Source organism: Passer domesticus, chromosome 1, assembly GCF_036417665.1.
Source record: "Passer domesticus isolate bPasDom1 chromosome 1, bPasDom1.hap1, whole genome shotgun sequence".
Taxonomy (NCBI): Eukaryota; Metazoa; Chordata; class Aves; order Passeriformes; family Passeridae; genus Passer; species Passer domesticus.
Window position 1 is genome coordinate 74,287,313 of NC_087474.1, and position 141,996 is coordinate 74,429,308.

At 44.8% G+C, this 141,996-nt stretch overlaps 4 protein-coding genes and 2 long non-coding RNA genes across 14 annotated transcripts; 4 read left to right on the forward strand and 2 right to left on the reverse strand.

Moving 5' to 3' along the window:
* The first annotated feature begins 243 nt into the window (after positions 1-243).
* On the forward strand, positions 244-30,124 carry MAK (male germ cell associated kinase). 7 transcript variants are annotated; one of them, XM_064424899.1, is made up of 16 exons: positions 533-550; positions 1,886-1,989; positions 5,394-5,729; positions 7,442-7,496; positions 8,442-8,563; positions 9,598-9,677; positions 11,488-11,620; positions 11,712-11,883; positions 16,192-16,359; positions 18,084-18,398; positions 19,413-19,603; positions 20,143-20,273; positions 22,181-22,309; positions 24,177-24,251; positions 25,800-25,928; positions 28,629-30,124. In XM_064424899.1, exons 3-16 carry the CDS (start codon positions 5,629-5,631, stop codon positions 28,775-28,777), a joined length of 1,950 nt encoding a protein of 649 aa, XP_064280969.1. In that variant the 5' UTR covers positions 533-550; positions 1,886-1,989; positions 5,394-5,628; the 3' UTR covers positions 28,778-30,124. The 7 variants fall into 7 exon arrangements, with proteins under 7 accessions (XP_064280950.1, XP_064281005.1, XP_064280995.1 ...); XM_064424880.1 differs by lacking the exons at positions 533-550; positions 1,886-1,989 and adding an exon at positions 244-354; XM_064424935.1 differs by lacking the exons at positions 533-550; positions 1,886-1,989; positions 28,629-30,124 and adding exons at positions 244-354; positions 26,334-26,962.
* A 2,487-nt stretch (positions 30,125-32,611) lies between these two features.
* LOC135303292 (transmembrane protein 14C-like) lies at positions 32,612-36,144 on the reverse strand. Its single transcript, XM_064424950.1, has 4 exons — positions 36,012-36,144; positions 35,610-35,711; positions 33,606-33,690; positions 32,612-33,381 (listed from the first exon to the last, which is right to left on the reverse strand). Exons 1-4 carry the CDS (start codon positions 36,085-36,087, stop codon positions 33,324-33,326), a joined length of 321 nt encoding a protein of 106 aa, XP_064281020.1. The 5' UTR covers positions 36,088-36,144; the 3' UTR covers positions 32,612-33,323.
* Positions 36,145-48,647: 12,503 nt separating this feature from the next.
* Positions 48,648-52,809, forward strand: LOC135288272 (uncharacterized). The gene is made up of 3 exons (XR_010351472.1): positions 48,648-49,018; positions 50,852-51,071; positions 52,251-52,809. It is a non-coding gene; the product is annotated as an uncharacterized LOC135288272 (long non-coding RNA).
* Positions 52,810-52,900: 91 nt separating this feature from the next.
* On the reverse strand, positions 52,901-53,734 carry GCNT2 (glucosaminyl (N-acetyl) transferase 2 (I blood group); the record flags this gene model as incomplete). The annotated part of the gene is given in 6 exon segments (XM_064414643.1): positions 52,901-53,126; positions 53,128-53,172; positions 53,174-53,366; positions 53,369-53,442; positions 53,444-53,464; positions 53,466-53,734. Coding segments are annotated over 6 exon segments (828 nt in total), but the record flags the coding sequence as incomplete, so codon positions are not given.
* Positions 53,735-65,422: 11,688 nt separating this feature from the next.
* LOC135288277 (uncharacterized) lies at positions 65,423-69,393 on the forward strand. 3 transcript variants are annotated; one of them, XR_010351474.1, is made up of 4 exons: positions 65,423-65,534; positions 65,709-65,862; positions 67,901-68,057; positions 68,677-69,393. It is a non-coding gene; the product is annotated as an uncharacterized LOC135288277 (long non-coding RNA). The 3 variants fall into 3 exon arrangements; XR_010351477.1 differs by lacking the exons at positions 65,423-65,534; positions 65,709-65,862 and adding an exon at positions 67,020-67,255; XR_010351484.1 differs by lacking the exons at positions 65,423-65,534; positions 65,709-65,862 and adding an exon at positions 67,253-67,280.
* A 13,107-nt stretch (positions 69,394-82,500) lies between these two features.
* On the forward strand, positions 82,501-96,063 carry TFAP2A (transcription factor AP-2 alpha). The gene is made up of 7 exons (XM_064424811.1): positions 82,501-82,613; positions 83,907-84,341; positions 87,217-87,268; positions 88,916-89,147; positions 90,173-90,291; positions 92,604-92,745; positions 94,289-96,063. Exons 1-7 carry the CDS (start codon positions 82,587-82,589, stop codon positions 94,575-94,577), a joined length of 1,296 nt encoding a protein of 431 aa, XP_064280881.1. The 5' UTR covers positions 82,501-82,586; the 3' UTR covers positions 94,578-96,063.
* Positions 96,064-141,996: the final 45,933 nt, after the last annotated feature.

Sequence of the window (141,996 nt, forward strand, 5' to 3'; positions counted from 1 at the left end):
TTAGCAGTAAATACAATAAGGACTGTCTAAAGAAGATCTCGCGTATCATGGGGCCACCATCAGGGAGCCTGTGACGCGACTCTCGCCATCAGGCTCAGCTCCCGTTGCGCATCATTCCCTTTCCAAAGGGGTGCTGTCCCCGCTCCCCGCAGAGCTGCTCATCCACCACCTCCCAGCCCCTCGCTCCACCGGGCATTCCCTGGCAGCCGTGCCCGCGGCCGGGAGGGCGGTGCCGGCGGCGGGGCCCGCCCCGCGCCCGTCGCCCCGGTGACGGGGCAGAGCGGCCCGGCCGAGGGAGGCGGCGGCGGGCCGGGGGCTCGGCGGCACCGAGCTGGCTCCGCCCGCAGCGCCGCGGTGAGTGAGGGGCGGCGGGGACGGCGGCGAGTGCCCCTGGGGCCGGGCTGGTGAGCGCCCGTGCTCCGGGGGCTGGGCCTCTTGGGGTCCTCCCAGCACGGGGGAGGTGCGGGTGTGGGCTGAGCGGGAGCGCTCGGAGCTCCGCTCCCGAAGGGGAGGGCTGCTGCCGGCCCCCAGCCTGGTTCGGGGCGCTTGGGTCGGTGAACTCGCGTGTGGGGGAGCTGCCCCGCTGCTGGGCTGGGCTGTGGGGGCGGCAGCGGGGACAGGGACCCTGCCTGCTTGGGCTGGGGTAGGGCAGACCCGGCCCTTGCGCGGTTAATGAGGGGAGGTGCGGCTTTGTTCAGGAGAAGCGGGGTGGCACTGGCAGGCCGGGCGGTGCCGAGTGCCACGGCAGGAGCGCCGTGCTCCCCTCGGCGCCCTGAGTGCCAGGGAAGGTACTGGGAGCACTCGGGAGGCGACTGAATGTCACCAGGCGGAACTGAAGTGGAAACGAGCATTTGTTTCCATTCTCAAGACGGAGAGGGGATCTCGTTAGTGCGTACAATTATCTCAAAGGCAGGTGCCAGGAGGATGGTGCCAGAGTCTTTTCAGTGGTGCTTGGCGACAGGGTGAGGAGCAATGGCCATAAACTGGAACACAGGAAGTTCCACCTCAACATGGGGAAGAACTTCTTTACACTGAGGGTGGCAGAGCACTGGAACAGGCTGCCCAGGGAGGCTGTGGAGTCTCCCTCTCTGGAGACATTCCAAACCCACCTGGATGTGCACCTGTGTCACCTGCTTTAGGTCACCGTACCTAGGCAGGGAGTTTGGATTAGGTGATAACCATAGGTCCCTTCTGACCATAATGATTCTTCAACCCTATGGTCCCTTCAACCATAACGTGTTTTATTGAAACTTACAGTGGTGCGGGTGCTGAAAGATGAGTGGTTCATATTGCTCCTGAATGCTGCCCAAGACTGGAGTCTTGAAGTTCCAGCAGCACTGAAACCACTGTTATGCTGAAACTTGCTGTACCGTGTTATGGGAAGGGGTTTCATGCGGGTAGGAAATGGTAGGCTTGCTGGCATGGTGGTAATCTGCTGAAAGAGTTGGTGTGAATAATTTTGGTTTGAAACCAAAACTAGTTTGGAGCAAAACAGGGGAAAATACTTAGAGCAAACTGGAGTTCTTAATTTGATATACCCCATCCTGAATGCCTGATACACACAAGTGGAATAATATATTAGATTTTTAAGGGACTTAAAAAAAAATTAAGGCAGTCTGTTTCAAAGCACCAGTATTTATTGTCAATGTTACTGACTTCTTTCTTGCAGCTGAGTGTCGTGTTTTTAAATAACTGCTGGTATTTGATTAGAGTAATGGATTTGAGGTTAATCTCAAGAACTGGATCCACCATCATGGGACCTGATTACTGGCAGCTTTAGTAATATACATTCACTACCAAGAAGGCTCTTGTAGGAAAATTCGTTTGTTGTTTTGTGGTTGGATTTGGTTTTGAATTTGTTTTGGTTTTTTACTTTTAAAATCAGTGTCAGCATACATTCAGTGCTGTGCAATACTGCCAGTTCTGATCATTGAGAACAGTACTGTGCCACGCAAACAGTTTGGTGATTTCATCAGTTACTGTAAACAGGTTGGTAAAATTTGGTTGTGGGTGTTTTGCTTCTCTGGGTGGGATGTCTTATTGGGTCATATGTCCTAGTTTCTAATTATTTGAGAGTAGTTTGTTTAGGATGCAAATGTAGAACTCTTGGTAAAGCCTAGTACTTGTATATAAGAAATGTGGGTGATTTATTGCTATTTATTACATTTTGAAATGTAATTCAGACATCTAAAATAATACAAAATTGCTGCTAGTGCTTAAGATGTCAGTAATACAGTAAAATGATGATTTGTGTCAATTCTCTAGTACTTGTTCAGGTTTGCTAAATTTACACAAATTAAAGATTCTGTCAAGCTATTTTATTTTGTCCTCTATTTGTCCCTGGCTTTAATCTTTCCTAAATCCTGTGTAAAGAGATTATGTGCAGTATGTCATTAAGAGCAACAACAAGCTGTTGTTTAGACTAGGATTTCTCTTTGTCTGTTTGGTACCTGTTACAAAAATTTTACATTTTAGAGCTTTGCGTCACTGAAATAATATAATTTAAGCATTAGTATGGAAAAGAACACTCCAAAGGCATGTTTTAATCAGAAAAGCTAAATTGGGCCCTTGCTTTTCCTCAGGTTGGTACAAAATACAAAACTGAGCTGCAGATTGGGAAAAAATGCAGATAGAACACTGAGGAAAAAATTGCATATCTGATCTGGGTATGAGTGGTGAAAATTACCAAGTCTGCAGAAGTCTGTTATAGTGAAATGTGAATCTCTGGAGCATTTGTGTTCTAATCATCATGCTCTGTAATTCTAGTACATGTCAGTGTGATGGTACACAGACATTGTTATCCGGGTACCTGATTTTCACACCTTGTTTTGTGCATTTCCATGGAGTGAATTTGACACTTCCACTTGATTATTGAAGGAAAGCACTGACTTTTCTGTACTTTACTTGATCAGGTGTTTTTGTACCCTAAAAATTAAAGTATACAGCAGAAAAGTAGTAAGGCCACAAAATGTATTACAGAGCAGACAAAATGAATAATTGGGTCTGTGATGTGTTGTATTACATGAAATTTCTGGGGGGAAGGAACAATTTCTGTGAGGTTGTTTTGATTGCACATGCCAAAATATTAGAATTGGATAGTTGTTGAAGTATGTGATTAATATATACTCCAATGAAAACTACTTGGAAAGCTGATAGGATTTAGGCACCAAAATTAAAGGATTTAAAGGCCAAAACTTGAGGTTGTGTCTAGATCTTTTTCTGTTTGTTGCAAATACAAGTTTTTCTCCTGTTGTTTTTGGTACACTTTGTTAGAGAGCAAAAATTTGAGCATGAAATGCATGCAAATTCTCCAACTTCTTAATGTAACTCTAGGAGTTCAAGCTAGCGCCATCTGTAGCAGATATTGCTGAATCCCCTCAAAAAAAAATACCAACACAAGCACACAAAACTGGTACATTTCACTTCACATAATACACCTGTGTACACCTATACACAAAATGCAGACACAGTTTATCATTGCTGACCCTGTAGATGTGATCCTGTGTGTTAAAATGGGTATAAGGATACCCTCAAGGCTTTTGTTTTTTTAATGTATGCCTAGAGCTAACTATTGACAACTTGCAAGATGTGTATGCAGAATATATCTTAACTTGGAATAAATACACTTGATCATCTGCTTAGTACCAGAGTCAACAAATAGCCTTGTTGTAAAAAGACACTATTGATGGTATTAAAGACTAGAGTGCGTGCAGGCATTCTGGGGAATAAGATATAAAGCTGAACTCTGAGAAAAATAATTTGCTTAAATATATGAAAGTCCAATTTAAAATCTCATCATAATTTGAGATGTCTATGTTATTTTTTGTTAAATCTGATTTTTATCTTTGTTTCAGAATACACTATTAACCAGAAATCTTATTTCACTATAGCTGTAGCTTTAGTGGAGGGGAGATGTAGATGGGTGTAGAAAAAAAATTCTTTGTAACTTTCCCTGACAAAATGAAGGTTGCCTCGTGCAAAGATGATAAATTGAGGTGTCCACTAGGCCAGCAGCATCTTGATGGGTGATGTGAGATTCTTTCCTGCTAACAGAAGCTACAGGGAGTAACACTGTGTTATGTGTTATAAAGGAAGCAGCATTTCAGCTAAGAACAACTTAGAAACACCAGTCTGTTTTCCAGGCAGCTGTTTCCTTTGCACAGCAGGCTAGTCTGCTTGAGACTGTATATTTCACACTCCTTGAGAGGCTAATTTTATTGTTATTTTGCCTGTAAACCTCAAGCCTGAGTCTTGTTATCAGCTGAATCAGAGTTTCTTAATCTGTTTGAACAGACTAGACTGTAGCTAATTTTGGCATAAGGATAAGGACTAGAGAGTTGCATGCTATGTTCTCAATCTCTGATAAAGGTAGACTGATGGTGTGTTCTCATTGACTTGAGTTTTATTCTATATATATATTGGTTTTGAGTTTTTATTTTTGTATGCCAATATTCAGTGTTTGTATATTAGCATTTGGCTTACAGTGAGTAAATGGTACAATGGGAGGTTCTTAGTTTCTTAGTTTCCTAGTCCTGCATAAATGAGTGAGTGACTCTTTGTGTTTAACATCTGGCAACTGGCCTTCATCTGAAGTGTTGGTGACAGATAGTATGGTGTGTAATGGAAGCTGGGGTTCAGATTCAAATTTGGATTGGGATTCAAATAATATTTGCATGGATTCAAATACGGTGATTCAACATGGTTCAGTATGAATTCTTCTCCAAATGACAGTTCAGATTTAATCTTCCATAGCAGTGCATGTAAACTCTATGCTTCTCTCTGCAACCTTGTAAAATTGAAGAATAAACTTAACTCTTCAGACATTACCATGCCTAAGAATTATGTGAACTTCAGAGCAAGATGTCCATTTATAACAAATCGGTATATATGGATGAAATGCAGTGGTCATCTTGCTGCTCTACCTCCCTTCCTCACTAACTTTTAAGCATAGAAAGCCTACTTGCATTACCAATCCAAAACACAGTGTTCAAACCTTAAGTTTGCCGTGGCACCCTGTGCAAAATTTGTCCTTATGTTTTCCAGAACTTCAGCTGTGCCTTTGTTATAGTTCAGGAAGCTGCTACTGTCTACAAATTCAGAATGTGGGTTTCTATCAGAATACACCAGCTTTAAAAGCACTTCACTGGTTCTAGGGAATTATGACAGTAACCTTGACTCTCCAGTTTCTGCTTACTCTAACCCTAATTGTAAAGTAGGCACCTTCTCTGGTTTGAGAAGTTTAAAGGAGCTAATTGCATTTACATCCGTTTAAAAAGCACATATGGTTCTGGAGGGTGTTATTATTTGATACAAGTAGTAGAGTATCTCTTTCCTAAAATACTGTAAAATTACCTAGTCTTTTTTTTGTTGGGTTTTTTTTTTTTTTTTTTTAGGGATCTGTGTGAGAATGACCATGTTCTTCTGTCTCCCATTCTTCATAACTGGATCTCAAAGCAGCTATAGTTTGGAAGAGAACAGTGAATATCCTGCATAGTTATGAGAAACATTCACCAGCGTAAAACAGTCTGGAAGATTTCTCTTAAGAAAATCAAAGAGCACAGAACCCTTTAATAAAACAGAATATATTTAGCATTTTGTTAGCTTCTGGCTGTCTGAGTTGTAAAAAAAATGAATCGTTACACAATTATGAAACAACTGGGTGATGGCACCTATGGCAGCGTGTTGATGGGGAAGAGCAATGAGTCAGGAGAACTTGTGGCTATCAAAAGGTATGTAGCATCTCAATTCAATAAAGGTACTTGCAAAATCTTAGATTTTCAATTTTGGCTTTGTTTTTGTTTTCCATTTGTGTAGAACTGAAAAAAGTCCCCTTTTAAAAGGAAATTAACATAACCAAATATATATATTTTTTTTTTTAATTAAGATGTTTAACATGGTGATTGTGAGTCAGATTTCTGGTAACTGATCAGTAGAGAAACACATCAGTTTAGTTTACTGGTTTATGTTGGCTTGTATAATTGCATGCTGCTTTTGTTCAGTTTGAACATGCTTCCTTCTAAAAATGTTGTTAGGCCAGCACCAAAGGAGAGCCAAAAGTGAATGGTATTAATTAGGGAGTTTATTTATATGAATTGCAGGAATAGCTACCTTAACAGGTAGATTTGAAATTCCCTCCCAGCCCACCAGCTCTTTGTAAGTACTGCTTTAAGTTTCAGGTGTTGCTATAGTGATAAGTAACAGTAACAATCTGGTCAGGTAAATAAAGGCTGTCTCCCTGGCTCTAATAAACTTGTGTTCTGTGTAATCAAGAGTATTGTCATACTTGCCTTAAAAGATGATTACGAAATAAGAAAAAATCTACTCAAAGCATGGGGGAATTCCCCTTGTATTCCTAGAGAATTGCAAGCAGGATATAAAGTGTAAGTTGAAATACCAGAAATTGTAATTTGCTCAGTCTTTTTCCTCTCATTTGTGGATCTCCTGCAGTAAGATAATTGTAATATAATTGACTGACTTTTTATTTAAGAATTTCTCAGAGGTTCATGTTTCACCATATCTTGCTGGTACTGTTACTGAAGTTAATATTAATCTAAGCTAAAGAAAGAATCTCCAATGATTATTTTAATTATTTTTAGCAAAAGGAGCAATATTTTGTGGGAAGTGGTTTATTTTGTGATTTCAGGATTTGAAATTCTGTTGTGTGATTTTTAAGTTTGGGAATTGAGGGGGTACAGTTTTGCTTGAAGATACTTTTATTTTAAATTAAAATTATGGGTTTAAATCCCTTCACTTTTGGTGCTAAAACCTTACCAAAATGCAGCAATGACATTCACAACTTCATCCCAAGATCTGAGCAACAGCAAATGTCCACATTTGGATTTATGCAGAACTTACTTACAAATAAATGTATTACACTATTATGTATAACAATTAGTTTAGAGGCTATGATGTTGCTTGAAAAAAATTAAACCTTTTTTTTTGAAATTAGTATCTTAGAATAGATTTTTTTAAATGACCAGTCAAGTCAGATGCTTAATTACAATAGAAAACACTCCAGATATTTTGCAGATTTCAAAAATTTTTTGCTAGTGTTCCTAGAATATGCAGCTTATGCATAAGGATGTGATTTTCCATGTTGTATGTGCATTATCATTGTTGTTTGCTTTATTATTAAAAGCACAATTCAAATTATCCAAAGGGGTGTTTTATGTCCCTTTTACTTCACAGTAATGTGGTCTATGGCTGTACTCTTCTAAAGATATTTCAGTTTTGGTGTTTGTTGATTAATCACTGTACATTTTTAGCAATTCTAAGTGCTGACTTTGTTTTTGATTATATTGCTGATGGGTATGCTAGAATGTTTTAAATTGAGTTCAAAATATAGATTTTGCTAGTCTTAGAAAATATAATTTAGATTTTCTAATTCTAAAAGCATTCTGTACTGTCCACTGAAAATACTTTATCTTGGACTTTATTTCAGAATGAAAAGAAAGTTCTATTCATGGGATGAATGTATGAATTTGAGAGAAGTCAAGGTAAAGTGATGAACATGCCATATTTAAAAATAAGTGTCTGGTTAGGCTTGCATGAAGGAAAAGGGCAGCTACTGTGTCCAAGCGAGGCCAAGCTCTGTGAACTCCTTAAAAGCTGACAGATTTCACAAAACTGTGGGGTGCTGGCACTCCTAGAGGTCTTGCTGATTTGTGGAATATTCCACTATTCTCAAGCAGTGGCCATGTCTCATAGCTAAGCCTCTTATCTTTGAGAAAGGAAAATAAATTAATTTTGCATGTGTATATTTCTGTGGTTTACCATCCTTCTCTTTCATTTTACCTCCAGTTTTCTAGCTGTGTGTCCATTCCATATATCTTGTGTTTGGGGCATCTGTAGAAAGCACTGGGAGTTTTGGCTAGCCAAGTGAGAGAATAACACTTGAAAACCTGGGCATAAATTCCAAATAATTCTGTGGTTCTGTATATACATAAAATCATCTGATTTTATGTATATACAGAACTCCCTACTAAAGGGCTTTTGATTTAACTTATTAGAGACTTCATAAAAATCAGTATGGCCAAAATGGGCATCTGTAATAGAATCCTTCTTCATGAAAGTTTCATGCCAAAAAGAAGGGGAAAAAATATGCAGGTTTTCTTATTCTGTACAGTGAGCAAGAGCTCTTACTGCTTCAGATTTGCCTTTTGTTGTAGGGAATTAGGTTTTTGTGCTAATCTTTACTCCAGCCCTGAGGTAATCCCTAGAAATAGGTTTAAACTACTATTAATAGAGTTGTTGCTTTTACTTTGAGATTCGTTCAAACTTCTGGGTTGTTCTTTAGAACAGATTACAAGATAAATAATGGGGTATCATATGAACATGTTGTGTGGATTCTGTGCTAGAAATGTACATGTTAAAAATTTAGTTATGGTAAGGCATCAAGGTCACTGTGGGGTTATCTGAAGCTGCATTTTGCTCTGTTGCAGTCTCTGAAGAAGCTAAACCATGCCAATGTAATAAAATTGAAGGAAGTCATACGAGAAAATGACCACCTTTATTTTGTATTTGAGTACATGAAGGAAAATCTCTATCAGCTAATGAAGGATAGGTATGTCTTTTTCACAGAAAAATAATGTGCTATCATGCTTTATTTAATGATTCTCATACTGCTTTGAAGAACAGTTTGGGGATGTCTGGTTTTGGCTCTTCTTGTAGCCCCATTGATGTGAACCAGAGTTGCTGCACCAGCTTGTTTGAGGATATACTTCTGCATTGCTCTGTTATGACACTGAATATTGTAAAGCTTTTGGAAATAAGTTTGATCATTTGTTAACAAGACAGTTGGCATGCCTTTGTGTAGAGCCATGAGAGAAATTCCAAACAGTTGTGTTTTGGTTTTTTTTCTTCATTAGCCTTCATTCTAATGTATGAAGGACTGGGTGAACACTGGTTCATGCTACTTTTGCTCATGGGTTTTACTTAAGGTGGGGATGGTACATGGATGCATCTTTGTAAGAATGGCCTAATATAGGCTAACTCTGATGTTGCAATCTTGGACATGCAGTACATAGTAAGGCTTGCAAGGTGGTCTTCAGAGCAGGACCTGCCTTTTCAATAACATTTTCTTTTGATGAATTGTTTTGTCTTTGTTGTGGGTTTCCTTCAGACATTGTCATGCACTTGTGTCTCCTAATGTGCCAAGCTCTTGGATTGACATCCTGAGGTAGCTGTTGGTGACATGAGCACATTGTTACTCTGCAGCTGAGTAGAATTGCTCTTACCAGGGCTTCCTTAAGGGCAGCACTGGGAAATGCACCTACCTGTGCTGCACTGTGCCATCTCTGCCCTGCTGCATCACTGTGCATTCCACACTCACCTGGTCGAGCACACTACTGGCCAGCCAGCTTCTACAGAGAGGTAGCACCATGAGCATCTCAGCACAGAAGTTCTGCTGCTGCATTTAAAGTGGTTGAGATTAAGGCCCAATAGAGTTTTGAAATGGGAGTTGCATCTCTCTTACTTTGACTTGATGGGTCTGTTTTCATGTGTTCATGATGTGTTAGGCAAAATAAAGAAACACGTGTGCTCTGAAGACACATTATTTTTCTGAATTATGTACGTTTTTACCCTGTTTCTTCACAGAAACAAGTTTTTCCCTGAGTCAGTCATCAGAAATATGATGTATCAGATATTGCAAGGGCTGGCTTTCATCCACAAACACGGTAGGTTTCCTACTAGGGTTTAACTGTGTAGCACTTTTTTTAAAAAATAAGATCATACACAGAAATAACATTAATAAAATAACCTAGCAAGGGCTATTAATCGTCTCTGATAAAATCATGGTTACCAGTTTCAAGTGTAGTGCAGTTTTAAACTTTGCCTGAAGTTTTCTTTGTTTTCCTATAACTGGATTTTCCTCTTTCTCTTGGAAAGCACTGGATGTTGTTGATACACTGGAGTAGTTTTTCTACTTTAGTTAGCAAATTAATAAACAAACTAAAGAAATGTTGTATGCTGTTGTATGTAATCACTTCTGCATCCTCAAAAAGATCTAATTGAAAAGCATTAATACATCAGTACTCTTGTTGAGATACCATAACTAACATGATATTCTACATATAAAAATACTAAAATAACTTGTTCACTAAGAAATTAAAATAGTATTCTTATCAAATACAACCTGGATTTAAATATTTTAGTAGGCGGGATATTTCTAGGAATTACAGGCACAGTCTAAATAAGAGGTGAGGTGTGCTCACAACAATAAAAAGTTTAACAATGTTTTCAAAACTCCTAAAGCTCATGTTTAATATCTGTCTGCAAACTGTATTCTGAAATACTGGTATCAAATTCCTTTGCATTTAAAAAGGTAGTAATTTACTGTCATGCTCAACTTTTTGGTTTTGTAGTTCTTCACATCACATTAGTATCCTTAAAACTTCCCAAAGACAATAAAACGTTAGCTGAAAATAAATTAAGAAACAGTGTTTCTAGTGAGGTTTGATTTGCTTTCAATGTACCCTGAAGAGGCCTGTTGGTGAATTAAATGAATAATTAGTTTTATTTGGTATTATCAAATACCCAGAAATTGTCACTTTCTTGTCTTTCTAATCAGGATCATATACTGTTCTCTGATTGTTAGTATCCTCCTTTCCTCCCTTATTTCTCTGTGAAATAAATTAGAAAATTAGATTTTAAGAAAAACTTCAAACTTTAAGTTACAATATTAATATCTTGATTTGACCGTAAGTGTATAAGGGAATACTGGTATTATAAATTTGAACATTTACATTTCACTGTAATGATTTTAGCCAATTTCTTACAGTCATTTTCAATTTATGCATGTAGAAATTCAGTGCTTTATTCTAGCAAGTGGATTTCAGTTGAATTATTGGATAACATAAAAAATTGTGTGTTCCAATTAAACAGCAAAATTAATTTGTTTAGTGACTTAACCACTGCCCAAGTATAGAGGTCCTCAAGCCAACAACAAGCAATGAAGAAGCTTTATGTGCTTCCATTACTAATATTAATATTTCTGAGCAGCATTTGGATTTCCTGTATATGTCTGTATCTCCAAATTGTTGTCAGAATGATGAATAACTAGCTAAAAATCATTTGTGCAATTTTATGAATCAAGTAAGTGTGTCAGATGCTCAATTTTCAGTTATGCAAAACTGACAAAGCAGTTGTAATTTTTTGCAAAAGATTTCATTCTGAAAGTGTTTTTTTACTTGATATTGCTACCAGCCAATTAATTTTCCTTAGTGTGCTAATGCCAGTTTGCATTTGTTAATTTGAGAACACTTGGTGTAATAATCACTAGAGGGAAAAAGTGTGCATTTGTTGGGGGAGGGTTCCAATTATTTTTTGTTGAGTTTTTAAAAAATATAAAAGAAAAAAGGCTGAAAACCACTATATAAGTCCTCCAAAACATCCCAAAGTAAATATTGGATTACTCTTATTAGAAATTGCTGTTTAGGAAGTGATTCTGTGATAATTTGCAATTCTTTTCTGTTTGGTCTTCTACAGGATTTTTTCATAGGGATATGAAGCCTGAAAACCTTCTTTGTAGTGGACCAGAACTTGTGAAAATTGCAGATTTTGGGTTGGCTAGAGAACTAAGATCTCAGCCACCTTACACAGATTATGTTTCTACCAGGTGGTAAGTATATCAAGAATTTAATACATCAGCTTAACTAATTAACCTCTTATGACCATTTTGACTTATTTATTATTTTCTTCCATCCTCACAGGTACCGTGCTCCTGAAGTTTTGCTGAGATCTTCTGTCTATAGCTCACCTATTGATATATGGGCAGTTGGCAGCATAATGGCTGAGGTATACACACTCAGACCTCTTTTCCCAGGCACAAGCGAAGTAGATGAAATCTTCAAAATTTGCCAAGTCCTAGGGACTCCAAAGAAGGTAAGGCTTAAAAAACCTCACACAATTTTATTACAAAAAAAGAAATTAAATCTAATTATTACAAAATATCCCGTGTTATCTTTCAGAACATATATATTGAATTATTGTTTCAATAAATTTCCTGCACACTTAGTGTTTGCTCAGCTGTATTTCTTTTCAGCTTCCATTAAGGCATGTAATGCTACTCTTTTGTTGTAGATTAGCATCTGTTGCATATCATACCATTATATGAAGCCTTGCTCTCCTGTGATGAAAACCAGATAAAATTGTTTAATTTAGTTGTTTAATGCTATTCATAATGGAAAGCAAATCAGAAGCCTCCTAGGATTTAATTTACCAGAGCCAGTTTGCTTTCCCTTCCCAAAAGTGTAATTCTTCTGTGCTGGCACACAGAATTCAGAGCTTGTAAAAGTTACCATAAATAAGACAAATTATGCTTTTCTTATTTTTAAAGCATAAAATAAACATTTCATCTCAAACACAGATGTCTCATAAATATTATTAGCAATAAGAAGTAATTGAGGGAATATGTGCAGTATTTTAGAGAGAAAACAAATATTATTGCTTATTTTCTGGATGAGCTAAATGCTATTTAAAATTACAAGGATGGTTCGGGTAGTGCATATAAAAATGGGTGCAATTATATTCAGTTTCAAAGTTGTTTTACTAAATGGATGGAAGAACATGCAAGAAAAGAACAAGGTTACCTTCAAAATTTTGAATGAACTGAAAAAAAAGACCATATGCTATTAAATATTTTTGTAGACTAAAGTAAGAAATGGCAGATACATATCAGTATTTTATGGGCGCAGATAGAACTTGGTGGAATAACTGACCAAACACAGTCCACCTAGATCTGAGGAACCTAAGGGTGGAGAAAGATACATCAGTTTCATAAATGTTCTACCTGTATAAAATACAGTATAATTCTCGTACAGTAAAGTGGCTGTTATCAATAGAGAAAACTTCAAACAGAAATGGATTAAGCTTAGCTAGGAACATGCAGAGCTTGAAGTGGTGGGAAAACATCCAAGAGAACATTCTGAGAAACAGGTGCAAACTCATGACAGAGCAAAGAGGAAAAGGTCAGGTGGAGAGTTATAGATGATATGTTGTGGAAGTGAAAATTGAGTCAGGAGGACGCAGTGAAAACTGGTATGATGTGTAAAATACTGCTTGCCATGACACAGTTGTGCCTCAGGAATAATGTGCAAATAGGAGCAGTATTTTAACACTTGAGTTTTCAAATGCAGATGTGAACTTTCTGAAGTAGATCACAAATCTAGGATAGTAAGAAGAGCATTTTGATGTATAAGAAGACTGAAAGACAGCACCATGCTGGCTTCTGGAACATTTTCAATGTACAGCATAAACAAGCTCTGAAGTGCAGGGAGATCAGAGAGAGGTTTTCACTGTGTGCAGTAGCAGAGCAGCACTGAGCTGATTGCTGTATTTTTTTCTATAACCTTACAAGGAGCTAACAGAAGCAAATTCTGACTGTTTAGTGTCTGTCATTCCCTGACTAGAAAGCTTACTGCTTGGGAAAGTAGGGAGCATTATCAGTTGAATAATCCAGAAAAAATTGTAGCCTCCCTTAAAGGCCCTAAGAGTTCAGGGCACTGTAAGTCAGCCCTCTAGAATCAGGAAACTATAATTAATTACTTTGTGCCCCTGTCATCTGCTGGGCAGACTCAGGAATTTTCTCTCCTTGCAACAGTGCTAAGGCACTCTTCAGGGAGATTGCTGTGTAAAAGGAGTACTTAAATAGTATGATAGGAATTAGCACAACAAATAATGCATTTGTTACAAGTACTTGTTACATTTTGAGAAATGTAAGTAGAAGTTATTTTAATAGTCTGATTTTGCAGATAGTTCTACAAATATTATTTTTTCAGACATGGATTTTCATTTATTCTGTTATCCTGCAATAAGAATTAGAGGAATTATGCTCAGAGGCTATCTTCATTCCAGTTTACCTTCCTGTGCTTAAGTCCATAACAACATACCAATGACTTCTGTGAATCTAGGTGTTTTAAATAGTTGCTGGCAAATATTTTATTTTATAAAGTAAGTTGCTTTATTTATTTTATGAATAAATTAAATTGCACCATTCAGGTATTGGCAGTGGTGGTGCACTTGTACTATGTAAATTTAATGAAAAAATTGATGACAACCTCAGTAGCAGAGATCAATGAAATGCGTTTTCATTAGCTGAAGGTTGGCAATGGCACTTTAAATTATTGCAAATTAATTTTAATAAATATAAGTACATTGTTAAATTATTATATGACATAAATATTTATAAAATATTATAAAATTTATTTATTATATTAAATATAAATGTATTATTGTATAAATATATAAATGTATTTTTCTTTTTTTCTCTTGTACTGTTTTCACCTTATCCCTATGCTTCATCAGTTCAACATGCAGCCTTTGTTGCAAAGTGTTCCTTTATTTCTAGCAGACAGAATGCCACCAAACTCAATAAAGAAGGGCAGTGCAGTGAAGGAGGGAAGTGTTTCTCCATTGATTTAAAAGAACAAACAGTTCTCTGAGGTGAAAGAGGAAGTCACTTGAAATCTTGAGACTTATTTTAAGCAGATGTGGTTTATAATTATATTTGAGGTTTGTTACTATGGACTGTGCTAACATAGCTAAAACTGTTCTACATAAAAAGATGAGTAATGCCTGTCAGGGTGCCTTAAGACCAAATTGTATCAAATCAGTCCAGTTTGCCCTGTAGCACTGCAGTACGCTTGGTGGATAGAGGAAGAGCACAAGTGTCATACCTTGTCTTCAGCAGGGTTTCTAATGCTGTCCCTGATAACATTCTCAGCAGTGTATTTCTATACAAATTGCATGATAAGAGCATACCTCTTTGGAAGGAGTTACCCAGAGAGTAACAAGCTTCACTGGCTCTTACTCAAAAGATGATTTGAACAGAACTCGAGTGGTTCTGCCTCTGATGAAATTTTTTTAATTGTATTAAAGGCTGTCCAGTGGAGTAGCTTTTGCTACTTAAGCTAGTAGATGGCAGGCAGAGAAGAATTTTGTTAGAAAAGAAGATTAGAATTTAGAAGGTTTTTTTTTATGTATAGAATTAGAGGTGTAGCTTTAAAGAAACTTTTCCAGTAGTGCACAGAATGCTGTACCTAGGCAGGAATAATCAGCTATACCATCCAGCTACCACATCTGTAGGAGAGGCCATAGGTGCTATTTAGTGTATTGTATGTCTAAAGACAAATACCATACCAGTTTGTAGAAAAAGGATTTTTGCCTATTAACCTGTGAACTAATCTTTCCGTTTTGCTTGCTATAGTATATCCAGTTTAGAGTTTTCAAGAGAAAAAAAATCGAGAGTCTAGAGAGGAAATAAAACTTTAAAAGCCTGCACCTTAGGCATTGAATTTCTTTAGCCTGTACAAAGACTGGAAGAAAGGAAAATAAATACACCTTCCAATGAATAAAAAGGCCACTCTAGAGGGAAGAATTAGATAGTCCTTTTTGGTATCTATGGATGAGAGGACACTCAACAATGGTCATTTATTTTTGTACAAGAAACCTCCATTTTCCTAATCTTGAGGAGATTACTCTCTGGAGTAATCGCTGTAGTCTGGCTGTGGATTGCCAGAAGTTGGAAGCTTTTTGAGACTTAACACCTGTCAGGAAGGTACAAGGGTGTGGAGTAAATGGTCTTTTGAGTGCTTTGATAATCCTATAGTTTTGTATTCCAAGAATGCAGTTATCAAGCAATGAAGGACTTCACGGTTTACTTTTAGAAAGTTAAGAACTTTTTCAAAAAGTGTTTATCTGGTGATCATGGTTTTTATTGTTGCAATACTGTCTTGTTGTAATTTAATCATTGACTGTCATAATGGTGGGATCAGTGCTCTATTGTATTGGCTGCATCATGGTTATACAACTGTGTCATGGTGAATGGAGGGGCCTCGCCTCTGCTATTTCCATAAAGAGGGCATGTTGAAGTCAGCTGCTGGGCTCATTTCTGTGGCAGATGGGAAGTTCTGTACCATTCCTGGTGGTGCTGCACTCTGGTCTCCTTTGGATAGAATGTGTCAAAGTGTGCTATTCATGGTGATGGTTCCACCTGTAGCTACAGGAGACTTCAGGAAGACTGCCATTGGAGACTGATGCTGCATTCCCTAGTGTTGTAATAATTGTCATGGAAAACAGAAATGCTTGTTTTCACCTATATAGGAAGGAGCCATGCAGACCAAGCATGACTCAAGCTGCCTTAAATACATCTTTGTTCTTTTCTGGTGCTGATTTTTCTTTCCTTTGAAACAGAGTGACTGGACAGAAGGATACCACCTTGCTTCTGCCATGAATTTCCGTTTCCCACAATGTGTCCCTATAAGCCTAAAAACTCTCATCCCAAATGCAAGCAATGAAGCAATACAGCTTATGAGTGATATGCTGAACTGGAATCCAAAGAAGAGACCTACAGCAAGCCAGGTCTGAGCACATGAATGATTAAGTATAAGACTGAATTTTCTTGCATTGTTAAAAAATTGTAGATACAGAGAACGATTGATTGTCAGAGTAGTGATGGCCTCAAATGTCTCCTCATTTTGAACACTTTGGTGGGAACGAGACTAAATGGTAGTTCTAAACCTGGCTCAGCAGACATCAGAAACTCTTTAGTTATTTCTGCAATGTTGTCTTCCGTACTGCATATCTTAAAATTCTCTCTGTACAGAGAAATAGCTGATTTGCAAATGCTTCAATTGTGTCTGTCATCATTTCACCACTTTGGTTTTCCTTCCCATCTGTACAAGGGCAAGTACTGAAAAGTTTGAAAACTTTGTTTTTTGTGAAGCCACAGATGGAATGCAGTATGGAAGAGCTAAGGCTTATTTGTACATGGAATGAAAATTGTACAAAGTGATAAAGGAAGAACATGACAATAGCTCACAAAGGTCACGATTTTTCTCCAAGTTAATTTTCATAAAACATATTTCAAGGACCAAAGATGGTTACATTCTGTGGATTTTTTAATATTATTCATACCTAATGTAATCCTATATAGAATGTATAAAAGAGGAATACAATTGGGAAAGAAAGGATATATTGCAAGTTACGCTAGGTGGATGTAGTGTAAGTGATTCAGAAGCAGTTAAGCAGATGGTACCAAATAAAGCAACCATTCCTCTCCACTTTAAAAAGCATGTCTATTGTACAGTGATGGAGATCTATCTGTAGTCCAGTACTGTGTACCTCTACACAAAATACTCTATGGTGCTTTATAAAAGCAAATAACCAGCTTTTACCCAGGTGAGTTATCGAGGAAGCAGCTGCAGCGGTTTTGTAATCCACAGTCAAAAAGAAGAGTTTAATGCATATATATGGCAGTGTGTTCTTGAGTGCAGCTGAGGCAAAATATGCATTTGAGAACTAACAAAGAGTAGGATCCTACCCAGAAGGATTAAGAGAGTGGGTTGTTTTGATACAGGAGGAGGTGTGTTACTAAGGTGTGTCCATGCTCTGCATCTAGCAGAGGACAGGGAAAGGTCAGAGGAAAGGATCAAATGAACATCTGCCTTAAGACAGATTTTGTATTTTCTTAATAAACACCATGAAGGCACAGCAGGTCCAGTGAATGTATTTCAAAGAAAAGCAAAAGCAGGTGATAAGAAAAATGGGGGAGGAGCCTTGCTCATTAACATCCTCTAATTGTAGAAGCCATACATGGCAACCATCTCACTTCTGGGGTTTTTGGTTTTGTTCGTTTTGTTTTGTTTTTAATTGAAAAACCTCAGGCTATTCACTGAGTTGCCAAAACACAGTCAGCAGTGGAAACATGTGAATAAAGCATGTGGTAAAGGTTGTGGGAACTACCTGCTTTAAAAGAGAAATTTGTTACTGCATAAATATAGAATGGTGTTAAATGTGTAATGCACCTCAAAATACAGGCCCCACCTAGCAATAAAGAAGGGAACAAAATTGTATGACTGTGTTATATGTACAAGTGGATCAGTCTTTGTAAGTTTTGTAAGAGTTTGAAATACAGAACTGCCAGTTCTCAATATACACTTTACATATGATCTCATTACGCATCCATCTTCCATCTGTTCTATAAAGCTTGCTCAAATGCTTCAGAAACCTGCTTAGGTCTTTGGTGGGGTTACCAAAGTCAACTTTTTGAAATTAAAATTAGTGTGTTATATCTTCTTCTGCAGGCTTTGAAGTACCCTTACTTTCAAGTTGGCCAAATTTTAGGACCTCCTCCACAGTATCTGGAGAAGCAGACTCCTGTTAAACCAGTTCAGCCAACGGAGCCAAAGCCATCTTTACCTAAACTGGAAGCTAAGCCAGAACCTCTGTCTTCACCTGATTTACCTGACAAAACGCAGCCACAGTCCTTGCCAAAGGTTAACCACCAGCCTCTCCAGCAAATTCAGTTGCCTCAGAATACAGCTAACCAGCAAGTACCAAAGCAGCAGCAGCCACAGGCACAACCATTTTTTCCAGTTATCAATAAAAACTCATCGCCTGTAAGTTGTCTTCAATAACTACATAGATGGTTTTATTAAAAGTGCTTAGTATGTTCAGCCAGGTGATCCCTTGTAAATTGTCATGTTTTATTAGAGGAGATACAGATAGATAACTAGGGAATAAGTGAGGCTATAACTGTCTGCTTATTAAAATTTTATAGCAAGTCAGAAGAATAGATTGCTTGTAACAACAATGCTCATTATAATAGCCCTCAGTGACATGCTTATGCAGTAATGGCGTTGAAACAGCTGCTACTTATTGACCTTTGAGAAACAATACTCTCAGTACACAACAGAGAAGTAGAAAGGGAGGACTTCACTTGCCTCATGCAGGAAAATATCCAAAAAAAGGTTCTTCCACCTCCTAACCTTGTAAGAATTTAGCAATTGTGATTTTTAGGAAGATTAATAGTAAACTTTGGTTTGTAACTTCCATTTTGCTTTCTGCTTGGACTCACTGAACTGCAATACAAAATATAAATATAAAAATAACAGGTATTCAGAGAATACTGGAAAGCAAATGATAGAAGGACAGTTTTAAAACTTAGTAATTTCATTGGAACATAATGCTAAAGAAAAGTTTCTTTTATTTGCTGTAATTACGTGGGGGCACAGCAGTGTTCTGCACCCCTGTGCTCTATTTCTTGACAGCTCACCTAGCACTGTTTAGAGCATGAGTTCAGCAAGATGCCGGAAATAGTGGTTGAACACTGAACTGGATTTGCAAACAGAATGTTAACCTCACTAGTTCAGGTAGACTTGAGCAGTTCAAGGATGGCAGTCCAAAAGAACTACACTTCAAATACATGCTGGCATCATTGTTTTGTACTTAAAGTCATAACGAGACTATGACCAAAATAGGTACAACACACTGAGAAAAATTCCCTCAAAGTCTGTAAGCAATAGTCAGGCGTTATACTAGATAAAAAATACAAAAATTTTTATTTAATTAAAGTGCTTTTTTATTATTATTTTTAATTTTTATTATTTTAATATTTTTTTAATTTAAAATAGAAACAAGCAGCTAGTGGCCCTCTGAATGGTGTACTAGGTCCTAAAAACTGCAGAAGACGGTGGGGTCAGACTTTGGTAAAGGCTGTGGATAGCTGGGATGACTTGGATGACCCAGAATTTGGAATGTCATCTTCAAAGAAGCCTAGCATTGCACTGTTAAAAGAAAAGAAAAACAAGGAATTTCTTTTTAGGTAGGTCCTGCAATTATAAAATTACAATTTCTTTTAGTAAACAGTGTCCAGAAGTAGATTCATGGAGTGATTAAGACAAGTCTATTAAAATTCAAGTCATCAGAATTCTGCACGAATGCCAAGAATTGCATGAGCTCATGAGATCAGCTTTGGGTGTTATGTTGTTATAGTGCCAGTAATATCCAAACAGAATCAAATTTGTTTTCAGGCACTATATGATTCAGGTTTGTTGTGTATTTAAGAAACCGTTTTACTAAAAATTGACATACTAACATTACTTCATTTGTCAGTTAAATGGTACTATGTTCTGTCATTTGGCCACATGTGCTTTTATTCCATAGTTGTGTTATACATTTTTTTCTTCAAACCCCAGGTCAGGCTCTGATGAGGTGTTAGGTTTGACTGTTACTTTGTAGAAACAGGCTCTACTGAGAAAAGTAGGATAAGCAAAGAGCATGGTATTCTTCAGGCTAAGGTCAGCTTGTGGTATTCTGAGCTGGAGTTGTTGGTCACATGGTTTGAAAATTTTGATTTTTCAGTGTGCCAGAATCAAAAGCTTCACGCTGTATCCAGCCAGGAGGGGAAAACAAGACTCTGATGAGAAATGATTCTGAAAGATCAAATACATCAGCAAAAGATTACTATATAAACCAATCAAGATATCTGCCTGGTAAGGTTAAAAGCCAATACATATGGAAAATACAGTCTACATACAATACATTTAAGCTTTAGATTTCTTACAGGATAATTTTATTTTTCTTAACCAAACTAAAGTTTTATGTTTTGGAATAAATGCCTTTCCCAGAAGATATCACAATTGATGCAGCAATTCCTAGCTATATAAACATGGCAGGATCTCAACACTGCTTGTATACTATAAAAGTTCACAGGCCCTCTTATGACCTGTAACATAAAAAATCCTCAGTAATATAAATCTAACATCTCTTGGATTACTTGGAACATATCCTGATTAACCTATAAGCAGGTGTATGTGAGGACTAAACAACTATGTACATATTTTTCATTAGGACTGTAGTGATAGGACTAGGAGTAATAGATTCAAATGGAACGAGGAGAAATTTAGAAAAGATATACAGAAGAAATTCTTTACTGTGAGAGTTGTGAGGCACTGGACAGATTGTCCAGAGGACCTGTGGATGCCCCATCCCTGGCAGTGTTCAAGGCCAGGTTTTATGGAACATTGAGCAACCTGATCTAGTGGAAGGTGTCCCTGCCCATGGCAGGGCAATTGGAGCAACATGATCTTTAAGGTCTTTTCCAACCCAAACCATTCTATGAGTTTATATAGTGCATATTTACCAATTTTGCATTGTCAGGATGTTTGGGGTTTTCTGAACATACAAGTTCTGATAAACACAGTCCCCTTCCTTGTACAAAATGCTTAGAAATATCCATCTACTGGCACTGATAGGAATTCACACACTCACTTGCTTTCTCAAGGCAGTCATCTTTCTTTAGAAATAGATATCTTAGTCTAAATCTGGGTGATTTTGTCAGGAAAATAATATTATATTATTTAATTACTGGGAATGAGAATGGAAAGGAGAAAGCAAAAAGAATGTTTCCTTTAGTTAGTATTCTGAATATATTCTACAATCAAATTATTTTCTTGGTGTCTTCGTATCTTTTGTTATTACTGTGGTGGTTTGTACAATTACAGTAATCATGCCATGACTTCTGTAATCCAGGTTTGAGAATTTAGGTGGCTCACAGAGGAATTCCCCATTGTCAGGCAAGTTGTTTTGATACAACATATGATTAATTTGTCAGGAACTCATTAGGGCAGTGATGACTTCTGAATATGAAATAAATTCTAGAATGTTAAATAGGATGCTCAGAGAATCAACAGTTTAAGTCCAAAAGAAAAAGAAAAATATAAAGAGCAAGGAACTTCCCCATCTAAAGGTAACACAAATGGAAGAGTCATCTGTATTTCTTATCTTTTGTTAAGCACAATTCTAATGTATTCATGGTTTTCAATGAGAAAGGCATAGATGTAAAAAATAAGTAATTTCAACATTTATGGGAATAATAGGTCCAAGGGACATAGTTGTTATTATTTATCCATTTTACTTTAGCTCTGCAACCACTAGATCTGGGAGCTGCTTTCATGTGTTGCAATCCCATTAACTCTCATAATGCTTGTAACGTCACAAGAACCTTTGTCCTATTTTTTTTACTTAACCCTCTAATAAATAGTTTATTTTCAGCCTTGGGAACCCCAGTTTTTGATAGGTATTTTTAATTTGTGTGTTCCTTTTTTGACAGATAAAAATATCAATTATGAGTTCATGGTCTTACAGAAACCAAGTACCTATACTGAAAAGTCTTTTAAAAGGTCTCTTGAAAGCATAAAGAGAATCGTTCTTAAATTAGTGTGACTGATTTTCATGGTTCAGTTTAAAAATCTAATCAATGGACATCATTAATTTACATTAATGTGTTTTGCATTATAAGACAAATGATTCAGTGTTGGTTTTCTGTTCTAGAAATGTCATTTATTGATTAAGTTTGAAATTTAGTATTTATAACATTTTCTGTCATTTGTTTTCTAAGGTGTAAATCCAAAGAACGTCTCTTTAGCAGCAGTTAATAAAGGATCACATGGAACCTGGAACAACCAATTGTTTGCTAAATCACTGGCAAATGCTGGGGGAGGGTTGACTTACAGCAGAAATACTACAGGTAAAAGTGTAATTGAAAATGGTCACATTATACCTCCTCATACTTTAATTAATTTAGTTAAGACCATCCAGTTTAACTTCTGCAGTTAGTTTAACTTCTGCAATTAGGTTCTAGACTCTTTCTTTTCCTCTTCTTTTAGTGAAAGACTCTTAAAAAACCAACTTTTTCATACGTGATATGATGTATTTTGCTTTCAGAACATTAAGCAGATATAGAGCAGCCCCTATTTATAAAGTTCTGTCAAGATAAATTTTGTATATAATCCACTGAGACCATTATTTTACTGTATTCAAGCAAGTAGTTTGGCCTCATTACTGCCTGCTCCCTATGCCATGGAATACTATCAAACAGCAATCTCACCCATGAAAACAAAAGAGTGGGTGGTGTGCTCATGTGATAAAAGGGCTGCCTAATATTTCAGACATGTCTTTTGTCAATTTACTGGCCTTGTCCTAAATCCTTTGCTGCAAGAAAAGTCCCCTTATTTTCAGGAAGGAACTTCCAGTGAGACTTATGTTTTGTGAAGAACACTATTACCAGCATTCTGTAGAGTGAAGTCCAACACTAGAAAACATTTTATGTAAGATTTCACTGAGGAAAGCATCAGAATCTGGACTGAAATGTCTTCTCACCCCCAAGCCCTATACCTCAGGAACACTGTCCCTGTTGTGAGAGGTTACCTGGTTAACAACTCTGCAGCCATTGTCCAGCTGGCATGAGTCACTCTCCAAATACTTTAGTGCCAATAAACCACCCAGCTTTACATGCTTGTACAGCAAGAACTTCAGAAGGTTTGTTTACATGCAGATGCTGCACCCCTTTTTAATAGAACTTTGGTAGCCATTCTGCAGTGTCAACAAACCTCATTTTTCCCTCTGAAAGTCAGGCAAGCTGAAGTTTTTCATTTGAATTAATGTGCAAGATTTTAGAAAGTGGAAAAACAACAGCACCTACCAGAGGGTTGTTTTTTTTTTTTTTGTGGAATAGGTTTTTTGTATCATCTAATATATCTTTTTTGTTTTCTGAGAGTATCCATGTGCCTCAGAAGTAAATTATTTATAAATAATCTTGCAAGGGAATCAGGCACAGAAAAGCAAATAGCTGCTTCCAAAAGTTTTCATCAATTGGCTAGACATCTACCTACTGAACTGCAGTGAAGATAAAATTTGGATGAATGCTAATGGTAGAAATCCTGCATTTGTCTTACTACTAAGAATTTAAAGAAAATAAACACTAAAACTGATGGGTTTTTGTTTGAAAATACTTGGTATTATTTCCATCAGTATCTTAAATTGCATGTGATGTTGGATATACTGGGAAGACGGCAACATTTAAGACACACATGAAACACATGGAATCAAGATAGATGGATCACAGTAATACATGTAAACTATATCTCTTCTCTTTTCATACTCACAGTCTGAAAGTCAACACTGCTGTGTTTAAATAACTATGTACAGTTTATTTAAGTGGGCTTTTTTTTAAATCAGCCACAACATTGCTCTAAGGCAAAATAAGAGCAAATAGTTCCAAATGCTTTATTTATGAAGGATTGTAGGTTTGTGATCAGTCAACTTTGAAGATATGACCAAGTCTTTAAAATTGTAAATGGAATGTAATTGCATTGTTGGTAAATCTTATTGCTAGTACATAATTAGAATGGACCTTGTAAAGTAACCTTTTGGAGTAACATTTTCTGCTTTAGAAAACAAGGATAAGACATTATAGTTACTAATGTGTCAGATCTTATTCTTCCTTGTTTTTTTCCTTCCTCGTTTCTTTTACATCACCTAAATTGCTTCTTCATACCCTTCTTCTGAAGTTCTGTTCTTCTATCTTTTTCTTCCTTTAATTTTCTTGTCTATAGATGAGAACTTAATTACACCTATTGAAAAGCTGTCATGCAAAGAAAGATTGAATGAAAAATTAGAAGATCCAAAAGGTAATTTATAGCAATTATAGCATGGTTTGTTGTACATTTCCTATTTATGTTTTACAGTTTCTTGTAAAAAAATTGCACTGATAATGCAGCTTCCTGATGATTGTATACTCTCATTTTCAGTTGCAATCTGTTTTGTCAAACTTTGCTTTCATCATTACGGCAATGTGGTGGTTTTGCAATATGAGGCTTTTATAAAAGTGATGTAAAGGCTTCTTCTGGATTCTTCTTCTTCTTACTGTGCTTTAAAAGGCAGTGAAAATTTTATTACCCTAATCATAACCCACATCAGGTCACTGGATAACGGTGAGGAAGTGATCCTAATGTAGCACATGTGTGTCACCTCAGGGATGGCTTGTTCCTCTCAGCACTCAGGACTTGCACCTTTTTGTGCATTTGGATTCTCTGCTCATTACACTGATCTTACCATGCTGTGCTTGCACAGGTTTTAGTGGAGTTACCTTAGACTAAAAGGAAGGAAACTCGGGATTTCAGGCTGCCTAGTTTCTGCCTTATAGTTCCACTGCTCTGAAATTATCACAGAAATATGGGAGTGTTTGTGTGAAGAGGAACATTATGGGATTGCCCAAAGACCAAAGATTTAGGAGACAGAAAAACTGGCAGAGCAGATACTGTGTTCTACTGTAACTACCACTGAAGCTGTGATGAATATGCTCACACATGATAAAGGTCAAAATAAACTTAATACTACTGAACAGAGAGCCTTACCACTAGAGAAAAGCATTTCACTCTGGACATTGTGCCAGCACAGTCTTAACATTGTCCCAAGTGATGACAGACATGAAGATGGTCAGGGATTTTCTTGGATCAGGGAGTAAGTATTGTAACAGATCACTCTTCCACTGGACACTAATTCCAGTGCTAATTTTGTGTGTACATGCACAATGCTTCCTAGCTTCCAAAAGAGGATGATTATGTCAGCCTTCCCAGGGTAGTGCTCGTTTAAAGAAAGATATGGACTAAAACTAGGCATAAACAGAATTATAACCAGGGTTAAAGAGAGAGGATAATTGGGTCTGACTTTTATAGCAGTACTTTAACTGTGGGAACTGTCAAAGTCAACTTCAAATGGTGTACCACTTTGCACAAGAGATGTTCTATTATTTTCAATCGATTTAGGCCAAACGTGTTGAGCACAAGAATAATACTGAGCACTAGTTAAATCAGCTTCCAGTAAAGCAGGTAGATGTGAACAAAAGGTAAGATCCTACATTTCTCTGCAACTCAGTGCAAACCCTTCTATATGGTGTTAAGTTTAGTGGAAGTACTAATGAAGTATTCGTCCTGCTCTTTGTCTTTATTCCTGCTGAATTTCTGTCTGCTAGTGCTGAAAAGTGCTAATATACAAAGCAAAGAATGAATTCAACGAAGGAATGTTTGTTTTTCAAGAGACGAGCGCTAGGGAGTTTTTAAAGAACTCTCATACTTGGTACTCTTGTAGTACTGCAAATATAATTTGAAGCGAGTATAAAAAGTAGGCGGAGTTTTCTGAATGCAGATGAAAATTCTAAAATACTGTAATGTCAACAGGAAATCCTGGCTTTGTAAGTAGTGGTGCTTACAACCCAATGGGACTATACACCTCTTCCTTCCATAAAAAAGAAGTTGGATCAGCTGGACAACGGATACAGCTAGCACCTCTTGGTGCACCTGTAGCGGGTAAGAAATATTCTTTTACTACTCATATCCAATACAAAGAGAAATGTTCATTTTCCATGCTTCCTAAGGGATGTGTTAGCCCGTGGTTTTCCTCAAGTTTTGTAAATAAAATTGTAGGGCATAAATTCTTTATACAAGTGAACTGCATGTAGGTGCCTAGAGACTGTCCTCATAGTTAAACTACTGCTACTAATATTTGTTACATAAAAGAGAAAATAATTACAAAAGGTGCAAAAAAGATTTGGGCCATTTGTTAAACTACTGTTCATTAGTGTTGATGGGCTAAGCAGAATTGAAAAAACATGTAACTCCACAAATCTATATTAAAGGATCATGTTTTTAACATTTGTTAAAAACAATGTGAAATCTCTTCTGAATGTAACTGTTACCTTGGATCCTCTGCAGTGTTGGTGACATTCTGAGCACGTTCTTCATTGTCATGTTTCTGATGCAGAGAAGATGAACAGCAGTGCTCAGGATGCAGGAGAAACTGGTTTGCAAGTGAAGATTTAGAGCTGTTGTCCACACCCAGCAGCCCACTTCTCTGGTTACTTCAGAGGAAATAGCAAGGCCCTAAACCAATGGTGAATTGTTTAACCAAAGGGTCCATGGCAGACCAATCCCATACAATTCTGCTTAATAATGTTGTCTTTTTGCTGACATGCTCCTTTGAGTTACCTCTTCTCCTTAAGAACTTGCAAGTGGCTTCAGAAGACTGGAGGAGGAGGGAAGGAAGGAGATGGCACACACACATACACACACATATATATATATAACTACAAACTATGCTTAGATGTATGCATATTCTGTGTCTGACTTGATCAGAAACCCACCAAGAAAGGCTGGAGCTGCACTTCTTTATCTTATTGATCCACTGCTGAAACAAAACTGCAAGAGTTGATTTCTCAAAATGCATGGGTCAGGAGGTTCACAGGAGGACAAAATCTGCAATTCTCTCAAGATTGCTGTGAATAGTGAAGAAAAAAAATGACATGTGGTGTTCCAAAGGAAATAAAATTTACTGTTATCTGTAATTAGTAATGGAATATGTGTAGTAGAAGTCAGAAGGGCTGGCAGATGGAGGTCAGTTAAGATACTCTTCCATGTCCTGGAGAAGAACAAGAGTCCTATCACTTAAACCACTCATGTTTAGCTTAAAGTTTTCAGAGTTGTATGGGAAGAGAGATAAGTAGAAAGCAAATGGCAGGTTTCATCTCCTAGATGTCAGTATTTGAACATTAATTTTGGTGACCCTTTGCTTTATGTTACCCAAATGTAGCAAGTTATGCTCTCAATTGTTTTTTGCTCTTTTAATTTTTCAGTTAAATTTTTTATCCCATAATTTAAATAATTTAATATAGTGTACAAGATCCATTTTTCTGAGGAAAATACCATGAAAAGTGGCCTTTATTGCCAAGATAGTATAGACTGGAATCATACTGCTGATGAAAGATAGGGAATGGCAGCCTACTGTAAAAAGAAAATGTTTTCAAAGAGGTGGAGACCTGACCCCAAATTTCAGCTCCCTTTTTAAATGTCTTGATCCTCACCTGTTTCTTAACAGGTTCAATCCACTGCTGGAAAATGCAGCCTAAACTAGGTGGTTTTCTCTAAGAAGCAGAATGATACCACCTAGGCACCAAAACCCTCATTCAAATTAAATGTTAAATTTTGTTTTAAAGAGTAACAGTACATAATAAGACTAAAATACAAAAGTAGGAATGGAAGGGGTGGGAACTACCTTAGTAATGCTAAGGAAACAAGGATAAGGTGTAGCAGGAGTCTGGTTAAAAGGGATCCTGGCTGGCTGATTTTAACGACTTGGGAAAATGGTTGAATTGGTCAAGAACATGAAGAAATGTCAGCCCCTGCAGCAGGGCAATTGCTCTAATCACATAAAACTCGAGGAAGTAGCCACTACCTGAAATGTCAAAAGGGGAAATCTGAATAGGAAGGCCAGGAATACAGCAGTGTGCTACTGCTAGTGCCTGTGATCAGGTGAGTGCCAATATTAAGAGAGAAAGAAAGCCTTCAAACTTGGAATAAATCCTATGAAATCAATGGAGAAATGGGAAATGGAGCAAAGAAGACTTGCCACCAAGTACACCAGGAGTTCTGAGCTAAGCAAGAGGGGAATAAAAGGCATAAAATCTCAAAAGGAACATGAGGGCCTCCAGAAGCTGTCCTACAAGCTAGGCTGTTTCAATCTTAATCAGTTTATCGATATTATAATGACAGTATTTTTAAATATTTGAGATAGAAGAGAGAATACTGTCATACTGTCACAGTTTTGTAATAGGAGATACGGAGTTGAAGGTATGTGCATCAGTTTTTCCTGCTGAATTTAATTCTCAGTGTTTTCTTGAGGGATTGCTGCAAAACAACTGTTTAGTAGGTGAGAATAATACACACAAACCATTGGAAAAAATAATCTTATCTGAAAACAAGCACAGACAGCATGGTCTTAGGCGCGTGGTGTGATTCTTGGGGTTGTCCTGTGTGGGGCCAGGAGCTGGGCTCTATAATCCTAGTGGGTCCCTTCCAACTCAGGATGTTTTATGTCATATAGGAGATCAAAGCATCCTGCTACATTAGCATCCTTGAGGACCGTAAGTCCTCTGTCAGCTCTCATTCTTTTCTCTGTAGAGGAGTAAAATACCTTTTTAGTCATAATTAATTCTGAGTTCTTATTCCTTTCAGATTACTCCTGGAAAAACAAAGCTGCTCGTCCTCCATTACCAGGTCCTACTTTCAATGCAAAAAACATGAGTGTCTTTACTCGCCCCACAACAATTCAGCGAGTACATGGGAGAACAGACTGGGTGGCCAAATATGGAGGAAACAGATAGAAAACAGCATCCTGTGTGGATATTACATGCTCTGTGTTCAGTTCTCCTGATCTTGAGAACCTAAAAAGCCTATTTGCTCCAGCTTCTCCTAAGACTATGCAACAGTAAAGAAGGAAAGAAGACTTTGTGTTCTATTATTTGTATAGTACATATAACACCATGGAAAATACTGGCTGTAAAGTAGGGTTTAATGAAGTCTTGTACAACACATATTGCCAAAACTGAGACGTAGATTTCACATGATGTTTTCTATAGAAAGATCTCCTCCTACTCTTTGGAACAACTAGGGTTAGGGTTGTTCATCCAGTGCAACATCTGCTGATGGGATGTGCTTGAAGCACACAAGCAGCACAAAGAAGGGCTGAAGCAGAGCAGCACCAGGCTTCCAGGTGTTAGGCTGGTTCCTCAGCTTTTCCATCTGGCTTTGTGAAGATTCAGGATTTCAAGGATTTCAGAACTCACTTGTAACTAAGAGTTACTCAGGGTCTGTAAGGTATAAATATTCATGTAGCAATGAGGACTGAAACCCTTGTAGTAGGACAGAGGCAATCCACTCATAGATACACAAGGAAGGCCTAGAAATCTAGCTGACAGAGGGCTGTTGAATGATAAAGCAATATTGGAAAATAGCTAAACAAGTACTGAATACTACTTACCAAGCTTACCAATACTATTTACCAAGTGAAGCCTAACAATCAGATTCTGCTGTTTTAATTAACTTATTGCCATTTTTGGTCAAAGATCTGCAGAGATTTATCTCTGTCCTGTCAAGGGAGTGTCACAGTGATCTTTTAAAGAGCCTAAATGACTGCAGTCATTTTAAGGGTGAATTAGCCAAAAATGCCTAAATTATCACTAAATTCATGTTCCTACATGTCTTTACTGGGTGATCAGACTAAACTACAGAGTTTGAATAGGCTGCATGAGGAAGACTGTTGGTCTGTTCTTCAAAGACATTGCTTTCTGTTTTAGATCTTAAAAGCCAACTTAGGTACCTGAAAGCACAGACAAAACTTTAATAATTCAGTATGTCACTGTTTATATGTTCATTCAGTACTTTCCCCAGCTTTTATGCTAACTTTTATAATAATATTGCCCAAAGGACTTTGCAATATAGAGTGATTTTTTTATTAGGATCTTGAGCTGGGCTACTTCTGTTAATAACTACATTTAGAATAAATGCTTTAGACTTTATAGTAACATTAAACTTGCCCTTTTAAAGTAAAAACTGAGTATGCTCTTTAAAGATGTAAACTTGTTAATGATGACTTCAAGCATTTTTTTGAAAATAAATTTATTTGTATGGCTTTTATAAATGGATATTAAAATTTAAACTCCTTTTGTTGACCCAATGTGTCATAATATATGGCTTATGTTAACTTCCTGGAAAGCAATTTAATCTAAAACAGGTGTACCAAAAAGTCAAATATTTTATTAGGAAAATTGCACCTACAGAAAATGCTGCTTTTTTTTAATACTGTCAGAGCTATGCAAGGATAGGGCTGTCTGGTTAGTAATGCATTAGCAAGTTTAATTCAATTGCCACTGGTCTAGGATTAAGTATTTGCCATTCCCTTAGTACTAAGAGATGTCCCTGTGCTACTTAAATGCATCTTAATTTAACTGCAGCACATACCTGTAACTTGTTATGGCAATGAAGGACACCCTCAGACAGTTTGTAACAGCCATAAAAGCTATTATTTTATAATTAAGAAACAAAATTAATTACTCTTCTCTCATACAAGATGCCAATGACAGTTAAAAATCACAGCCTGCTGAGGAATTAACTTATAATGTGCTGATAGCTCACATGTCTGAGTCAGTCACCTTAGAGCAGAAAAATAAACAGCTACTGTTTATGGCACTAAGTATGGTTAGAAGAAACATGCTGTCCTTGTCGCATGCTAATGAACCTTGAAAGGGCTTTGACATAACCAGATCAGTCTTTTCCACAAGCAAAGCATGACAAGTGTTGAAGAATTCTTTTTGCAAGCAGCAAGAAAAGGCTAACAGGCTTTGTACAGTCATTTAACTCTGGTTCATTGGTACACACTGGACTGCTAGTGCAGAAATGCTTCAAAATATAATTATATGCTAATAAAATTTCAAAGGGATAAAAAGTATGTAAGGCTAAAACTTTTCTCTTGTCCCTTTGTATTACTGCTCTTTATCCTGAGCATGAGCATTCTACCACAAGTCCTAAATGACTTCTACCAGCAGTTCTCAATTCCACCTATTGCTTTCCAAAGCTAAGGAAACAGCAGCAAGGGTTCACATTTTGATCTAAAAGTATAAAAGCTTGCCAGTCCAGTTTTTTTGTTTCTTTTGTCTTTATTCTGGTAAAGACAAGTGCAATTCAAATTCACAAGTTACCTTGAGACCAGATTAGAATAATGAAACTGCTGGGTCATGGCTGTTCTCAGTTTATTGCAGGAGATGCATTTATGTTTGCATCCTACTCCTATGGAAGAAAACTGCTTCAGCAGCAATATGAAGAGGCAAAAAGCCCACCCATAAAGCAGTTTAGGGAGAAATGTCTTAAATGCTAATGTCTGGCTTAGTAACTTTTTCAGATTAGAATATGGGGACACCTGCCTACCAGTGCTGGGTCCTGGGCTGGAATTAGGCACTTCAAAGGGTGACATGTTAACAAACCACCTGCTGTCCTGCACACCCCTTATTTCTGTGCAGGGAGGTAGGAAAGAAATGTAAATACAGGTGAACCTGAAGCTGAACTCTGCAGGATGACAAATAAGGGCTCTAAGAAGATGCTCTGATCACAGCTCTCCATGCAGATCTGTCTGTGCTCAAGCCAGCTCTGACCCAAGCTGGCTGGGACCAGGCTGCTGAGACTCTTGCTGGAGCTGCACCCATTCCTGGTCATGTTCCTGCAGATCTGGAACCCTGTCTGACTGACCTGGCATCCTGGCTTGACCTCAGCCCTGCCTCATCCCTGTGACTTGCCTGGCAAACCACCTCCCTGCTGGCAGAGCCTGGCTGTGGCCACTGGCCCAGCTCTGCGTCTCCTGCAAACGCAGCACAAGGTCACTGCCCTGCCTGTTCTGCTGCAACAAGGGAGGAGGGAAGAAAAACCACAGGATGTGACCCTCCTGCCAAGGCACTACTCTGATACTCAGAGAATTCTGAGCAAGCCCAGAGTCTCACCAATCTAACGGACCAGCCCCTCTTCTTTCCATCCCTCTCAGTACCAGGCACCAAAGAAAAGGCTGAGGAAATCGAAACTCAGGATCTGTGCAAAAAGGGACCTAAGTTAAACGTGACCAGAAAAGGGATACATAACCATGCATGTGTATCTTCCAGGATATTTCTCTATGGAATGTTTATATTTAGAATGATTTCAGGCATTAAGAGAATCAACTGAGGACAAAGACTGATCAAATAAGCCCTTCAGTCTCTAAACAAACTTTCATACAGTACTTTATTAATCTAAAATAGATTATCCCCTCAGAGAAAAAAAAGAACACAAAAAAAACCAAACAAACAAAAAAAAGCAAAAAAAAAACAACAAAAAAAACCCCAAAAAAAACAAAAAAAACCCAAACAAACCCACAACCAAAAAAACCCCAAAAACCCAAACCCAAACTAAAAAACTTCAATATAATACTTTGTCTGAATATGTGGTCTGCATGCTTTTGTGCTCTCCACCTCTCTCTCAGTACAGATTTTTATATTTGCAAGTTACTACATTCAGGGATAGATTATTTACACAATTCATGCTCACAAATATATCCTGACACCCTGCAGGAAAGGCACCAAACTATATCAATCCAGATGAATGATTAGAGACAAAATAAGCTGTGTAGAACACAAAGATTCACAATAAAAATTTCTTAGTTTATTTTAAATAACATTTTAATAAAGCTGTGCCTACAATTCAGCATTACCTAAATAAAGCATATTTTTGGTTTATTAGTAGTAATATGTAAAAGTGAAATGAATGACATGCAGCTGAGCTTACAAGTGATTGCAAGGCATGGGTATGCATTTATTGCATTACAGCAGAGCCTTGACAGCTGGCTCTGTTATTGTGTTTTGTGGGACCAGGTTCTAACATGCAGTGCTGGGAGAACAAACTCCCTGACTGACAAACACTGAACAGATAAACTGGCATGGAAAGGGAGATGGAACATCATGAGCACGTTTATTGTATTAATTACTAGTGACAAATTGGCAACTCCTCTCCCCTGGTTTTAGAGGTACATGTGATTTTAGAAGGACAAGTCAGATGTACATTTAACCTTCAATCCTGCAAGGGCCAGGAGGTTTTTGCTGACACTAAGCTGCAGGACCAGAAGCTAAACTAATGCTACACTCATCTTGCTTGCTTTCAGTGCAGAAAATGTTAAGACAAATACCATGACAAGGGCTCTCTATGTCATTACTTTAAAAACACAACCCACATGCATTAGGATAGGAAAAATACAACGCACAGGTAGCAGTGCCTTTCCCACTTATGTGCAGCACATTTAGGCAGTTGCATTTTTGGGCTTCTCAGTCATGTATCTTCAAGTCACTTGATGCAGATTTATGGCTTAATAGGTTTTTCCATCATCTGCAATCCAAGCCGGCCAACCATCAGTAAACTGTGGAACAGAATAGTTGTTATAAAAAGAGGGAGGTGAAGGCAAAAATCCCATAAAGAACAAGAAGGAAAAAAACATTGGCATAATTTCATTTACCTGAATAACACCACAAGGTTTCGTTTTTCGCAGAATTTACCATGTTACATTTTTAAAACAATATAACCCACAAATAAGCTAAATAAAATATTCCATAACACAGACAAGAAAAAAGGACAGGTGGTTACCTGGCACCAGCAATTATCCCAGGCATCGCCTTTTTGGAGTTGTAAAATCTCATTCCCATAACAGCAGACAAGGTGCCAGATGCCACTGTTGAAAAGAAGCCCAATCAGAACCATTTGACACAAATGCCACCACAGCACTGCCACACTTGGACACTGAGCAGCACCAACCAAACAGACCTACACATACAGACAGGAATGCCTCCCTCTGTGAACAAACAACTTGATTCTCTTCAGCATCAAAGCTGTCATTACAAGCTTCTTAGCAGCTTTGGTGAGCACTCTCCACTGCTCAGCAGAAGCGAGGAGATCTCACCAGGGCTGAGACCACGGTCCGATCACCCACAAACTCTAATCCTATAAACAGGTCACTAGCTCTCCCTCAACCCTTATTTGCAAAACAATGATTATTTCCTCAAACACAGGCAAAAACTGCTAGAAAGCTGGGATGGTGACAGTATTCACTGTGTGGGAGGTAAATATTATTTACACTTCCCATTTCTCTGTGGCATTCTGAACTGGAAAGTGGCCATAAATACTGAAAGTGGAAAGAAAACAACCTCACTTGAAAATATGATTTGAAAACAGAAAGCAATGCAAAGGATCAAACTGAAAGAGCAATTAACATCTTAGACATTACTGCAAATTATTTTATCTCTAAATGTAGAAAAGGAATCCCATCAACATTCACATGAAATTTACAGGGCCTTTGTTTCTTGGAAGAAGAAAGGCAGGTGAAAGTGTGGTATACCTTTTTTCCAAAGCCTTTTTCCAAGTTTGTTTGTATCAGACAGGGTAAAAGGTATCCTAGGGATAATCTGTCAAGGTTCTATTTCTGCATTTCTACCCCTGATGTTCTGGAACCAATTTACAGCTCTGCAGGAGCCACAGCTGCACATTGCAAAGAGGGCTGAGGAGGGAGGGATGGACGGATGACCCCTACTAGACTGTGACACATTCAAGAGGTCCATTTGAAAACACTCCATGCACCACATCAGAATACACAAAAGCTGTTCATGCCTCTTCCATGATACTGCCTAAAAACCTGCGCCAGAGGTGCACAGCCACTCCCATAGCATGCCAGAGTGGAAGGACAATTCACAAATGGAAATTGTGCTTTACATTGAGCTGCATTTTACGTTTCATTCCTTACTAACAAGGTTGGTCCTCTACAGTGGCTTGATAGAGCCTTTCAGCACATTAGTCCTATTGGTTTAAAATAGTCTTAAATCACTGTAAAGCTAAAGTATCATAGCACTAGTAACACTATGGAGTAGGTACAGAACGAGCAGGATCCTCAGGAAGTCATCTAGGACACCCTAGTGCCTAAAGGCACAATCAGTTCCTGATAGCGGTTTGACCCGACATTACACTCCTGCAGCAAAGGAACTCCCTGAGGTTCACCTGAGTGCTTCGTAACACTTATCACAGTGATTTCATCCTTCTCCTTCCCCTGAAGATTTAACTGCAAGCTTAACACCCACCACTCCTTGTAAGCTCTACTGAAAGCAAGCAGAAGAGATCACTGCCTCTTTCCTTTATCATAGTGTTTCTTCCAGAGTGTATGATGCATTAGAACATGTACTGCTCCTCTGAGATGCTTGTGCAGACCAGGGTTCCCTAAGGCCACATACCACCTGTCACACTGCTGTCACTATTGCAAAGACAGTGCTTATTCCACCACCACAGGCTAAAAACGCTGCTTCACAACCAAATATTTTCCACGTATGTTTCCTGCACCTAATGCGTTGGTGCAACACATTATCCAACCTGGCAGAGGAGACAGGTATTTCTCACCAGCAGTGGATTCACACAGGACAATGCAGGTCTTCGAGCCAGGTATCGTGCTCTTACACAAATACCTCCTGGCTGTGGGCAGGGCGTCCTGCCACCACTTACAACATTTGTATTGTAACAACGGCACAGGGCAGCAGGGAAAAAAAAAAAAAAGTCACTGTTCCCACCACTACCAGTAACACTCAGTACTCGGCTGCCGAGCAAACTTACCGAGGGAAAGCCACACATCCTTTGGATCTTTGGACTGCTGGTAGGCGCCTAGTCCCGCTAAGCCGCCGAACAGAAGGCCGGCAGCTAGAGACGGGACGCTGCCTTGAATAAAAATAAAGCAGTCAGCGGAAGAACACACACAGCGTCAGCCCGCACTTTCCCGTGCTAGTAAATCCACAAAGCCAACCTAACCACAGCATTAGGCTGAGGGGTTTGGGGAGCTTTTCTAACACGCTTGGCAGACCCCGGCGAGCACCGCTTCGTTGCACTTGTCTGGCGGCAGCAAGGACTGAGCGGGGCTCGCGGTGTCACCGCGGGCAGCGGCCCCGCAGCGGGGCGGAAGGAGCTGAGCGGGGGCTGCCTGCGGGCACGACCGCGACAGCCACGGCCAGCAGCACCCACCTGCCTTGGCGTAGCCCACCACACCGCCCGCCGCCACCAGCGCCGCGTAGCCGAAGCCCAGCCAGTCGTACTCCATCTGCGGGCAGCCGCGGAGAGCCGCGCCGACCTTGGGCCGCCCTCCCTCAGGCCCTCCCCGCCCTCCCTCCGTCCGTCCCGCCCCGGGGCCGTCTCCCGGAGGTCCCGCCCGCCGCCCCTGACGGGCCCGGGTTGGGCCCGGGCAGGGCCAGCGCCGTGCTGTTGCTGTCTAGGCTCCAGGAGGATTTGGTTGTTTGACTGCGCATCAGTAACACAGTTGGAAAGTCAGAAATGAGGCAGAAAGCAGCCACCTCCCCTTTTCTTCCCAGGCTCGCCATCGCCCCGCACTGCCGGGGGTGGGAATGGAGGTTGCGGTCGGTCCGTGGCGCCTTCTCCGCGCTGCTGCTCCCTCCGCGCTCTCTGCCGTGCCCAGCGTGGGCTCCCTTCCTCGGGAGACAGCTCTGCACAGCCTGCCACAGCGCAGGTCCTTCCATGGGGGGCAGTCCTTCGGGAACAGGCTGCTCCAGCGTGGATCTTCTGCCCGCACGCTTGCTCCGGGCTGGGCTCCAGCTTCGGCTTCCCGGGGCACGTCCACCTGCCGCAGTGTGGGCTCCTCCTTGGGCCGCAGCAGCGTCTCTGCTCCGTGGGCTGCACCACGGGCTGCAGGGGAACCTCCGCTCCTGCGCCTGGAACACCTCCTGTCCTTCTTCGCTGACCTTGCTGTCTGCTGGGCTGTTCCTCCCAAAAGGTTCTCATTTCTCTCTCCAGCTGCTGATGGTGTTGTGTACTAAGTTCTTTCCGCTTCTTAAATACCTTATCACAGACGTGCACCACTGTCTCATGAGTTCAGCCTTGGCCATCAGCGGGTCTGTCCTGGAGCTGGCTGACTCTGCCCAACGTGAGGGTAGGTCCTGGTGTCTCCTCTCAGAAGCCCGCCTTGCCCTGGAAGCCAATGGAGATCTCAAAAAAAGGCATCCGGATTTCTCAGCAGCTCTGCTGAGGATGCCACACACGTGCGGAGCGATGGTGGTGTTGTGCTAACAGGGCACAATCCCCAGCCCCGGGTGGGGCAGCCTGCCCAGCACTGCACTGGATGCAGGCCTTTGTGCTGAAGGCAGGCTTGCTAACTGGTGCCCAGTGCTAATTCACTCACTGAGACAGGTATTTCCATTGATCATTCTAGTTTGCACAAAGTAGAGAGTTTGGTCCACACACTCATCATCAATACTTTACACATTTTAACAAACTAAGGCAGAAGCATTCATTGGTAACAGAACTTTTCTATAATTGGTACTTGACCCCCCGTCTTACTTGCTAGTTATATCTCTTGCTTCTCCTGCTAATCAGTCCACAGGTGCAGTTCTCTCCATTTTAGTTTAAGTACCTAATCAGGTACTTAAAGTATCTAACCAAATCAGGTAGAAAAGTTTGGTGTTTCCTACTCAACACTATTGTTTTGCCTTGAGTGCTTATTTCTAGGCCTGTTTCCAGCCTCTTCAGGTGCCCCTCACAAGAATGACATTCACACACCAGCCAATTGTTAGTCATTCTTACTAGTGAGCCTCCATGCCCACACAGCAAACCACCACCGTGCTGGTGGCCACCAGCCATGAGACAGCAGGATTTGCTAGGCAAAGACCTTTTCTTGGATGACCTTCTGTTACCAAAGGTCTGAATCTTCCCTGGATTCCTAGTGTAGGGAGAGGATGGAGATGGAAAGCAAAGCCATAGCTAGAGGGTGGCACTGTGAATCTGGAGCAATGAAAATTGGTCTTTGTTTAAATCCATTGAGAAGGATTTGCAGAGGGTCATCAAAAGTTCCACACTACTGTGGAGTAATGCCATCATATTGCAAAAGTTCCATGCTGCTGTCTCCTTATCACAAAAGTTTCATACCTTCTTGGTATTTTACTCATAGGTAGCTCTTCAGAGCACTAACTCTTTCTTCCTCACAAAGCAGAAAATTTACTCCAATTCCCTTCTCTACTAGCCAACCCACTATTTTATAGCACTCTTCTTCTCACTGGTTGCCACTGTGGCCTGTTAAAGTCAGGTCTGCTCCTAGTCTTTGGTAATTGGCCCAGATGCAACTCCTTAGGGGTGAGATTACTTACTGCACTATCTTTATTTTCTTATATTCTATTCCCCCACAGAGTCATGCCAGTAAAACTTTTTTTAAGCATTATGTCAAGCTGTTAATTACATGTTTGTGTGATCTCAGGGTGGTTCCTGTTGAAAGCTGAGTGTGTTGATCTACTCCTGCACATCACAATGTAACACTCTATCATGACCTCTGAATCCATGTGTCCTAATGGGTTGATTTTGAGACCATCCTTCATTTTGTTTGCAGCACTTTCATTCATCGTTTGGTGCTGCTGGTGTCACTGCTGACCTCACAGCTCACAAAAGTCAGAATCTTTGATGCTTTAACTGAGTGAGAAGCCAGTCAGCAGACAATCCTACTGGCTACTTCAGTTTTGTGCCTCTTGTGGCTATGCTGTGATTTATTCATGGGTGCCAATGCTTCAGCCTTGAATTTGTGGCTTTCAAAACGATGGGTTTGTGGTAGCTGTGTGCTCACAAATTAAGTGAGACAAGGTTTGAAGGATAAGGCAAAGGAATTGATCTAGCCAGCAGAGGAATGGGATATGCAAGAGAGAAAACCAAAGCAGACTACAAGCTCACTAAAGTGTGCTTGGATTTTTCTTTGTTCTGCATCTGTGGGTGCCCCTGGAAGCGTTCCAGGTCAGGCTGGGTGGGGGCCTGATCTAATGAATGAAATTCCTTCCCATGGCAGGGATTTTGGAACTGGATGATCTTTTCCCTTCCAACCTAAACCATTCTATAATACTGTGATTCTACATACACATTGCTTTCATTACTTAAGTGAAGTTGAAAGACGAGAAGCTACAGACACAGGAGCCCAAGCTGTCTCTGGGGAGGTGCACCACAGCTGCTGAACTGCTGTCAGTGTTGTGCAGGGGAGTCTAATCTTCCTTAACATCCTTCCTACCAGACACCCCTCCAGTTTTTCATCATTCCCTGTCTTGTACTACTATTTCAAAGTAACACCAGTATGGTGAGGTCTCACTGGTTTTGATGCAGTTATTCAGTTTGGCTGCCAGAAATCATTGTTTTGTCTCTTCTACAGTGAATAACTACTGTTCTTTCTACAGAAAAAAAGAGACAGATGAGGGAGGTGTTGCACTAAAAGATCAGCCACACAGTGAAAACAGATTAATTTCCTTACAGAAAAGGAAATTTCCTGGAGTAGCATTGATCAAAACAAAACAAAATTTTAAAATACCCCCTTGAATAACATGGACAGAAATCTGTGATGTTTTTCTGGATTCTTACTTGAATAAGTAATATAACCCATAATGTATCTATATACCCATAAAATATCTGTATTTCTTCAGGTTCAGAGTGCTACATGCCATTATATCCATAAATTTCAAACAGCCAAGCTCATTGCTTCTGCTTAGTGACATTTTGCTATTCACCTCTGGAGTCTGAACAATGAAATGTGATGTTGTTTGTACTCTGGGCTAGTTTAAATACTCACACAAAATGGTGAGCACAGCTTTATTTTATTTGGGATTTTTCAGTTTGGGAGATACTCAGCTTGTATCAAGGAGATACCTTGACCAAGGAGAGGATGGGCTGGTCCTAGACCTCTCTTAAGTTCTTTAGTCTCTATACCTTCCTAAAACTCCCTATTTAAAATAATTACTAACTCTGCAATACCTCTCTCTTCAGCTTCCTCCATAACAGCAAGATCGCAAAGCCCTCTTCTCCCGTCTTCTCCCCTCTTCAAAATGCTAAACAGAATTTCTTCTCTGAAGGTAAACTTTTGGTGCCTCTCTGCCGGAACCTGCATCATTAGGTGCTGGCAGCTGTAAAAGCAGAATAAGCTGACTGAGGCAGATCCTGTCTGTTCAGAACCTTCCCTGCAGGTTACCAGCCACGCTCCAGGACATCTAAATGTCTTGTGTTCCTGTTACAGAACTGCTGCAGTTTGCAATCCAGTTTGTTAAAAGACCCTGAAATTAGCAATGTTTTCATAAAGTTGGTGGTAAACTGCTGTTATTCAAGAATTATTCTTTGAGCCATCACTGCATGCTCAGAAGAAAGGCAGGAGAGTAGCACACAGTCTCCCTATATTCAGGCATCCCAATTTTTACTGCTTTTGTATCAGCAGTGGTGCTAACATGCCATGTGAATATAACCACAAGAGCTAGAGGAACAAGCATCCATAGGTTTGCTTCCTTGCTTTTTTTTTTAGGACATGATGTCTGATAACCATGACTTTTGTCTTCTTTAGTGTTTGCCACACTAAAAAATTCTCAAGCCCCGTGGTTTTTTTGGGGTTTTTTTTTGGTGTGGTTTTTTTGTTTTTTTTTTTTCCTCTGCAGCATGCTTGGTCGGTTGAGATTTTGTGTACTTTACAAAGAGTTTGAAGGGAAAATGGGAAAATCTGCTCAGACGTTGGATGGCCTCCCTCTAGTGGCTGCTACTGTGGAATTAAAATAGGGCTGTGATCTACCGAGCCCAAAGCTGTGTTTGGTCAACCACTGTATGCCACAAAAGTGAATGAACTTGGGAACAAGTCTTATGCCACATCAAGGTACAAAACAAAACCACTATGCTGTTGCCAAAGCTTGTTTACTGCTTTTTCAGTCCTGAAAATACTTATCTTCCCCACTTTCCATCTCTGCCTCCGTGTCCTTACACAGGACAGTCTAAGGACACTGATGAACCAAAATCTGCATGTAAATAATTTTTTAAATTTTAAATTTTTTTTTCTAGTTCAGTTAGTCAGCCAAGTAAGTCAAATATGCAAGCCCCTGTTTTTCAGACATGGACTCTTATGCCTGAAACGCTATTTGATTTTTCTAACCAGGCACACTGATCTAGTAAAAGATCCTGTTTGCTATTTCAAACCTTGTCCCAACAGATATTTAAAGAACAGATATGATCTGCAATCTTTATTCTGTTTCCAGTAGTTTTCTGTTATTCTCTGTAGTAAATATCAGTATGTTTGACAAAGCTATATCTATATGTATAGCCAGCAGTTGTATTCCTGTGTTTAAGATCTGGCTGATTTGGATTCATAACACTTGTCTTTTAGACACAAAAGTGCCAGGAATGCATGGCTGTGTTTGTATTTTTGTAGGAAAAGATAGCAATGACAGGGTAGCAAAACAAAAGTGGTAGCTAGAAAATATCCCCTTAAAAATAGCAAAAATGGAAAGCTCCTGCAGCTGCAAGAGGAGCTTTGCCCTTGTGTCTCCTTTTGGGTCTCTCATACTTTGGTCTTCAAGTGTTAAGTGATTAGCAGGCAGTATGAGACAACCCAACCCAAGCTGCATTTACAGAACATCCCTAAAAATCCTGTCTCATGAGTTTATGCGCTGACACAGCAGAAATTAAGATAGCTAGTGCTATTCTCTTGAGTGCCTTTAGTGATGTTGTAGGCTGGGGTGTTGTCACCTGAAAAGTCCAGTTGAATTTCCTCTGTCAGTGAAGAGAAACCAATACTTTTACCCACACTAGATTTTCCACAAACTAATTCTGGGTGCTGTTTGTGTATTTTCACTGGTTTCAGTATAGTTGTGTTGATGTGAAATTGCTGTCATTGAAGCTGACTGAAGTTCTCAATTTATTTTTCTCATCAATACACATAACTATGTTATGGATTAACGATTCTTGAAATCAAATATTTGTAGGAAGAAAAAATTGAGAAAAACGTACACATTACCATGACAACCTCCATGGCTCTCTTCCATATAAATCCACTTCACCACTTCCACCTCCTCATCATGTGCTGGCCATGGATGCTGGGACATGTGAAACCTGGTAACAGAAAATCAAATAGTTAGTCCTTTGAAAAGCTTTGTGTTCAGGTTTATGTGCACTCTCTGGGACCTTTCTCCACAGAACTGGGGTAAAAATGCTTTGGAATGCACATCAATACATGCCTGGCTGCTAACGTGGTTGTTGAGTTTCTTCACTGAGAGCAGCTTTCATGACACAGACAAGATGTCAACACAAAAGACCTAAATATTTCATTTGAGAAATAAAATTCCTCTTCTTCAACAGCCTCAGTATGATACTGCACATGATCATTCATGTAACCTTCCCAACCAGCAGTGTCCTCCAAGAGCTATTTGAACACTGGGCCAATAACACATAGAACCTTCACATTAATTTAGAGGTAAGTACTGGATTTTTGTGTTGTGTTTTGTTTATTTGTGGGTTTGTTGGTTGGTTGGTTGGTTTAAGGAAAAAGACTAACAGAACAAATTCAAGTATGATATAATTGGAAGGAGTTATTGAAACTCAATTATAGGCTATGATATATAATAGATATAGATTTAGGCAGATCACAGGACCTATCCAGGATATAAACAGGTTAGAATTTATCCTCTGCTTGTCACTAATTATCACCTTCTACTTGTCTCTAAAAATACCTTTTACTAGTCCAGGTTTCTCAAAGTCCCATCCAACCAGGTCTTTAACATGTCCCAGGGAAGGGGCATCCACAACTACTCTTGAAAACCTGTCCAGTGCCTCACCACCCTCACAGTAAAGAATTTATTCCACATATCCAATCTAAAACCATCTTCTTACAGTGTAAATCCACTCCCCCCTGTCTTATCCCTACATGCCCATGAAGAAGGTCCCTCTCCAGCTCTCTTACAGGCTCTCTTTAGGTACTGGAAAGGTGCTCTAAGGTCAGCTGAGAGCCTTCTTTCCTCCAGGCTGAACATCCCCAGCTCTCTCAGCCTATCTTCATAGGAGAGGTGCTCCAGACTCTGATCATCTTTATAGTCCTCCTCTGGCCTTGCTTCAGCAGGTCCATGTCCTCCTCATGCTGGGGGACCCAGAGCTGGATGCAGCACCCCCAGCAGGTTCTCGTGAGGGTAGAGTAGAGAGAAGTACCACCTGTCCCAGGCTGCTGGCCACGCTGCTTTGGGTGTAGCCCAGAATACATTTGTCTTTCTGGGCTGCAGGCACACACTGCTGGGTCATGCTGTGCAACCAACACCCCCAAGTCCTTCTCCTCAGGGCTGCTCTCAATCCATTCTCCCCCAGCCTGTATTTGTCCTTGCAACCCACATGCAAGACCTTGCAGCTGACCTTGTTGAACTCCTTGAGGTTTGCACAGTCCCATCTCTCCAGCCTGTGCAGGTCCCCCTGGATGCCATCCCTGCCCTCCAGCGTGCTGACTGCACCACACAGCTCAGTGTCACCAGCAAACTTGCTGGCTCAATCCCACTGTCCATGTCACTGACAGAGATGTCAAACAGTGCCAGTCCCAATACCAGCCCCTGGGGAATGCCATGCATATCAAGTGCCATGCCACAAAAACTGACTCATGACTTTTAGAACAAATGAAAAAAGGCTGTATGATCCAACTGCAGAACTACCATAGCACTTTGCCATAAACAGCAGTGTGTGTCAGCTATAACCAGAACTTAATAACTTTATTTTTCCCCTTCTGTATACCGCATTTATCAAACAAAGCAACATGCCAAAAAGTGTGGTTTTGTCCCAGGGAAAATTCTTAAAAATATTACTTTTTCACAGAAAACATTAAGGTAAAGATAACACTTTATGAAACAGAGACAATGATGGCAGGGAATAAATGCTTTAAATAGCCTGGGATGTGCATTACCATCCCAATTAAAAATCTGTTCATAACAGATGGCAATAAATGTAGTGTGTGGGAAGTTTTGAAAAATGCTGATACAATGGCAAAACAGAAAGATATCTGACAAAACAGGAATGACCCCAGGACATCCACAAAAATACTGGAAGGCACTGCCTTCCAGGAATACAAAACTACTGACTTCACATTATTCACCATCTCCCAAACTGAGGAAACTAGGCAGCTTTGTAAGTTAATTAAAAAGTAGGGTAAAGTGTAGCTCAATATGGGGGAAAAAAATAATTTATCATATTTTTCTTTAAATAGTTGCTTGAGCGACTGATTTCGGATTCAGAATTTTCCTGGGGTGTTGTTCTTAAAAGGACAGTTTGTCTGAGAAGTGGTGCTGCTTATAAAAGTTAAAATAAATTTTGTCATGAGCTGCTCACTCTACTTTTGTTTACCTCTTTTGTCCCATTCCATCATGGTTAGCAGAATTTTGTCCTTGAAAACCAGGAACAGGAAAGGGTCACCTCGTGGGCAGCAATACCGAGCACTGCTCTGGAAACAAGTTTGCTGCCCCCAGGCCTTAAGAGCAGCCCCCAGCAGCACTGCACTGCTCAGGTGTGGAGACAGCCACAGGAGAGACTGGTCAGCCCCTCTGATGCCTTTAATTTCATGCCTTTTCTTGGTGGGGGAGGTTTGGAGGAAGGAAAAGCATCGCTTCAGAGCCTGGACCTCTCACAGGACACAGACAACACAACCCCAAAGGCAACATCCCCTCTAAGCCCTTCCCTTCAGCTTTTTTGCCATTACAATTCCATTGTGAGCTGTTCTGCGTGTGTTGACTCCAAGAGGCAGCCTTGCATCTTCCCTTCCCTTTGCTCCTGGCATCACCACCACAGATTATGAGGACAAACACAGGCAGCATACACAACATGAGCCGCTGCACCCCCCTTTCTGTAACATGCACACTTAAACCAACATGGAAATCTTGCAGCATAAAAGGCTGCCTGATTTGCCTTTGATTCCAGGATCAAATCTATTTACCAACAGGCTAATCTCCACCAGCCCCCTGAAACAGCCTGTGCTTCTCCTGCAGCATTTCTAGGCAAAGGGACAATTTCTTTACACTCCTATGCCACCGGCTGATCCGAGCTTTTCTGCTGCACTTCACAAGCTGAGGCACGGGAGTTTGCTCTTTAGAAATCTGTCTGAACTGTTCCCATGCTTGGGAATGTTATTCTGCAAGACATGACTGAAATCAACAGTAACTTTTGCTGGATGCTGGAGCCATATATTTATGTCTGGGAAACGTGCAGGGCTTGAGTTGGGTCACATATAAGTGACTGCAGGACACTTACAATTGGCAGGCCCATGCCCCAGTGCTGCCTGCCCCTCAGGCAGGGTGCCTGCCTTGCCAGCAGCATGCCATGTGCCCACTCCAGCCCCGTGGCTTTCAGAGAGGCCCCACGGCCACCACTCGTCCCCAGTGTGCCTCAGCAGCACAGCATGACCAGCAGCACCAAGGTGGCCACCACCAGCCCCTTCACCCACCTCCGTCACAGTGCCCACACTACCAGCCTTGGCACACCCCTGGGCTGGCCAGCAGCTCCTGCATGATCCCATTCCTGAAACCAATGCCATGAGCCACCTCCCACTACAGGGAAGGGCAGCCTCCCCACCATCCACAATCCAGCCCCAATCCAGTGTTTAGGAAGATGGAGAGAAGCTGATGAGCAGTTGGGGGTAGGATGAAAAGGGTGACCTCTTAGCCCTGTACAGCAACAAGAATTTGTCTGACCAGGTACATAAGATGGCATGCAAGGATGATTTGCTCTGGAATTCTGGTTTGTCTGTCTTCTTGTTTGCCCGGCAAGACAAGTTATCTCACCTGACCAGGGAAGGGAGGTAGCTGGTAAAGATGGGGGGGCAGTCCTCAGAAGAAAAGATTTTCTTTCAAGATGATTTTGCAACAATGGAGGAAAAAGAAAACCAACACCCCTCCTTAAATATGTACAAAGGCTTGATTTCATATTTTGCCACCAGAAATTTTCATTTCAGTGGGGTATGCAAAAGCAAAAGTGTGTGTGTGGCGGGATGAAGGTTTAACTAAAATAAACTCAAGATTGTTGAGCTTCAAAGCAGACCTCAGAAGCTGGAAAGAAAGAATTGAAACTCAGAAGAAACCAAGAAGCTTATTTAAAACAGTGTTCTGATTTAAGGCAATGCATTTCATCTTCTTGATAGGCTGCTGACAATCATAAGAGCACTAAGCTGCACCTCCTGTGTTTAAACATCTGATGGATAATAAGGAAAAGGTCTCAGTTCTAGTAGCTTCATCTGATATGTTTTGGAGAAAGCTTTTCTGTGCTGTTTTTGACCCATAAATAAATTCTAGTATATATGGGAGCGTTGCAGTCCTGGTGAGGAGCTGAATTCTAGAGGGCAGTTCAGGAAACACTTGCTTCTCCCAGTGGGAGTGAGCTGGACTTGTGGGGACATGCTGGGTGCCAAGGACAGGCAACAGGAGAGCTGCTCTGCAGGAGCTGCCAGTGCCCACCCCAGTGCCCATTTAGACATGGTTCTGCCAATTTCCACCCTGGCTGTGTGCTGGCATTGGGGTTTGTACCTCAATGTGTGCAACACTGCTTTAGGTGTGGTCAGATGAATTTGCTCATAGGAGAAAGGAGGGGATAGGCTCAAGTGGACTGGCTGGATCTTCACCCTGAAAAAAAAACAGGGCTGTTGGCAACTCAGGATCAGGGAATGTGAAGAAAGGTCTCTGTTACTGCTGGACTGAAGTTTCTTTAGTTACATGCATTAGTTATCCCAGACATTACCTGATGCTAGTGTTTAGAGAGAAAAACAAATTTTCCTTAAATCACTCTCATCTAATTCTGCACTTCAAGGAGCTGTGTTCTTTGAAGCCTCTTACACCGATGTCTGATGGTTTAAAAGGTAAAGGAGAACCAAGTGAGGGGCATTTAGTAGCTGTGCTTTTCCAACAAGTCTTACTGAAGACATACCCATCCTTATCCCATCATCACTAAGTGCTGTTTCAGTGAGAAGCAAACAGTTGGTTGTGAAAAAAAAAATATTATTCCTTTGCAGTAGTAAATTCCAATGACTGTGAATTGCAAATTGACCAAAACCTGCTTTAAGTTATATCTTCTCAGGTGAACTATAATATCTGCACGGGGGCTAGAGGACAAGAGTAATTTTTCAGAATTTCTGCAATCAAGGTGTTTTTGTGATTGCTGCAATGGTGTTGCAACACTTTCCTTCGAGCAGGTTTTTCAAAAGAGGAAGGTTTTGATGGTGAGATTACAACAACTTTGTGGGCATGAGACTCAAAAACAGTCACAGGAAAATCCCTATTTTTTCAATACTTTATTCCTATGAGAAGTTCTTGCTCAATCAGGAAGTCTCATTAAAATAATAGAGAAGAGGAACAAAAGAATGAGGATTAGTTATATGAGTAATGATGAAGACATAGGTACAAAATACCTTTTTTCTAGAGCATGGCTTATTCAACCAGCATCACTGTCTGGAATCATATTTAAAAAACCTGTGTGTCTCTGTCTGTCTGACTTTTGAAGGGTGGGGACTAAGCTAAGGAAAATTAACAATTATACCAGGCAGAACAGAGCCCCATTAGTGTATATTAGTATAACGTGTACATTGCAGGGAAGGTTGTTTTCCAAGAGCCCGTCTGCAAATGACAGTGGGATGGAGAGGTAACAAAATTATTTTGAATTATTAAGTTGCTCTGAGGAAAAATTCAGTGCAAGCTAAAGCATCTGAAAAAAACCCCGCAGGTCTGTCTGTTCGAGCAACTGGCCACGTAAAAACTTAAAAACAAGGAAAGGCTAACGTGGTAGCATGCAAACAGTGCTACTCAAAAAATTCTGGTATTTCTCTTTCATCTCACACTCACATCCAAGGGGTGTGAATGGGGTGTTCTTTGACAGCTAACAGCTCTATTTGGGAAGTAAGGCTACTGCATCAGAAAAACTGCAGTGAAGGAAAACTCCCATCTCCCCTGTGATCCTACTGCCACTACTGGAGACATTCCTGTGACCATTTTTCTTAGTTTTCATATTTTTCTTAGTTTTCTTATTTTTCTGTATACCATTCAGCTCCCAACCGAGGCATTGACACCAGGATGATGCAGATATACTTTCAAAGTCTGGGAGTGGTTGAACACTCCACCCACAAACAGAACTATCCACCATTTTCATTCCTTTGCAATAATAGACAAAATTTATGGCTATATTAGCACCCTTCTTCCTGAGGTGAGTCTGATTCTTTGAGTTTAGACAGACACAATAAGCAACTGTGTCAAAGCCACTTGGAATTGTGGCTGGCACGCAGCTGTGTGAATCCTTGGAAAAGTAAGCACAAGGTAGAATGGAACATCATCTTCCAATGATTCCCAGTTTTGGTGTCACATTAGCAGCAACAAAAAATACACTGAAAAACTGCAGGTTTAGGCTGCTCATGTTCTCAGATGTCTCTATCTGATGGAAAGCAGCTCTGTGTTAATGTGACTTACCCTTTCAGATCATGAATCTCGGTCTGGGCTTGTGGGCTGGCACAGGACACTGTGGGATACCTGCTCTAGTAATCAACCTCCTATTCACACTGATGCAAACGTTTATCAGGCTTGCAGCCTGCAGTGATGGCATGCTGTGTTCCCCATGTCCCTTTTGAGCTGGCACAAGAGCAGCCGTGACACGGTGCTCCTTTCCCACCCCCTTTCCCTGGGACAGACGCCCCACATTTCGGGGAAGAGAGAGCAACCACACGTGAGTGTCTTTTCTTGCCTGGAAGCTCGGAAGGGCTGCTCCAGCACATCGGGATGGGCCTGCAGCCGTGTTCAGTAGCCAGGACAGAGCTGGGCACTCGCCCAGGGTAGGGAGTGAATGGGTGATTGCTGTGCCAGCCAGTTGTTACAGGCAAACCTTCTCTTGCAGCTCTCATCCTGAGGGGATTGCTAAGCATTTAGCAGCTCTTATATTTCCATTGGTAATACTCACTGAACTGCCACAGCAGCTTAGTGTGCTCCCACACCTCCTGCAATAAGTGCATCCGAGGAGATACAAGTGGTGGGATGAGGTTATTGATGCTGGGCTTAGGGTGAGATGGGAAAATCAACGCCTGGGTGTGAATGTTCTCATGCAGGGTTTTGGGGTTTTTTGTGGTAATCAGGAACAAAGATCATGGATGAGTGCCAGACCCTGCTGTCCCTTACACTGAAAGCAACAAGAAAGGAGAACATTGGAAAACTGGTCCCCAGAGCACAGCAGCTGTTGCACGCATCCTATTAAAGCAGGTAGGAGACAGCGCCTCAGATATGTTTCCCAGGCTGCAGTAACAGCTCTGGTGTCTTTCTAACAGTGCAGAGAGGACAGAGGCCAACTTGCCAAGAAGCTGTCAAGAGGGACTGCAGGAAGGGTTATTTTGGCAACAAAGAGCTTCTGGTGCTCAGGCATCTTGTGCACACTCACCCTTAGCAAAGAGAGCAGAGGTGACAGTGGAACAACATTCTGTTATTCCAGAGGTGAACCAGTTCTGGAAAGCAGAAATGAGAAAATAATTTCACCATTTTCTGCCCACTTCTGTGAACGGATAATAAAAGCACTGATCCCCCTTGTAAAAGCATGCTGGTGTTTCTGAATGAAAAGTGCTGCTATTATTTTCTCGTAATAGCAAGAATGACCTTTATTTTCCCTTTATTTCTTTATTTATTGAACAAGGTGTAAATTGCTGGTGACCAGCAGAGATGTATGTCAGTGGACACACCCCTGCATACCCTGAGGGACTGTTTGCCCTGAGACTGCTTGTGTCCCAAATCATTCATATGCTGTAATTATATTGCATGAAATGAGGGCAGGAATTTGGTCTGGAAGTAAGGGGGCTCAATAGTGCGGCCTGGGGATGTACACCTCTCCCATGGCCATCAGCACCTGTGGAATTCCAGGGCACCGGGAATACTTCCTTGCCTGCCCTGGGGTGCTCTGACCTCCAGGGGAGCACTGACTTTGACCCTCATTCATGGAGAAAGTTTCCTAAACTTCAAGATAGACTAGAATCCACTAAAGTGTGAAGTAGATTGTAGAGAGTAGTGTAGGTGTATCACTTAAGTGAGAAATTTAGGTTTTGGGATTTTTAGTGTGTTGTGGGTAGAAGCAAGATGGAGAGCACAGGGTGTCATCCTGGGTTTCTTCTTCATGCTTCTTCTTCCTCCTTATTCAGGGGTTTGGGTGGCATTTTGTAATTGGGTGGGAAAATCTGCATTGCAGGCTCTTTGGGATCAGTTATTTGGTTAAAAGGGGAAATAGGTGTCAGTTCTTAACTGCATAGTTTAGTTTTAAAAGAGCTTGTAAGAAGAGATTGTTAGCTATTTTTGCAGTGCTTTTCCAGTGCACTGAGCCGGTGTGGACAGCGTGCAAAACTTTAGATAAGATAATAATAAGCAAGAGCCTGAAGACCAAAAAAATCCAGTGCGTCTCTTCCAACACAAAACTGCTCCAGGCGGGTCTCCCCCAACAGGGGAGCCCCCTGGGAGGGCCCAGCCTGTGACCCAGAAGCCAGGGACTGGGCAACAGGTACCCCAACAAGAACCCACTTTCTGCTTTATATGAGCAGAGGGAGGAAAGGTGTCCCAGTGATAACACCACTGGCCACTGACCTGCACTGTGGCGGTGTGTGCTTCTCCAGAGTCCTGGGGAAAGTCATTAAGGGCCATTTCAGACCTACATACCTTGGAAATACTTTCTCTTAATTCCCCCATGCTTCTCTTTCTTATCTGAAAGGTGACTTTCAAGAATTTTCTGTCATGCAGGAGTCATGTGCAAGATAAGCAGAGATAAATACCTGAGATAAATACCAAAGATAAGTTAAAGCTGTTATTTGAAAACCAGCTGAATAGGATTGAAAGTCTTTAGCCTTTAAGGGGGTAAGAAAAGGTATTGGTCTTCATTACATTACTCTAGGCAACAAGCATGCTATTTTAAGATTTGTGGGCAAGTCTTGTTTTATCTTTTATCTGGACTGAGATTATCATGCCTGATACTGATACTGCAAATAACTGTTTGGTTTAGTTGTTTCATGGTATGCTATCCATCCAAACTGGTCCTTAAATGACTCCTCTGCTTGCCTGGAGGCCTGCAACTTTTTGTTCTAACAGCTGGACCAGGTCCTGAAATCATTATCTCCCTGTGATGTACCTGGAAACTTAAAGGAAGTGGCTTGGTCAAACTTGGACAGGAGTTTTTCGTTAGAGCCTGGAACTGAGTCACAAGCTAACATCCCACACACTGAGAGGGGTGACTTCTCAGCCCAGAGCTGCCCAGCACTCTTGGATCTGACTTGGATACACTCAGGTGAGTGTCTGACTGAGTGTTATCCTTGTAAGTTTGGGTTCAAAATCCTGTGCAACCACAGCCTCTGGGCACATCTGTCAGAGCCATACGGCCACTTTTGGACAGGCAACCTAATGTGATGGCAAGGAAAAAAAGGAAGAGGAAAATAAACATATGTGCTCTGGAAATGTTACATCTTTCAGATGCAAAAAGAACAATCACCAAAAAATGTTATGCCCATACTGGAAAACATACAGTGGTTATGGTGGAAATAACAATGAAATATGCAGGCTATGTGAGCTACACAGTGCAGTCAACAAATATCAGCCACCTAAAGCTTTCTGACTGTGGAGAAGGTATCTGGTCCCAGGTTTATGGCTTCTGAGGCAATGGACTGTAATAAGATCAAGCAACCAGCTTCCTGGAAAAGTGATCTAGCCACAAATAATACATGCTCATAATAATACTACAAATATCTCAATCAGTAGTCACTTGTGCTTCTTGTGCAGACCAGTCATAAAATACAGTTAACAGAAGAGAAAGCACTATGCTCATAAAGTTATGTGATAATTTGAAAGTTGATGTGCTCTGCCTCTGTTACTGCTCCCTATACTTATTCCCCACAAGTTACAGTAAGGAAGAGGTGAAGAGAAAGAGAAAGACAGGAGAAAAAATTTACCTGTGCTTCCATTCCTCATATCCCCGCTTTGGGCTGATATTCCTGCTTTGGGCTGCTGGGAATCTCCAGGCAGCTGGGAGCAGTAGAGCCCTACCAGTGCTTGTAAAAGCAGCATGTACAAGGGTGAAATCCTGTTCATCTTCCAGTCCTTTCCCAGGATGCAAACAAGGTGAAAGCAACAGTAAATACACACAGTAAAGATGAAAATACTGGTTCTTATTCTGCTTCTCTGCATAAATTCTTGACCTTGTGCAACAGAGTTTAGGCAGTAGTTATGAGTTACATGGATATTTTGCAATTGCTATGGGACAGCTGATGTATGTGGTCCCATAGGAAAGCATGTGACAACTAGAAGTCGACTCCAGCCTGAATTCAGATTTTCTGGGGGGAACTGACTTCAATTTGTTGGAAAATAGAATATCCCACACGAAAATTAATATCTTGTACAAAATTTCTTCACTACAATGCTTGCATAGATTGCATATTTAATCTTTTTCTTTTCATCATCTCATATTTTACAGGTGAATCAGCTGAAATGTCCAAGGATTTCTGTTTGGACTTAGATCCCCAGGCATCTTTCTGCTCAGACATGGAACAGTATTGCACATTCTGGACAGCACAGTCACCTTTCCCCCTATGCTCAAAAAAGGGTCAGTAAGATTATTTGATAGATCAGCCTTATATTACAATTAATTTTTCATCTAGATTTTGACAAAATCAACTTCAGATAATGTTTCTACATGTGCATATGCACCTATGAAATAGAATTATAAAATGGTTTGGGTTGGAAAAAGACCTTAAAGATTTTGTGGTTCCAAACCCCTTTTTACAGGCAAGGACACTTGCCACTAGACCAGGGACCTCAAAACCCCATCCAACCTGGCCTTGAACACTGCCAGGGATGAGCTATTCACCATTATCCCTGGGTAGCCTGTTCCTTTACCTCATCACCACCACAGTAAAAAATTTCTCCCTTACATGTAATTCAAACCCACCCTTTTCAAGTTTAAGGCCATTCCCCGCCATCCTATCACTGCATACTCTTGTAAGAAGTCCCTCTCCAGCTTTGCCCATGAGTAAAACAAGCACAAGTGTGTGTATCTACAGAAAAAGCATATGAAAGAAAGTATGCTCACCTGGGATCCTGCAGGGCATCACCCAGGAGTGCCCCTCAGGGCTGTTGGTGTCCTCGGGCCGCTCCAGCAGATGGAGAACATGCTGGTCCTGCTGCACGAACCCCACAAAGAGCCAGGTGGTGGCCGTGGACACAGAGCCAAAACAGGTGGTCAGATGGCCATTTGCACACAAATGTCCACAGCGTGAAAGAAAAGGAAGACTATAATTGCTCCCTGTGCACATATTTGGTGCAGGTGGTGACCTGGGGAGTGGCAGCACCCTGGTGTGATGTTCTTGCCCCCAAGGCCCTTCAGCAGCTGGATGATCCCTGACGTGCTTCAAGGAGAGGTCCTGACCACAGGTGTTGAGTAGGAGCACCAGGGCATGGCCAAGGCCAAGCATGCAGTGGAAGTCAGCCCACAGGTGGGATGTGCTGCCCTAGACCACCCTCTTTGCCCAGGAAATGAGGGAGGCGCCGAGAAAACAACGCTGCCTGCTGGAAGGGAAATGGCTCCTTGAATGACATCCACATGGACACCATAGACAATCTGGAGCATGAACAGCTCCCTGAAGAAAATCTCAAAGGTCTCAAACTCTGTGCAATGCCATGAGGTAGGCGAGGGCGCACAGCATCCTCAGCTGTGAGGGCACAGGTGATGCGGTGGTTCTGTGTGATGTACTCTGTGCAGTTGGGTTCTCTGAGTGGTAATTTCCTTCAGAAGGACACCTTGTCTTCAATGAATGCTTTACAGCCTTCTGCTAAAATCAAACTCAGTGAGAAGTTCAGCCTCCAAACAGGTTTTTGTGCTTGCAAATTAACAGCATAGAAAACAAATGGAAGTGAAACACTGTGACGCAGAACTGCAAAAAGGCAATATCTGATGTTGCACAGAGGAGCAATTCATTGCTCCTCAGAAAAGTCTCTCTTGAAATACACCATCAGACACCACCAACAGCTTGTTTTGATGGCTGTGCTTGCTTCCTGCTGAAGAGCTTGTGGATCCATCTGATGCAGAGCGTGCAGCTGCTGCCCTTACTTTCAATATTAATAATTGCACAGTCACTGATGTAGAAGCAGCGTAAGTGAAGAACAACTTGCAGATGCAAGCTGCTCCACAGCACCCTGAAGATTAAACAGGCATATTGCATAATTACTGTCTTGCCAATGAGCAGCTGGCACATATTTCAGAGTGTCCCCAAATTCAGTATATGGGTATGTTCTCAACTGCTTCCTCGCCACTCTCCCTGCATGTATCATATAGCTGCTAAAATTTCTGTCCATGTAGCCTATGACAGGAAAACCTCATATTTATCTCATGCCATTCTTTTTTTTTTTTTAGTTAAAGGATTTTTTTTAACCACCCCCAATCTGTCAGTCATCAGTGACACATTGGGGTGCTTCTGAATTGTGAAAGACTTGTAACATGAAATAAATACTACTTCAATATGTCTCAGTGACAATTACACTACTACATCAAGCTATGTAAGCTATTGTGTCCTTTCTGCTCTTTGATATTCCAGATAAATACAGTTTCTAGAAGGCAATAATCAGAAACCCAGTTCAATACATACCATTTCCCAGTGAAAGAGCACAGGCTGAAGAAGAACCACTCATCCACCTCTATATTTCTGTCTTCACTATTTGTCATTTCTCATGTAAGGCCACCAACATTCACATATAAGAAGCAGGAGAATTTTTGCCCCTGTGTCGAACTATGTCACAGTATCAGTTTTTTTCAGCAATATTTTCATTTGCACATTTGAAATCTGACAGTTTCTACTAAGAGTTATGGATGAGTTGTGATGAGTTCCAGGCTTACATCCATCACAAAGAACTAGGTTAGCAAAACCTGCTATTTAAACTATTTAAATTAACCCTAGCTTTCTGATAAGACATTTGTATTTCTAAGAGCTGTGTATGCATCTGGTATAACATGCTTATGCAATGAGAGCTTGACATAGCTCTCACTAAAGTGAAATCCTTGCTAAGTCTCTTTGTTCCAGCTGTAAGTCTGTTCATGTGGATCTCCTGCCATGACACAGCATGTTTGGGGTATGCAAACTTTTCTCAACATCACATTATTTTGCTCCAATGTGAAGCAATGCTGAGGCAAAACCAGTTGATCCGAGATTTTGCCAGTAAATGTTCTGAGTGGGCAGTGCACTGTGCTGCAGAGGGAGAAATGCTGCTGCAGTTCATCAGAACAGCTTGTTAAAGGTGCACAGATCCTGAGCTGACACTACTGTCCAAGTCTAGCAAAGCAATGCACAGCAAGCACCACCATGAGGGGAAAACATGTCCCAGCTCAGACACTGGTGAATACTGTCCAAGGGAGCACAGACCTGCCCAGAGTGCTTCCAACTCATTCCTAATTTGATTGTTAGACTGTATTATATCCAGGAACACACACCACTCCCCCGTGTGACACCTCAGAAAGGCAAATTGCCATGACAGCTGGTGACTATAAGGCCAACAGCCTCTTGCTGTCCTCTGTGCATTCCACAGTCTGTGGAGTTCAGCCTTCCCACCTCCTCACTGGGTCAGCTGGCTGCAACATCATTTCTCCCCTTCTGCCATAGTCTTAACACAAGACCTCCATCCAGCTGGAGTTAGGAGGGTGTGGAAGGAGAAAAGCAGAGGGAAAGATGGTAGCATTCCTGCAGGAGTCAGGGTTTCATTGAGGGGGGTCTCAACTGGGGCAGAGAGCACAGGTAGCTTTTCTGAAGTACAAAGGCTGAGATCTTTCGAGGCATTTGGATGCCTTGGGAAGTGCCAGATCTTTAAAACTGCAGCAATCTTTTAAAACACTGTAATCTGCTACACAGGTAGGAAAGCCTCTAGGATCTCAAAATATATATATTATATGTACATATATATAAGGAGATTCTTAGTTGTTGAAACCTGCATTACTAGCATGGTCCATGTGAAACAAGTAAAGCTACATGCAGGAAATGAGATGAGTCTGCTCTTCACAGGAGTGCAATGCAAGATTTAATTTTTCCTTGGTGTGTTTTGTTGTTGGTTTGAGGTTTTTTCTTGCACAGACGTTGCTGCAACACCTTTGCAGAAATCCAGGGTCACTGTGATCCTTTGATGCCAATAGCCTTGGGTGAAAGAAGGCTGCATGCTTGGTGCTCTTTCTTAATCCCAGTGCCTTGACTCTCTGGCAGAGATATTTAGATATCTGAAAACATTTGCAAATGACAGCTATGGGAAATCAAGCTGTCAAAACATTTAGGACTCTTTGGGTTTCTTTTTTAGCACTGGTTCTGCCTTGTACTGCTCTGTGTGAAATAGACCCATGCTTGAATTATAGGCAATAATCACCAAACCAAACTAACCCTCCCCACCTCAGAAAAAAAAAAGCCAACACATAAACAAAAAAGCCAAACCAAAAAAAAACAAACCAAAGCCAGTCAAACAAGCAAAAAAATGTATAAGTCACATGAGCCACCTCAATGGAAAAAGTATAAAAGTATTTTTCAGGTACTGGTGTTGTTGATTTACAGACTCATCCAAAGTTCAGATGCAAGGAGCAGCCAAATCTAGATGTACATCTGAACCATATTATGGCACCTATCATCAGCAAGGTGTGAGGAAACATCATGAGAGTCCTGGCTTCTTCTGTCACACATTGTATTGGATCTCTGCATATCCTAGGTGCAAGAACAGAGTTATGGGAAAAAAAATAATAGATTATTGGATTTACCATGCAATTTAACAAATAGGCTGTGTAAAAAGGTTCTGTGCTGGCAGAACTAAAACTGCTGCTGACTGAGATTTGCAGTGCCACTCCTTCCTATTGTTCCCTGGACCTGCATTGAAGCAATTTTCATTTCCCTGAGAAGAGTTTTTGGTGTGGCTCTTGCGGTAGAAACATACTCCCCAGCAGGACTGGGGATTGAAATGTCTTCCGTGTGGATGAATGGGAATAGACCTTTCCAGACAGTGAGGATATTATCTTAGGAATAGGGCTAGTACTCAGTCAACTGCTCCTGGCCTTAACAAATATAGGTAATTGGTTTCAGCTAATTTGTTAGCTAATTTAAAAAGCAAGATGCACAGGTTTTGCACATTGGTTTTGAGTTCCTGTTTGGCCTCAGTCAGTAGCGATGAATGTGATGCATTTCATGTTTATTTGGAGTCCCTTGGCATTTTTTATTATGTTGTTAGGACAAAACCATCTGTATCATGATATTCCTTTTCCTGGCCCTCTCATGCAAAGCTGTCAGTTTGAACTGGCACCACTGTTAAATTCCACAGCAACCCTCTAGGGAGCAAACAATTTTTCCTCAGTGTGTTTTTTCTAGTTTGGAAGTGCATGTAGCCATAGTTTGCTGGTTTGTGCCCAAGTAAAGGATCTCTTCATCCCTCATGCCTTCTGAATTCAATGAGATGAAACTGCTTTGGTCTTGTGTTGGTTTGAGATGTCCTACAGTGTGCATGGCCTCTCTAAAACTCTCCCCTTGGAGCAGCCCTGCCTGTCAAGGGTCTTCTCTAACACCTGCCTTACTCACATGCCCTGTCTGAGCTGGACGCTGTCAGCACAGGGGAAGTGAAAGCAGACTCTAAGCACAAAAGCAGTCAAAATTTATTCCTATCTCTCCTCTGCCTTCCCTTTTTCCTTGTTCATAACAGTCCCTGCCATTCCTCCACTTCCCAAGCCGCCATAATCTGACTGTTGAAAGGGAAGAAAATTCAAACCTACCTGGAGCAGGAGTTCCCAGGCGGGCGCTCTGACACCGGACAGTCACAACGCAGCAGCACAGGCAGCAAACGGGAGGAGAGGTGGAATGACACATGGAGGCAAGTGCTAGCTCAGCTCACACGGGCCAGCAAAACCATCGAGTAATCTAATTGCACACAGTCAGTGAGCACATCTGTCTGCACAAACAGCAGGGGCCAGACAATGCATCCATCTCATCTGCCTTTGTCTTGCTGCCGTCTCGAGCTCCAGACACAGAGCCTCCTACCCTGCAGCAGCTTCACCGCTTGCCTGCATTTGCAGCAGACTCAGTACAAAGGTTTTGGGAATAGGTAAGCTGCCTAGCCTCTTAGCAGAGCACATTTTGCAAGTCAGACTTACTACTGCTCCAAAGCAGAGCACTCGACAGCTCCCTTCTCCAATTAATTTCCAACAGGGACATGTATTCACCTCTGTGCAAGCTGCTCCTCATCACCTGCTCAGGAGCAGCAGCACGGCATCCTCTTCCCTGCTCATCTATCCTCCTGCAAAGGGAAAGCAAGACATAATTAAACACCTCCTAATAGAGGACAGGCAGGCTGTGGTGGTGAAGCTGGTTTTCTTCTGTAAATATGACTAGATTTTATAGGTGACACTGGTGTAGTCAAGGCATGGATAGGGATCTGTTTTCTCCCTGCAGATTATAATCCACATGAGTATACAGTAAAGTAAAATTGTACATGTGCAGCTACTATTTGCCATGGAGGAGTGTCCAAAGGCAGCTTACAACGGGTTTTGCAAACATTTGGGCACTTGGCAGCTTTATGAGCATGACCCAAAGGTGTTCCCCTCGGTGTGTGAGGTGAGGCAGATGGTGTTAGGAGGTGTCGGGGCAGGGCAGTGTCCCTGCAGCCTGGTGTCTGCATGGCTCTGCTCCCGGCTGCAGGTGTGCTAGCAGCTAGAGGAGTAAAGCAGCTCCGTTTGCAGGCTGGGAGTCACCTGCTCTGCCAAGCAAACCTGGCAGCCCTGTACCACTGCTGGTGCAGGGGACTGGCTGTGTCAGAGAGAGCAGATATACGGATCAGATCACTGTTATTTTTAATGCCTCCACTAAACATGTAGCATTATCATGCTCTTTATTCTGACAATATAACTTGTTGCCAGGTACAACATGAGCAGAGAACTAGTAGGGATCTAGAAAACACCTACTGTCAAGAATGACTGAAAAATATAAATGTTTTATTATGGCATTAGGAAAAAAAAAAAAAGGGGGGGGCAGGAAGTCTTCAAATATGTAGAAAAGGTAAACCAGAAACAAATTCTGGTTCAAACAGGAAGGGAGTAGCTGATTCTCTCTGTTCTCTGTGCATAGGACAAGAACTAATCACCTTAGATAGCATCAGAAGAGGTGAAGATCAGACATAGTGGAAGCTTTGTAGTGATAAACAGTTAAATGTGGATTAGATTGTCTGGAGAGGCTGGAATTTTCCTGATGATGGTTTTCATTGGCAGGTTAGGCATAGCTTTTTCAGCAGTTTTACGGGTCATATTGGTTCAGACCTGGTAATTTTCTAGGTCTTTTCCAGCCTTCTTTCCTCTGATGGACTATATTACAGTACCATAACTTAGTTGTAGCGGGGCTGGGGATTCTGTTACACTCAGCAAAGGTAACAAGAGGAGTTTGATATCATTTGGAAATATGCTCATGATCTCTGATAATTGCTATTAACGTTGCAGTTTGGTTAAAATCAGGATAGTCCTGGACCATTCATGAAGAAAAAACATTTGTGATATTTTGTGATTCATCCTAAGCATAAAGAAAAATAATTTAATAAATGCTAAGTCTAACTGTTCACCTATTGACAGGTATTTCACATCTCATCTCTTTTCTCATCGTAACATAAATTAGCTTGATCACTGTTCCATTTTTTTTTCTTCACTGAATTATGAGGATTCTTTTTCAGAGGGCTGTAGTAGGTGTCTGCTGTCATTAATACCTTCCTACCTAGGAGAGATTTTTCAGTAGGTTTAGGTAGAACCAAGCCAGGACTTGCTTTGGAAAAGCATTTTTCTCCTCACCGTCAGCTTCTGTGAGGTGCCATCTGGCTTTTGGGGCTCTGGAATCTCCCAAAGGGCTCTAGGATTGAAAGCAACCCCATCACACTGCACTGCAAGTCTGCTGGGGAGATGATGTTACACATCCTTGGCTGCTGGAGCCTGCCAGGTTCTTTGTGCCTTTGAGAACCCCCTGGCAGCACTACAAACCCGGCTGTCGGGGAAGGAACTTGACCCGTGCTGCACAGCAGCAGTTTTCTTCCCACCAGTGGAAACGTCACCATTTGTAGCCCAAAGTTTTTTCCTGAGATTTAGCCTAAGACTTTTGATTTCTGTTGCCTTGTTTTCCCTTTGGAGGCTTTACTGTGTGCCAGGGTCTCCTCAGTGCATAGCCAGGAGTGTGGGCCCTCCACCTCACTGTGTGAGCCCCAGACTTGCACTAAAAGTTACCACAGCTCTAATGTGAAGACAGGGGATTTTTCCCCCCATCTTTGCTGTCCACAGACATATGGAAGCCTTTTGCAAAAGTATCACCCTTTTTAGAAGGAGCCCTTCTTTAGGCTCTCAAGTTTTCACATCATCTCCATGTCTTTTTCCTGGTTATCTTCTGGAGCTGTTGATGAGGGCACACCCACAACTGCTCAGCAAAAGTCTTGAACTTCACTCCTGAGTGTTTCAAATTGCCAAGCACCTTCCTGTTTGCTTTTGCTCAGGGTGGAGGCACATGTTTATGTTTTGGTCCCTTGTTCAACTGCTTACACAAAAACCTTTTATGGCTGTCTTATGGGAAGGGGAGTGGCTGCAATCACCATTCCCCATGGGGCTGAAGACAGACCCTGATAGCATTAGTGAAGCTGGGACAATCTTGTCTTCCCATACTGGGTCACTGGAAAGTCGCCAAGACAGTTATAAAGGGGCAAAGAGGGCAGAAAACTACTGGAAATCTCCTGCCTTGCACAACATCACATTCCTCACCTCCTGCAGACAGCCTTGTCTTGGCTGGTCCTTTCCTGCTAAGCAGCTTCTCCCAGACCAAGGTTTCTTACTGGATTGCCCAGTTACTATACACACCTGGCAGCAGGTATCCTAACATCTGTTTTCTGTCCTGAGACAGGTTATTTCACGGTGCTTTCTGGAACCTTTCTTTTGCAGCACGTCTGGATCCTGCTTTGAATTACAATTGTACTCTGCAGTCAAAATTCTGCAAGTGTTTGTTTCTTTTCTTCCAGTTCAGCTCAATTTCTGTTTGGGAACTACTTACAGCTTCTTGGCTGTCACTCACACTGAGAATGCTCCTTGGCCTGAACCCCAAGCTTTTATTTAGGTTTAGGTTTTGCTATACTACTTTATATTTGCAAAGAATGTACACTTTCCCCTGTACCTACAGCAATCAGAAGAAAACAGGCAGCTTTATCCCTAAGCCCCTGCTTATTCCATCTCTGTGGGCTATGTTATATATCTGGGCAAGTTCATTACAGAGAACCATTTTTGGATACGTGGCAGTTATGTCCTTCTCAGAGGATCCTGGTCTACAAATGATTTTAGGCTGGAAGAGTGGCAGAAAAGTGCCACATTTGCTTGCACATCTCATTTGCTCTTCCAAAGGCCTCAGCACCTGCTGGGGACACAATACCAATCTGGGATGTTGTGACTCTCCTGAGTTCCTGCTCCATCTCAGGGATGCACAAAGGATTGCTTTTCTCACTCTCAGACCCTTTTATACACACACACAGAGCTCAGCTGCAACCACTGCCCTGCTCCAGCCACTGGCTGTCAGTAGCTTCTGAGATTTCTCCAGGTCAGGTCTTGCTCAGGACATTGCATGAGCTCAGTGTCCTAGATGGTGGCTTCTGTTGTGACTAAACAGTGCAGGAGTCTGAGTTGCTCCTGGTGGTCAACCTGAGCAGACCACAGAGAGACACTGCACCCCTCAGCAGGCTCTGAGGTTTCTTGCACACCCAGCTGGCTGTGCCCAACATGAGGCCATCATGTCTTCTAATCAATACAGCAGTTCTGGAGTAACTTGGTGTCTCTGACAGAAAACAGTGGTGGATTTGTGTGCCTGTATTTGTACAGTACCATATTAAAAATTTCAGCTGGGCCATCTCATAGCGGAAGTAAGACTTTTTCCAGGGGCATAAGCTATGGGATCTCCAGAGTTATAGCCACATTAATCATGAATTCCCCAAGAAACTGCCCTACCCCATTAAATACACTGGCATATTTTTTAATAAGGTCACCTGCCTTGTGTCAGCTGAGATGGAACAATTCCCACTTTCATTACCAGTTTGATCAATTTAATATCCAACCTGCTCGGGGACTAAGCTCTGGTGATGCTGCTGTGTGTACAGAATGAAATTTGTGGTGTTTTACATCTTATTTGATTGACTCTTAAAGCACATCATGTCTGTTGATGCCCCCCTGCCTTACCTTTCTCTTGCAAAGGTGGGTTCTTACTTTCTTTTCCTCCAGCCAGCCCTACTGTTGCCACACCAACATGGAAAACTACACAGCCTTATGGGGAGCTAGCTGAAGCTTCTGCTTGCTCTCAGTTTCTTCTGGGACCTTTCATGGGAACACCAGGAGTGTGGTCCTCTCCCTGATGGCTGCCTGGGCTTGAGTATCACATCGTCCACCCTGGTTTCAGTTCCATAGACACCCAGGGTTTTTTATCAGCTCTTCGTGGCAAATCTGTTGCAGGCCACCACAGTGTGCCCCTGGTGTTCACCAACCAGCACCTTCTGATCTGCAGGGATAAGCTCTGCTGTGGCAGCAGGACCTGCCTTGTGATGGGGGCCAGCAGTTGCACTGGGACTTGCAGAGTAACCTCTGTGCTGTCCCTTTTGCCCAGCTTTTGCAAAAAGTAAACAGTCCTTTTGACTCCTCTTGTGCCACTACTTACCATAGAATTAAATATTCAAAGAATAGGTTGGAAAAGATCTCCAAGATCACTGAGTCCAACCTTTGACCAAACACTACCACGCCAACTAAACCGTAGCCCGAAGTGCCACATCCAGTCAGTTCTTGAACACTTTGGGGATGGTGACTCAAACACTTCCCTGGGCAACCTATTCCAATGATTTACCACCTCTTCAGGGGAAAAATTCTTCTTGATGTTCAACCTGAACCTACCCTATCTAAGTTAAGGTCATTTCCTCTTGAGCTGTCACTTGTTAACTGGGAGAAGAGGTCAACCTCCACCTGCCTGCAGCCTCCTTTTAGGTAGTTGTAAAGAGTGACAGAGTCACCCCAGGCACTTCTTTTCCCCAGGCTAAGCATCCCCAGATCCCTCAGCTGCTCCTCATGCTGCTCTCTAAACTCCACTGCCCTTGTCTGGTCAAGCTCCAGCCCCTCTGTGTCCTCCTTGTGGTGAAGGGCCCACAGCTGAACGCAGGATTCCAGGTGTGGCCTCACCAGTTCCGAGTCCTGCAGGACAATCACTGCCCTGCTCCTGCTGGCCACATGTCCCTGATACAGGCCAGGATGCCCTTGGACTTCCTGGCCAATGGGGAACATGTTAGCTCATGCCCAGGCACTGTCAATCCGGATCCCCAGGTCCTTTTCCAGTGGGCAGCTTTCCAGCCACTTCTGTTCCCCATCCTGTAGAGCTGCATGGGGCCGTGGCCAAAGTGCAAGACCTGGCACCTGGTCGTGCTGAACTTCATTTCATTGGCCTTGACCCTTCAGTGCAGCCTGGCCAGATCTTCTACAAAGCCTTCCTGCCTTTCAGCAGATCAACGCTCCTGCTGAACTGTGTCATCCATGAATTTACTGAGGGTACACTCAATCCCCTCATCCAGGTCATGGATAAAGATATTGAACAGAACTGTCCCCGCTACTGAGCTGGGGGAAACCCCACTAGTGACAGGCCATCAAGGGGATGTGGCACCATCCACCACCTCAGTGGGTGACCACCCAGACAGATTTTAACCCAGCAGAGAGTGCCCCTAAGCAAGCTGTGGGCTGCCAGCTTGTCCAGAATTGTGCCATAGAAATCCAGGTAGATAACAAACTTAATCTTTCCCTCATCCACCAGGCAGATCACCTGGTCATAAAAGGAGATCAGGCTGGTTGAGCTGGACCTGCCTTTCATAAACCCATGCTAGCTAGGCCTGATTCCCTCCCTGATTGTTCTGTGTGTGCCATGTGATTGCACCTAAGATGATCTGTTCGAAACCTTTCCCAGCACCAAGGACAGCCTGACAGGCCTGTATTTCCTCCCATCCTCCTTCCAACCCTTCTTGGGGATGGGCTTTTCATTGACTAACCTTCAGTCATCTTGTACATCCCCAATTTTCCTGGACTGATGATAAATGTTATAATTTAAACACAAGCAGTTGGTTTTCAGGTTTTTGCCATTCAAAGAGTACTGAAAAATGGCCATCAATGTCTCCTTTGGGTTGGGCTTTTGTCCTTTGCAACCCTTCTGATTCAGAGGATTTCTGTCTGGGCAGCAAGAAATGGCACCTGGCTATGCCCTGAAGAGTGGGTGGGTGATAGATGTGTTCCAAAGACTAGATCAATTTAAATATTGCAAGTCTTCTTGGGAAAAAAATGATCCCTTATCTTTGCAGATAATTTTTACAAGTAGTCTTCTGTGCCTGTTACGTAATGCTTGAGGTTTTGGGGAGCAACCTGGCTGGCAGCACCTCAGAGGAAAGATGAAGAACCATGGCTAGGTGAGTGGCATTAGAGTGACCATTTATAATCTGCTAAGACCTACTAAGTTCTGCAATCCATAGGGGAATACTGAAGCAGACTTCTGACTGTTGAAGCACTGTGAATATACAGCGGGGGGGGAAAACCAAACCAAAAATAATTAAAAAAAAAAAAAAACAAACACAAAAACTAAAAGCAGGATCCACTAGCAGCGGCGCGGCAGGCTGGCAATGAATTAATGACTTGTTCCATGCAGCCAGCAGGTTGCTGCCCGAGTGGGGCCAGCTGCGCTGTCGTTTGTCGCCGGTGCCACTGGATGGCAATGCTGGATAAAGCATCGCAGCCCGCAGCGGGGAGAGCAGCAGGAGCAGGAGGAGGAGGAGGAGGAGGAGGAGGAGGAGGGCTCGCAGCGCCGGCAGACGGACGGGGTATGGACAGCGCAAGGCAGGAGCGGGCACTGCCGTGTGGAGAGCCCGTGGGAAGAGCGTCCCGCCGGGATCTCACACCCTTGGCTGTAATTTTCAGCCCGAAAAGAGATGCCCGAACCTCGGGGCGTGATTTCTGAGGCGCCCCGCACTCGGAGGGCTCGAATCACGGAAAACCAATATTTGTTGATGAGTTTTTAAGCGTCGGAAGGGGCTGTCGGCAGGAGTGACTGGAGTCATGCATTGGCGCGGCTTGCTAGAAATTGCCCAATTTTTATACTTAAAAACACTACTTACACTTTGTAAAAAAAAAAAAAAAAAAAAAGACTTTGCAAGCACGGCATGGCTGGGCTCAATGACTATTCAGTGAACTCATTTGAATGTGCATAGACAGGGCTTGCTTGAACTGCTGCATCAAAGAGAAATGCTGAAATGAGTCATTTGTGAATCACGGCTTATTTTCTGTTGTTAGCTCATCTGGAATCCCATGGTGATCAAACAGCCTTTTACAATGTGTTAATACATCGCTACTCCATGTGTTTAGCAACAGCTCTGTTCCAATAAATTGTAGGTAGCCACCCATTGCAAGGGGGTAGTTTTTTCCTGCCGCGTGCAAACCGGCTGGGACGAACCCGGAGAGGAAAACATCAGTAAAATTTCGTGCTGTACCAAACACTGCTGTCCACGCTGCTCCCATTCCAATGTCATACATGCCTTCTGTCTCCTTGCTTGCAGGGCACGGTCCAGCCAGGAGAGATTGCCTGCAAGGACTGGCGCTCCCGTCCTTACAGAGCGAGGCTGCAAGCAAACCGGGCACAGGAATGAAAGGGAGGCAGGAAAAAAATATCCTCGGCAACAGTTTAAGGTAAGGCCCTGTTTTCCAAATTGGTGACTGTTCCCATCCTATGCCTTCAGCTGACTGGAGAGATTGGAGCAGAGTGTAAGTAGTTTCAGGCCTTGGTCTGCTTAAATTTGAAGGGAACAGTAATCCTTCCCTCTTTCTTTTTCCTTTTTCTTTTCCTGTAACAAACTGAATCAGTCCAGCAGGTCGGCAAAAAGTTGTCAAGAGTCTGAGGAAGAGGGTGTGAATCCCTTAAGGCTGCTATTGTCATTGAACTCTCCGTGGTGTGAAACCACAGCCTGAGGTGCTGAGATCCTACCAAGAGGAACCGATTGCCAGCTTTTTTATTGGAGTGAGTGGCTGGAGATGGAAACATCTTCAACCAGTACAGCAAGCTTCACCACAACCTGTCTGTCAGAGCCCTAAGCCTTGTCTGCTCGTGAGTTACTTAGCCATAAGGGCCCAAATACTCTCTGCCATCATACTTAGGTTTCTTCTGTCACACAATAATTGTAGCTCAAAGGTCCTGAATAATTGCATTCCTATTGGGGCTGGTCCAGCCCCCAATAATAATCTTAATAACGTTGCTCTTAACCAGCCACATGGATCCCTTTCAATGCCCAGAGCAGGCTCAGCCATGCTGTAATACAGTAGAGGAGGCCATTCACTGTGGGGATAATTTAGTTTAAAATGCAGCCAGCCCATTTATGGGACGATTTTTTGTTCGTGCTCTAAATTCTTATGCACAATCAACAGCCTGTAAACCTGGTCAAACCAACACATTAGCTGTTGCCCATTAGTGCAGGCATTTGGGGCTTACTGCCCTTAGGAGCAGTGTTTGTGCTGTGGGATAGTGGGATATAGTCCCTATTTAGTCAGTGGGCCCTGTCATAGGGGGAAAACATAGAAACTCTTTTCCTGCACTGGAAATAAATTTCATACAATCCCAGGATGAGTTTGACCTCACACTCACCCAGTAGCTTTTGTGACCAATGCTGCCGGCTTTGCAAAATAAAGAAGCACAACATATCTCTGTGAGGGGAGAGCAGAAAATTGAGGCAAGCAAAGGAGTATCACCCCACTGGTTGTGTTGCCAGGAGCAGGATTCCCAGAACATGGGGAAAGGCTTTTACTCTTGGGAAGGTTCCGCATAAGGACTAGACTGTTAGTAAAGCTCAGGTTCCTTAGTGGGTCTAAAAGAAGATTAAAGAGCAGCTTGTTCATAGGTTTTGAAATTCAGCCCACAGCATGCAAGACCAGATAAGGCATACCAATATCCAGCAGGGGAGCAGGCATCAAGGTACATGACCTAAGTCCTAACACAGGACAAGTCCTCTGAATTAAGCAACACCTCATTTTTTCCGTCAGGGTTATTTTTAGGCTGGCTACCTGAATTCAGCAGTGTGCATTACCAAAAACTTTGGCAGGGCAACTTGATACTGCATGAAGGAAGGGTAAAAACAAAAAAAGAAACGGGGTGGGGGGTGGGGAAAGCAGGTGGGAGAAGTCTTTTGGGATAATTTCCCCTGGTGTGGTTGCCTTAGGGAGCAGATTTACCTCTGACAAGGAAGGCTACAGTGGAAGAGCTGGTGAAAGGAGTAATAAGCTCTCCAGGTGGGAAAGGAAGGCAGGGTAACCACCCACCCATAAATATAGGCAGGGTAGGCCTACATCTACATTGCCTACAGCTGGGGCCATCTGTCTAAAGGCAGGCACGGGTGTCAGGAAGGGAGGGCCTTTTCCAGGTTAGCGAGGCTGGGTGTGAAGCAGGTGATACCGACTCTGGGGCAAGTGATAGCCTGCCTGTGTTTGCATGCCATATTTTTTCCAGTGACACTTTGCAGAGTGTGTGTCTGTGTGTTTTCTAAATAGCCCCAAATAAACACCACACCCCTCAGACATGCCCATCTCTTACTTGTTTTGAAATAAGGACTGACAGCTGGAAGTCAGGAAAGGGGACAGAGACTTATGAGACTCATTTCTCCAGAGCCCATTTGTACCAGGACCTCCAACAAAGTAAATCTTGCCAGAACTCAGGCTGGCTGGATTTCCTTCCTTTATGTCCAGCTGCCTGCCACATCCCTGTACCCTTAGGCCACTCACTTCATTCCTCTGTGTCACAGTTATTTTGAAGATATGGAATGAGTAAATAATGGCAACTACCTCACAGGAAAAAAAAAAATTACAGTTAATCTTAGGATTTTGCTAAATTTTTGTGTCAAATTTCTTCTACCCCTGCCCTCACCTTTGAACAAAAATTGATTGTAGTGCAACCCTGATGCAGAGATATAGACAATATTTTGCATGTATTGTCCACCTAGTTTGTAAATGTGACACTTTGATAGTTTAAGAAACATCATATACTTTCTTTTTAACCTGTTGTCTTTAAGGCTCTTTCCAGTCTGGACCTCAGACATACTGGGGGATAAAGGGATGAAGAAAAGGATATGATAAATATCTTGACTCCAGGAAGTGGTGTTCTAAGGACATTAGTCACTTCGGATAAAGTTGCCAAAGAAGGCAATTCCAGCATGTAAAGAAGGAGAGGTAAGGAGTGGAAATGGCACGGCTCAAATTAGAGTCAGGCCCTGGGTAGCATTATCCAGGCTGTCCTGGCAGGGCTCTCCTAGTTTCCAGTAGAGTGTTTCTGGTGCTGGGTTAAAGGTAGAAAACCTTGGGGTTGTTCTTCAGCTGAATTTCCCAAAAAGAAGACACAGAGGGGCGCCAAAGTCTTAGGAAAAGAAACCCAAGCTTTAGCGTTTTTCCTGTATCGCTTCTCTGGCAGCTCCTCAGCCGGTGCGGTCGGAGGGCTGCACTTGGCTCCGGAGAGAGCAGCGCTAAGGGAGCAGCTCTTGGGCTCCAGGCTGATTTCACTTGCAAACGCACCGGGGCTTCGCAATCGCTCACACTGCGCCGTGCGAACAGGCTGCGTGGCTGCTGTGCCTCTCCCAAGGGCAGTCCTGGGGAGACATGGGATGTGCCCAAGTGTGGGGTGGGGGTCTGATTCCCGTGGGAGGCTGGAGCATCTCTTCGTCCTTCTGGCACGGCACTTGCAAGCATGGCCTCAGATTTGTTCTGGACAAAGTTCTCAGATGGATTTGGAAAACTGCCATTGTACCAGTATAGTAATACCACGCCTCAGAGAATAAAAAGTTTGTTTGTCCAGGGTCCAAGTGTTTGTGTTCCTGGGTGTGAAGATGATGGTCTAAACCTCTGTCTGGTCAGTTTGTCCCCATGAGCTGAACCTGGCGTGGTGGTGCCTGCAGCTGCTGGAGTGGAGAGCGAGGTGAAAATCCGCAGGAGAGCTGTACCGTGGGTGCTCCTCAGCCATAACCTCCAGCCGCGCCCTCGTTTCCCTTTGACAGAGGGAGGAGGCTGGCGCAAGAGCTGTTTCATCAGCCCCTGGCTGCAATCAGATTGTACATGTAGCGGGTTGGTATCCCTTCAATGGCTACACAGAACGATTACACCAGATTATCCAGTGCACAGCCTGCTCTTTCACTCACCTCCACAGGTTTTACTCCATAGTTGTCAGGCAGGCAGGACATTTTGGTATGAAACACCACACAAACCCAGCTGAGCCGAGCAAACTATAACCATAGCATAAGCTGCCATGGAAAAAAAAAAGCCATGTTGTTCACTGGTTTTGTTTTGTCTTGCTCTCCACTGAGTGATATATCTTAATGACAAGTTGCTGTATCCACACAGCAATTCTTTTAATACCATAAAGTGTCGTGGGGTGTAGACATGTCCTAGGACAATGGCTAGAACTAATGTTAAAGGCTAAATGTATTGCAGCTGCATACAAGCCAGGCTAAATTAAAGACTAGAGCTCTGGAAGTTTCTTGTTAAAAAAAAAAAAGTTTTTTTGTGCAGAATAATTTTTTTTTGGACGTCAAAGCCTCCAACAGTCATTTTCCAGTAATATGTCTTATTGTAATTATCTGACACTTTAAAATATATGCCTTGCAGACAGCAGTTCCAATGTTAGCATAGAAATATCAAAGTAGATTTTATTAAAACTCTGCTGTGGGAAATACCAGGCTTTGTTTTCTAAACATGTCTTATTAGGATGTTTTATTCAATGCACTGAAAATGAAATTCCACTTCCATTATATCATGCCATGCCAGGATGAATGCAACACCAAAGTGTCATTGGAGAAGCTGAGAGTTTCAAACATGAGTGCCCAAGCTTAGCCACCAAAGAGTAGTGAGCTATCAGACTGGAAATGGCCTGTTTTATGGAGTTTCCAGTTGCCTGCGCCTCCTCTTCATATAGCTTTCCTGGCTATGGGACATGTTCTGGTGGTTAGTTCCATCCCTGTTCTTGGTTTCCTTTCCTTTCCTTGATCTCAAGCAAACCAGCTGCAAGACCTTGGGGAAATTCCTTATCTTCCCCTTGCATCAGTTTACTTATCTGTAAAGCAGATAAACTAATAACACTGCACTTCTCGAGGGTTTGTTGAAGCTTATTATACAGCAGTGAGTGCTGTAAGAGGGAAGTCATTACAAAAATGACAGTGCTAATATGACATGGAGGTAACATGAAGGAGCCCCATTCTGCTCCATGCAAGTCAGTGGAGCTCTGTTATTTGCTTTAGCAGAAGCAGGGATTTGGCCTGTGCTTAAATGACTTGCATTTGTTTTTCTTCTTGAATGCTAATATAGAGTTAAGAGATAGCATTACAAGGAAAGCTCATTCCTGCCTATGTGTAAATATTTAGCAGCTGAATAGGCATTATTTAGCAGGGCACAGTTTCTGCTTCTCCACAGTTTTCAAGGATGTCATTCTAAGCTGCTGCAGATCAGAAGATACACTGAAATTACCAGATCAAAATCCTTCCCATATAAGTGTACACATACAGAATTTATTTTACTGGGCAATTAAATGTGTAAGATAAATATCCCTGGGGGAGGAGGGTTGTTTGAGGTTTTATAGCATATCTTATTATGGGCTCAGTTTCGAAATCTTAATCCAAGCAAAACTCCCCATGTGGAGACTTAATGCTGGAGTGTAACTGTGTTTTGTACTCAGGATATGTGCAGTTGCATCAGTGGATTTTAGAGCAAGGGGGTAGCAAAGGCAGTGAAGCTTTGCCTAGAGAAAAGCAGCCCTTCCTAGAATATTTATAATTAGTAATATCTCGTTCATCAAACACAACGTGTTGAAGGACCTTAGACAGCATATCCCTTTTCTGGATTTCATCTGACAATGTTATTGACGAAAAATTGAAAATAAATGTAACATAGAACTTATTTGCAATTATTTAGGGGTGTCATGGTCTGTAAAACTGCAGTCTACTGCAGCTATGAGGTTTGAGGTTGTTGGCAAAATAGTTGCCTGTGTTTCAAATGCAAAAGCTTTTTGAAGGACACGTGAGCAGCCAGAATTGCCCAGAAAATACTCCGATTTTATATCCAAGCTGCAAATGCAATGTTTTTCTTAAAACCGAGTGGGTTTTGTCTGTTTAGAAAATGAAATGTACAACAGAAGAAAGCATCCAAGTTGGAATGAATTAATAACCAGGTCTTGACCTGCATATAGTGGATGGATTTATTTTTCTAAAGACAAAAGTGCTTGGTATCTCTAGCACGAATTTATTGTGCTTTGCAAGGGGAAGGAAAAAAAAAAAAAACCCTCACCACATTTGTACTTGAGACCATGCAACTACTCCCTGGGGAATCCAAAAAAAAGACGAAGCCCGGAGTTTTGCCCCACCGATGCTTTACTCATAGGGATAATCTTTTTCGGAGCTCGTTTTCTGGACGTGGCAATGACAGCAGCTAGCCCCTAAGGGCCTAGGTTGAGAAAGGTGTCTGGTGAAGCAGAATGTACCTGTTACCTTTCCCTACGAGGTCCAGAGTATGGGAATTTGTACCAGGTGGCTGCTCATGCAAACACCGGCCAGTCGTCGGTAGCTGGATTGCACTGGCACCGCAGTGTGTGCTCAGTATTTACTCCTGATCACTTGCCGGTTTTGCTTGTTTAGTTGGTTTAGTGCAGTTAGTTTGGCAAATAAATATTAAAGAAGCAGGTGAGACCCACGTGCTCCTTGGAAAAAACTTCTCTTTTCTGCCCCCTCCAAAAAACTTTTCAACTCGCTTCCAAAAAATTTCACTCAAACACCTCTCCCACATCGTCATTTGGCATTGAAAAAAGTTGCTATTTGTATGCATTTTTAAGTATTTATTTGCTGATTTCCAAACTGATCAGCCTCCTAACAACACTCGGGATTCACACACCGGGCCGGGGGCAAAGGGGGGTCTCAGAAGGGGGTGTGGGGTGTGAGGGGCAATGGCAGAGACGCGCGGAAAGGTACCACAGAGCCGTGACTCAGGGACACAGCATCCTCATCCTTCTCCTCCTGCTCCTCTGCAGAGGCTGCGCAGGGGCGACCGCTCCGCGTCTTGTCCAAGCGGGACGTCCCGCATGTCCCTTCAAAGCGTATCCCAGAGCAAAGTCGCGACGCGGGGAGCCGGAGGAGGAAGAACAGGGAAGGGGCACTTGGTTTCATGAGGTCCCGGGAGCAGCTGAAGTGACCTGTTGCGCTCGGTGAGCTTCTGTCCTGTGGGAAACGGGCTTGGAAAAAACTCAGACTCAGACTGAATAGCTGGGAGACAGCGCAGTGGACAAGGCGGTCACATATGGATTTCTTCTCTTTTTCCTTTCTTTTCTCTCCTTTGCAACATCCCAAGCCGCTCATCAGAATACTTCTCCCGGATCCACTGGCCGCAGGGTTGAGACTGCTCTGCTCGGGGACCCGTGTCCCCCACAACAGGGCATAAAAACAAGACACAAACCCCCAAATCAACAGAGGAAAAACCTCTCCACTAACATCCGAGACACAGCACCTCCCCTTCTCCGGCACCGGCCTCCCAAAAGTAATTGAATCGTGTTGGACCGCAAAGTGCGAGTGAAAAAGGGCGGGGAGTATCTGTAATTTTTTTTCTCCCTTTTTGTCTTTGCTTTGTAGGGTTTGCGGTGTTTGGGGTATTTTTATGTCCTGCCGGCTTTTGTCTCTTTCTTTCTGCCCCCCTCTGGCTGTAAGGAGGGCCCGGGAAGACATCCCGTGCGCACCGTGAAGGCAGCCCTCATCCCGGGACAGCGGCCATCGCGCTTCCCCCAGCTCGTAAAAGCCGAGGTGGACCCACACCAACCTGAATCTCTCCTTCCGAAAATAGCGACTCCGGGAGTTCAGCCCGGGCGGGGGGCGCTTGCTCCCATCCCGCTGCCGGCCGCGGCCGCGCTCCTCCGCGGTGTCTGTCTGTCCCGCTGGGCGCGGAGCGCCGCCTCTGCCCGCCCTGGAGCGCCTGAGCTGCAAGTGGCCCCACGGGCCCAGGCCGGCCACTGCCAAAAATTACTTTAGAGAAAGAAGAAAAAAAAAATAGAAAAACTATTTATGTGTCAGTGAGCCGGCGGAAATCAGCCGCGTTGAACTTCTCCCCAGCCGGGCGGCACTGGCGCAGGGAGAACTGGAAAGCAACAGTGAGAAGAATCAAGATAAACTCCCCGCAGAGAATCAGAAGCCGGATTTATCTAAATGTTCTTGCGGCTCGCCTTGCGGGCCGGCAGAACAGGCAGGAGGGAGTAGGGAAGATCCGTCCGGGGGGACACTCAGGGGGAGCTCGGTGACTCAGACCGGCTGGGGAGCCTCGACGCCGGGAAGGTGAATGACCCCCAGGACCATCTCTTCCCTACTTTCTCGTTGGGAAGAGATCCCCAACGGATGGCGGGGTTTAGCCATAAGAAAGCAGCCGGTGGAGGGGAAGGAAAGCAGGTAGGGCTTTGTCCCGTGTGCTACCCGCGCTGTGACACACGGGGAGGGACTCGGCGCGTCCATCGGAAATAATTCAGGGCGCACAGAGCTCCGCGATGACTCCCTCGGAGCCACCTGCCAAATCACTACCGAGCTGTGAACCAGACGGGGTGACACAGAGGAGCGAGGACACGTCTTCGCGCTGGAAGACAGTTTTGTCTAAGGAGAGGAGGTGCCTCAGCTTCAGCTTCCTTTTGCACAGGGAGGAGGCAGGCGGCAGGGCGAGACAGAGCTGGCACTTCAGGGATGGCAGTAGCTCAGGGTGCGGCGATTTCAGTCCCCTACACGGCCGGGTGTGCCCTCAAGGCTGCGAGGGAAAGGCGTCCTCTAAACGCCCGGGCCGGGGAAGTCGAATTCACCCCCGAAGTGCGGTCACCAAATGCCCCAGGGAGGGGAAAAGGAGCGCCCCACAACGCTGCTCTGCTGCACGCCCAGCCCATGCCCGCTTCCCCTAGGCTAAAAAAAAAGAGCACGGGTGAGCCCGGTGCGAGCCAGGGCTGCCCACAGCCCCGCGGGCCGGCTGCGTTCGGGCCGCCGCGCTGCCAAGCGCCGCGGGGCAGAGCCGGGTCCCGAGCCCGGAGATTTAACCCTGTGTGGGGAGCGCTGGAGCTAGGCAGAAGGGAAAGATCCTATCGGGGGAAGTGTGGCACCAAAGTTTACTGGGAAGGCCAACTTAAAATCGAATTAACTCCCCACCCCTCTCGGCAAAATAGTAATAAAAACTGGCATTTTAAATAATCGTTACGGGGCCAAAATTGCCGGCCCCTGGAGAGGATTCGAGGGGGCAGGGCGAGCAACAAGCGGGGAAAGGAGAGGCGGCAGGGTTCCGAAGCCACGAAATATCCGTGCGCCTTCCCCATCCCTTCCCCGTTTTGCACGGGGCCGTGCTTGCTCCGCGTCGTCCCCGAGCAGGAGGCTCCCCGGGACCGAGGGGGGTGGGAAAGGGGCAGGGCTGTGTAATTAAATTCCGGTGCCCGGTTAATTGCTGTAATTTGACGCTAACTGTACACCGCGGGCCGGCGCTGGGAGCGGCGGTGCGGAGCGCGCCTCGCACGGCCCATTGACCGCGCCCCGCCCCGCAGGAGCCGCCGGTCCCCGCCGAGGGTGCCCGCTCTCTCGCTGGGGCCGTGGGTGAGAAGGGAATCCCGGCAGGAGCCGATGATTCCACTGCCCGCGGCCCCGGCGTTCCCCCGGGATCCAAAGGCTGTGGGTGCCAGCTCTTGCTTCCCTCTTCCCACCTGCCTGGAGACAGGGCAGGAGCTCCTTTCTGTAAGGTCCTCGTATCCAAGCCCTTATCATCATCCCCTTCCTGCTACTGGAGACTGGGGTCAGCCCAGGACCCAACACAAAACAGCCTCACTGGTGGGTGACCATGAATCCAGGAAGCCTCAAACTGTCCCATACCTGGGACGTGACGCCCCATTCACCTGTCTCTGCAATGTGAAAGGGCTTGCTGTGCAACTGCGAAGTGGAAGTTGTTTGCATCCCTCCCCAAAATCCTGTACTGCTTCTCCCCACGCCCCCAGTGCCCTGCCCCTAGAAATGAGGCAGAGTCCGTGCTTCCTCGCTTTTTCGGGGTGTGAAATCAGGGCTGCGCGACACACTGGCGAGCTTCCAGGGCTCTTCGGCACTTGAATCCCCGAGGGGAAAAAAAAACAACAACAAAACGTGGGCGTGGACAAGGGGTACGGACAAGGAGAGGCCCAAGAGCCACAGGCTGTCGCAGGCCAGCTTCCCCCGGGGGAGCGCAGCATCCCTCACGGCACAGCCCGGCGGGACAGACCCCGGCCAGCCTGGTGCGCCGGCTGCTGCCGCCCGCCCCCTCCTGGCCCCCGTACCAGGGGCTGGAAAGGCTGTCTGCACTGGGGGGGATGTCTTTGTTTCTCCCTGAACTCCCCAGGCAGTTTGCAGTGCCTCCGTCACCCATCTGGACTAGTTCAGCCGTCCCGGTGCTTTGCCTTTCTGGGCTACTGATATTGTTGTCATTATTATTATTATTGTTGTTGTTATTATTATTATTACTACTACTACATCCATGTAGCCCTTGACAACTTGCCCCCGAGATAACCTTCCACCGGCCCCCCGGGGGAAGGTGAAGCCTGGGGGGCTCTCGACCCCACGCCGGCCGCGGGCGGGCACCGGGCGGACAGAGCCGCCCCGGGAGCACCGGGACGCTCACCCGGCGGGGGGAGCGGCGGGACGCGACACCGTGGCGAAGCGGGCAGGGGTCCGGCGGCTGCAGGACGCCCGGGGCACGCTCGGGAGCCGGCCGGGGGGCAGCGCGGCCGGTGCCCCGGGAGCGGCGGGAGCGCGGCGGCGGGGGCAGCGCGCAGGCAGCGCGGAGGCAGCGCGCAGGCGCGGGCAGGGAGCACCCAGCTCTTTATGGCCAGGTGAGAGAGTCCCGGCTCAGGTAAGGGGAGGATTTACCCACAGGCGTCCCAGGCGAGCGGCTTGCCCTCGCAGTCCATGACCAGCAGGGACCTGGGGATTCGGAGCCCGCAGCCAGGATGTCTATCCTTGCCAAGATGGGGGACTGGCAGGTAAGGTGACCCTCTGCCCTGGGGGGTTTATTGTTACTTTGGGACGGGAGGCAGGGCTGCAGCGAGAAAGGTGACGGGCCCGCAGGGAGCTGGGGGCGAGCCTGACGCCTGGGCTGGGTGTTTCGCGGCCCTCGGCGCTGGGGCTGCCCGCGGCCACTCGGGAGGCCCGAGCGCAACAGGTAGAGAGCGGCGGACTGGGCTCGACAGGGGCGAGGGCTGCTCCGCCGCCGCCGCGGGTGGCACGACCCCGGCAGCGTGGGCCGGCCGAGGGCGGCGAGTGCCCGCCCGGCGTCCCTGTGCCCGGGGCTGGCGGCGGCCGGCCCGCCTTGGAGCCCCGGGGCTGCCCCGGGACGCGGCGGGACCCAGGCGGGGCAGGGCCCGCAGCCGCCGGCGGGGACGTGCCGCGGGAGCCGAAACCGCTCCACGAGCTCCCACCCCGCCTGTCCCACGGAAAAATAACGCTGCCGGGTCCCACCCGGTAGTAGATGCGCCGGGCGCGCCCGTGGAAAGCACTCCCGCGGGATGAGCTGAAGGGAAAGGCAGAGCCCACGGGCGAAAGAGGCCGGGCGGCAACACGCGGCCCGCCGGGGCCTCGGCCGGCGCCACGGACCCGAGGGGACCCGCACGCAGCACGGGCGAGGCTACACGTGTGGGGGGAGTTACGGAGGCTCACGGACCGGGAGACTCCTCAAAAACCCCGGAGCGCCCTGATGCCCGCCCGCTGGGGCCGGATGACCGCAGTTCACCGAGTAATGAAAGGGAAGATGCACCGTCCTGTTCAAGCACACGGGATTTTCTTAGAGAAAAGGACTTTTAAAGAATTTACTTCTTCCCCAGGACAGTCCAGTTCCAGGTGGGAGCCTGGTTTCTTTTTCGGCTCCCAACTTTTAGAATCTCTCCACTAAGTCTTTCCTTAGACGACCTTAATTTTTTTATTATTATTATTTCTTTAGGGTAGCAGCAAGTCTTCTAAAAAAGAAAAAGAAAAAAAAAAACAGTGAGGGAACAAAATAAGTAAACAAAAGTTATTTAAATTATTTTTACATCGGCTAACATCTTTTTATCAGAAGGTGCAAAAAAGCAATCTAAAGAAGATTTTTATTTTCTTTCACTGAAATCAATTCTTGCGCAATCTTATTTACGGGTTATCTGCCTTGAAATCTATTCCCGACTTTTCCTTGCACCCCGGCCTTCCTTGCTCCTTCTCCCCGGCGCTGCGGGGCCCCCCTCGCCCCGCCTGGCCGGAGGGGCCGGGCCGCGCGGACTCGCCTCCCGCTGCCCCGTGTGGATCTCTCGGGGAAAACCGCCCCCTCCCCTCGCAGCCCTGCGCTCCGCCGGCGCGGAGAGAGAAGGCAAAAGGCTCAGGCCTTTGGCCCACGGGATCCCGAGCAGCCGGGGCTGGGAGGCTGTCCCGGGTGGGAGGCTCCCCCGACCGCCCCGGTTCAGACAGGACGGCGCTGAGGGGCGATGGGCCCCTCCGTCAGCCCCCTTCCCTCCTCTTTTTCTCATCTCCAGCACCCCCCCGGGGCATTAACTAGGCTTAATCTGCCAGCTCCATTTGAACCTCAATGGGAGTAAAAACAACAATTTACTCTCCTGCCAGTGGTAGACAAAAGCGCTGGTGAAAAAGAGCATCGGGGTGGGAGTATGGTGGAGGAGGGGGGAAGGGGAAAGAGAAAAAAAAAAAAAATCCGTTTAGGGGACATGGATGTTTGTGTGTGTGTGTGAAGGAGCAGTCCCGGGAGCCCGGAGGCTTTGCCACCCTTCCCGGCGTGGCGACACGTGGGCCGGGCCCCCGAGGGCCCGCTGCGGCTCCCCATCGGAGGGCAGGGGCCATTTGCTCCTAGAGGCAGTAAATTTTCCTCCGAAGTCGAGGGCGGGGGGGAGGGTGGCCCCGGGAGGGTCTTCCAGGCCGACAGGGCAGGTTTTGCCGTCGGCAAAAGGAAGTTTCGGTGAGCAGCAGGGCAGCCAGGTGCACGGGCAGCCATGGGGATGCCCGGCTCCTGGGGACGCCTGGGGACACGGCGAGCCGCGCCAGGCCCGACACGCCAGCCCCGCGGAGAGGGGAATGCCTTGCCCTTCGGTGAAGCGAGGGATCACCCAGAGACGGGAGGAAAAAAAAAAGAAAAAGAAGAAAAACGGGAAAAACGAAGCCTTGCGGTGGATGCATCAAGGCTGGGCACCCGGGGAAATAAAAGAGGAGAAGGGTGGAGAAGCAAGCCCCCGAGGAGGGCAGCCTGAGCGCTCCCTTAGCGGCACATTGTTAAGCAAACGAAGCGCTCCACCTAAGAAAGTACCAAAGTTTTATTGTGGTCATTGTTTTGTCCTTTTGCTCAAGTGCTTGCAAAAGACTTTGGCTCCTGCTACAGTCAATTTACCACTCGCCCACTTCTATTTGGGAGATAATGTTGGATTTGTTTGGGGTGGTGTTTTTTTTTTGACGACCAATAGCCAACAGAGCCGAGAAAAAAACAAAAACAAAAAAAACCCTAATAGTTTGCGAAGCAAAGAAGCTTTTAAAATATCCACCAAAAAAGACCAAATCCAGAGGGCAACAGAAGCCTCCGCAGACAATAATAACCTCGTTTCTCTTCGCTTTGCTTCCTTTAGCCTCCGTAGGAAGAAAAAAAAAAAAAAAAAGTGGGTAGGGGGAGAGATAAATCCCATGGGGTGGCTTCCTGGCTAGCCCCAAACTTTCAGCGGATCGGACGGCAGCCTCTTTGATTTCCCTGGCCACTTTCCTCCCCGCTGGCAGGCAGAGGCACGGGGGCCAGCAGCGGCCCGCAGGCAGACAGGCAGGGCCCACTGCCCCCCCCTCGCCGGGGCTCGGCAAGTCGAAGAAAGCTTTTTTTTGTCTTTAATTTTTTTTTTCCTTGCTCGTGGGTCCCTTCTACCTGTGTCCATCGCTGCAGGTTGTTGTGCTGGCGAGCAATTGGGCTGTTGTTGATATGCTAATGAGGCGATTAGACTGTGGGTAAAGAGCTGGAAAAGGGAAAAGTTTCCACCATTAGAGGGAGATCTCCGAGCGCGGACGGGAGCGCTGCCGAGCCTCCGCCAGCCGCGCTCCCCACGCCGCCCGGCACCGCCACCGTAGGGAGAGGCAAGGCAGGGAGAACCAAATCCTCTCTCTCACGCCAATCCATGAAAATGCTTTGGAAACTGACGGATAATATCAAGTATGAGGAATGTGAGGTAAGCGCTTCCCCCGGGCCCGGGCACAGCCCCGGCCCCGCAGCTACAAGCGGGAGCCTTCAGCATCCCTCCGTCTCTCAATTTCGTTTAGGAAAACTTCTGCTCCGTCGTCAGGCTTCCTTGCGGTCCTGCAGCCGGAGAGGGGCTGGGGTCCTTCCCCAGGAACTTCGGGGCTTGTGGAAACACGGCTTTGTCGGAAGTGTATGAGGAAAGGCAAACAGGATCCAGAAGCAGCCTGGTCTATAGGTAGATCTTCCGTAGATAAGGCTCTTGTAGGATGCTACACTCATCCATATGGATGGATGGATGGATGGATAGATGGATGGATAGGCAGGCGGCTGGCTGAATGAATGGACAGATGAATGAATGAGAGGGCCAAGAGACAAAGGGAAGAGAATTATTTTGCACTCTAGGTACCCGAGGCATCCAAATAAATTGGCTCAGGACCGACGCTTAAATGCAGCTTTTTCGATATATCTGCGGGTTCATTATACAGAGCTGCACAAATTTACAGGGGTCAGCTGCCTAAATGAAATCACGAGTTTTGGGAGCAGTGCTCCCCCAGCCTCCTAATTTTCAGGGCCACATTCCCACGGGTTTGAGACAGTAATTTAGCCGCTTGAGAAAAAAGAAATAAAATCCACCTCATTTGGTTTTGGAACCGTTCAGCACAGATTGTGTGCATGCATCTCTCTCTGTGCCTCTATGTGCATCCATATTTTTACAAAGAGGCGAGTGTCTTTTAATCTGACAAAAAGGAGAAGAAGAGGAAAAAGAAGAGTGATGCCCAGGACCCATGCCTAGTCTCAAACCAACGAATACTATTGTCACCCGTTTCGAAAAAGTTGCCTGTGCAGTGGGTTCAAACCGCGCAATAAAAGAGTCTACTTTGCAAGTGAACGCTGTTTTTTGGTCGTGACCCACGCGGGAAGATCCCCTCAGCCTCGGCGGAGCCTTGCCCTGGGTCGAAGGGGGCACTCTCCCATCCGACCCTGACGCTGTTTTGGGGATGTTGTAGTTTAGCAAAGGGACCGAGGACTCGGCAGGCTCAGCGCCGACTAAGTGATTTGGTGATCTAGTCCCTGATCGAGGACTTTGGGATGAAGCTGTCTCCCGGTGCGGGAGCTGAGCTTTAGATCCACTCGTTGGCGGGTGTTTGATTTCTGTGAATGAGGTGTCGGGTGTTGGGGTTTGTGGGTTGTGTAATGTTTTTTTTTAATTAATTTTTTTTAGTTGGCTGAGTTTTTTTTTTTTTTGGTGGTTTGGATTTTTAATTTTTTTTTTCAACCCGGAAAAAAAGACATACTCCTGAGCTGCATTTCGGGCAGAAAGCGTGCCTCTTCCCCCTCCTTCCCCTCAGGAGCGGTCTTCCAGTTTGCACACGTGCGGGCGTGTGGATTTCATCGCAAATGGCTTTTGTTGCCTTGCGTTAATGGGACTTCGCACCGAGGTGTTACCAAACACGGAGGGAGCAGCAGCCGCTCCGCGAACCGGCCGGATCTTGTGTGCGTACGTGTGCGGTTTGCTCTCCGTGTTTACCTCGAGAACGGGTGCGAGAACACTTTTAAAGAGAGGCTAGAAAAGAGGGCGGCTGTACCCTGCCGGGGATAGAACCTGCCTTAAAATTAAAAAGAAAAAAAAAGAAAAAAAAAAAAAAAAGAATGAAAGATGGAAGAAAAAAAAAAAGAAAACAAAGATAAACCCAGAAAAAGGGCACAAAAGCCCGGCCAGCCGCGCTCAGCGCCCGGGGCGGCCGGAGCGCCGGGGGGTCGCGGCGGGCGGAGCGTGGGGCCGGGCGCCGGCGGCGCGGCGGCTGCGGCGGGGCAGCGGCGGCGGCGAGCGGAGCGCTGCCTGTTTTAAGGGAGTTGTTCGGGAGTTGCACAGCCAGTCCGACGGGTTGCGCCGGAGCCCCGGCTTGTCTGGGCCGGGAGAAGCGCTCGCCTTGCCTCTTTTCTCGGCTCCCGCTCCCCCCCGCGTCCCTCCCGCCCTCCTTCCCTCCCCGCCTTGCTGCCTCCTGCCTTTTTCCTCCGTCTCTTCCCGGATCCTCCGAGAGGGGGGCCGCGGGGAGCCCGGCGGATGCTCCTTGGGCTCCCCAGCCCCCCCCGCCCCGGGCGCCCGCTGGTCTCGGCGTTGGGCTCGAACCGGAGGAAGAGGAGGAGAAGGAGGAGGAGGAGGAGGGCTGACACCCAGAGGGGGAGACACCCAAAAAAACTTTCCCAGCCGGTTTCCGGGACGTGGGGCACGGAGGCGAGCCTGCTCGGCGGCGCGGGGCGGCCGCCGCGGGGGCAGCGGCGAGGGGAGCCCCTCGGCGGGGCGCCGTCGAGGCATGGACGGGGCGGCGGCGGCGGGCGGTCCCGCGGAGCCCACCCCGCGCAAAGGCGGCGGCGGCGCGGCCGAGGGCAGCAAGAACCAAGCGGGAAGCGAGCAGCCGCTCTTCTCCCTGGGCTTTGAGGCCGGCTACGCGCAGCAGCCGCAGCCCGAGGTGCGCCCGCGGAGGACTGCGGGGCTGGGGACATGGGGAAGCGGCAGCCGGGGGGAAGGGAAGGGAAGGGAAGCGAAGCGAAGGGAAGGGAAGGTGAGGAAGGATGAGGGGGGGGGATCCCGCGCCCCCTCCCCTCTCTCCTCCTGCCCGTCTCTCCCACTCCCTCCCCGCCCCCCCCTCTTTCTGCACCCCCCTCCTGGCTCCCACCCTCTCCCTCTCTCCGGATCTCTTTCTCTTTCACTTTTGCATGCCCTGCAACCTTTTAAAATGTTGCCCCTTTCCTGTGATTCGTCAGACGCAGCAGCATGTGCCCCCTCTCTCTCTCCCGCTCCCTCTCTCTCCCTTTTTGTCTCTCTCTCCCTCTCCCTCTCCCCCATCTCTGATTAGATACACTGATTCTTCATTCAATGGACGTCATTTAGAACAGGCTCTGCCTTGAGTTGCCTTCTCGCTTCACGCTCGATTTCCAGCCATTCTTCCCTTATTAAGTGTTCGTGTAATATTAATAGTCATGAATATCTGCTATTAGGAGTCTCCAGGAAGGCAGCAGATCTGTTATTAGGAGCTCAAGTGAAGCAGCAGCTAAGTCAAAGGAGAAAAAGAAAGAGTCAGAGGAAAAAAAAAACGGATTAAGAAACAAACACACACACGCTAAAAAAAAAAAAAAGGAAAAAACCGCCAAACAAACAAACAAAAAACCAAACCAAACCAAAACAAAAAAAAAAGAAAAAAAGCAACCAACTTTGACTCCTCACACCGCGCCAGGATAGAGAGCTCGCCTTGGGAACACCCGATGAAGGGCAGCAGAGATCGGTGCAAGTTCTGATGGATTATCGTGGCGCGCCCGCGGTGCAGGAGCAGCCCCGGCGCCCCGGTCCCGCCGCCCGCGCCTAGCGCCGGGCTCCGGCCGCGCTCCCTCCGCGCCCGCGCCGCGCCCGCACCCGCGGGGCTCCGCCGGGGGCTGCGCGCTTCGCCGGTCCCTTTCCTCTGCCTTTTTGTTGTTTTTTTTTTTCTGCCTTGACTTGTAACCCCCGACTCTTCGCAGATGTTAGTGCACAGTTTTTCGGCTATGGTGAGTTGCTTCACGTTTCTCTCGGAGGGGTTCGGTGCGCGCTGGGTGTTGCTATTGTTGTCGGCGGTGGCAGTGGGGGTTTCGCACCCAGCTTTCCGGAGAGGGCTTTTTTTTTTCCTTTCCTGCATTTTTATAAATTCGGTTGTTTACGTTTTGCCCCTTCTCTCTTTATTTTTCTTTTCTTCCCTCCCCCTCCCCCCCCCCTTTTTTTTTTTGGTCTGCTTCGAGCGAACGGCAAAAGGCTTTGCTTGGACCTTACCGCTTCGATTCCTTAACCTTGCCACCTGCAAACGTAGTATTTTCGCTTTCTCGTTTCTCTGTTTCGGAACCGTGGTTCTTTCCTTCGAATCCTCCTCCGTGGAGGCCATTCCTTTTGCCCCAGACGTTCATGCGGGCTCATCTGCCCGCTCTCGAGAGCCGGCAGAGCCGTGCCCAAGCTCCCGGGCTCCTTTCGGTGCCGCTCGCCCGTCGGGGCGGCGGCGCTTCTCCCGGCTGCCCGCCGCATTCCTGCGCTTCCCCGGCGGCCGGGCCGCCGCTGCCCGCTCCGCTCCCGAACCGCACGCTGGCGAGCCCGGGCTTCGGCCGGGCACCCGGGGCTCGGCTCTCCCCGTAGGTGGGGGACCGTGGCAGTGCTTTCCCCCCGAAACATTTCTGAAACTCTGAGGGGTAGCTACCGTTTTGTTTGGAGCCTATTTCGGCGTTTTCTGGTAACAAAATGGCAGTGGGCTTGGATTGTCCAGGGTTTTCTTGGGACGCGATCGGTAATGTCAGCGACAGTATTTATCTCGGCTCCGTTAAGGGCCAGAGAAAGGATTTTGGGTTGTGGCAGAATTATTATTTCAATAATGCTCGCTTGTGAATTATTCTTTTTATTTGTGGGAAATACCTGCTCCTGAAATGCCGGGGCACGATCGGTTGTGATTCCACGCTGTATCGCCGCAATGTTTTATTAATTATTATAAGCTGTCCTGTTGTAATTATTGCTGTTATTGCTCTTATCATTATTGCCGTTATTATTGGTTTTTTAAAAAGCGAGACTGCCTCTTAATTATTTGGGAAGGGAAATCAGAGGCAGAGAGATCTCCAAATCTGCTTTTCTCCGCCTCGGAGACGATGATTTGCCCCTCATTGCCCTGTAGATGAAATTTTCAAGGCGATTTTGAGGAAAATCAGTTTGATATGATCTTTGTTTTTCTTTTCTCCTTTCCCCTCCCCCTCCTCCCCCTCCTGTGCCCCCTCCACCCCCCAACCCTCCCCCCCCCCGCCCCCCAACACTCCCGCTCCCCATCTCAGGAGCGCCACGACAGTACCAGCAACGGGACAGCCCGGTTACCCCAGTTGGGGACCGTGGGTCAGTCTCCCTACACCAGCGCCCCACCGCTCTCCCACACCCCCAACGCCGACTTCCAGCCCCCTTACTTCCCCCCCCCTTACCAGCCCATCTACCCCCAGTCTCAGGACCCCTACTCCCACGTGAACGACCCGTACAGCCTCAACCCCCTCCATGCCCAGCCGCAGCCCCAGCACCCAGGATGGCCGGGACAGAGGCAGAGCCAGGAGACGGGGCTGCTCCACACGCACCGGGGTTTGCCCCACCAGCTCTCGGGGCTCGACCCGCGCAGGGACTACCGGCGGCACGACGACCTGCTGCACGCCCCGCACGGGCTGGGCTCGGGGCTGGCCGACCTGCCCCTCCACTCCATCCCCCACGCCATCGAGGACGTGCCGGTAAGCCAAGGAGTCGCCCCGGGGCCCACTCGTCCCTTTTACCGCGGGAGCTCAGCGTCGGGGGGGAGAGGGAGGGAGCGAGGGGAACCCCCCGTCCCCGAAAAAAAAAAGAGGAAGGGAAGAAGAGAACTCCCCCCCTCCTGTCCCCCAGGGAAAAGTGAAGCCCCCACCTAGAACAAAAGGTTCTCGCAGCTCGTCCCTGAGCGGCGTCTCCCCGCTAACTTGCCCACTAAAATATAAATAAATCAAATTACTGTCATCGTTAACAATATCTTTCCTTCTCAATGACAATAAGCTGTTACGATTGGAAGAATATATAATATCACCACAGGGCCGTGCATTTGGGGATTTCTTACTGCCTTGGGAAAGACACGAGTCTGAAATGCCTGTGAGGACATTTAACGAGATCTCACAAATGTAAAGGGGGGGTGGGGGGGTGGGGAAGTAGGTGAAAGTGGCCTAAGAAGGAAAAATTGGTTTCCTATGATTACAGGACTGGCATATGGAATAACCACATCCAAAGTTGTAAGAGGGTATGGGCAGATCCTCTTCTCTAAAGGAATTAATTGACAAATCAGGGAAGAGGTATACTAAAATGCTGCCGCCTTCTTTTAGTAGCGGTGCTAAGGGATGACCTCATAAATCATTACCTATAGGTTATCGAATTTGAGTCAGACCCGCTACACCCTATATTAAATCAAATGTTGGGAGCCTATTGGAGGATGCATTATTTGGGGGACCTAATTCTATTATCGATGAGTACAGTCCTTAAAAATGATTTCTAATTAAGCATGACATTAGTGGACAGGCTACTTACAAAGCAAGCCAGGGCTATTGTTCAGTTAGGAAAGTGGCCTTATGCAACATGATAGGTCGTGATCAAAGTTCATCTTTCTGGGTTTCTCCCTGAAAATGGAATTAGAACACGGCAATAAATTTATTAAAACCCACAGAGCTCATGCTGAGGGACTGAAGCTACTCGACTTGCAGGAGGAAAAAGGAGGAGGGACCTGTGGTATCTGGATGTGATTTTTGCTGAAATGCCATCCCAAATTACGGGATCAAATATTACAACAATATATTCGCTGACAGTTTAATGAGTACAGTTTCGTGTTGCAAGGATAATGTTCAGATGAACTTACCTATTTTTGGGGGTCATTTTGAAATCTTTTGTAAATTATACTCAGAGAAAATAGTGAATTTATTACAGCCCTCATCTGGCTAAATTAGCCACAGAAAATTGCTGGTTGTGTTTAGCAGTTTTGCAATAAACGCATACGTTTTCCAAAGTGGAGGATTTAGTAAGCAATTTGGATCCGTTAAAAGCAGGTCGACTCTTTAAACTTGATATAAAATAACATGGAGGCAATCGTATGAATAAACTAATTTGTTGACTGCGAGCCCCTGATTGCTGTAGGAAAACATGACCTAAAATGTTCTCTTGAATTCTCCCTCTCCTCAGTTGTGCTTCATGGCAGTGGGCTGATTCAGGAAGCCTCCTCTTCAGATCTATCAATTAATAGCATTGCTATACTTCGTGAAAACCAAATGCCATCTGGTTTAAATCCTTGAGCCAGTCTGGCCATTTTTTTTTCTCTGTAAGGCTGAATCAGCAGGCTTCATGAAGGAGAGTATAAAATAAGAGGGTGCATCTTTTAGGTGTATTTTATCTGGTTTGAAAAAAAAAATCCGTTACAGAAATCTGAGTTGGGAGGATAATTTTTGAATTTTCCCGTTGCTGCAACAGTTAACCTTTAATAAAAACGACTGCTAAATATTTAAGAAAGTCAAGTAGATGGTGAAAATTATTTAATCATAAATATCTCTGTGGGATTTTAAACTTAACAGTCCTCCCTGTACAGAATATGTGTAGAAATAACACAAATAAAAGTATTATGCCACACTACATTTACTTTATGGGTTTAGGGTGCATGCATAAAGGGATCATATTTCCCCATATAGTTAAAACACAAGAACTGCAGCAGTAGTAATTTCTGAACATTTCTCAATTTAATTATACTTAAATCCAGAAGCACTTTAGGCAAGTTACAAATGAGAGCATTGAGTATAATAAAACCTGTAATAAAGCAACTTAGTACCATCCACCCGGAATCATTGAGATCAGGCACAATTAACAGGAGCATAAATCCAAGACAGAATGGAAAATGTTAGAATCAGTATTATTGTTGGACAAAGACTAGAGAAGGAAGTAATAGTTTTTTAAATGGTAATGCCTGGGTTTTGTAACGATTGCGAAATCTTCTATCTCAGCAGCACTGGTGTTAATTTGTAAACACAGCCAGACATTATATTGCCTGTCAGTTTTTGGAATTAGAAAACATGATTTCATTTGACTTTCTAATCACGTCGTGACTCGGCCGCGCGAACCCCAGCTGTAGCCGCGGCCGCGGAACCTGCGAGGGGACAATAGTGGGGAGCCCGGGGGTGCTCCGCGCTCCTTTGTGCTTTCCCTCCCGCGGGCGCGGGAGAGCAGCGGCGGGGAAGGGCTGGGCCGGCCCGGGGCTGCTTCCCGGGCAGGAGGGAAGGGACGGGACGGGAGGAGGGAGCCCTCAGAAGCTTAAGGCCACTCGGGCCCCGGGGGTGTGTGAGTGATTTATTATATTTTTCTTGGGGATCGGGGGAAGAGCTGGGAGGGATGCAGGATTCCTCTCGATAAAGGAAACCTTCCCCAAATCTCCTTCCTCCCTTCTCCCCCCACCACCCCTTTCCGTGGAGGATCTGTTGTTTCCCTCCCCACAACGTGCCCAGGAATGGGGGGAGCACAAAACTTCTCCTTCACCCCATCCCACCCCGGCCCTCCCTGCCTTTTGTTGTGGCTGTGCACTGACATCCCTGCCTGTTCCTTTTGTTGCAGCACGTAGAAGACCCCGGTATTAACATCCCAGATCAAACTGTAATTAAGAAAGGTAAGCTGCTTCCTTGCGCATACCAAACATGTCGTCACAGGCTGGGGACTGCTCGCAGGGAGGACTTACCCGGCCTCCCCCCTCTCCCCTCCAGCCCCCCGGCCCCGGGCTCCTTCCTCTGGCATGTACTGCTGGCCGAGACAGGCTGGGAGCAAAGCAAAACGGGCGATGTGGGTTGAAATCCGCCCTCCTAAATGGCCACGTTTGCCGGGTATTTTAATTATTATTGTCGTTAACGAGGAAAAATGTTAGCAGATGATCTAGAAAATCCGAGCCGGTCTTTTAGTGCATTAGCGAACAATTGGGTTTCATGGTCTGCCCCATGCATCTGGCTGACGGGAGGGCTTGAATCGTTGTTGGTAAACTGGAGCTGTGAATGTGAAATCGTTGTTCCCCCTCCTTCGGGTTTTCTTATTTAAATCACGCCGGTGATGAGGTGGATTGGTGGAGAACAAGGGGCGAGTTTCTGGAAACTGATGTCTGTCGGTGGTTAGGGTGGTTTGGTTTTCGTTGGCTTTGTGCGCTTGCTTCACTTGGGATTGAATTGAATTGCTTGGAAGCTGGTACCCAATCGTGCTAAATATTTATTGCAAATTTTCACTCGATTTTCATTTCCCGTCGTTCTTTGGACAACCGAAGGATTTGGGAAAGGTTGGCACAGGGCATTTTGCAAAGCAGGTTCTTGGTGGAAAGTGATGGGTTTTGTGTTTGGATGCTGTGTAGTGAGAACTGCTGTTGGAGTAAAAGTGGCAGGGTGGAAGGTGCAGCTATCTCCTGCCTGCTCTGAGGGGTGCTGTGGCTGCGCGGCCACCGGGAATTTGGGAACCCAGGCCACCACAGGAGAGAGGTGCTGAGCAGAGGCACTCTTCTCTCTAACCCTAATTGCTGTACAGCCAGCGAACCTGAAGTTTCATACCCCCCCCACCCCCCGCCTGTAAAGCCTTTGTCACGTCAAATTAGATGTGCAAGGGATAAATCTTAAGAGATGCTCTTTCCAAGTCGACATGATAATTGGCTCTTTTATTAGTAATCTCAAGAGTTCGTTTAACTCCTGTTGTATCTATTAGCCTTCCCAGAGCTATTAATGTCACAAGTGATCTATCCAAAACGGAGAGAGCCCCCCGCTTGGTTGGGCTGCGCCCGCCAAGCGGAGCGGGCTGAGGCGCAGGAGAAGGGAAGGCGGCCGGGACCGAGGCACCGCACGGCGGCCCGGCCCGGCGCCTCCCCGCCGGGCAGGCACCACGCTGTATTTTGGGGTGCCGCTCCTCCGCCGCGTTACGGGTTTTCCCGGTCCAGATTTGTGCGCTGGCGGGGCCCCGGGGCTGCCGCACATCCCGCCGGCCGCGCCGCTGCCCGGGCCCTGCCCGCCCCTCACGGCGGCACCGACGTGCGGCGCCCCGCGGCCTCGGCGCCCGGCAGGGGCTGCGGGGGCCGCTGCGGGGTCTTCTCGCTTTCCCCGCTGCGGGTCGAGGGATGTCCGGCTCTCTCCCGGCGGGAAAGGGGAGGGGTGCCCCCGCTGCGTCCCCGCTGCCCCGCAGGCGGTGCGGGCCGGGGCTGGCCGCGGAGAGCGGCTCGGGTGCTTCCCCCTCCCTCCCCGGCTCCCCGCCCGCTCCTCACCCTCACCTCCCTGCTCCTCCCTCCCTGCAGGCCCCGTGTCCCTCTCCAAGTCTAACAACAACGCCGTCTCCTCCATCCCCATCAACAAGGACGCGCTCTTCGGCGGGGTGGTGAACCCCAACGAGGTCTTCTGCTCGGTGCCGGGCCGCCTCTCGCTGCTCAGCTCCACCTCCAAGTACAAGGTCACGGTGGCGGAAGTGCAGAGACGCCTGTCGCCGCCCGAGTGCCTCAACGCCTCCCTGCTGGGCGGAGTGCTCCGGAGGTGAGGGGCGGGGGGACGCGGGAGGCGGGATGCCGGGCCGCGCCGTGCGGGCGGGAGGCAGGCAGGGAGGGAGGCAGGGAGGGAGGGAAGGATGGAGGCAGGGAAGGAGGAGGACGAGCGCCCACGCGGGGCGGCGGCGCGGGGGGAGTGCGGCGGCCGCCGCTAGGGGGCGGGGCGCGCGCGGCTGGCGGGGCAGCGCGGCCGGGCGGCGGGAGGGGGCCCGGGCGCTGTCGCCATGGCAACGCGCGGCCCGGCGCGGCCCCCGCCCTGGGGGCCCCTGCGTGTCCCTGCCCCTCTCGTGGCCGTGAGCACCCCCACGGGGACACACACACACTCACACACACACACACACTCACACTCACACTCACAGCCCCAGGACCAGCTTAGTGGTGGGCACCCTGCCATGGGCTCCCCCCCATGATGGCCTCACCCAGGCAATTAGGCAGTGTCTAGGCAGGGAACAACATCCAGGATTAATTAAGGCAGCTCCCATCTCTGCAGCCTCTGCTCCGAAGCCACAGATGGGCCATGTGGAGTTTGGTGTGAGGGCAGTGATGCTCTGGGGCTGCCGGCCCAGCAAATTGACCTCCTCCCTTCACGCCTGGGGAGAAGCTGCCCCCGTGTCCATGGCACCTTGGGAGGTCAGGGAGACACCTCAGAGGCTGATCTAGACCATGTCACCTCAGAGGCTGATCTAGACCATGTCACCTCAGAGGCTGATCTAGGCCATATCACCTCTGAGGCTGATCTAGACCATGTCACCTCTGAGGCTGACCTAGACCTAAGCGAGGGCCGCTGTCCTCTAGATGTGGAAACATCCAAAGCACCACTCCTATATGCGGGATTCAGCTTTCAGCAACAGTTGGTCTTGAACCTCCCACAGCCACGTATCCCATCCCTTGTGCCTAAACCCTTTATTCCCTTCCTTGGAAAAGGATGTGTTGGGGGCATGTGTGGGTGGGAGCCAAAGTAGGAGCAGGTGTTCCTCCGAGCCCCATTTCTCATTGCCTTTCTCTGTGGAGCAGGGCAAAGTCTAAAAACGGAGGGAGATCCCTGAGGGAGAAACTGGACAAAATAGGACTAAACCTGCCAGCCGGGAGGCGTAAAGCTGCTAACGTTACCTTGCTCACATCGCTCGTGGAGGGTAAGTGACTCAAAGAGCTGGGAGGGCTCGTTTGGAAAATGTGCCTGTTGCTTTTGCCAAATGGGAGAAGACTTGCTGTTGGGTCATTCGGGTTTTCTTTCTTCTTTCCCAGAGTTGGTGCTGCTCATTGGCATTTGGAAGGGCGTTATTTTCTGTGTCTTAAGAAAAGATCAGGCTAATTGTGTGCCTTTGCTTTTTTTTATAACCTAAAACGGGTTTGTGCGAGTCCTGCAGACTCAGCAAAGCGTTCTATTATTTATCTGCTTTTAAGTTTCCGAGCTAGATGTTTTCAGGGCCCCATCTTGCTCGCTCATTCAAATGAGTAATCCCTGTGTGGGGTAAGGAGATCTCATTGGGAGCAGCATGGGAAGGATCCCTGTGAAGGGGGATTGTGGGCTTATGAGCCCCATAAGAGACCCATGAGTATCGAGTTGAAAGTTAGGGGCAGCAGAGCCTCTAATACTTCACTGCTGTTCTTCTGCCACAGGTGGACAACCAAGCAATTGTAAATGTCAGAAGCTGTAGCTACTTTAAGTTTGTTCTCCCTCCCAGCCCGCAGCCACATAACAGTAAATCATTTAACTTTTCTGACATCTGCATTTGAGAAATGCGTGACCATTACTTCCTGAATTAATTTGGGAATCCTTGACCTCAGCCATGAATTAATGGTGTCCTGAAAGCCTCAAAGTTGCACCACTGCCAGCCCCCACTCCCTTTTGGTTCTCATTTTCAGAACACATGTTCCCTTGGCTATATCATTCTCCTCTGCTTTGGCTGGAAAAGGTGCAACTTGCTTTAATGCCTTGGGATGTTCTATGCTGTCTGTATGGGGAGGTGGGAAGCTCAAGAGTTTGCAGTCATTTAGTTTTGAAGCAGTGGCTGTGTCACGCTGGCTGACACAAAGTATGTCTGAGGCCTGCAGATAGACCCCTCTCCTTTCCCCTTACTTAAGAGTTTGGCTGTGTTTTAGACTGGTTCGGTTTGTAAAGTGCTTTTAAACTCAGCCTGAGCTGTCCAGGTTCAGCTTAAGTCTGGTTGTGTAGGCGGGAATTTGTTTTGTTGTCGTTTCATATTCTGCGAGAAATGTTTCATGTTCAAAGAGACGGGGAAAGAAGCGCTGTGCGATGATGACTGGCGTCATTTTTTTAAACATCAGGATTAGTGAACAAACTATATTTATACTGCATGAAAATTACCGCGTCTTCATGTTTCTGAAAAGGCTTTGCAATTGCATTGACACGCTGTGGTAAAAAAAAATCACGAGGGGAAAACTTGTAAAAAGTCTAGATTTGGTAGACGCTTAATATTATTTGTGATGTTAATGAATATGGAGAAGGTTTTATGGTAATCCATTGTTCTGTTTGGCTTTCACGTACAATGGCTTTGAAAAGAATGATTTTTTAAAAAAACAAAACCAGAGGTCTGATCTTCAGATAACTTAGTGATGGTGGCTAATTTTGGGGAGATGATAGTATAAACATTGCTGGGGCTTTGAGTCCCGTAGCGATGAGGCAGTTTCTGGAGTACTGTTATTGTTTATGATCCGCTCCATTTTATGGAAACAAGCTCACTGGACTGAGGCTTTGAAGCTCTAATTGGCGCATGCGTTCTTCCGGAGCTAGAGCTAATGGCAGGAAGCCCTGCAGTAAAAACCAACTGGTTCAGGAAATTAAAACCAAAGATTTGAAAATCAACAAAACAGACAGACTCGGTGGAATGACCCTAAAATTCTCATGGTTAATCGTTTGGAGGTGAACATATAATTATATGCGATCAAGTTAAATTTTAAACACTTAGCTGTTTAATGCATTTTATTTAGAAGAGCTCTAGGAGTAATTATGATCAATATTAATCATTGATGCATTGCAAAAGAATATAGAAATGTGGCTGAGGCAAACACATTTTCAGAGTAAATAGCTGTGAATAAAATGTACATAAATGGCTCTCTGTAGGTATGGAGATGTAAATCGAAGCACACATTCTAGGTGAATGGAGCCCGCCTGTCTAAAAGTATCTCTTAGCCAATGTGAACTTCTAAAAATTTTTATGTGGGATTTCACTCGTAACAATTGTTATGAAAATACGCATTTGCATTACCTTCAAGTGAAGCAAAGAAAACTGCAACATAAGATGTAATTAACATTTCTGGCCCTAACTTTTTCAAAGAGAAAACGTCCAAGCTTTTGAGAAGAAAAGCTCAAGTAGAATGTATTGGGTTTTTTTGATTTTTTTTCAAATGGATTTTTGCCTCTATTTGATGTGTACTGATGAGCTGTGTTTCTTTCCATCCCCACCCGTGCCTCCCAATTTAGGAGAAGCAGTACATCTAGCTAGAGATTTTGGGTACGTTTGCGAGACAGAATTTCCTGCCAAAGCAGTAGCTGAATTTCTCAACCGACAACATTCCGATCCAAATGAGCAAGTCACAAGAAAAAACATGCTTCTAGCTACAAAGTAAGACATTTAACTTTCTGGCATGTTGCTTAGAAATAAGGGAGGGGGACAAACTGGAGTTTGGGACTTTTATTTGTGAAGATGTCTGTTTGCTGCATTACCAGTGGCTGATGGCTTTGTAGGTTGTGAGGGTGTGTGTTGGCCCTTCTGGTGTAGGAGAACTCTACAGACCAGCTTGATTTCCCCCAAATCAGTTTGTGCAGATTACCTTGGATGTGAATTGTGAAAATTGAGAGTGGATGGTTAGTTACAGAAAAAGCAGTAATTCTTCAAAGCAAAACATCTTCTGGGCCTATTCACTTAGCTTATCAATTTAAGTTGAAGGGGAAGTGTTCCCATTGACAGTAAAATAAAACTGGCACATTAAACCGATTTCAGTTCATTAAAATCGGGAATGGTTCTTCCTGCCTAAGCAGCTCTGTTACTTAGCTAATACAGGGATATTAAAATATATATTTTAAATTACAATCTGTATGCAGTTAAAATGCTAGCAGAGTTTATTGTTGGCGGGGCTGCCTAGACTTCCAGGTGGTGTGTGAAAAGAAAATTATTGTTTTGGTATGTTTGCTGGAAATTAAAAGGGTTGTTTAGTGCCCTTAATTACCAACGGAGGTGTCACCAAAGGGCACAGTGCCAGAGGACACAAGCAGGAGATGGGAGCTGCTTTATGGCTGGAAGACATTAATGTGGGTTTTAGAATACAAACTGTTTCCACACGCCTCTGAGCTCTCTTGCTGTAAGGTGTGTTATTTCTGCAACCATTTGTGCAGTGAGTGGGTGATATAACCTATCTTCTGCACCATGCCCTTGTATCCTCCCTTCTCACCTCCCTGGAAGGAAATTTCCAGGCGCTGGTTAGCATCAGCCTTCCCCTCTGTGGAAAGGTCCCTTTGGATTTGGAGAAAGAGATTTACATATATAAATGTTTCAGAATACCCCAATTTAAATCCTCAGTTGCAGGATCTGCCCTCACTCATTCTTCCTGACACACAGGTGTGTGTTTTTGCTTTGTGAAGGAAGAGGCCTATATCTCTCTGGTTCCCCCAAAAAAGGAATCTTCTAAGATAAATCCCTTAGCTTACCTTTGGAATATCATAGCCTGCCTATTGAGCCTGCTCAGGAACTTTAAACTGTGTCTGTTCTCCAAAGCCCAGCTGGGCAGGGTTGTGTGTTTGTGGAGAGTGTTGGGGGCTGAGATACAGAGAGCGGTGGGGCAAGAGGCATGTGTCTCCATGTTCCTGTTGCCTGCCATTGTGTTGGATGGGGCTGGGTTGTGGTGTCTGGTGTGCTGTCGTGTGTGGACACAAGGTGAAGGGAAGAGGTTTGCGTGTGCTGGGAAAATGTGAGAATTGGGGAAGGATGGAGAGGAGAGGGAGAAAGAGAGTGTGTGCTCAGGAGCAGGAGCCTCCTTGATCCAGGGGCTTGTGCAATCTAGCAGGGAGAATGCACGGGCTTTGCTGCCGCCAGTGATGGTTCATTTCTCTCCCTCTCTCTTCCCTTCCCTCCCTCCCTCCCTGTTCTCTCTGCTCCATTTGTGCTACAGACAGATCTGTAAAGAGTTCACCGACCTGCTGGCTCAGGACCGATCTCCCCTGGGGAACTCGCGGCCCAACCCCATTTTGGAGCCGGGCATCCAGAGCTGCCTGACCCACTTCAACCTCATCTCGCACGGCTTTGGGAGCCCGGCGGTGTGCGCTGCCGTCACCGCCCTGCAGAACTATCTCACCGAGGCGCTCAAGGCCATGGACAAAATGTACCTCAGCAACAACCCCAACAGCCACACAGACAACAGCACCAAAAGCGGCGACAAAGAGGAGAAGCACCGAAAGTGAGGATCCCCCCCACACACGCTCCTCTCCCTTCCCCCTCATAGCCCATCGATCCATTCATCTCCCTCCTCCCTCTCCCCGGCACCCCAGGCTACAGCAACAGAATGAGCGTCCTTCTGCCAGTCCTGTTCTCTGACTCTGCAGGACTGCTCTGCCCTCTCTCCACACCCCTTCCCAGCATCCACATTTCCATTTGCTCCTGCTTAAATTCCCCCCTCTTCCCACTGCTACCATCGTTTTACCCCAGTTTGGAGCCTAAGAGAACAGAACAGGGGGACGGAGCCAGCAAAGAAAAAAAGTTCTGTCTTGAGTTTGTGAACTTTTTTTTAAATAAAACAAAAGGAGAAAAAAAACCCAACAAAAATAAAACAAAAAAGGACTTTTTTTTTCTAAAAATATATTAAAAATTTAAAAAAAAAACAAAAAGAAAGAAATAATACTTTAAAATTCTATGAGCTTCACCGGACTGAATCACCACCTTCCCTTACATAAACTTCAGTTAAGATTGTAGCCATACTAAAAATGAAAAAAAAAAAAAAGTGAAAAAGTACAACAGCAACAGCAGACAGACAAAAGGCAAAGAGGACTGATGACATTTTATCAGTATTGTGAATAAACTTGAACACAAAACACAAACAGTTCCATGTCATATCTTCAGTTGTAGAACTTTTTCCTGTCCAAGGTAAAGCGACCAACTTGAACTTTCTATTGCAACACGATTCACAGTTATTATATAAGGGAATCAGTGTTCATGTATGTATATATTTATTTATGTGTAATTTAATGGGAATTGTAAATATGGTGAGTCTGTTTTAAGCCTTTTTTTATTTATCTGGTGATCTCGTTTACCTCTTGTTTAGTGGGTTTTAAATCTTCCCCTCTTAGTTCATCATGTGGTTCATGGTACTTATTTAGATATCAGAGGTTTTTTGGGGGTTTTTCTCTGGGATTCATCATTTTTAGCCCTATTGTAGCATGTTAAAAGCAACAATGAAGCAGCTGAACAAATAAAAAACCATTAATTTTTATATATAATTAGTATGACATTTAGTTTCTCATTGAAGATAAAATAAAGTGATGTTGGACCCTGGCAAGGTTTTAAACATGTTAGTGGTTTTACAACCCTTATGTGTTGTGGAAAATGAAAAAAGTTATTTTCATCCACTGTCCTTTTCCCAAAAGCACCAACAGAGCAATAAATTAATACTGTCTTTTAAAACAAGATTTAGCTTTACTTTCCTTTTTTTTCCCCTCTTTTTTTTCTCCCTTTCTTTTGTTTTTATTTTTATCTTTTTTTCTTCTTCTTTTTTTTTTTTTTTTCCCAAAGAACTTCAAACATTCGGGACCACCTGGTATCCTGTATTTCCACTGGCCATATTGGAAGCAGTTATAGTTGTGTTGTATTGAGTTGTGCCGGCAGTAGTTTCCATGCCTATCAATGTATCATAGTCCTTTGTTGCCCAGATAAATAAATATTTGATACGCTTTATGTCGATTTTTTTATTCAGTAGCTGTCTTTACCCAGGCGTATTTTTGTTCTTGGCAGTATTTTTTATTCAGTATGGTTACAGTAATTGAGTTTAACTCTCCCTTGACAATTGCTCCTTGCAATAAGCAGCTGAACCCATTGTTTCCCTCAAGTATAATAAAAACTTACTTTCAACTTGGAGTTCAGAGCAGGGTATCATTTAGATATTCCACTGAGTCTGTATTCAGACAAATGACACAATAAAGCACAATGTATTCTTTTGGATAAAAAATTGTCTGTACTACTAACAAAAATGACACACTATCTTTTCTTTAACCAAAACATAATTTTATTTAAAAAATAAAAGTTTTATTTTATTTATGTTGACCTCTAGGTTTTTATTTATGTTTATATATAGCATACAGAATTATAAGCCTATAAAATTTTGTACGTGTAGTTGTCCTAACGGAGAGCAGAGATTAAAAAACACATCTCAAGAAGGACATTTTAAAAAGAATCATTGAGAAAATACTGAAAATTATTGCTATTAAAAAAAAATTATACTGATAAATCAGAGCTGGGTGCTCCCTCCCCCTCAAGAAAAAAAAGAAAAGCTCCGTAGTTGATGCCAACAAAATCATCTCACGGTTGTGAACTTTAGTGAAATCTTGCAGGAGACAGATTATTTCTGATTGATGGTTCGTGTTTTAGTGGAATGCACAGACTGACATTTTGAGATGGCTGTGTCAGTTTGTAAGGAACTGAAATTTTTATCTTGAGGTTCTTGTGGAAACCAGTTGTGAAACAGGGAAGTTCTCTTTAAAAAAATGGAGTGTGTGTCTTGAAGATGGTCTATAAAAACATGTGAGAATTCAGATTTTGAATCTATTTTCTTTGGCCCGGGGGTAGGTGAAGTCAGGATCAGGCTGGATTATGTTATATCATAGGAAGGGAGACTTAATACAGTTTAGAATGTAAAGGCATTTTAAAGAGAGGGTCTCCTTTAAGTGTTGATGGTTCTAGTAGTGGAGGCTGATTTTTCTCTTTCCTTCCCTCCCTGTCTCTCTCTCTCTCCCTTTTTTCCTTTTTAGCTCAGGCAGAAATGGAGAAGGTTAGGAGGGAGGTGTTTACAATAAAGCTGCACAGAGAATTAACATTTACTCATATATTTTGACGTTTGGTAGAGCTGGTGAAGCAAAGCATTAGATAAAGCCCAAGATGTTTCATTTTGCTTTGGTAATCTACTTATGGAAGGCAGTGTAAAATCAATCTTGCCAAGCAGAAAGAGAGTTGGTGGAGTCTAAATTCTATTTTCGTGAGCCAGCTAGTTTATAAAAATGGTGAATATTTTTTTCGATAAATTGAAAGTGGATCTTTTGAATGCAAAGCTGCAATTGTTTTAAAAACAGTTATTTATTATTTCCAAGAGAGACTGGTTAACCGTAAAGTAGATGTAACAAAATAATGAGGTGAATGAACCCTAACTGTACATATTCTTGACATAAATGAAATGCACAGTACTGTAGCAGGTGAAGTGAAGCATTGTCTATCAGGGCTGTTTTTCTTGGCTGCATCTCAGATTGTGTGTGGGATCCTAACCTCAGGCACAATAGCATTCATAAACAGCAATACATTGCTGCTCTTTCTACGGCAACACATAAATACTCATTTTTAAACGAAAACAATCTTATTAAATACCATTCATTCATATCTGGATTTACAGATGCTTGTTACTTTTTGAAACCTGTACCCAATATAATCGTTTTATACTGGTCAATGTATAAAGCAGTCTTATGCTAGAACATTATAAGGTCATAATAAATAATGTTTTAAACATATAATTAGCTACTTCATGCTAGGAGAGCGCATATTAGGTATTCTGCTGCTGGATTAGCAAATCACCAAAAACCAGAAATGAAATGACCTTGCATAGATTTCTTTATTACTATTATTTCTAAGGAAGGATTTTACAGGCGATAATGGAAATCAGACTAGGTTCGGTTCAGCCTCTTCTGCTGTGACCATTGTGCAGTTACAAAAATGTGCTAATTACTTTAGCATTCTTTGGATGCATTTTTAACGTTGTGATCGAGGTGCAGCGGTGAAATTCTAGGTCATGCCTTTATACACTAAACAAAAATCTGTTGTTATTTTCCCCTGCTCCAGATCGGTTGAAGCGGGGGTGAGTGGTGGCTGAATGTTAGAGCGTTGCTGCCACGCTGAGCTAATTCCTACATGTGAACCAAAATACAGCTTGGTGCTCTTTCACCGTGAACAAGGACAGCCCTCCTCTTTGTACCGTATTTTACCCCACCCTCCAAAAATCAAATATTAATATAATTTGAGATTTAACTGGTGGAACAGCCATCAGGACAGCAATGCCCCGCAGCTGAAATAATATTTAAAATAGAAGAGATTTGACATTTGAGAAGTCAGTGGCTTGAAATACCCAGTTGTACTTAGCTAATTCAGTCCTTAACCTCTGGTTTCAAATAAATCAATTACAGTCGATTCCACTTCAGTTCAGAAGTGCACAAGGTTTTTAGTTAATTGAATACATTTTATTCACTGGCTAGGAGTATTCATTTATCCAAACCCTTACATTTAAAGGCAATTTCTTTATTGTCCATGATAAATTCGACTGCATAATCAGATCAGCTCCTTGTTTGTTTACTCGTCTTCTATCTCCCACTTAAATTCCACAATGTGCGCTTCCCTTTTCCTCCTTGGTACATGAATATCTCAGCCCAGACCAGATTCCCAGAGCCTCAGCCCTTATGTTAGGAAAGTGTAGCTAAAATAACTTGTGCCCTTCTGACAGGGATCAGCGTGAAGTCCATCCCAGCTAGTGAGGGCACAGTGATTTAAACTGGCTCCATAGTCAAACGTGAAAGGTTGGGAGTATAAAAAAATAAATGGTGCCTTCGATTTTGTCCCATGCACCTTTTCTGCATGAAAGAGCTATGTCTCTGCTCCCTGTCCTGCAAAGCAGCGGGAGCTGTTAACTCCTAGAGAGGATTTGGACCCAGCTTGGTGTCAGCAGGATAAGATTTTTTGTTGAGCACCAGGCAATGAAGTTGTGTCCCTGATCCACTTTGAACAGATACTGGTACACACTTTGTGTGTGTTGTTTGCAGAATCCTGCTGGCGTTGGTTTACTGTTTTGGAAAGGAAAGGGGTTAATTAGCATCATTATCAATCACTAATGCTTGTCTAACGTGGCCAAAGAATAATCAAGTTAGGGAACTGCATGAAGCTAACATCTGCTTCATTCCAGTTAAAGATTTTTCCTTATATCGTTCAATTATTGGAAGTCCACACCGGTTTCAGGCTTTGTCAGGGCCATAAAGCAGGGTCAGATCGTTAGAAATCTAGAATGTAGGGGAAAGTGCAATATAAATAACAAATGGCTTCATTATTTGAGTTACAGGTGCAAGAATGGCTGTGAAAATGAGTAGGGTTTACTAGAATGTGTTCCTTCTTTTTATCTCCAGTACAGAGGAAAAAATAAATCAGCCAAGCCCAGTTCTTAAATCATTTATTCTGCATAGGCTGCAGCCTCTCCATTTGCAGTATTTAGTTTAGTAACTCCAAACTCCCAAAAAGAAATAGTTTAAAGCCAGCATTTAGAAACAGAAGAAAAATGAAAGTATTTTATGACCCATCACTAGCAAAGCCTTACTGGCTTCAGAATAGCAAAATATCCTTGTTTTTCTTCTTCTAGTTAAAGTTTCCAGGCTTTCTTGGCTGAATGAAACAGCTGATATTTCAGGCAGGGTAAACAGATATATAGCTCATGATGGCAGTAAATATTTGTGTCCTTGAACTATTACTCCTTTCTGGTGCTGGAGATATGAAGGTGACAAATCTGTGGCATTTTATTCCCTCTTACAACAACTGCAGTCATGTCACTCTGATGCTGAGTTTAACTTTGGTGGCCCAAAATTTTTATCATACCAGCAGAGCAGTAAGAGCATCTTCACTGAGTGAATGTAGTGTAGAAGTCAGGGTAAGACTATTGAGAGCTTTCTTGTAGTGTAGGAGGGACCTGCTTGTTCCCTATGGCACTTTTCTTTCAGGCTCTGATTTTGCAAGGCACATCCTGGCACCCAGAGCCTGTGGTTTCCCCATGAGTCCCTCCCTCTCAAAACCAGGGCCCTGGGGTTACTCCAAGCTCCATGGTTATTGTCCTGTTTTGTAGTCACAGAGCTCATTTGCACAGCGGATCTTCAAACCAGGGCAAGGAGGCTAAACTGGGGAAGCATAGCTTAGGTGAGGAAAAAATTGTCTTGTGTTCAGCAGGAAAGTGGAGGACTGTCAGGTGTGAAGTGCAAGCCATTTCTCCATGTTGTTCCTTGAGCATGTTGTGTGCACATGCACACATATCCTATTTTCTATAGGAGATCTACTGCATCTACATTAAGACCTTTTCCATCCAGAGATGCCTCAAGCCCCACTGCTGTTGTTGCCTGTGGTATGGTTAATTCTCTTTGTAATAGTTGACTAAAAGCAGATGCAGGGGTTCTGAATGGAGAATTGTTTCCTTGTGGGATTGTGAGCTGTGCAGTTACACTCACAGGTTGAGGGATGTATGTTGCTTCTCTACAATGTTTTTGGTTATGTTCCTACCTACTTGTTCACCCTGCAGAACTTCCTGCCTCAGCACTGCTTTGGGCAGAGCTGGCCCCCTCCTCTCTGCATACGATCCATCCTGATTCCCAAAGCTAAGGATAAAGAAGTAGAGATGTGAAATATTTAGGGCACATTTCTTGTTGCAGAGCATAGCATTTTTGGGGCTTTCAGGAAAAGGGAAGAGCTGCAATTCCCTCTTCTTCCCTCTTTCTTCCTCCCTCCCATTAAAGTCTGCTGGCAGGCACCCTTCCCTCCAGCTTGTCCTCCTTGCCCTCTACCTTGCTGCTGGATGCTGTTCCCTGTGCTCGTCCTGTCTCCTCCTCTCCTGTGGTGGAGTTTATCTCTCTGCCCTGCAAAGTGGGATGCCTTGGACAACAGCTGGGGAGACGCCCAACACTGCAGCAGGTGCTGGTGTGCCCAGGCCGGGGGAGGCCAGTGGGGCAGTGCTGGGAGGAAAGCAGGAGCTGTGCCTGGCCTCAGTGCTCTTTTTCCTCATTAGGCCTAACGATCTACACTTTATTAGTGCTAAAAATGTGCTCCTGCCATGCCTGCCTGAGTTTTGGAGCCTGTCTATGGGTGTAGATGATCCAGGACTGCAGCTGATGGGTGTCCCATTGCCACGGAGCCTTGATGAGCATCCTGGCATGCTGATGATTGCAATGGGGGCTGGCTGCTGGGGCTTCTTCCCATCCTCATGCCCTTGGCAGAGCTTGCAGCTATCCTGCTGGAAAGGATGAGGTTTTGCAGGGACATAGGGAAAGGGAAAGGAAACAGGGGGTGGCTGTGGCTTAGAATAAAATCAGATGGAAAAGGGACAATGGAGGTTTTGCTTTGTGTTTCCAGGAGGGCCTGGACATGGCTCTGGTAGGGGGTATGAAGATCACCCATTCTTTGCTGCAGCTGCTTTTGGAAAGTTTCCTGGGAAAGGTCTGGGGAAACTGGAGCCTCCAGCAGAACTGGCTGCTGCTATGACCTTCTTGGAGGCCGACTGTTTATTTGTTCACACTGTTGTGCCCAGGGAGGTTTTTCACCTAGGGCGCCTCTTGCTCCTGCCTATCTGTGCAGAGCCGGTGTGCCAGCACCGTGTGCACATGCGGCTGTACCTAGACGTGTGTGCTCATCTGTATTTTGGGTGTTTGCCTGTTTGTTCGTGTCTATCTATTTATCTTTATGGGCGTGTATATTTCTCTCTCCATCCCTGAGACTTTTGGAGAGGCTGGGATAAGAGGGGGTGGGGTGGGCTGTCTCCCGGATAGTTGATATTCCAGGTTCAGCCTCTTTCTCCGCTCTCATTCTCTAAACCCAGCCAGGGGGAGTGTCGCCCCAGGCCGAACATATGCTTCTTTCCATTGCACTAATCCACCTTCAGCGTGGAGGAATAATTGCTCGAGTGTCCATGGCTCCTCGGCGCTTTGTCCCTCGCTGGCTCCCATCAGCTTGGCACACGCCATTTCAATCAAATCCTTTCAGAGCCCTGTCTCCTTTTATCACGTCCCCGCTCCGCCGAGAGGAGGGAGGGGAGGACCGGGCTCCCCGCAGCCCCGGCGGGCCGAGCCGAGCCAGACCGGGTCTCTCCGCCGGGAACAAAAGCGCGGCCGAGCAGCACCGGGCTGAGGTTGCTCTGTCTGCAAAGGCATTAAAGTATGATGTTGTTGTTATTGTGGGGGGGAAAAAAAAAGAAAAAAGAAAAGAAAAGAAAAAAAAAATAGAAGGAAAGCCATCCCGCGGGCTGGTTGAGCTCTGTTCCCTGTCACGGTGAAGAGCTCCGGTAGTCCAAGCGGGCATTAGACTCTGAAGAGGTGTGTAGAACTACAACCTCTCCGTGGCTGTGCTCCTGGTGATAGGGGAAGGGCTGAGAATTAGCGGCTGGAAAACTCCCACGACTCTCTGTGATCGGCGGCATGGGAGATTTTTGAAGAAATCTGCCTCCATCCCGATTTTCCCCTTTCACCCGGCGAAGCCAGCCCCAACCCGGCGGGACAGAGCGGCTGGGCACGGAAGAGGAGCAGGGATGCTCCTGCCCTCCCCGCCGGTCGGGATCCAGGAGGGGCACGGTGGGGCAGGCTCTGCCCTGCTGCAGGGAAAGGCTCCGTCTTTTACTTTTTTGTCTTGGCTCTCTTCTCCTTCAGACCAGGGAGTCCTCTTCTGTTTCTGACCAGGGGGGGTTAAAAATTCTACCTAGGACCCCTTAGCTGAGGGAGTAAAAGAACAGTAAGGCAGGATGGTTAACCGAGGGAAATTTAAAGAGGAAAGAAAAGCTTAATAAAAAGAAAAAGAGAGAGAGAGAGAAATGTGCGCGATCTTTACATCCTTGAGGGACTCTTCAGGTCCTTCTTACTTGTTGTTTTTGCTCGGCTGTCTGGGATGGCTGATGGAGGGCAGCCCCCCCATCACCCCGGGCCCACCTTTCCCGGGAAGGCCGCAGCGCTCCCTAAGGCTGCCTGTTGTCCTGTCCGCCCTGCTGCTGCCGGGAGGCTGGGACAGGGGGGCTCCGGGTGCGGGTCCTGCCTCCCCGTCAGCGCTGTTGTGTTCGCCGCAGGTGAGGACCGAGACTTTCACAAGAGAGCGGGGAGTCGGGCCACCGATGGGCTGGCCGCATTTCACACCCTGCCGTCCGTCCTTCCTGCCCACCCTGCGCTCCGAGGGAGCCCGCAGAGCCCCGACCCGGCCGAAAGTGCCCCGGGAGCTGCGGGGGGCTTTGCCGGGACACCCGGGCCGGAGCGGGGCCGAGAGCACCGGGGAGATGCCGCGGGGCAGAGCCGCCCGAAAACACGCGGCCGCCCGGGAGTGTGCCGGCGTTTGCTCCTGTCAGTGTGTGCTCCGCGAATCCCTGAATAGTTTTTTTACTAAAGCGTGTGTCTTTCCTGCTGCTGAGAAAAATCGCCTTTATCTATCTATTAAAAAAAAAAAAATCCCCTTTCGACTATTCCACTACGTTTGTATTTAACCGCAACATCCACAGAAACTGCCTTATGAAAACCAGACTTTTCTATGAAAAGACTCTTCTGGCAGCAATTAGTCTGGCTTTCTTTAACAAAATTCTTTGTAATGTCATTCAGCGGAAAAAAAATAATCCCAGGATAATTCTGATTACACAGTTAAAAAAATTAAAATAAAAAAATAAAATTAGCATATTCGGGTTTGCCCTGGGGAAAAAAAACAAAATAAAAAGGTTTACATTTCCTATTGATCGGAAAAAACTCTCTGAGATTGTGCGAGGGTGGGCTTTCACGGGAAACAGACTCGTTCAGTTCCTGTGATGGGCTTAGAGGGCATTAACGCACACACTCGTTACCGAGTTATTTTGGGGACTTTTCCCCAGCCTCGCAGCCCAGCCGCACCTCGGCCGGGAAGCGGCAGGCGGGCGGGAGTGCCGCTGCCTCCGGGGGGAGGCTCGTGTCCGGCCCCACGCAGCTGCGCCCGCCCCCCGGCAGGCAGCGCAGGGAGGAGCGCTTCCCTTTCCTCCGCAGCCGGCTGTCCCCGCGTGGGTCCCGACCCCCAGCAGGGCAGAGGTTGTCACCCCTCCTCCGCCGGAGGAGGATGAGCAAGTGGGGGAGTGAGGGGAGAAATGTGGCCCCGGGAGGCGGGGGAGGGTGGGGTAGCTGCCTACCTGGAAGCGTGTCGCGGATGCTCGGGCAGAGCCAGTCCCTCCGCCTCATTCGCAGGTTTTTGCTACTTTCCCCCTCCCTCTCTCTCTCTCTCTCCGTGCTCTGGTGAAAAGGTTGCGTGTTCCAGCCCAGAGAGTCAAACGTTAAATTGTTAAACCAGAGTTTAACCAGGAAAGGAGGGGGGAGAACGAGAAAAAAAAATAGGCGTGTTTATATTTCAGATATTTTAAAAGGTCGGCTTTAATTAGGTTAAATACAAGTATTATTGGCCCAGAAGCACATACTGCCATAAGCTCGTTATAAGCCTAATTGCAAAGCAGGAAAAAAAAAAAAAAAAGAAAAAGAAAAGAAAAGTGCGTGTGGAGAGAGACGCGTACTCTTTGGGCACGACCCACCTCCTAAAGTGCGTGCGTGGGGATGCGCCGTAACCGCGGCGTGGGGCGCCGCGCATCCCCACGCGGGACGGCCAGGCTAGGCTGCGCACCCCGGCTGCCATCCTTCGGGAATGAGTTTGGTGTTTGCCCGCGGTGCTTGCCCGGAGTGGGGGGCTGCTTTTGCGGCTGAGCGAGGTGTGGGGTGTCTGTGCATGAATCTGCTGTGAACTTGCCGTAAAGCTCCGTCTCTCTCGACCCTCCAAACTAGCTCTTCTCCCCAGCTGGTCCTTCTCTCTCAACCCCTTGGCAACACAACTTGGGGGGGAAGGGGGAACCATTTGCCCTGAATCACAAATTTTCATGGCTTGGAAAGAAAAAGGTAACCCTCATGTCTAGCTCAATTAATAAACATGGTGATTTCACACCCAAAAGGAGGACATTATTTCACGGGAGCGCTATCAGCTCCATCACAAAGGGTCACAGCGCAGCTGTGGCGAGCCCGGGGTTATTATGCAGCCTGATGATAGGATCCCGCTTGCCATCCCGGCTCTTTCCTCGGGGCGACCAATAGCCCCCGGCAGGGCTTGTGCCACCTTATGATAAAGGACTTACCCGATGTGTGAGGAAATGGAGCAGCTTTCAGATGAGAGGTAATAAGCTTGCAGGCGAAGCCCCAGCCCTTCGTTTCCCCCCCACCCCCCGTCTCCTGCCTTTCCATTTAACTTTTTTTTTTTTCTTCTCTCCTCCCCCCATACAACAACAGCAAGAAGTTATTATTCATTTGAACGCAAACCTGACGCTCCCTCTCACCTCTCCGGCCCCCTGCGGGGAGCAGAGGCGGGAGACCCCCGGTCCCCCCTCCCAGCCAAGCCCTCACGGCTGCCGGTGGCAGGAGGAGCTGCCTCCCCGCAAGGAGGGACAGTTGTGGCTGATGGATTTCTGGTGTCAGGAATTGGGTCCAGAAGCTGTGAGGCAACATATTAACTGCGATCCCATAATCTCTTAATCACATTACATTTTAAGTGAGCATGTGTAATTTCACCCATCAATGATTTATTTAAGCAAGGGAGCACAATTACTTGTCTCGCACACAAACGCTGGCTGGGGGAGCATTGTTTGCCAGAAATAAGATCTGCGGTTTGAGGGACTATGTGTTTCTGCGTGCTGAGAAAGCCCAGACCCCCGCTCCTGAGGACAGGAGTTGGGCGGCTGATCCTCCTACACAGGCGAGGCGAGGGCGAGGTTTCCCACCCTTCCCATCCATCCATCCTCTTTCCAGAATCAGCCCGGCAGCAATGTCTGACGCTGGTGCGGTGAGAAGTGTCTTCAGCTGCCCGGTACCTCCCCGGCGCTGCCCGCAAGCTCTTGCTCGGGGGGACGTGCCAGGAAAGCCAGGGGAAGGTTCGCTGGCGTGTGGGGGATGTGGCCCTTCTGCACCGTTTTGACTAAAGCAGGTATAATTTATCGGGGGAGCCGATATTGCACGGTGTCACTCTTCCCGAAAGCTACACTAAAGAGGAGGGAAAGTCGAGTAAGCCCTCCTGGCGCGTTGCTGAACACTGGTCTGAGCATTTGATTCCTCCGGCTCTGGCCTGGACACACCCGGCACGGTGAGCGCCCCGCATTTTGGCACGCCAGCCCGCTGCGCCCCCCTTCCCCCGCTCCGGGCTGAGCCTTTAAAGTTGCCCCGAGAAGAGCAACGCGACGTTTCAGCGGGAGGTCAGCATCCTCCATCCTGTCTTCTTTTCGGCCCCAGGGCCAAACTTGCCACCGAACGGCCGGTGCCGCTTCCCCGGCTGCGGGGCAGCATTCCCGGCAGCTCAGATCCTGCCTGGGGACGGAGAGCCCGGCGGCCAGACCTCCGAGCCTCTCCGTCTGTCTGCGGAGAGGGTGGGCGGCCTCGCAGGGGGCTCCTCCGGCTCCCCCAGACCACCCCCTGGCTCCGGGCCTCCTGGTCCCGCTGTGCAGCTTGGCCCCAGCACCGGGCTGGAGTCACCTGCACAGCTTTATGTTATTATGGTTATTACTGGCATCATTGCTGTTAACCCACCGCAGGTCGCTCTGTGCACAGCGGCCGCATCCTGCGCCCGCGGCCGGGAGGGAAAACCACCCGAGAAACGCGTGGGACTGCCCTGGAGCTGATGGTTTCCTCAAACAGGGCGGGGGTTCTACACGTGCCGCTGTCTTTACTAAATAGTCGATGGAAGAAGGTCCCCGAGAGGTAAAATGTTCGGCTACAGAGAGAGAAAAAGACCCCCATTCCTCTTTCAGTAGCTTTAATTTTTTTGTTTTTTATTTTCTGGAGCTGCCTTAGTCTGGCATGTGGCAGATTTAACGTCGCAAAGGAAACAACGAAAAAAAAGTAATTACATTTTTGGAAAACAAACAATAATTACACGATACAATCGGTATAACAGTAAGTGAAACACAGCAGCGGGAGTTAAAAACAATATTCTAGCCATGGAGATGGGCTCCGCCGCTGACTCAGCGGTTTCAAATACTCCAAATTATCCTTACATCGGATTTCGGTAGTGCAGTTCAGTTGCAGTCTACTGGCTTTTAAATTAAAACATATCTCGCTGATTAGGCACATATTAGGGTCTAAAAAAAACCCAAACCCAAAACAAGGAAGGAGGTTTCTCAAGGCAAAAATTATTCTGGTGGATCAGGAATATTTCATGAGCCCCTTTCTCTCATCCGTATGGGAAGCGGAGGAGCTGCGTTTGGAGGGGCAGCCGCTGCTCCCCGGTTCCCGATGCCCGGGGCGGGGGCGGGAGGGGAGCAGGAGCGGCTGCCTCGCATCTGAACTGCTGCAGCACCTGTCACCTGGAGAAGCTGTGACTTCACATGCCCCGCGGCTCTGACTTCACGTTGGAGCGCGTTATTCCACCACTGAGCCGTGCTGACACAAACACTTCCTCCCCCCCACCCCGACCTTCTACTCCCTCTCCCCCTGTTTGCCCGACTTTCACACGAATATTTGGGATGATGTCTAAGGCAGTAAAAAAGTTGTGCGTGCGTATTTTCCTTTTTTTTTTTTTTTTTTTTTGTAATTAACCATTTTTTCAATTGACTCAGTTTTATTTTAATCAAGAGCCCTTAGGATTAGTTATAATGATATGAATGGTTAAAGTGGGAAGAGCTGAAGGCTCAAGAATGCTCTCTCCTAGGAAGAAAATATCAGACATCCCACAAAAATAGCCGTGCAGTGTAGGTCTTATGTAAATGGATAGTAATCATAGGGCTGCCTGAGTAATGTGAAGTGTACTCGAAATCTAGCATTTGTTCAATCAAACCTTTGTTCTGCTTCCCATTAACAGCCAAACAAAAAAGAAGAGTATTAAAAAAAAAAAAAAAAAGAAAGAAAAAGAAAAAAATAAGAGCGAAGAGGAAAAACCCCCAGCTTTGCTGCAAAATTTTGGTTCCCACCACTTAAAACGTTTATCCCAGAGAAAAGTTTTGAGTTGTGCCGTTGTTCAGCCTCAGTTCTGCCCTCAGGACTCCCAAATTCCCAGTGAAAAGGCACACAAGCGATGATGACAACAACAGCGGCAAATACGAGCCTCCTCGCCGCCTGCTCTGTTTAGAAGCAAACCCGCTCTATTTTTCGTCAGGCAACGCCAGACAGAAGTGGCAACTAAAGCTTTAAACCCTTTGGAAATTCCTTTCTGGTTTAAGAGAGCCAGGGGGCTTTCGTCCTCTCCCTGCCGTTGGTTGTGAGGAAGGGCAACAAAAGAGGTAAAATGCCTTCTCCAACTAACTGGCTCAGCGTTTCACATGCATCAAAGGGAAGGCAAGAGCTAATCCGAAAATGACCACTTTAATGTACACGAACCCATGGCTACAGCAGCAGAACCGAGGGGGATTTTTCACTCCCCACCACAACAAAACCCTACCCTTAATGTCATAATAACAGATATTAAACAAAGGGGAATGAAAGGATCTCACGCTGGGTTTTCTGCATTCTTGAGTCTAATTAAAAATATACAGAAAAAAGACATAGTTTGGGTCAAAATGGCATGAGAGACGCCTTGTGCCAGTGAAGAGGCTGCAATTATCAGCTTAGAGACAATGTCCTAGAGGTCTTATTCACTCTTCAGCTCCAGGGGAGCTGAAAGCCAGTGAGGGGTGAGTGGGACATATGCACTCGACCAGGGCTGAAAGGGCGTGGAGAAAAGGGCTAAGGGACATTTATCCTCTCCTTTCCCCTTCCCCTAGGCAGCAAAGGGACTAAAACAAATACAGCAGAGCCCCACAAGGGGTTTTTGTGGTTTTTTTTTTTTAGGCCACTTGGACTGCCCTTCCATTCAAATGGAGCCGGGGTATTTACTTAGTGTCAGATTGTATGACTCCGGCTTCTGCCTTTGGGGCTGGTGCCGCCAACTGGGAGGGGAATCCTGTGGTGAGCAACAAGTGCCCTGCATGACAATACCTTCCTGGGGAGAAAATACCTTACAGAGAAAGGATCTTCTCCAAAACAGCAGGCCAGAAACTGGAGCCAGACAAATTCAAATGCAAGATAAGGCACAGGCAGGCGATTTACCACGGTAAGTAAGTTACTGAGAGCCGAACTGGTCCTGTTCCCCCCTATATTTTGGCAGAAGTGTGGATGTTCATACAGGAGATGTGACTGAGTCTAATCCAAGCGATTGAGCTCAATATAGAGCATAGCCTATAGTATGACAGAGGTCTGATGAAGCCCTCAAAGCTATGACTAATAAATGACTTCAAGACTTTGTGATCTGGCCCCTTACAAATAACCACAGTACTGTTTTTGGGTATTGGTGTTTGGCTGATATTACTTAGACATAACAGGAGGCAAACTTGCTTTTCCTTGGCTCTTGTGAAAGCTAATCTCTTTCAATGCTTGCTTATTTTGTTTCCAGAGGAGCCAGAGTTGGCCAGGTTTCAGGAAGATAGGTCTCCAGTGAAGAGGCCACAGTGTTGCCAATCTCCCTTTGTCTGAGACTTTCTTGGTGCTTGCAGGCATCTTGGGCTGCACCAGCAAGGCAAGTGATGGCCAGGGGTTCCTTCAGCCAAAACTGTTGAGACCTATGGATGGCACTTCCACTCTGGAGAAGGGACATAATTACAGTGGAAATCAAAACAGAGAGAGAGGGGAGCAGTGCTGCTCTCATCCCATGGCAGCCACAGGGAGCAAAATACACCTAACTCAAATGTTCTATTTATTCCTCCTCAGGTGGTCAGGTGGACCAATTCAGAGTCACTCAAGGTATTTAATTTGATGTAAAAGACAGAGCAGATAGCAGCCCTGACTCTTGCTGCCAGCAAGACATGGGTGACCTGATGGATCCTCTTCCTTAAGTCTTGTCTATGTCTTGTCCTCAGAGGCATCATCTGCCCAGATCACTCTGCCTGGAATTCTGTCTTGCACAGAGTAGGAGGGTCTTTCCAGCTTGCCTGGAAAGACCTTCCTAACCTGAGGGCCTTTGTGAGTGGCCCAGGAAACCTTTCCCCATAATTGCAGGGTACTCACTCAGGGCTCTGTGTGTGGTGCAATCATCATTTACCAACATGGTGACTCCTACTAACCCTGCAGCACAGCTGCCTTACTGGAGTTAAAGATTAATTATTGCCCATAAATCCAAGAGGTCTTCTTCAGGCAACGTCACTAGTACTTCTGAGGCTGGTTGTATGCTGAGTTTTTGAGAAAAAGCTGTAAAATGAAGGTTTCAGCTAACATTGCTCCTCAGCCTGTAAAATCCTATAGAGGGGACAAGAATATTTGTTATTTTAGGGTTTGTGCTCAGGCTTTCTGCTTTGTTTTCTTTATGGCTTTGGTGTGACACCTATGAAGTGGTGTTTGAAACATTTATGTGCTGTTTTCAGTGAACACCTGGAGAGCAATCCCACTGCCCTTGCAGGGAACACTGACAGGACACGACAGGGAGGGATACTGTAGCTCATTTTCACACCTGCAGGTGTAAGTTTATGCTACTTAATCCCATAGTGGTCTTTGGCTAGCGCACCCATGCGAGCTGAACCACATTTGGCATTGCAGGGGTGCTCCCCTCACATTCCCTGGAATGGGCACTGCTCTGCATCCCTCTGGGATGTGATGGAAGCTATCTGACAAGGGAAGAAGTCCTGCTTCAGACAGGGCTGCCAGCATCCATGTGCTGGAGGCAGCCCTAACACTGTGGTGGCTTTCTTTGTTGTAGGATGCCCAAGAGATTTAGGAGCTGAGTAGAAAACTATGAGCATGTCCACAGTGCTCCGCCTGTCTTCTGAAGACTGGACTTAAGTGAAGCTCACAGCTGAAAGCACTGATTTTGGAGGAGCTGAGGAGTGTTTCCTTAGTCCCCTTTGCGTGAGGCTTGGTGTGGTGGTGGAGTGCAGTTCTCACCAGGATGAGTATATCAAAAGTAGCAACAGACAGATGGATTTGAAACTAAAAGCAATTCACTGCAACAGCAGCAGCAGAGAGAGCAGCAATTCCTTGAGAGATGGACTTAAGTAACCACCTGTTGTATAGTAAGTTGAAATCTCAATAAGAAAACAAAAGGTGAAATTTTATTCTAACAATAAAATCATCATCATCATCATCATCAATCACCTTAAAGGAAATGGTAAATGAAAGCTGGAAGAAGCTTGACCATCTTTCTCAGGCTAATAAAATAATCTGGTTCATATTGCTCTGGTTCATATTCATATCTGATTAACATTGTGTCTAATTGTAATGCTGGTTGCAATTCCATTGCCAGCATTATTCTGAAGCATTTTATTTTTTTTTGTGCTAAAAATTTATCCTCATGTGTGTCTTTGGTTTTTACTCACTGGGAAGTGTAAATTTTTTAACCAATGTTATACAGAGTAATTAGCTAAGCCATGAGAATAAACACTGACAAACATAGAGAGCCCAAACTAGTCAACACTTCACTTTTATTAGTGTGAACACTCATGGCATGTTCTGCATGGGTATATTTTCAGTGGAGCTACTGGTTCATCTCTTGATGATGTGCTGGGATGGGGAGGTAGGCATTGGTGATGGGGAGACTGGGAACCAGACTGGGACCTGGGGGAATTACACTCTTTTCAATTGCTTCTGTCATAGGGAATAGGTAGGAGGAGGTGGGATTGTAACACAGTCCACAAGTACTGTGCTTTTGTTGTCTGTTTGAGGAATAGAATTGATTATAACTGATTAGCACAGGCTCCTGTACTTAGTTTATCCCCAATGTTGATGTGGCTGTCTGCTGTGGATTAAGCAGCAAAATATGACTCGCAAGATGCTGATAACTATAGAGTAATGAAAGGCACTTTGAAGTGTCCCTTCTATAATCTACTGTCTGTTCTTCACATTTTTTCCAGTATAGAGGTACTGGGATTACATTCACTGGGCTGTGACCAGGTCTGCACTGAGAGCAATGGGAAACAGCTAGGTGTCTCTCTGCACTTTCAGGTAGTTCAGTGTTTTAAAAATCTGATCCCTGTGTGCTTTGTGTCTATGTCCTTATCTTAAGATCAGCCTAACTGACTTGGAAGCAGGTGAAAATTTTACTAAAAATACTATCTGGCCTGTTTCTAAGAATAAGTTAGAAAATAAAGACAGAAAGAGTACTCTAGGTCTGTGCCTTTCAAGTTTGCATTTGTCAGGGGAGCATCTAATACAGACATATGGAAAACTGGATCCTGCAGATGGGACATCTACATGGGACAGTCTGCACCCACACAGTTCAGGGAGCCTTGTCACTTTAGGAAAGCTGCTCCCAAGCCTTAGTATTTGGAGATCTGGACAAAGTGGTTGCAATGCCATGGCATCATGTCATCCCTTATACCCTTACGGATACACCCTTCTCTTTTGGTTTTACCAATAAAATTATGAGAAGGAAAAATTCTCAAGGAAAGGAAGCAAACTCCACAACCCTGCTTATAAATAACACCAAGGTCTGAACCCAAAGTGATGGCAAAGTCACATTTTCAGCTGTGCCTGTGTCCTGGATTCACCCTGTTGAACAAGAAAGTACTGTCACTTCCGATTCCCTCCTCGCTGCTGCCCTGGCAGTGTCCAGGGTGGGAACAGTTGTATGCATCCACTGCTGCGTTTCTTCTGCGGCTGTGTCACATTTCTCCGGCTGCTCCTCAAAGGGGTTGTTTGTCCCTAAACTCTGGGCCAGCCCCAGCCCCAGTCTCTGGTATTCGACATGAACCTTGCTGGCAGAAGGCATCCTGGCGGCCTTTTCCGTAGGGCCCTCTGAGTGACAGACAGACCTGTGGCTCCCCAGCCACTGCCCTTCGTCCTGTCCCTGAGCGCCTCCTGTGAACTTCCACAAAAGGACTCTGAACATAGCTGAGCAGCGTGATGTGTCTTGGCATCCCTGCCTAGGCCTCTTCAAAATGTGCTTCCCCTTGTTCACAGCAATCAGGCCATTTCTGATGATGGTTCAGCAATGCCTCCCAGGCAAGTGAGGGCATGATAAGTCCTTCTTCTCCAAATTTTGCTCTGAGTGAGTCAGATAAGTCGTTTAGGCAAGGAGAGACTCTGCAAGTCAGGGGACAGCAATGGCTTGCAGTGTTCATGTGCCCCTCATGGCTGTGCTTAGAGAGGGAAAATCGGTTCTGGAGCCATGCACCCAAGCAGCCCCTGTGCTGTTGGGATGCAAAGAGGCATTGCCACCACCCCAGCATCCGAGATCATAGCTTGTGGAGCATAAGGTGGCCAAGCTCTGTAATCACTCCAGTTTCCTTTCCAGTGTGACCCTCCAGGAGATTAGCTAGATGGCCTCAGTGATGTCAGGGGGGGTCTTCCTACCAAGACTTTGCTACTTTTGGGTTTACCTAAAACTAATTGAAGAATGAGTGATACAACTATTTGTTCTCTTTTAGAAGTGGCTATCTAGATCTCTCTGTGCTGGTCTAGTGTTGTAGTCCAGCGCTTCTGGCCCTCAAGACTTTTGACATCTTGGGGCTAAGCAGGTTCTGAATTTAGGGATTTTTAAGGGTCCCTGGACTCTAAAAGTAGAACTGCCATTGGATCTGCCGGTACCTTCTAAAACAGTGCTGATATGTGGAGACAGAGCAATGTGCTAGTAACAGGATGACAAAATCCAGAAGCAACTCCTCTGCCAGCTACTATGAACTGGCTATTCTAAAAAAGGGAATTTTTCTTTCCATTGTTTTTTGGTGTTTTGGTCAATCAATTAATATTTCAACAGGAATCCTGTTAAGACTGGGTTTTATTTCATCGTCTGTTAAGCACAGGCCAGGATATTTTATGAAAACAAGTCACGGAAAAAAGGATGACATTTTCCATGATTATTTACATTTGATGCAGCAGAAGACACACATATATTATTCTCTACTAAAATAAACAAATAAAAAAGATCCTTCAGCAAGGTATTTTGCATAGTGATTGGGCAAAGGCTTTAAATGGTTAAGTGTCCATCCACCATGATATTTTATTAACCCCAGCCATGGCTCAGCATGCCACTCATCCTTGTGCCACTGGAATAACACATCTTAGACAGGAGAACTGATAAACTTCATCCATGCTGGGGCTTACAAAGACAGAAGCAGTTTTCCTGGGAAATGCATGGCCCACAGCCCCCACTCAGATAACGTACCCCAAAGTAGTCTCTATTTTGGCAGTTCTTGTTAGCAGGGAAAGGCCTTGGGGTCAGGCTGTCGTGGGGCAAAGAGCAGCGCTGAATGGAGGAAGCAGGAACTTCTGCTGTTTCACTTGTCAGTAGAGCAGTTTCAGCAGGAGCAAAAGCTGAGTGCTGTGCCTTCACGTTGCACAACACCTCCGTTGTGGACTTGGAGGACAGTGTGATGTTAGTCCTTTAGTGAGAGGGGAATTGAAGCACTAACTTGTTAAAGGACATTGTTCAAGGCCAAACATCCCACCCCACACAGTACCAGAGAGAAATGCAAGTCTCTTTCTTTTCAAACTCTTGTATATATAATTTTTCTTTACTCCCCCTATAGAGTGGTGTAGTGATTCCAGTGTACTGGAGGAAATAAGCATGGTATACACATACAGAATAAAAGGAAGACATGAAGCAGTTTGCACCAGGGTGCGACTTTTCAGGAAACAAACTACAAGTGCCTTTTAAATGTTTTTTTTAGATTATTGGGTGCAAAGAAGGATTTGTCCTGTATCCATGGATGGAAACATGAGTAAGATTTGCTTTAATGAAACCCCACTAACATGCCAGTCCTGTGTGCTTGTATTGCTGGCATAAGGAGGTAGACTATAGTCATAAACTCACTGTTCAAGACATGCAGAACTTGGATATAAGGATATTGCAAATGCAGAAGGTGAGAATAGATGTTTCCCATTCAACTGCTCTCTCCTGTTTGACGTGTCAATTTGAAGTGCCTAAATGGTGGTGGTAGGTTTTTCTTTAGTCCTGCTTCCCTTTTAAAAGGATCAATTTCAAATGAGATTGTAAACTCTCCCGTGTTTTATCCCAAAATTCATCGAGTAGCAAAAACCCCTAAGAATATGCATGGAAAAGTAGCAACTGTGAGACTTGCGTTAACTGAAGCATTGAAGCACTGGAGGTTGGTGCTGCTGAAGGCAGGGGTCCAGCCTTGTGGCCAGTGTCAGAGCTGCCCTGGCAAGAGCTGCAGGCGAGGAGCCTCCTGCACACTGACTGAAGTGTAGCTCCCTTTGGGAAAGGCCAGCATGGCATTCAACAGCCACAGCTCCCCTGTGCAAACTGTGGATCAGATTGTCTGTGATGGTCTCCTACCTTTTTTTATGTCTCAAAGAGACTCTTTGCAGAGCATGTGAAACCTTCAATGCAGCCGAGGCTGACTCTTCCTGCCTGCAACAGCCACCACTGCCATTCCCCAGGCCTGTTTGCTTCCTGAACTACAGTAGATGCTTTACTAGCAAAAGGATAAATTAAAAAGCCTGCACAACCCAGGAGAAACCTGTATTAGCACTTCCTCTGTTGCAGCAGGCAGCTCTGTCTTGCCTCTGCTCTGCCCTGCTGACGGGGTGATATCCCCTCGGTCCCAGCACAAGAGTGTCAAACCAGGCTGCAGCTACAATCCCGTCACCACAAGTGAGCACAGTGGGGATCAAGGGGAAAAAAACCCCCGAGAGTTAACTCCACAGCATCATCGTAAAAAGTATATGTGCACAAGGGGCTATTCTCTTTGCTGTGTTTATGTGGCTTCCCTTTTCGTGCTAATAGCAGTGATGTTTCTATGTCCTGTGGTGGGAACAAGCCTCTTAGTGAATAATATACTGTTAAGTCCTGGGTAACACATTAAAATGCCAGTAAAACCAGTGAAGTAAGATTAACTGTGACAGCTGCAGCTTGTGACCAAGCTACTTTTAATAATATAAAATCTTAAAATCTGCTGCTCCTCTCCCATGTATAAGCATCTCATATTTTGCACTTTCAAGTCAAAACATGCTTTAGTGAATTTCTTCTGTTTCTGTTTTTTTTTTTTGCTTAGTTTTTTGTTTGTTAGTTTTAATAACTCAATCCTCTTCCCTGCCCTCTCTGAAGGATAGTAAAAATGAAAAGTTTCAGGGAAATCAAGACCCTTGCATTTCAATCTGCAGTAGAGACCCTCATACCATACTTTGAAGACAGTCTGGGTGTTTGATGTAAAACTATGTCCAGGTGTGCGTGTACACGTGGTACCTACAAATACCATGTGCTTATTAATCTGGGGTCTCAGCAATATCTAGATAAACAGAGAGTTTAGGAACCAAAAGAAAAGGCCACAGGATCAGGAGAAGGCCCTTTTAATCCCACTTCTCTGATTTTCTATCCTTCTCCCCCATCCCCTGCTTCTGTAGCAACAAACCTAGGTGTCTGTGGAACTCATTTACATGCTTTGCTGCTATTGCCTACTCCCCTAATTTATTCCATATGTTTATTGCCCTTTGTGTGCAATACTCCTGCCTGTGTTCCCTGTTTGCTTATAATTTCCTAATTTTTCAGGTTCTACCTCTTGTGGGTTGGTTTGTTCTTGGTTTTGTTTTTTTTTCTGTTTTTTTTTTTTAAACCTGCTCACACATGTGTGATCTCTGTGAAATTTCTGCTTGAAGCCAAGGCAGCAGCATTCACCAGTGCTACTTGGAGGCTTGGCAAAGCAGAGCTCTTAAAGCAGTGCCTTGTTCAGAGGTGCTACCCTGAGAGTGCAGACAGGACGGGACCTACCGGGAGATTCAATTAATGTGAGTGCTCCAGCGAGTCAGCACTCCCCTTCTCTGCTGAGGAATGGGCCCAGAAGGAGAGGAAATATCAAGGCACCTCTCAGTACATGGCTTGGCTTAACAAAATGCACAGCAGTTCCAACTCAAGAGAATAGCACTTTGAGTCTGACAGTGTAATTTTGAGCCAAAGATTCATTTTCAAAAGCATTAACTGTGCTGTTTGCAAGAAAAACATAATACTTCCATTGCTGCAGTTCTTTTATGCCTTGATATTCATAAATGAATTTTTGTTTATGGGCAAGGACTGAGCATTCTCTATCCTACATCTTGTGGATACCCCTCAAACCAGACACATTGATGGAGACCCAGCAAGCATGATCTTCACAAGACTTTTAAATGCTTGAGCATCTAGAAGCCCTAGGAGAGTGTTGCCTGAGCAGAACCTTTTGGACTTTCAATGAATCTCACAGCTTTGTGCCCCTGCACAAAATCTGGTGATTTCAGGAGTCTTAGACAGAAGCATGGGAATGCAGTGGTGATCATGGGCGCTCTGCAACAGACACAACTTTGGGTGTTCTGCCCACCCATGGCAAGGCACGAGCTGCCCATGAGGCTGGTGAGAGCATCGATGGACTGCAGGGAGGGATACAAGTCTGTGGCTCTCACACCTGCCTTGAGCTACTGAGCTCCCTCACAAGTCTGTGACACATCTCAGCAGCCACAAGAGGCAAAGAGCTGCTGCTGAGTTTACTCACAGCTGGCAAAAGAATATCAATTAGTTTTAGATTTATTTTTAAACTGTGGTAAAACAAGCAGTTAGTTTAGTGTGTATGCACTCAAGTAAGGGGGCATATTACCCAAGTAATAGTTAGTTTCCTAGATATAATCCCTCTTTTTTTCCCAATGATGCAAGAGTACAAGTCTTTGTGGGGTTTTTATGTCATCTTCAGTGACTCTTCTTTCCAAAAGGATGGAGGTGATTGCTTCAGTGATGGCCTAATTCTGTATTCAGAAACACTCAATATTGTCCTTAGCTTTAAACTTGGGAGTTATCTGTTTGACTGTGGGATCAGACCCATGGATTCTGCACATGCTTGCATACCATCACTTGTCACTGTGTTGGGTAACCCCTTCACAGAGGTCTCCCATACCTGTGTTTGTATCTACACCTCTCTCAAGACGTCTGTCTATTGTGTGTCACTCCCAAAGATGCAGTATTATGCAGATGTAAATAAATAGGTGCAAACACACACATATAAAACCAAAACATACAAGTACATTTTGGTGGAGAATTCTGACCGTGAAGTCTTACAAAAACCTGGATCTGCTTAAATGTGTCTCCCAAGGCATATTCTATGGATTAATATCCACTTCACTGTTTTTGACTGTCCTGCAGTGCAGGTGCCTTTAGCAGTGAAGCAAAATTACACCAGGCTCAGTTCCTTCTGAGCAGGACTTTGCCTTCCTTAGCTGTAGTAGTGGTAAGAGAAGAGGGCCAGTGACCAGTGCACCACATGCTGGTACTGGCATTCACTGGTGGTAACACAACCCATTTCATGTCTTTTATCTCATACTACTCACAGGTATTTGGTACTAGACTTCTCAAATACAGATTCCCCTGGAACTGTTAACAAAAATCATTATTGGCAAGCTTGTACCCAAAACAAGATATTGATTTCTCACATTGCACCTATCCCACCTTCCTGATTCTCCAGAGAAACTGTGGAATTGAGTAATCTGATCCTTTTTGGAAAAAAGAGTAGGAGAGGTGGGTAGAGAGGATTGATACCCCCCTTTGCTCCCTCTTGATTCCTGAAGCTTCAGCCTGCCAGCAGTGTGGTAACATCTCAGGTTGCCTGGCCAGGTGAAAAGCATAGAGGAGGATGGAGAGCACCTACAGGGGAGTGAGACTTGACTCTGGGAGAAGGGGCAGACAGCAGGGAAGAGGTGCCTGAGGTGCATGTGAGCATGTGAGCACCACCACATTGCTGGAGGTGGGAGAAATCACACAGGTGAAATGCCAGTCCTGCAGAAGTCCAGGAAAGTTTTCTCTCTTTCTTGTTTGGAGCCAGAGTCTTGCTCCTTGCTCTCAATACAACCAAACATTTATATTTAGGTATTTTCTTACCTAGCATGGAAATATATCCTCCTTGGCCATTGCTATGGGGCTTCTGTTGAAAACAGTCCCCAGGCTATTACTGTGGGTTCAGTTCAGGGATGGCATCTCTGTAATACTCCTGTTGCCTCTGACTTGAGCTTAAAAAACTGTGAGGAAAGAGGACGTCTTTTGTGTTCACCTTGATGCCATCCTTGTCCTTTCAGTACAGGATGGCATCTCCCATCAGGGCCGTCCTGTGTGCCTGAGTACTCATCCTTTGGGGGTGTTCTTTGCTAAAAGGGGCCCAAGCAGTGCATGCATGGGAAAGGAAATGCCATGGTTGTGTAAGACACAGGGAGAAATGTGCTTTCCTGGGCACTGGAAAGATGTGAGGTGTTTCTGTGGACTGCAGGCTGCTTTCGTGAAGCCAGCAGGGATTGGTCTGGTTCCATTCCACACAAGAGTTCAAATTTTGGCTGGGCTCCTGCCACCCACTGCTCCTCACACCTCACACCTCACTGGTGTTACACATCTGCCTGTTGTATCTCAACACCCTCTCTTCCATTTTTGGGAGCAGAGGTCAGAAGAGTGAGGCTCTTCCCCATGCCATCCTGCGCTTTTCCTGTGGCAGGACATGCTGCCTGGGCTGCACAGGGCACTGCCTTGTGAGAAACAGCCTGCTCTGGCCGCTGCTCCTGGCTCAGCTCCCCAAATTTTTCACTCAGTTCCACATGCAAGGGTCATCTACACCTTATGGGAGGCAGCCAGACCAGCCCTCTCTTCCCTTCTCAGCCCCCATGGGGGAACACTGAAACCCACCATTACAATTATTTTGTAACCCTGTAGAGTTTTACTGATCTGAGCAGGTGAAAATCTGACCTGCTGTTCAGATATTTGTCTGCAAACTCACCTTGACAATTTTTCCTATGTTTCATTAAACATGTCAAATTGATGTTAAGGTTTTCACCTTTCTGATTTTTTAACAGTTACTGATTTTACCATGTTTGGTTTGCCAGCTTGAAAAAAAAAATCAACAGAAGGATTACATTTCAGTGGCACAACACCCTAATCCTCAGGCAAATGATTTGTCCAAGCTTAATATGAAGTACTTAGGATGTATTGTTTGATGTAAACACTAGTTCTAATAAAATGGTGCCTGAGGTACAGTTCTTCAACTTGTAATACCCTATTTGCGTTGGCCTGTACACATTGGATTTGAAACCATTATGATAAAATATATCCTCTTTAGCCTGATAAAAAAAAAATCAACAGAAATCCACAGCAGAGGGGCTACTCTCTGAGCAAGGAAACCAAATGCAGCAAGGAGCCTCCTCCGTGCACTGCAAGTGGTGTCAGCCAGAATTATGCCCCATCACTCATGGGTGCATCTAGGGCAGAAATCAGCTCTCTGTGGGCAGCACATCAGTCTCGGTCTGTTCTTGAACATCCTGAGGAAAGGGGCTTTCCTACCCCACAGCTCCAAACTGATATGCTGGAGTCCACCTGAAGTCCTTCCCAGGTTTTTCCTGAGTCACCGCACCTATTTGAAATTATCTGTGTCTGGCAATATAAATATGCTCCAAGTGTGACCAAGGGTCTTACTACAATGCTGGATTCTAAAGAATCAGTTAGAGGAGCTGGACAGTCATCTAGGGAGGGGTTGAGGGCACGGGGGCAGAAACACAGCACGGCAGGAACCCCTGCACAAGTCCAGCCCCGTCGGGGAGCAGCCAGCTTAGCACCAGCAGGCAAAAACCTTTGGCATGTCAAGACGTTACATTTGTCTTACCACTCCATTAATACACCAGTGACAGAAAGTCACTTCCAGAGACCTCCCCTGCTGCTTGCACTACCTGGGCTCCTGTGAAAGATTTTCACAGAAATATGAGGAAACGCTCGGTTCTGGCAGTGTTATGGCAGAGTGGAGCTCCACGGCTGCCTGAGTGCTTTTTGCAAGAGGGTAAATACCAATATTTTGGGCAGACTTCCTTGTTCTCACCCAGCCTTGACTTGTTGAAAATAATGCTGTCCTTATGTCATTCTTTGAAGCCCTTTTACTAAACAGGCGAACAAGGGTAATGATAAACAGGGCAAAGATATCTCTTTTATGGAGATTCTCTGTAGCAGAAATGAAGATGGAGAGAAAAATTATTTAAAGAAAAGAGGAGGTGATGAAATGCCTGGGGACATACCCACGTACAAGAAAGAGGAAAAAAACTTGCAGGCACAGATGTTAGGGACCAAGTGTGCTTATTATTAGCTTGCATAGTATTTTGAGTTGCTCCCTATTAAAAAGCACAAGTGGTGAATGCTTTAGTCAAGAAAATACAGAACTGGACTTCACAAGACGCTGTGGTAGAAATTCCCAAATTACACAAAGGTCCTTCTGCAAGCTCTGGACCTTTTTCCTCCCCTGGCTGGAGGACAGCTCTGCTCAGCTGTGGGGGTCTCTCCTGTCACTGCTCGTGTTGCACTTCTGCTCCCACACCCGGTGGGTTGTTCCTCACCAGAGCTATCTTGGACGTCGACAGTTGCTTTTATGACTTTCTTGGATGAACTTTTTCCTTCATTGCATATGTGTTGGGTTGACCCTGGATGGCTGCAGGTGCCCATCAAGCTGCTCTATCACTCCCCTTCTCATCTGTGCAGGGGAAAGAAAATACAGGGAAACTCTTCTGGGTTGAGACAAGGGCAGGGACAGATCACTCACCAATTACTGTCATGGGCAAAACAGTCTTGAGTTAGGAAAATTAATTTAATTTAATTTTTTACCAATCAAATCAGAGTAGCATAATGAGAACCCTTATTTCCAGGCTTAACTTCACTCCTGATTTTCTCTGCCTCCTCCCCAGAGCAGCACAGGAGGATGGGAGATGAGGGTTGTGGTCAGACTGTGGTCACACTGTGGTGTCTGCCACTCCTTCCTCTTCAGGGGCAGAACTTCTCTGACTTTTCCCTTGCTCCAGTGTGGGGTCCCTCCCATAAACTTTGCCATGCAAGCCCAATACAGGCAATCTCAAAGCACCCAGCAAGCAGGACCTTTTGACACTGCCAGAATAGCTCCTCCATGCCTGGAGGAGCTCCTCCATGCTGGCCAAGCAAGAAGGGAGCCAGGGCATCCCAGAGAAGGGTGCTGAGCCAAGTGATGGAGGCTGGGAGAGAACAGGTTAAAGTTGCAGCTGTTCTGATGCCACTGGGAGGTAATCACTCTGGTTCCCAAGTAAGCTCTCCGTCTGCAGTGAAGCACATTTAAGGATAGGGATGTTGCTTTCTCTTTAATAATGACAACCCTGCACCACAGGGCCAACAGACAGCTCTGCCTTTCTGGGCTCCCCTTTCCCCCTCAGCCTTTCTCATGTTTCTTGTATTGCATAGTGTGCAACATGGGACACACATTTTTACTCATTAGGGAGTGGGTTGTGCCTTTCAGCCTCTTTGAAGGCAAAGCTGAGAGTTATTCCAACCTGCCTTGCAGTCTGTGTAGGCACCAGTGGTGAGGGACAAGGGGACTTTGCTTGCACAGATGTCTCAAGTAGGATGGAGGAGGAGCAGTACCTCGCAGATTTGTGACAGTTCTGTTTCTCCCCAGAAGAAGCATTCATTGTGCATGGAGAAGATGTTCAGCTTTCTTGCTCAGTGCCTTGAGATGGCTGATGTGACAATCTCATGAAAGTGGAGCATAATCAGATATTCAAGTGTCCTGTGCTCAGCATCTACTGTCACCTACAGCAGGCCATGGCAGCCTGGGTAAATTAGCTGAGGCTTTGTATAGAGGACAGTAAGAAAAGCCACACAATGCTTCTGGTTGTCCCTGCACCTGATCCCACATTAAAAGAAACCTGACTTGTCCTACTTGTCCTGACTGAAGTGTGTGGATTGACAGAATTGAAAAAAAGAAAAGGAAAGAGCTAATGTCTACCCCTGCTTTAGGCCTACCCTTACGGAAGCTGCACAGATTTCTGTCGGGGAGGGGCTGGGGACAGGAAAAAAGCAAATAACATCTATTCTTCCCCCATCTCTGGAGCTTGGCTTCACAATCAGGTTTCCAGTGAAAATAGAAAAGGGTGTGAAAATTCAAGAAGCAACAACAACAGATGACGGGTTTCTACCCTTTCCCCAGAAGACATCACTCAAGTCACTACTTGTACCTGATGCTGCTCTTGGCTTCCAATTTTGCCTGTTGCAGCTACTCATAAACAAGTCTTTTTAGAGGTCACTTTTCCAATCATATGGTGTGACCAGTTATTTGTTGGTTTTGGGAAGGTGACCATGCATCAGGATTTTCTAAGCTTGGGAGACACCGTGTCCCAGCTCCAGCAAGGTGACAGGAGCTGTCATTGCTGCTGCTCAAGGCCACCATACACTCAGAACCTGGGCACCCCCAGAACAAAGCGGGACAGCACCACCAGGCCCAGCCCCAAAACCCCACCTAGGTGGCCTGGGGAACTGCACACACTGATGGCCATGCAGCTGCTGCCACCACTTCTTGCTCCAGCCCCACAAGCCCACTCCCCAGCCTGCTGCCAAGCCTGGGGCACGTTGCAGTCTCTGCATATCCGCTTAGTCATTTTAAAAACCAGCACGGCAATGCTCAGCCCCAGACCTAGCAGGGAATTACACACGGAGGCTGATCAGATAACAACTGTGCCTTCCACTCTGGGAGCAGGGGCTGAAATTATACCATGTAATTATAATGTAGTTAACCTGTGACTGTGCTTTATATAATTTTTTTTTCCCTCCAAGCCAATTATTACTAAAACTGTAAACTCAGTATGACTGAGTTGTTTATCACTGCCCTGAGAGGAAATCATCATTTGGCTTCACACTCCTCAGAAGCCAGGTACACTACTTACCTTATATTTACACTGTCATTTAGATAACATTATTATTAATTCTGCTATTTTTCCGGTGCTAGCACAATATTGTTGGTATTAATAACACTTAATTCAGGTCCTCAGTTCCTTAGGAGGAATCACAGCCCTTGGTTATTATTAAGCTTGCAACTGGGTAATAAGCAGTTTGTCCCAGCAAAATTATGGTCTTTACGGCAAGGTGGCAATAGACTGGGGGAGCCTCACCTGCTAGACAAAGCCAGCTGAAAAATACTCCCCTGGGCTTAATGAGCTTTGAATCTGGCTCCCTGTGGATGAAAAGAGCCAGAAGGGAGCACAGGATCTACAGCCTGGCTATGACCAAGGCTTCAGCAGCTGCAGACGGGGTTGCTGTGTCACTTGTGATTGTGGCCAACACGTCTTAGCAGAGGTGAGTCCCAGTGAGGGGCTGACAGCAGGGACAGGGGACTTTGCTACTGGTAATTTATGCAATGGAGGGTAGGAAAAGGGATGGCAAAGTGTGCTGTCAGGGCTAGTGGTGGCTCCTGAAAGGCTATCCCTGGCACCAAAGCAGCAAATCTGAGTCAGTATGATGGGCTGATGTGTGTGCCCCTGTCACATGCAGGACCTGTGTATGTTCACATGAAGCAGCAAATACTGAGGTGGAAAACTAGGATTGGGCACTGGAATGAAAGTATGACTTGGTCCTTCAAAATATTTCTCATGGATTATCCTCTGAATCTGCTCTTTCACATATTATCTCATCTGCAGAGGTGTAAACTGTGCTCAGGTCCTGCAGGAGTTTCTGTAGAGCATTCTTCTCATGGATGACTTTAAAAGTGACAGCATGTTACTGAGGGTGCTCTAAGTTCCAAAGCAAGGATACCAGCGTGTTCAGCTGGAACAAGCTAGGAGGTATGGCTGTACATTCAGAAATGGTGCACTGCAATTAATCCCCCAGGTGACCTGAGGAAGGCTGCTGCCTTCACCCTGTTCCCCTTTTTTTTTTGACTCCTTGGTCTGCAGAGAAAGGGGTCTGCTGCCAGCTAAATAATCTACAGCAGAAGTTTCTGAAAACACTATTTTCTGCTAATTCATGTTTTTTCAGCCTTTCTAAACATAATCTTTTTTCCCACAAGCAACTCCGCCTGAAATCTCACGCAATAAATCAGAGATACCCTTTCCTCTATGCCATCAGATACAAGAATACATTTTTCTCTTTTATGCTGTTAAAAACCTATTTATTTTGCTCTCAGTAACTATTTGCTTTGTTGTACAGAAACCAGCTTTGGCTTCAGTACCATTTTCACCCCAAAATACTCAGAGTGAGTGAGTGCAGGGTTCTGTGCAGGGTTTATTAATAAAACACCCCTCTCCCACCACTGTGCTGACTCCTTGCAAACCCAGCAGTGGGCAGAATGTGATCAAGGAAGATGCATTGATAGATGCATCTTACCAGAAAGCTTCCACGTAATTAACAACATTTGCAGCCTTAACTTAGAGTGTACTTTAGAGGCAGCGTGTGTCTATTGCTTTCTGCTCTTCACGTGAATTCAAGTGATTCTAACTGGGCTGACACTCAGTATTACAATGTCACCAATAATAAAAAAGAGCGGTGCCTTTTTTTTTTTTTTTTTTTTTTTTTTTTTTTTTTTTTTGTTGTTGTTTTGTTTTGGTAAGGATTGTGTGCATGGGGGTGTGTTTGGCTGGGCTTTTTCGTTTGGTTTCTTTTTCACACGTGTGGAGACAGAACATACTGTCAGCCGAATCGCCCCATTTCTTTGTTCATGGTACAGCTTCTGCGCGCTCACACCTCTGGCAGCACAAGAAGTAGAGGTCAAATCCTTGTCCTCTGACTCAGGACGGCAAGCTGTGACTGTCACAAGTAGCCGTCTTGCAGCCAAGAAATTTTATTTCTTTGAGCAGCTCCTCTTCATGGTGTGGGCAGAGGAGGCACGAACAGCCGGGCCTACTGCAAATGTGACGGAACAGCCTCGTTGCTGTGGAGCCGGAGAGATGCAGCAGCTGCCGGAGCCTCTGCCGGGTTACACTGCCTAAGCTGAGCTCATTAAGGAAATATTGATCAGGCAGAAGTTTGGGCAGTGTTTGATGCAGCTCGCTTCCTTTGAAGCCGCACAGACCTCGGACAGATTGCTGGAGCAGGAGCGGGGAGCATGCGCACGCACATACGAGAGAGAGAGAGAGAGAGAGAGAGAGAAAGAGAGAGGGAAACCAAACGCTGTGAATTGAGAAATCCTGCCAAAAAAAAAAAAAAAATCTGTGGGTCGGGTTTGGGCTGAGAAGGCGAGCATCAGATAAAAATAACAAGTCACACGGCCGAGGAGAGCGCGCAGGGCCCGGCTGTGGCCCGGGGCCGCGCATGCGCCCTGAGCCGCGGCGCGGCGAGGGGAGCCCGGCAGCTCCTCCGGCAGAAGGCTGGAGCGGAGCAGGGCTGCGTTTGATGTATGAGCTTTGGCTTGCCATTGTGAGTCACCCCAGAAGTAGCTGTAGGCAAAACAAAAATCTTTTGTGATTAATTAGAAAAACTGGACAATTATGAATTGACTGCACGCAGCCAGCGCGCGGTAATATAAATAGTAATGAAGCCGGCTGGATGTGATGAACGCGCTGTGTTTGTGTGAGATCGCAGAAGAAAGGATCCGATTTAGGTGGTGTCAGTTTAAATAACGTAATTTCTGCTCTCTGACTTTTTGTTCGGTCTTTACCCAGGATTAGATCTGAAACTTTAAAACTGAGTTTTACTTGTCTTATCTAAATGTCTGGTTGTTCTTTTGATGTCTGCCCGAAACATATGCTTCTCTTCAATGACCATCTAAAATTATTATGTTACAATGAATGAATAAGTCTAGCAGTGCTGTAAGTGGTGTGCAGTTATTGTTGCTCCTTTGTGTTTGTCAGTAGCCCTTGCACAGGGTCTGACAGGCTCCATCCATGCACAGGGACGGAAGATTACTTGAATTCCCCTGGTTTTTGATAGTTTTCAAAGGGAAGGGGGGGGGCGAGAAAAAAGATCTATAAGCGTTTCTCTGAAGCACAATGGATAATTACATTCGCAATGTTCTACATCACTCTTCATTTAGCTGCCACCTAATTAAAAAAATATATATCGGCGATCAGATGACGTCAGCGCCAGAATTCGCCGCCGCTGTCGGGGGCGCGGCTGGCCCCGCGCTGCTGGCCGCAGGGACAGCGGGGCTCCTGCTTTTGGGGAGTCCTGCCCGCTGCTCCCCCTCGGCCCGCGAGGGCAAATTCCCCGCTGCCTGTAGGGCCATCAGCAGCCTGCCGTCCCGGCACACGTCGTGACAATCGCGAAATCGCGACAGCGGGTTAAATCGCAATCCGCTCCTCTCCCCACACCCCGCCTCCCTCGGTGAGCCCATCACTCTCCCGAGCCCGGGCAGGGGTTTGTTCCCCGAGGGGCGACCCCCCGGTGCTCCCCGGGGCCGCTGCCCGCGCCCATCGCCTCCCCGCCCGGCCCCGCTTTGTTCTCCGGGGCCGCCGCCCGCCCTGCAGGGCAGCCGGTCCCCGTCGCGACATGCTCCCGACTCCTCCCCGCCGGGCCGGGAGCCGCCCCGGGACCCCCGCCCTCGGCACCGCACGGCCCGGGAGCCCCCGGCAGGGAGCGACCTGGGAGCGGGTCCGGACCGCTCTCTGAAGGGAGAAAAGGGCAAGGAAGGGAGCGCCCACACGGGCCAGCTCTAGCGCCGTCCAGGGTACCCGTGTGCCACCTTCACACCTGACATTTCGTGGCCCTTTGGTTTCACAGAGATTTTAATCCGAGTGTTTCATACATCCAGGCTGAAAGAGTGCCTGGTGCGGATGTACCTATGAATGTATTTCTGGAGAGGGCTCCTGCAGGAAATGTGCTCCACTCTTCCCGCTCAAGGAGTAGTGATGTACATGTGGCGTTTAGTTAGCAGTGTAATTCTGCAACAAAAATATACATCATTGTAAGGTGAAGGCATGTCTCTGCTTTAGTCTGCTGCGCTTTTGTGGCCTCTGAGACAAAGAGCAACGATTTGGTGGGGCAGGTGTGAGGGGCAAGGTGATAATAAACATTACTTTACGATTGCTATCGATCTTCCAGCAGATACTGTTGACAAAAGGTGGAGATAACATCATGCCAAACAGTGAATGGCTCATGATGGTATTAAGTATTCTCAGACAGTATCGTGAATTTTTTTACACTTTGGACGCTGCCTGCATTAGTGGAGCACTGATTAAAAGCTTTGAGTACAGCTGCAAACTGCTGCAAATAATAGTACAAGCACTGTGGGCCTCACCCAGTGGAGTGTCCCACACACATGCAGAGATATGCAGGGCTTATCACGGACTTACTCATTCAGACTAGGCTGTATTTTTTTTTTTTTTTTTTTTTTTGCTGATATATTAGTTGTAATGTCAAATTTAATGAAACTGTAGTGTCCCACACCATTGCTGAAATGCTCTAGCCTCTCAAGGTCTTTATCATGCATATGTTTAAATGTTTACAGAAGCACAGCCTGAAACTTTGGCTGAAGAATCGCCTTGCCATCAAGATTCCTTTTGAATTCCACCTGAAAGTGTAGAGTAACAAGGACAGTACTATTAACCACATTACCTTTCCTTACATCTCTACCAACTCATCTAGCCTAAAAGAAAAGCTGGGTCTTTATCCTGAAAATCCTCCATGCACAAAATTTTCATTGCAGTCAATGATATCTGACTTAGCAATTGATTTTCTCATTATTGCTCCCATGTCAATTATTTCCCCAGTCTGAGTCTCAGTATATCTGCATTGCAATGAGGAGTCTGACCTCAGTGCAAGTACTGTGTGTTAGTTTTTAATCTAGTGAGCTGGAGTCCCTGACTGCTAAGGTATGTGGCAGTGAGGGCGTCGCCCTCCCCGTTTACCTGCCCTGCACCTACTGGGGTTCTCATTTCTCTTTGCATGTTGTGTTCTGATCACAAGCATGGGCAGCCCCCATGGAGTTCATGTGTCAGATTTTGGATGTGCTCCCCTGTCGGGATCCCTCTAAAAGCTTCCCCCACTCCCCTGAAACACTCTATGGCTGCACTTCCTGCAGGACTCTGAGCTCACTGTGTCCCTGTGTGCTCATCCTTCCCAGAACGACTCAATTCCTCAGGAATCTCCGGCAGATAAGTCAAGTGATTTACAAGGCAGTTGGTGTTTCTGTGGGTACGGCGGTGCAGGCTCACTTCAATCTGTGTGTCTCATGTCCATGACGTGGCCGATACGAAGACACTGTCCCTCTGTCACTGCCTGGGATGTGCTTGCCCAGAAGTGAGCCAGATCCACTTGCATGCCATTATGCTTACTTTTTAGAGTCCTTTCTCTAAAGAGACCCTCATATATTTTGCTTTTCATTATATGTGATATTATAAAGAAGTCCTTTAAAATAATAGTAATTGGAAGTTAAATTCTCTGGTTGCTGATGACTATTGCTGACCCTTTTATCCGGAAATGATGCATTAACTTTTTCAGTCTTTGGAACACTGCACTGCCACTTCTGCTACTTGCACTGAAGTTTTTCACCAGGCTTTGGAGGATGCCACTCTTTACAGCTTTCATAGAGAGCAGCTTTGCTAAGCTTGTGCCCTGAGCTCCTGCTCATGGGCCAGGGAGAAGAGGACTAAGTCCTTTCCATAGGGCAGAGGTCAGTGTCTTTATTTCATTGACTGCTATTAAACCATAGCTCTGAAAGAGGAAAAAAGAAATTGAAAGCAAACATGATAAAATAGCAGCAACCTACCTCCTGCTGCCCCCCAAACACATACTCAAATGCACATATTGTCCTCGTGGGGATGGGGAGGAGGAAAAGACCAGAAACCCCTTGATGCCAAGTCTTGGGACTTTCCTGTCGTGTTCTACGTTCCTCATCTCCAGCATTTCTTCAGCAGCACCTGGCATCTGTGTCAGTTTCATATTTTAGTTTTTTTTTGTTGTCAGTAGTGGGGGGAGCACGTGCTGCTTTCTGACACTGCAAGAACCATGCCAAGTGCTTTTGGATGTCCTCAAGGTACAACCAGCAGCTCCAGGTCTTCCTGCAGGCCTTCCTGTAATGCAGGCTCCTCATATTTGACTTTGGCACAGACACAACATTTGTACGTATGTCAGGTTCCCAAATACTTGCTGAAATCTCTTTTATTTAGATAGCAGCTATTTGGCAAGTTTGGATGGTGCTCTTGTCCTGGCATAACCTTCTTCTGTAACTATGCCTCAGAATTAATTGTATTTGCTCAAGAACTTGGCAGGGTTGTGATTTGCCTTCTGCCTACTTGCCCCAAACTGGTGAGCCTAATAAAACATTGTGAGGTGTGTTATATTGTAAGGATGACAAATACCATCCTTTTTACTCAACCAAGGCTTTTTATTATCAAGTCCTTTATCACTTGCCATCTGCCAGGCTGTTTGACATTGCATGGGGTAGGCTGGGCATGGTGTTCCTGAGTGGATTTCAAAGATAATTTGGTCAGATGGACCGCTTATAAGCTATGGTAGTTGTTTCTAACTTAAGTGAAAATGCATGTAAAGAAACTAGGATTTATAATTGATTAATCCATTGGCATGTGCTGTGCAACACCTTATCAAAACACTAAAAACTGAGCCAGAGGAAGATAGCAAATAAGAGGCACCTCACTCAGTGACCTTTCTGGTTTAAATCACATAGGTATCCATCTGTCAGGTACCAAAAACTTTCAGGAATATCTTGGTGTTTTTCGGATTAAGTTGGATGTTGCTGCTGCTATTTATTACAGAGTCACTCTGTTATCTTATCTCATCTCATCTCCAGTGGGTGCCCCTCTCTCTACAAAGGAAAGTTTCCAGCTCTGTTGTGCTTCAGCTGAACACTGAAGGCTCTGACTAAGATTACTGACTGTTTTATGATGATGTGCTATTCAGTGTCTTTATCTTCTGTTATCCAAAGAAAGGTGCTTATCTGGAGCTACCTAGACCCTGTGTATTGGCTGTTCATCTGGAGCCATGCTTTCAAAATCCAGTCAGGCTGGGTCCAGTTCTGAGTTTGCCTCAACAAAGGTGCAAGTTGACTTTGGTTCAAATAGGACATGAGGAAACACAGGGCAAACATTTGCTTCGTATTAGTCTTTTGAAATTCCTTCCTCCCTTTATACTGAGCATGAGCTCATTTTGCAATTTGCTGGACAGATTTGTGCAGTTTGGCCAGAATATGATAAACGGCATCCTTAATATGTTTTCTCATTTGTAGTGCTATATGGACTCACTCATTTTCACTGTTATTTATTTCTACCCATATTCATGAATGCAAGAGTTTAATTAGGAAGCTCTTTTTTTATTTTCCCAGTTTTCAGTTGGAGTCCTGTTCTGTTTTGTTGACAAACAACCTTCAAAAACCAGGTGAGGTTTCATCACATTCTTTGTTGCTCTCCAGTTGTTTCGTTAGGGGTGTTTCTGAGACTCTTTTACTTAATTCCCAGAAGCTATAAGCTTTTCACTTGCCAGGCATCCTAGTGGCACTCTGAATTATCCGAAGACTTCTGAATAGAGCACTTAACTGAGCCAATTACAGCACGAATTTGCTTAGGTATGTTAACCTGCCTGAGAATGTAAAGGAGACTGCCTTGTTTTGGTATCTTTCCATTATATAACCTAAAATCCTGCCAACCAAATTCCTTTTCCACTTAATACCTCTTCTATAAGTTAATGGCCTAATTTAGCTTTTAGTCTCCTTATGTCTTCAATTCCAGATTCATGCTTGTTCCTTTTTCTACACTTTGTGACTATTTTTGACCTCAATTCAAAGGATCATCCAAAATTGTGTCAGCTCATGTGAAACCTCCCATACCTGAAACTTCATGTTTCTATAGTTAGTCTGAAAATCTTGAAAACCTTGGCTAAATAGTTTGCTATATAATTTAGAACAGTAGGGATGTAGTCTCTAAGTATTATTCAAATGCAAATAAACATAATTACCACTTTGACCATCTCCAAAAGGAAGATGCTTGCCCTCCTACCATACCTACCATAAAGAGTAGAAGCAATAGTGTGTTTTTCCCTGTGGCACATCAGATTGGCTTAAAGCCATTTCCTGGCCTCCAGAGGTGGAAGCGTTCCTCTTTAGTGCAGCCTGGGCATGGGATCCTCTGTTGCTCTTTACCAGTTCTGCATAGATGGATGCAGATGGTTTAATTTGCCCCACTTTTTCCCAAAATTAGCTTGTTCTGGGTACAAGACCAGAATGGGTGTCATTCTGTAGAGAGACCAGGAACTAATCATGCCTCCCATCTCCTGGTATGGGGCAGGATCAGAGATTATGTTTTATTCCATGCCGTGGGTGAAGAACCCACAGCAGCAGGGACCAACATTCTAGAGGGAGGCAATTAGTTCAGTTCTTTCTGGCTGACATTGGTAATTAGATCATCCAAACTTCTTTCCATTGAGTCCAGCCAAAAAGGGGAAAGTGGAGCCCTGAACTTTGCAACAGAAGTGCTGGCTTTGCCTGGGATAGAGTTAACTTTCTTCACATTAGCTAGTATGGGAGTGTGTTTTGGATTTGAGCTGAGCACAGGGCTGGTAACACAGGGATGTTTTCATTACTACTGAGCAGGGTTGCACTGTGTCAGGGCCTTTTCTGCTCCTCACACCACCCCAGTGTGGAGACTGGGGGTGCACAAGGAGCAGTCATGGGGTCCAGAGCATCATATTCCAGTCTAGGTTAGTATTACCATGTTTTAGGAGCATTTCCTAGTCCCTTGTCTGAGTTAACTCCCATGCCCTATTATGCCCTTGGATCAGTGCACTGGTAGGAATAGTTCCATAAAACAGATTTTCTGAATTTGGTTGCTGTAGGACTTGAAGGTGGTGTCAGGAATGTGTTTTGCTAGCACAAAGGCAATTAAGTGCAATCAATTGGGAACTTTCTGGAGGGAGGTGGTCACACCAGTGGAGGTGAAGCTGTTACAATTCTTGCATTCACTAAGCACAGCAAAAGATAACAAGGAAATGTATTTTGTTTTCTGCCTTCTGTGTGATTATGAAGAGGCAACCACAATGTGCACTGTATGAAACTGAAGAGCAAAACAAAACAAAAAAAGTCCAAAGCAGTCCTCTACAATGACTGAATTATAAAAAGGATGCTCCTTTTTATTACATTACGTACATGAAAACAATTAAGGCTTGGATTCTTTCCAGTGTAGGATGCGTACACTTTTTCCGGTGTCCGTCCTTCCCACATCACCTTTGGTATAGCCTCCAGGAGTAAGGAGTGTCATAGTTGAGACATTGCAAAGATTTCTCCCATTTACAAGACAGTTTTATGAATTAGGGCACTTATTCTAGGCCTTGAGTAAACTAATTTTTTTTTTCACTCTGCTCTGCCCCAGGATCGTGTGCCTCTCAGTCAATGACTTGGACATTTTTGGTGAGGAGGACATGCCTAACCCCATTATCTGTAAAATGTATACTCTCAAATACCTCACTGAGCTGCCTGGAGGCAACTGAAATCTGAAAGCACTCCGGGACATGTTTGGGTACAGCTGCTGCAGGCTGGACACCTCAGTGCATGCAAGGTAGTGCTGCAGGAGAACAGGGCTCAGAGCAGCCCCTGGACTGAGCCAGGGGACTGTGCAATAAGAAGAACAAAACCAAAAAAGACAAAACCTAAAACCAAAAAACAACAAAAAAGAAATAGGGCATAATTGGTTGCCTTATTTAATTTGTGGGTCTCACCAGAAGCAGTCCATGTTGCCTCCTCTGTCTGCAAAACAAGATAACGTTAGGACTTACACTAGCACCAGTGTCAATCAAAAGGTTGCAAAATACAAATACTAGATGCCTCAGAGAGATGGCCCACGTAGTATGTACACCCTGTTATGTCATGCTTTATTTTACCTGGAAAAAAGGGAGGACTCAAACCATTGTTCACAAATTGGCAGTCAGATTACTCATTTGTGTGGTGCTGTTAAATCCAGAAGTTACCCCACAAGTGGGCCCGGCCCAATGTTTTTGAACAAATTTATTGATGCCTGACAATCTATGTCTGGGGATGTTCAGTTATTAGTCAGAAAATTAAACGTACAGCTGTATCACCTCTGTGAAAAGAATACAGAAAAGTACATCCGAAAGGAACCATAAAGAACATAAAGATCAATATTGTAGGGGTAATGGCATGTTTGCTAATACTCTTTTGCTGAGAAAATTTGGCTTTTTTTTTAAATGAAAACTAATTTCTTGTTGTTTGTTTAAGAGTTTAACTAAACCCAGTTGAGTTGCCTTTAGTTTTAGTTGATAAGACTGAAACCCATCAAGAAGAGTATATGGGAGTTTTTGTATTATTACTCAATTTGCTTCTCCCCTTATTCCATAGAAATGTTGTAACTCCTGGAAGGAGTGCCACTTTCCTCCCAGTGAAGACAAGGGTAATTTTGCCCTGGAGCAGCCTCCAGCCTAGTGAAAACTCCAGCCACAGCTGCATTGGCTCCTCCCACTCCCAGTGCTCAATTGCTTGGTTGGGAATGAGAGGATATTTCAGTGACCCTAAGGAGCCATGCCCCAATCCCTAACAGGCTGAAAAATACCGACAATGTAGTTGATCCAGAGGAGGTTATTGTGTGCATGTTTGCCACCTGAGGGTAGATGCTGACACTACCCAATCCCACTGAAATCTCCTGGAGATACAGTGGGTTTCTAAAGCAGTGGGCAAAGCATGGTTGCTTCTGGTTAAACAGAAGAGGCCAATGTGTAGGGCTTTTACTGCCTCAATTTCCCAAGGAATTTCTAATGAGTCAGAGTTAACTCTAGTGTTTAAAAGTAAAATATGGTTATGGCTCTCAAATGCAAGCTACACTTAACAACCATGTATTGATTTTTTTTTTCCTGTGTAATTTTATTTCTGTGAACATTTCTGTTTTCTTAATTAGTAGCCTTTTAAAGAGAGATTTAACATCTTCATTATCAGAGGGTAACTTATGAAACAGCTGTATGGAGAGAAAGGGAGAGACAGAGAGGGTGGGGAGGGGGGGAAAGCATTGGTGAAAGACTTCCTATCTATACTTCAAGGGAATGTGTGTATGCACATGCACGTGCCTGCACAAGCACACAGACAAGCTGACCCTGACGTTACAATTAAGACAAAATAGCAGTGGCAAAGCTGGTGACAAAACTCAGCAATTTCCAATTGCACAGTCACCCTGTAACGGGAAGAACTGTTTACCCCATGTTCCTTATTAAACTGAAGTATTTTATTTAATGAGCATGACTCATGCAAGGTGTTCCCATAAATCATCAGCTGGTTTACAAACTCAATAACTAGGCTTCCTGCTATAACTAGGCTGTGCACACCTTAAATTATTAACACGCCAGGGCCTTAAGGCAGATCTTTGATGATGATGATATAAACACTGTGAGGACAAGGTGCTCTCTCAGCAAAAGATTATTGACTCTAATTACCATTTACCACAGGAAAAAGAAAAGAAAAGACAATAAAATATGAGGGAGAATTTAAATCTCAGATTTAATTTTATGAGGAGTTTTAAACTCCCAAACTTTTTGTTGTTGTTTTTGCTGCTGCTGCTGCTGTCGGCTGCTGCTGTTGCATGATACTCTGTAGTTGGCTGATCTTGAAAGCATGACAGTTGTTAAGCAGAAAAGAAACAAAACCAAAATAAAACATGAGAGAATGTTCAGTTGATACTATGTACATTCTTTGAAATGGATGGAAAAAGGCCAGAGGGAACAGAAAATGATAATACATTGGAAAGAATCCCAGCCTTAATTGTTTTCATGTATGTAATGTAATAAAAAGGTTAAAGCACTAATATGCCTGACTACAGTCATTTGGTTTGAAAACCAGAACTGCAGGTCAGGCTTTAAAAAAAGGAACTGTATACTATTATTATAGGCTTCAATTTTACCCAACCCTCATTATAAGCATTCTGGAAGTAATGGTGTAGGGGTTGAAATGCACTTATTTCTGTCCAGGTGAAAGAGCAGAGACAGTCCCACATACAGTGTGCATTTAATTTCCATGAGTGCAAACTGCGTTAGAGAGTGGCACAGTGAGGACACTGAAACCACATTCTGCATAGTCACATCCTAAATAACAAATGAAAATAAAACATGCCTTTCACTACAAAGAGGAAATTGCTTTCATTTTAAAGGCGTGTTTACAATGTTGTTGCTTTTTCAACCTAATTTTTGAACCTGTGTTTTTATTAATGCAAACAGCAACTTCTTACATTTTTAATGATCTTTCCATGCTGTCAGATCCCAAAGGTACTTGGCAGATGGTACGACAAGGGCTCGCTTTATACCCGTTGCTGAAATAAACCATTTGAGGTTGAAATAAGGCTATCATCCTGCCTTATTATGATAATGGGATCATGTCTGTAACTCTACTGGGTAGAATTTTCTCCTTCCCATCTCCAAGGCATTAAAATCTTCCCAATTATTAATTTTTATTATTTTACCTGTGAGTTATTTGCGGGTGGAAACAATGGTGTCCCTAAGTTCACTAAGAAGTGAATATGAAAGTACTTGGCAGCTACTAATGAAGAGACTTTTTGTGGACTCATTCAGTGACTTACACATGAGAGGGAAATTGAGGCCAAACTGTGCAAAAATGGCGATATATGATTATTTCTTCTCAAAAACTGTTAGAGTTGTGATTAAATTTTCCTTTTAAAAACTAGCACCTTCGTCAGTACCAATGGGTCGCAGCTTGAATGCTGGTTCAATGTTCAGTCTTAGGGAACATACAGCATGTAGACAGTCACTGATACCATATTCTGCCAGGTTAAAGCTTTCCTTGGACATCCTCTGTCCAAGCTCTCATCAGTCCCACTTCTACTTAACATGTAATATATGGCACAGTCTGAACCAAAGATTGTAAGCTTCAGGCAGACAACCTTTGTTTCACTGTGGAAAGCTTTAAAGTACTGGTGCTGCTTCAGTTGTCTTAGCAAGAGATGTTGCTGTGTAGAAATACAAATGTGTTTTGTTGAGAACATTCTCCCTCAGTATTGCACAGAGATATTCTCCCTCAGTATTGCAGAGAGATAAGTGCATGATGCATGGTATCTAGCAATAGTGGATCCTTAGGTTTATGTGTGCTGTTTCATTTGGATGTTAGCATCCTACATTCATATCAAGACTGAGAAAAATGAGTTTCATGCAGTGCTTTCACACTCTTTGAGGTTTATTGTCCCAAAAATGAATGGGAGATTTACATGAGTAACTCTTGTTAAAATTACTGGGAGTTAGGAAAGCTACAGAGTGCACATTGTGTATAAAACATATATAAATGTAAAAAGCTGTGCATGGACATATATGTGTCAGAGAGATGAAGTGAAAAGAGAAAGAGAACTAAAAGTGTTCACATATAATAAGGAAAAAAAATTAAAAATCAACACTTCTTTGTCCCCACAACTCCATTAACAAGGGATATGGTTAATTTTAATTATACAAGTCAGGAAATTCTGTGTTTCCATAGAAACCCATCTTTGTTCCTCTTTGTGCGTGTATTTCTGCCTTATCTTTACTTATTCACAGAACATAAAACAACCATACGGCACAAGTGCTCTCTACTAATAGAAAAGAGTGCTCTTCCTTTGCACTGTCTCATGACCACACTGTGGGCTGAATATGCAACTCTGGTCTTATGTGTGACAGACACATTTCAACAGAGTTCCTCTGGAGTGAAACTGCAGGGACAGAGCTGAGAATCTGTCCCTGCCTTTGTGTTTATGGTGCTGTTGTGTGATTTACCTCACATTGTGTCACCTTGCCCACTAATGGCATCTTGAGAAAGTCGCAAAGTGACAAGAACAAGTTCTGTGTTGTGCTGGAGTAGGAGCTATGTCAATCAGAGACAAGAAATAAGCAACTAATTATTGCCTGGCATGTACAGAAAACAGAGCTGGCCGCTGATTGAGCTGCTACAGTTGCTGTAAGCACAGGGAGGGAGTGAAGGGTAGCAAGTTGTGTGAGAGCAGTTGAAGAGAAGTTGATTTCCAGGTGTGTTCTGGACCACTTGTGCCAGCAATTTATTTACACAAGAAAAGGCTGAAAGAATACTTGCTTGCAGGCAAAATCCCTAATAAACACTAAGTAAATTTCTAAACTTCATCTGTGCTTTTTGAGACACATCCTGGGACACATTCAGTATAAAGACTTGAAGGACAGTAGGAGATGCTTCATCCTGTTTGCTAAGTTCATCCCCCAGAAGTGGCAGCTTTACTGTCAGAGAAAGGCTCTGCACTTCTCATAATGGGAAGGAGTTGTGACAGGGAGAAAGGCTTCCTGCTGCTGGAGTGACCTGGCACATATTGACTTGTTTTTGTGGCTGATTCCATGACTGCTCAGGTTGGAGGGGGAAGAAGGCACTATTTGCTCAGGTTCAGCATATTGTCTCCTTCCCAAGCCTTTCCATATAAACATGCACCTGCCAACTCTTCCCCCAAACCTCTGAGAGAGACTGTTACCTCTGAGAGATGTAGCAACACCTTCAGAAGGAAAGCTTACTCATGGTCTCAAACCAATGGACAAGGATAGCTGTGCAGTTTCATTCTGTCTCCTTTCTCCCCACCCAGAAACCATGCTGGAAACATAATCCCTCCTGTTTTAGAGAAGCCCCTCAAAGGTCTGATTGCCAGGCTATACCATGTGCAGGGAGTGAGACACATTCTGAGGGGTTTGCTGTGGGTGAGATGAGAGTTTGAGCTAGAAAGTGAGAACTTCAGATCTAGAGTCCTATCTTTCGTGGCAAGGCTGACCAGCCTTCATCACCTTTTGTGTCCGTAAATTGTGTGGATTGGCTTGATTGCAGTAAATGGATACCCACACTTAATGTGCAACTGCTTCTGTGGCAGTCTAACTATAACTTTGACTTCTGCTTTTGGGAAACCTCAGAAATGGTCACAGCTGTACCAGAGAGGAAAAGCAACATAAAGACAGGTGGTGCTATGAGCAGAAGAAATATCATTGCTGTGAAAAGCAGATTAAGGCAGTGGTGGAGATAAATCTCTCATTTCCATTTTTGCATACAGATGTGCTCCAGCATTGGCTGCCTTTCTGTCACTAGTTTACAATCTATAACACAGATACAGTCCAGAGCTCTGTGTTTTGTCTTTATGTGGAGCATTGCTTCTCCATAACAATGGAGACTGACTTCAAGAGCACGGCTGTTGTTTGAAGGTGTTGGAATTTTGCAGCACTGGAAGGCATTGTAGATACCATCCAGCAGAGCACATGGGGCTGTCATTTAATCACAGGACTGGTAGTGAGTCCCAGCTTATCTTAAAAGGTACATAGCACTGTCCTGGGAGAGAGAAGAGGGGATCTGGATACAAGCACAGATACATCTGCAGGTATGGCAATAAATGTTGGATGTGCAATTAAGTCTGCCTATCATCTTCAATGATTCCAGGAAGAATGCCTCTCTTCTGGTGGAGTGAAAAAGGACACACCTTTCCACATGGAGATCAATAGGCTCAGCATGAGCAGTGAGACACCCTGAGCTTCAAAATATGTGTGCATTTGTAAAACTGAGAGCCACCAAGTCTTAGGATGATTGACTTCACCTCCCAGACCAAACCTGCTTTCAGGTTTGCATTCTAGTTCTTTCATTAAACATGTGTAATAAACACTGACACAACTTGCCATGCAAGAATGTACTGGAAAGTAACAATTTTAACTGCTACTGTCACTTTCCCCGCCTATGTATTTAAATATAACAGTGTTTTTTTAAGCTGAATGAAAAAAGGGAAAGGGAAGAATTAGACATCCTGGCCAACTTGTACAACACCACTCTGTGTGTGGGAATGATATGGAGATTTTAATCTCTTCTACTAGTTTGTTACTGCTCTGGGAGGAAGCAACAACAACAAAAAACCTGCCTATAAGTACTTGTTGAAATAATGGCCACATCAAACCAGATGTTGGCCAGATGAGCAGTCTTTTTGTATGTGTTCATGTTCCCACTGCTAATATTTGATTTCTGTGCAAAAATTAAACCTCACTTAGTGCCTGTCTACAAGCTGGAAAGCCTCCAGCTTATTAGGACATTTTAACACTCTTATAATTTAAACAAAAAGATCAAAAGCATTTGCTGTGCTTTTAAAAAATTTTTAAAAGGCTATTTAAGCAAACAACAGCAACAAAAAATTCAGGGGGCTGATCTTGATTGAGTTGGGATGTTTTGATGAGCAGAAAGTGTATGTTGTACTTAGATGTGTCATGTAAAGTTGCAGATGTGGGATCCTGCTCTGCACAGGAGATGCCCCCTTGGATCAGGTGTTAAGGCACCCCAGAACGCTGTTGTCTTGCTACCAATCTCGTCCATTAAGTGGCTTTCAGCGAAGCATGCCAAGTAATAAACTGGTCATGGTAAACCTGACTGTTTAGCTCTTGCCAGAGAAACCTGATTCCCACACAGTAGCACAGAAAATATTTTTATGATGAAGATTTCACAAGTCAAAATACCACTGTTTTTGTGACGCTCGATATCCCAAGGGTAAAAAAATGAATGAGTCATTAAGTTCCTGAAAAGCAATAAATTCATGTGGGTTTAAGTAGCTCACAAAACAAGCTTTTCCCCCTGTCACAACTCTTTCCCATTATGAGAAGTTCAGAGTCCTTCTCTGGCAGTAAAGCTGCCACTTCTGGAGGATGAACTTAGCAAACATGATGAAGCATCTCCTACTGTCCTTCAAGTCTTTATACTGAATGTGTCCCAGGATGTGTCTCAAAACAAGAGGGAAAATTTGTCCAAGGTAATATGTCCCTACAAGTATTTTCTGGACGGCATAATTACATGTTGGTGGAAACTGGGGTTCTGAATCATTGAATGTATTTATATGAGCATGACTGGGTCAAAGTTGGTGGAGTCAATTGGTGCATGGCCTTTCGGATATAATCTTGAGACCCTGGCATCTGATTTTTTCCAAATAGTAAAGAAACTTCTGTTCTCATTGTGGTGAATGGAAACTCTGATGCTTTCGTCTTACTGGAAATTCGGCCCCTCGGTGTCTCAAACAAAACACTGAAACAAACATTTCCTAAAACACTTAAGCATCTTCTGTTCTTCTGAACATTTTGACATCAAAGTAATTGTTGGGTCCAAACCAAAGCCTACACTCGGAAATTGCTAAATGCTGTGAGAGGTTGCATTTTAAGTCCTTCAAATGAGGAATCGCTCTAGTTTCTTAAAATGCAATCATGTTGAACTATTCACCAGTGACATTCTACCACCCAATTTCAGCAGACCTGTCGAGTGTTTGCATCCCAGAGTAAACTGCCCTTTCATTCTTCATGGATCAGGATGATGTGGTGATCCCATCAAATCTTGAGGCTGGTTTAACTGTATGTTTATCTGAAAGCTCATGAATTCTGTCTAGGACCGTTTTCCCTTCCACAAGTCCCTTTAGTACCAAGTGAAATGTTCAAGTGATATTTGGAATGCTTGATGCAACTAATAGACACATACCTCTATGTTGCCTTGCTACTTTTCCAAGCGAATGACAAAATTTCTGGATTTATCTACTCTCTGTGAAAAACAGTCCATCTCCATGGCCTTACTATATGCTAAAGTGTTGCTCCTTAAGGGTTTTGTTTGTAAAGTGGCACAGATTTAATATAGCATGTGTTTTATTTTGAGCAGACTCTACATTATAATGCAGCAATGTAATAGAACTCTTCTGGTTGACAAACGCTCTGGTGTAAATGATTTAATTTACTAGCTGAAGCATGAGTCTACATATTATTGTACTGATCAGTCATTGCATACTAAAATCACTCATCCTTAATGTAATGATTTGGTATCCCTACAGAGAATTTGAGTCATCAGAAAGTCATTAGATACAGTAAAAAATGAAAATTACTATTACACAGCAGTAAACACTATTAACTGTTAGTTAAAACAGCATTTAATTTAGCAATGCAACAGTTTACAAATTTCTGTAGTTTACTTAGTTCTCATATAATTGTGACTACAAAGCTAATGCTTCCAGTGTCAATAGCATGACACAAATACGGGGTGGGAGAATATGATCAAGTATTTCAGCTCAAAGGAACGCAACTACACATCATTACAGAGCACCATGTTAATTTTTATCTTGGTGGTTCAGTCATATGATGCAGAATCCATGACTGATTGTAGAGAAGGCATGAAAGAACTGTACAGTTCTGCAAAGCACACAGGCACGGAACTGTCACCCTGCAGTGGGGATGGTGTGATATTTATTCTCCTGTGGCAAATGGAAAGTTTGC

Excerpts from the sequence above, each read along its gene's own strand:
- TFAP2A (XM_064424811.1), top strand. The coding sequence starts at position 82,587 with ATGTTAGTGCACAGTTTTTCGGCTATG. Across the intron at positions 84,342-87,216 it reads ACGCCATCGAGGACGTGCCG|CACGTAGAAGACCCCGGTAT; the intron begins GTAAGCCAAGGA and ends CTTTTGTTGCAG. Across the intron at positions 90,292-92,603 it reads GCTCACATCGCTCGTGGAGG|GAGAAGCAGTACATCTAGCT; the intron begins GTAAGTGACTCA and ends CTCCCAATTTAG.
- MAK (XM_064424880.1), top strand. The coding sequence starts at position 5,629 with ATGAATCGTTACACAATTATGAAACAACTGGGTGATGGCACCTATGGC. Across the intron at positions 7,497-8,441 it reads TGAATTTGAGAGAAGTCAAG|TCTCTGAAGAAGCTAAACCA; the intron begins GTAAAGTGATGA and ends GCTCTGTTGCAG. Across the intron at positions 11,621-11,711 it reads GATTATGTTTCTACCAGGTG|GTACCGTGCTCCTGAAGTTT; the intron begins GTAAGTATATCA and ends CCATCCTCACAG.
- LOC135303292 (XM_064424950.1), bottom strand. The coding sequence starts at position 36,087 with ATGGAGTACGACTGGCTGGGCTTCGGCTACGCGGCGCTGGTGGCGGCG. Across the intron at positions 33,691-35,609 it reads GGATGTGTGGCTTTCCCTCG|TGGCATCTGGCACCTTGTCT; the intron begins GTAAGTTTGCTC and ends TCTTTTCAACAG. Across the intron at positions 33,382-33,605 it reads GGGATAATTGCTGGTGCCAG|TTTACTGATGGTTGGCCGGC; the intron begins GTAACCACCTGT and ends TCTGTTCCACAG.